Raw genomic sequence first — 144,179 nt, forward strand, 5'->3', positions numbered from 1 at the left:
TCGGACTCCATAAAATGTGTAGAGGAGTTTTAAAATAATGCTACGTAGTTTATTTTTATTATGGAAAGTGCATCAAATGAGAGGAAGGTGCTTCATGAAGCAAAACACAGGAACTTCTAGGCAACAAATCGTTTTCCATTCTGAGTATGTATGATGGTAATCTCCTTGGCCTCTGGACCAGATCTATTAACTGTTTCAGTGGAAGCACGTATTAATAAATTAAATCATCAGTTTATGTGACGTCTTAGTTATGTGACATCCTAAAGCTTTAGTTTGGAGAAGTTACTGAGAGAGTACCTGGGAGGTCCTGAAGCAAAACCTGAGACTTTTAGGGTCCGATCCTCTGAACTGTGGACTGGACTCCACAGGGAGTCCCCACATCAGAAGCCCGAATCTAGACTTCCCTCCAGGTGTGAGGACACAGGCAGAAAAATGCAACGTTTTTCTTGGAAGTCTGATGAGAAAAATGATTTTTTTGAAAAAACTGAAAACTCCAAACCAAAACACCACAAACTATTTTTGTGAGTAGGCTAAGGATACATTTGTTTTCCAAGATGGATGATGCCATCAATCACTTGTTACTTAACTACTCTCGGCCTAGTAGGTGCCTTGCACCTGGCCCCATCCTGGTCACTTTTCACTTGAACGGCAGCTAATCCTCTGTAAGACAACAGCAGCTCAAATTGGTCACTTGCTGGAGAATTTAAAGCCGGGTGTGTGGTTCCAAATGGACCGTTCAGCACTGTCTGCAGTATAGACACCTGCTTGTTTCCATCACAATGAGGAACAGCTGTGGCTCCCCACGTGGGAAAGGGGACAGGTAGTTTTCAGTGCTCCTTGATCAGTGGCCCACCTCAACTCCCATTATACCTATAATGTGTGTCTTTGCAGTCTGCAACCTAAGAATGAGTTTTACGTTTTTTTTTTTTAAGACTTTTCAAGTAACCTCTGCATCCACCCTGGGGCTTGAACTCAGGACCTCCAGATCAAGTGTCACACGCTCCACTGACCAAGCCAGGTGGGGGTGGCGGGGCATGTTTTGTTCTTAAAAGTGGTTCTTTACAAACCAAAACTATTGACAAATACGCGCAGAGATCTGTAGGGCCCCCAAATCCTAAAATCATCACCACGCGGCTCTTTAGAGTTTGCTTGCCCTGCGTTACACATAGATTTTTGCTTCTTTCTCTCAATGTCTGGAGCACTGGCTTGAGGCAGGTCGTGGTAGAAACAGATGCACTTTGATCCTTGAACGCGGGCGCGGGTTCTTTTTGACCTTCAATTACTTGCAGCCAATTCGGTTGACTCGGACATTCACTGAGCACCTACTGTGCACCGCCCTTCACAAGGTTTAAAAGGAAAACGGAGAAGTCTAAGAAGACGTGAAAATCACTGTGATCCAAGTCAAAGTGTGGGTGTCACAAAAAATCAGTGCGGAAAAGGCGGGTGTCACGCAGGGTGGTGGAGGTAAAACGCGGGCCCTGGGCGGCCCGGCGGGTGACAGCGGATGCAGCTGGGAGGAGGCGGTCCAGACCCGGGCGCGGGCGGCGCCGGCCAGGGGGGAGGCCGGGAGGGCAGAGGAGGGCTCCAGCCGTGCTGGGGGGGGGGGTATGCGGGGGGGGGCGAGCTACTAATCTGGAGAAAACCTCCAGTTATTTGGGGAACCCTGAATCACAGAGCAGTTCCCCTGGAAATCTACGTGTCTGGGATCAGAATCCGGAAACGGGAGGTCACCGGGCCTCCTCGAGGGTCCCGCGCGGCCCAGGTACGCCGCTCCTTCCCCTCGCCGGTCCCGGCTCCCCCGGCTCCCCCGGGTCCCCCGACCCGGACCTCGCGCTCCGCAGCCCGAGCCCAACACTCTGGAAGGAGCCGCTCAGGTCCGCAGGTGCGCCGGCGGGCGGGATGCAGGGGTCTGGGCCTTACACGGCGGCGCGGGGCAGGGCGGGCGACCGCGCGGTCCTCGGAGGGTGGCGGGTGGCGGGTGGCGGAGAAGCCCCGCGCGCTCCGGGGGTCGCGCCCGAGCCGCCCCAGCGGCGGCTGGTTTCCTCCCCCGCCCGGAGGCACGCGTGCGGCTAGGAGGTGGCCGGCCGCCCCACGGCCCGCGGCAAGGACCGCGGGGGCGGCGCGGCGCCGTCTCCAGGCCCCTCCGGGACCCGCCGGACCGGCGCGGAGCGGTTCCCTCCGGTCACAAGTCGCACACCTGCCCGCCGGGTGCGGGTCCTTCCGGGCCGGCGGGCGCCCGAGTGACGTCACCTAAGGTCCCCGCCCCCTGGCTGGCGGCTGTGGGTGTCTATGCAAAGTCTGTCACACCCAAGCCGGCATGGAAGAGTCGCCGCCTAGACAGCGCAAGGGGTGCACCTTCGAGGCTGTTGGTCTCCCTGACTTTTCCCGTGCGGGCGCCTCTCCGGCCGTCCCGGCCCGGCTCCCCTGCCCATTCCGCTCAGGCGGCGCCGCGGGCAGCCCCGGGCCGCGGCGGGGGGCGGGGCGAGCTAGGGCGGGGCGGGGTCCTGGCTGGGCGGTGTCGCGCTCGGGGGCCGCGCCGGGTCGCATTTCTCTCCAGTGCCCGAGGCGGCTCCGGTCGGGAGAGCCTTTCGCCACCTCCACGGGGACCTCTGTGCACGGATGGACCCGCCCGGACCCGGCGGGAAGCGGCCTGGCAGGCGGCGGCCCCGGCAGCGTCAGCAGAGGGAGGACAGGGCCGAGGCCGCGGGTCCCTGAGGCGCGCGGGCCCACGGGGCCCGGCGTTGGCACCATGATGCCGGGCGAGACGCACTCGGCGGCGCCCGGGACGGCGGCGGACCTGTCGCGGTGTCAGGGCTGCGCCTCCCTGCAGCAGGTGCGGGCCTCCCCGGGCCGGGCGCGGGGCTGGGGGTCCGGCGCCCGGCGGAAGCCCCCTCCTCCCCTCCCGCTCCCCTTTACTGCGGCTGTTTGGGGAAACGCCTCCTTTGCGTTACTGGGCGTGCGGCCCGGGAACCCTCCGCCAGGATGCAGTGGTGGTGGGGGGCGCGCGGGCGAGTGCTGGGGGCCCTTCCATCACGTACCCAGCCCCGGGGCTCCCCGGGGTGACTTTGAGGTCGGCGGTGACGGGCCAAATGCCGGGGGAAGCTGCCCCTCTCTGCGACTTTTTTTATTGCCCTGGCTCATCCTGAGACATTCGCCTGGAGGCGCGACGTGCAGGTTGGCTGGGAGGGCCATTCGTCAGTGAAAGGCTTGCCGTTCCCGCAAGTTTCTAACCGCGGAATGGACTGTTGTGTGCAGCACGGAAGAGGCGTTGCTGCTGTCTGGCTCCAGGTCCTGCGAGGTAGAGGGAATAGGCCCAGGGTCTCGTTGCCGTCGGGAGTCTCTTAACCTCCAGGGTCGGTGCCTTTGACGGCAAAGAGGGACGCAGCCCTGCCTGCAGGAGTGCATTAAATTACCGCCCTTTCTGCCCAGTGGTCCGGGCAGCAGGGTCACAGGGGTGAACAGAGTGGATGATCTGCTCCTGAAAGTCAGACACGTGTGCAAATAAGACCTTAGAAGATTTTAAGTGTTCCAGAGAAAGTAGAGGAGGCGTTGGAATGGGGGTCTTGGCTTTTGGGATATTCTGGGGGGACGGGAGGTGGGGAGAGCTGAATGTTGAGCACAAGAGGTGTGGCAGGACCTCCCTGCAGGGACGGATTAACAGGTGGGACCGTTATGGGGTGAGGAGAAGCAGAACAGCGTGGGGTTGGTGTGAGCAGGGTGCAGAGGGGAGGGTGGCTGCCTAGATGGGACCAGAAAGGGATGTAGGCCATACACACCATCAAAATAAGCTGGGTGGGCTTTTGTTTAAGTGCATTGTCTGTGAACTGATCCCAGGTGTTTTCAGTGTTGGGAGCGGGGGACATAGGAAGGGAGTCACGCACCGGCACCCTGGATGGAAGGGAACTGGTGGTAGAACTGTCCGGGCTGCGCTGTATACGCATCTGTAATATGCTTTTACTCTTTTCCCTCAAGACCCCAGGAACATGAGTGAAGTTCTCCTGAATCTGTAATAAGATTATTCTTTGTGCCAGTCTCATCCAACAAGTATTTGTAGGTCACCTGCTGTGTTTGAGGCAGTGTGATTATAGCAGCAGGAAAAGAGGCAAGCATCCTTGATCTCTTGGAGCTTCCATTTTAGGAGGTGGGAGGAAGAGACAGACGAAACAAGTCACATGAGAAGATGATAAATATGTCAGAAATTGAGCGAATAAGGTGTCAAGAACAAATGGGCAAGGAAGGGGCCGCTGGCTGGTGGAATCTATGTAGGAAGTCCTGGGAAGGCCTTTCTGAAAAGGTTATATTTGAGCAAAAGGGGTGAGAGAATAAGCTCTGGAAATACCTTGGGAGCAGAGCATCGCTTACAGTAGGTGTGGAGCCTGACATGGGCTTGCTGGGTGTGCTTGGGCAAAGCACGGTGGCCAATGTAGATGTCTTAGTCTCTTCTGGGCTGCTGTAACAAAATGTCATAGACTGGGTGGCTTATGAGTCCTAGGAACTTATTCCTCCTAGTTCTGTTGACTGGGAAGTCCTAGATCCAAGCACAGGCAGATCTGGCATCTCAGGAGGGCCGGGTTCCTAGTTTGTGACTGTCTGGCTCTGTCCTCCCCTGGTGGAAGGAGGAAAGTGAGCTCTCGGAGTGGGGGTGGGGGGTCTTTTGTAAAGAGCCCAAATCCCATTCATGAGGGCTCTGCCCTCATGACCTAATCCCCTCCCAAAGGTGTCACACTTTTGTTGTTGGCCACCCACATGGGATTAGGTTTAAATATACAAATTTGGGGAGGGAGCACAAAAACAATTTCTAGCAGTCAGGACGTCTGAAGAAATCAGAAGGAAAAGGGTCTGAGGTGTGGGCCCTTAGACACCACTGCAGAGGATTTGGCTTCTGCTCTGCAAAGGAGTGTGAGCTGTCAGAGGCTTTTGTGAAGAATAACTGGTGTGAATTATGCTTTTCAGTTGGGAATCTGGTCTTTCTCCAAAAACCTGGCCTACCCTTGGTAGTCCTCATCTCAGCTAAAAGTAGCCACTGCATCTCTGGTTGTTTAGGCCAGAAACTAGGTGTCATCCTTGGTGCCTGTCTTTCTCTCACATCCTGTGTCCAGTCTGTCCTCTGATTCCCTTGACTTCTCCTTCCCTATCCACCCCTCTTCACTCTTGCCCGCTGCTTCCAGCCTTGTGTGAACCTGTGTGATCTCTGGCCTAGGGATTCATGCTTCAGCCTCCAGAGAACTCCCCCTCTCTTCCACCATTGCTGCAGTCTTGCTATTGGTTCTCAGAATAGCAGTAGGAGGAATCCTGTTAGATCCTTCGGCCAGGCGTATGCAGGTTTGTTCCACGAGGGGCAAGATCATTAGGATGCGGTCTTGTGGTCTATTCACAGGTCTTCCTCTACCCTTGTAGGGCACGAGCAGCGCAGGCAGCAGTAGAGGAATGGGCCTGGCTGGGCTCGAGGGAAACTGGATTTACAAAAGCAGGGCCTGCCTTCGCAGACCTCTTCCCTAGGTCAGGATACTCCACTGCATTTGGGCTTTTGCCTGGAACGTTTTTTAGGGGAAGAGAATGATTACTCAGGTGTAGAGTCTTGAACAAGTCTTTAATTTTGCAAAGGAATGCTGGAAAAATAGGTTTGTGGCACATTATTGAAGATCTTGAATAGTAACCCCCTTCAAGTTTTATACTTTTGTCAGAAGGAGTAGAGAAAGGTTTTGCACAATTACCAGCGGTGTTTTTGGTAAAAATAGTAGGTGGCAGTGTACAGGTTGGATGAGAGGAGTGCATCTAGCTCTGGAACCTTATTTTATTAATGCACGCTAGTGATAACAAAAGTCTGGGTGAAACAAAGCTTCCTGGGAATGGGAATAAAAAAGCAAAAGGGTTCAGATATGAGAAGCTACAAAGCGGATTTCAGGTCAGGGGAAGAAAAGATCCAGAGATTAAAACCAGAGTGTCTGAGAATTGGTAAAGGAAAGAGAAACAGAAACCAAGACAGAAGAGGTGTTGGAAATGTGGGATTGAAGTTCTAGAATGAGGTCAGAACTGGGACTTGGGAGCTGCTTTCACATTGTGGAGCATGAGGCTTCCAGAGCGCCTGATGTCCTGCTGAGAAGACAGAGCAGGCCAGGGTAGGTCAGAGCAGGGTTCCTTGTAAGAAGTTTGTTTTGGAGGGGGGAGATGGTCATAGGAGAATGAGGGAGCACGGTCTGTCACTTGAAGAGATTTTGAGAAGCTTTGTGACATGTCCTGAGATTAGGTGCTGGCACTAGCAGTCGGTGAGGGAAAAGCTGCTGGCTGCTGACGGAAGGTGGGCATGGAATGGTGGGTGAGAAAGGGAAACATAAACAAGAACCCCAGGAAGTGAGGGCGGAAAAGATCGAGAACAGGGAGCAGGTGGAGATCTGTCATTCGGGGTACGTCCCTCCCCTAGGAGAGGCTACCAGGTTCCCTCCTGGAGGGACACTGGTGCCAGGGAGACTAGGGGGTGCCCTGCACAGAGACAGTGGGCCGCTGGGTGGTTTTGTCAGGCACTTGGCATCTGGCTGGAAATGGGCAGGCTTGCCGCAGGTGTCTCCCAGTTGTTGCGGCTGCACTGTGCCTGGTTCTGAACCACCTGGCTCTGTCCCGAGCGGAGCCATCCTTTCCTTGTGCTGGAAACCTTTTCCCTGCCCTCTTTGTTTCAGTGTTGCTGTGATGATGGTCACTTCATTTGGAAGCATGTGAATTAACTCCACGCTAGGCACCCTTTGTTTTGTCGTCCCGCAGCTCACCTGTTGTTAGCTGCCCACATGGTGGTGATGGTTGGTCCCTGAGCTCCAGCCCAGGGTCCCTGCGGCTGCTGGACTTGAGTAGTCACAGCAGAGCAGCGTGGCTCCTTCTGCGGTGGCGGAATGCACTTGCATGCTGCTTGTGCTGGGTTGTTTTAAGTCTGCTGGCATGAGTCGCTCCATTCTGGTGGAGGAGAGGCCTTTTCTTCATGAGTTTGCTTCACTGCAGAGCACAACAGTTTAACCTTTGGGCATCCTGGTGAGAGTTGAGAGCACGTGGTTATACCCTTGACCTTGTGCCACTAGAGTAGATTCAGGGTACGTGGTGTTTGGCCGTCCTCAGTGCAGACTTGAGCCTGCTACTCAACTCGTGTAGGCCTCCCCCCTGCTACTTGCCAGGGGTCGGAACTTCATCATTTGGACCCTGAACTGTGATTTTTCCTAGATGAACTGACTTGTAAATTATTCTATTAAAAGAAGGCTCACAAAGTTGTTATCCGTTCAGTGAGCAGACATTTTCTGAGCATCACCGGGTCTAGGATGCCATGGCTTGTTTTGGAGTATAGTCGGGAAAGGCTTGGTGCACTTGTTCTAGTTGGGGTTCCAGATAGTGAGGAAGCTACCACAGGAGAAGCCTGTCAGTGAGTACTGTGCTGGGGGGTGTACAGGGTATGCAGAGAGCATCTACGAGGAGCAGGGAATGGGTTGAGGTCTGAAGGATGATTCTTAGTCAAGTAAGAGGGAAGAGATGGAGGGAGTGTGTAGTGGACCAGCGGGCACCGTGTGCAGAGATCAGTGTAGGAAAAGGTGGTTTGTGATGGATGAAGCACAAAGTGTGAGGTCAGGGCAGCTGAAGACGAGGCGCGAGACTGGGGCCTGCCTTCCCAGGAGGCAGAGCCACTCAGCTTGTTTGGTGGGGAAGTGCCCTGAGTGGCATTGGAGTAGGGGGAGCATTCCTGCCTTCCTGCCTTGTTCCAGTCCACTCTGTGCCAGAGGACATCACGTGGGGGTCCTTGCTACTGCTCAGGAGACACAGCTCTTATGCAGATCAGTGTAGACTTTACATAAGAGCACTGAATAAAAAGTTAAGTAGGAGGAGGAAATGTGGCATATCAAAGAGGATTCAAGCTGAACAGTGAGCCAGATCATCCCCAGCAGAGCAATTAATGGGATTAGCATGATCTTTAAAAATAATTTCTTTTGAAAGAATTTAGGACTTAAAAGAAAGTCACCAGAATAGTACCAAGAACTCTGGTATTCTCTTTAGCCCATTCACCGGGTGTTCAGATGTTTCCTAGTTTGTGTGGTCATTGGTACCCACACACTTCCTGTGCCCTGCAACACTGCAGGGCGTGTTTCCCCGAAATCTGACCCATTATCTGACAGAATGAGCCCGCAGCCCTCCAGCCTGGACCTTAGTTAGCATTGGTGCAGCCAGTCCCTCCCATCCTTGGGCCCTTCAGATTTTGCTTAGAGGCTCAGGAATCCCACTTGCTTTGCTGGTTCCTGGTCCGGTTGACGAAGTGTGTTGTAGAGCACTGTCAGTACTTCTGGCCTCCTCCAATTGAGTCTCTTTTTGCCTTTCACGTACCTGAAAGCTTAAAGAGCACAGCTTTGGGTTCTCATTGGCAAGGTCTGGAAACACTCTGGGGATCACACTGTATCAAGGATCCCAAAACCCACTCCAGCCTCAGTGTCATCCTACTCTCCAGGTGGCTTATTACACCAAGAGCATACATGCAAAATCTGCCAGGAGCAAAGGCCACGTGGTGGTGCCCTGAGGAAACCCAGTGAGGACTGGACTCACTGAAGTTCTCCAGCAGTGGCTGTGACATGGTACAGTGTCTACTGGGCACTGGTCTCATGCATATGCCTACCTAACACATACCCAAACTCCAGATGCTCAGAAGGAAAGCAAGTTTGAGCATAAACCACATTGTGCAGTTAAGCATAGGGAGTCATTCTTGGCATTAAAAGAATGATGGGAACCCTCCAGAAATGCAAGTGCCCAGACATCACCAGGGGCCTACTCTGCTAGCAGGCCTTTCCAGAGACAGCATCTCAGACCTGTATGGGCACCTTGAGGGTTGAGGGAGTGCTCTGGCCACCTCAGGAGTAGAGGCCAGAGACACTGCCAAGCACAGTGCCTAGGACAGCCACCACAAACAGTCCTCCAGCCCATAGTGTTAGTGTTGAGGTTGACTTGGGCAGTGTACTTATCCCATTGTGCCCTGTACTTATCTGCTGTGATTCTACATGGTGTACTGACTCCTTAGTATTGCTGTTTCCCCAGATGCGCTGTCATCCCCTCTCCCCACCTCCGCCCCCCCCCCCCCACCTCCGCCCTGGAGCACTGGCTTGCCCCTCTGCCCCCTCGGTGCCCTGTGTGCTCAGCCCCTGTGTTGATTCCACCTCTTGGAAAAGGGAGGGGAGATAAGCACAGATTGGATTTCTTTTATTTTCCTCAAGTGCTAAACGTTGGCAGGGACACTTGGAGGATGTTGTGTGGATGACATGAAAATGGTGTGCTATGGAGAAGGAGCAAACAAGGAGTAAAACGTACAAGTAGCAGAACGTACTACTCTGGGAATATATTAGTGAACAAATGAACAAGTACAAAGTACAGGTTGAGGGACTATGCCAGGAGCCAGAGAAAAAACGAGATGGTGTTGAGTGGGGAGGGCTGGGAAGAGGCCTGAGCGTGGCAGTAGCGGTAGCAATGGGCATTCCAGATGAGCACGACCGCTGGGAGAGAAGTCAGGGGAAGCAGGTCCTTGGGAGCTCTCCTGGACAGGTGTGTCCTGCACCTTGCTTCCTCCTGGAGGCTGGACAGCACTGGGGCACAGTGTGTACCCAGAGATGCACATTGGTCCCTGAGACCCAGCCCGCTGCATGCTCATGCTTCCGAGGTTCAAGAATGGTTGCAACCACCACAAGCAACATTCAGACCAGATTGGAGAAAACCAAGAGGCCAGGTTATTAGGATGCTGTGGTATTTGCCCGAAATTGAGCTCTGAGAAAGAAGTCAGGGCCTTGAATGCTGTAGGAAGCCAAGACGTCGTCTGAACTTAGTTTCTTGGCTTTTCCTGCGTAATGCTATGTTTTGTGGTCTTGAATTCTTTCTCAGACATACATGAATACAGTTTAGAGAGTTAGCTAGATGTACGGGATGTGGTGAGCCAGCCCTTGGCCCCCAGCCCCACTTCTCCCTTCCCACTTTTAATGGTTTGCACTCTGTGTTTTGTAATGAACTCTGATGTCGTTAAATAATAGACTTCTGTTGCTGCTTCTTGCTTTTCAATGTAGGGCATATTGTTCAATTTCCGACTTTGGAAGGTGAACTAAGCTGTCCTACATTGTACCCCCAGCCCTCTGGAGCCTCCCTTAATGGCTCCCCCAGTCTTCTCGGCCTACATAGGATTTGCATTAAGTCATTCCTCAAAGTGGACATTGTCCTGACTCTATATTGCTATTCAGAGCTATACTCTGGATAAATTATACTTACTTTTCCTTAATGTGTTTTCTTCTTTCCACTGTTGAATGATGATATCTGTAATTCAACTTGCTCATCTTGAAAAGATTAAGGACTATTTACCATATGCCAGGGACTGGGTCAAACCCTTCCTGTGGCTCATCTTATTTACTCCTGATAGCTGACCAGCTGTGCCCCTCCCAGCGCTTCAGTCTCTTTATCTGTGGAATTGGAAAGGATCTTGAGGCAAGGGGAGGCTAAACATATGCCCAGGTTTCACTCAGCCAGAAAGAGGTGGGACAAGAATTTGAATCCAGCTGTGTGTGACTCTAGAGTCAGGTTGCTGGAATGTCTCTTGTGTAGTACTTTATGTTACAGAATGACATCTGAAAGCAAGGTGGAGATGAGGCCCAGTAGCAAAGACCTGGAAAGAGGATGGGGGAAAAAAGGGAAGAATCACTTATATTTAAAAAATAATTTTAAATGCATGGTGAACACCAACTACATTTACTTGGAGTACTCTGTCAGAAATGTCATCTCTCTCTCTTTCTCTCTCTGTCTCTTTTTTTTAAATATTTTATTTATTCATGAGACACAGAGAGAGAGGCAGAGACACAGTCAGAGGGAGAAGCAGGCTCCATGCAGGGAGCCCGATGCGGGACTCTATTCTGGGACTCCAGGATCATGCCCTGGGCCAAAGGCAGGCGCCAAACCGCTGAGCCACCCAGGTGTCTCAGAAATGTCATCTTAATGCTTTCATTCTATCAGATATTTCTGTCAGTTTCTTCTTAAGGGAAAAGAAATTCCCTCCTTCTCAGCCTTTGGACCTGCTCTGTTCTGGGCACAACTGCCTTCCTGGATTCCCATTTCCTCTGTCTTGTGTGCCATATCAATGGTTTTGGTGAAACATGTTCATATCCTCCAGGATTTCCCTATTAAGGCTGTCTGGGAAGTAAATTCATAGAAATTCTGGAGATAAAATGGCTGTTTTACCATCTCAGTTGATTGGTGCCTTGTACAGAATTTTACCTTGGAAATTACTTTGCTTGAAAATTTTGAAGACTTGCTTTCTAGGTCTCTAGGTTATTGTTGAAAGCTGAAGCCATTCTGCTGCCACATTCTTTGTATATGAGTTGCTCGGTTTTATTTTTCTCTTGGGGTTCCTGTAGGATCTTTGCTTGTCTCTGATGCTCTGAAATTTGGTGCCGATGTTCCGTGGTTTGGAGTCTGTTTCTGTTTGTGTCCTGGGACTTTTTATTTTGGAAACTTCTGGTTTCAATTCTGAGATTTCTTCTTGAATATCACAATTTCTTTGGTTATCTGTGTGTCTTTTCTATGGCTCTCTGTCTGGAACTCCTATTGTTGGGCACGTGAGATCTTGCACTGATACTCCAATTGTTTTTATTTTTCTTTGTTCTTTCTCATGTCTGTTTTGCTTTATTTGAGAAACTTTTTTTTCCCCCAGTTTTATCATCAAACCTTTTGAGGCTTTTATTTTGCTTTCCTGTTTTTAATTTAGTTCTGACAGTTTTATTGAGATGTAATACACATACCATAAAATTCATCCTTTTTATGTGTACAATTCAGTGGTTTTTAGTTCACAGTTACGCAACTCTGTCATCACTTTGTAAGACACATTCATCCCCCGCCCCCCCCCCCAATGCCCCTGCCAAGAACCCTCTTAGGCATTAGCCATCATTTCCATCCACCCAACGACCCTCCCCCCCCCCCCCGCCCCGCCCCACCCTGCCCCGCCCCACCCTGCCCCCGTTCCTGGCAACCAACCACTAACCTCCTCTGTCTCTGGATTTGCCTGTGATGGACAATTCATATGAGTGGACTCATACAGCATGTAGCCTTTTGTGACCAGCCTCTTGCATGTATGTGATGTTTCCCAGGTTTAGCCTTGTCATGCAGGTGTCATTTATTTGTTTTCATTGCTGAGATCAAATGGTATGGCTGTGTGACATCTCCTTTATCCATGCATCATTTGGTGTATGTTTAGCTTATTTCTACTTTTTGGCTAGTGTGGATAGTGCCGTAAGTCGCAGAGTTCGAATTTGGCATGGACATGCCAGGTCTCTTGGGTCTCTTGGGCAGAGACCGAGGAGTGGCATTGCTGGATAACATGGTGAACTGTGTTTGACATTTGGAGGAATTGCCAAACTGCTGTCCACAACAGCTGCTCCATGTCGTACTCCAACACAGAACCCGAGACTCTAGTTTCTCCCATCCTCACTGACACTTGTCTGTCGTTGTGACTTCAGCCATCCTAATGGGTCTGTCTTTAATTTTTAAGAGCTTTAAAAAGAAATTTCTTGGAACTCTGTAAGTACTGTTGTTTCATGAATATAACATCATTTATCTCTGATCATATTAATATTTTTGAAGTTTTCTTCTCAGTTTTTGTTTACTCCAACTTGCTTTGTCTTGTTTTGGTGTCTCTTTCGTGTTACAGGCTTCTCTCTGATGTGTGGAAATCCATGGTGGTTCCTATTAAAACTGTTGGCTACTGTGCTGGCTGGAAATGCTGAGTGTGCAGGGCTTCTGGACCCTGAGCTTCATGCAGGTCTGGTGGGTCATTTATTTGAAGGCTGTCTTGTGCCAGTGCTGGTTAGATGTCCTCTGAGAAAGCGCTTTTAGTCTCCCGCTTGGAGGGCAGTGGACTGGCTGTGACAGTCTGAGAGCCAGTGGGGACAAGCAGGTGGTCAGGGTCAGGTCAGTATTGTAGGAGGTGCTTTGTCCCTTTGTTTTTGGCACAATATTTGCAGGGTCCCAGGCAGAGGATTCTTCAGACAGCAAAGCTTTTGCTGGATGGTGGCATGGCAGAGAGGTAGGAAGTTGAGGATTTCATGCTTTTAAAAAAGCTTGCAACTAGTTCTCATTTTGGTGTCACCCTGCTCTCTCCTGTCTCAGAGCACCTGGTGTCACAGATTCCCCCCTTTCCCACCTCTCCTGCTTTCTTGAGCCTAAGTCAGTATTCTCGAATCTGCTTTCCAGTTTCCATTTGTCCTTTATTCTGCTCTCATCTTTGTGGGTTTTGCCTTTGGGGCAAAAGTTCCTTGGCTTTAGTATTAGCTGGCTTTTAGGGAGGGAAGAAAAGCAGTTGCATTATTTACCCTCTGTGCCCAGAAATCTATTGTTATATGGAATTTATTTTGTACGTGATGATTATTTTTTAATGTGGAAAGCAAAAATATACATTGAACACAAATATGGAATGGTCCACTCATTGCCCTTTTGACTTACAATGTTTAGAGTCTTTACTATATACTATATCAGAATGATTAAAGATGTAAATATAGAAAATGAAAGCATGAAAGTACTAAAAGAATGTATAGAATAATCCTTTTATTTTAGCATCTTGGGTGGGATAGAATTTTCTAAATATATCAGGAAACCAAAGTTGTTTTTTTTTTTTTTAAACTTACAGATTCAGCTCTGAATATTTAAAGCTTCTGCATGCCTCTGTGGTTATATTTTAGTGATCAGTTGATATACTGTATGTATGTATTTGTAACTTTTAATGAAATGTTACTTTTGCTCAAATATCTCAGGTATAAGAAAGTGCCACCACACCAGTGGTTAAGGACCACACAGTGTTAAGGAGCTATTAATAAGAGAAAAACTGTGAATGACAAGAGATTTCTCAGTCACACTCATAAAGAAATTTAAATGGAAAAAATAGGCCTTTAAGATTTTTCAAAGCTCATAACTATCACCAGTGCAGGAAGCCTATTTGGACTTGATCCTAAGGAAAGATAGAAGGATCTCACAGGAATGGGCAGGGATAGTCATGGGGTGCTGTTGGAATCAGAAAGAACCTGAATGGCCTTCAGTGGTGAGTTGGTGGAATGAGCACATCCAGATATCCTTTACTTATGCAGGAACAGTTCTGGAAGGAGATACTCAAAGAGGAATACTGATTGGTGGTGGGAATATAAGAAAACAAAGACTTTTTTTTTTTTTTTTAAGATTTTATTTATTTATATTTTGGAGAGAGAGAGAGGGCACACATGTAGGAGATGGGACGCAGAGGGAGAGGGACAAGGAGACTCTGAGCTGACCTCAGAGCCTGACTCAGGCTCAGTCCCATGACCCTGAGATGAGAAACGCCAGCCGAAACCAAGAGTTGGGCATTCAAACAACTGAGCCACCCAGGCACCCCAAACTAAGACTTTTTGTTTATGTCTTTCAGTGTGTACCCTTTTTTATTTTAACATGTTACATGTATGACTGCAAAGAAGATGCACAGACTACTATATAGGGAAATACTTCTAAAATTCTGTCATTTGGATTATCTAGAAAAAGATGTTTGGGAATAATCAATGTGGAAAATAAGTTCTTTTGAAGTATTTACTAATGAAATATGGAGATGTTAGGGTAAAAAAATCACTTAAATATCTGTTTTTAAGTCGTAGGAACATCTTGAGCAGTGTAATTAATGATGTTTTGCCTGTTGGATTGATAGCAGTAATTTAGAGCCAGATTTGTAGTTGGTCCCTAAAATATATAGATCTTTATAAAGACCAACTACAAATATATTTTGTATATATATGTATATTATGTATCTTATAGATCTATATATTTAGGTTCTAAAATATATAGATCTTTGTAAAGATCTATATAAAATAGATTTTTCATTGAATTTCATCCCTATTTTAGTATTCCCATTTGTTCTTCCCATGTTATTTTTATTTTTTGCTCTTTTTATAATTTATGTGACTTTCTGATTGTCTTAAATCCTTTCAGAGACAATTTTGAGTGAGTCGTAGACTGATGATTACTAGTAATTAGTGAACTAAAATAGTGAATATGTATCAGATTTTCACTGATTAATAAGAGCACTCCGTCAGAATGTCTGTACACCCCCCTTGCTGTCAGAGAGAGTGTCATCCACCTAAAGAAAGATTCAGAGTTAGAGCATGGGTTCAAGATCACACAGAGTAGGTCAGTGTTTCTATGTAACATAAATAATATCTTTATGTATTTCTGTGTTTACATGAGAGTAAATATGTTCATGTCTTATAGTAAGTCACATATTACAGAAAATGTCATTCATATTACAAAAACAAGTAGCTGACTATAGCTTTTTTTCTTTCAGAATTTAAACGAGTATGTTGAAGCACTAATTACCTTGAAGCAGAAAATTATTAATACAGAGTGAGTATGTTTTCATGTGTTTTGTTGAACTTCATGAACCTGATAGACAAGCCAGAGCAGGTGGTGCTGGGTCCCTGGGCCCTGAGAGTTTCCATCCTCCCTGGGGCCTTGGGCTGTGGGTCACAGTGGAGCCCCTTATTGGCAAGCCTGAGGAGTAGGAAGTGACTCTGGTAGAGCGGGTCCTCACTGGGGACCCTGGGCTGTGGGTCACGGTGGAGCCTGTTACGGCAAGCCCAAGGGGTGGGTGGTGACTCTGGTGTAGAACGGGTCCTCACCTGGGACCCTGAACTGTGGGTTGTGGTGGAGCCTCTTCCGGCAAGCCCAGGGGATGGGTGGTGACTCTGGTAGAGCAGACATTTTTTTAAAGCTGTTTTCTATCCTTAAAGCCTCTGAGCTTTGGGACTGGGCCTCAGATTCCTTCACAGTATTTCATAGCCATCATACGAGCTCTTCTTTTGTGTTTCTAAAGTTCATATATCATTGCAGTGCTTTTAAGGAATTGAAGGTGATACATATATGTGTGTATACATATTTAATTAATTAAACATAATTTGTTGCAGGAAACCTTGGAAGACAGGTGCCTAGCGTATTTTGAAATGTGATTTTAACAGTATATTTTCTAGATCAAGAAAGTAATGTCATTCTTTTCTTTGTTGCAGTAATTTATTAACAGAATATCAGAAGAAATGTGATGATATCCTTTTATTATTGAGTTTGTAAAGGTACTTGTCTATAGCTTCTTAAAGAGCTGTAGGAATGTTCAGTTATTGTTAGGAAGGGAGTGTTTCCAGACTCTGAGGAAGGAACCCTCCTGAGCAGTGCAGCGGGCGAGTCTTTTCCTGTGAGTATGTGTTTAATGATGAAGAATGCTGGTTTCTGTTCTAGAATATTCTGTTTTTATCACTGGTTTTGGTTTTTTAGGGCCTCCTGATGTTGTAAGGGGTAGGTCTTTTTCATCTGTACTGAGGATGTGACATATGTTCTGCAGGTTTAGGAGTAAAGTGAAGTTGAACATGATACTATGAGAATTTTTCGGAATTTCTGTAAGATCTGCAATGTAGGGAATATTCAGAACATAGGAAAAGTGACTTGTTAATTAGCTTTATGATTTGTAGAGAATGGATGTATATCTCCTTAATCATAGAGTGATTTTGTATTTATAGGACAAGTTTGGTCAGCATTTGTCCAATAACCATTCAGAGCACCTGTAGTGTAGTTGGCCTCTGCTGAGATATTTTATTGGTAGTGTGAAAACTGTGTGTGTGTGATTGACTTTTCTGCATTTCCTGGTGAAAACACTGCCCATGAATGAAATCCCCCATGAAAATTAGTTCAGGTGTACTTTTAGGGATTCACTGAAGTGCAGCTTCAGCTTTGGTCTTGGGACAGAGGCTGTTCTTCAACTATGGCAGGAACACGAGGCCTGCTTTGGTAGTATTTCTGGCATTCCCTCAGCTTACCCATGATCACTGATGATTTGTCTGTGTTGGAACCGTTATGTCTAAGTTGCGTGATTAGAGTAATAAAATCAAGGCATACGGCCTAGATTTGTTTTTAGTACTGAATTTCCACATTAAAAACAATGTACATCTGTGAAAATCCCCCCTTGTACTTCATCTGTTGAAACTCTGTTTAACCATAAATGTATATTATCACAAGAGTGATATCTTTGATTATGAAAACTGTACAGAAATATTTGTTAATTAAGTACCTTTAATTATCTAGATAGGAAATAGGCAGTGAATTCCAGTATTAGGAGAATATACTTTTCCTTTTTGGGATAAACTTTTTGAGGTAATTACACATGTAATCTAGTGGGGTAAGTGATTTACTTCTTAAAAATTTATAAAATTATTAGAATAGTTTATTAAAAATCGGTAAACCTTGGGATTCTTCTGGAATACCCATTCTGTGACGTAGTAATCTTCTTCAGCCTCACCTACAAGTAAATATTCTTTTAAAAAACAACAACAAAACATTTGATATTTGCTCCCAGTATGTATTTTTTGTACCTTAGGTGTACAGTGGTTTGCTCTTACAACCCAGGGTGCTAATGGTGCAGGCTTAAAAGGTTTTGTTATGTAAGTGGATTTTTTTTTTTTGTTTTTATTTTTTTAAGATTTTGTTATTTTATTTATTTAAGATTTTATTTATTTATTCATGAGAGACACACAGAGAGAGGCAGAGACATAGGCAGAGGAAGAAGCAGAGAGCCCGATGTAGGGACTCTATCCTGGTTCTCCAGAATCACACTCTAGGTGGAAGGCAGACGCTTAACCACTGAGCCACCCAGGCATCCCAAGATTTTATTACTTTAGAGAGAGAGAGTGTGAGCGCACATGAGCAGGGGCAGAGGGAGAGGAAGAACCTCAGGCTGACTCCCCACTAAGCATGGAGCCCCACCTAAGGCTCTATTCCAGACCCTGACATAACCTGAGCCGAATCAAGAGTCAGATGCTTAATTGATGGAGCCAGGCAGGCCCCTTGATTTCGTACCTTTTTGTGTAATTCTGACTGTTCTGTTATTTCCTTTTTTGGAAGGACAGGTAATTTCATTTCATCAGGTATTTTTGAACCAATCTTTTTTGCAAAGACTGATAACTTAGGGTGAATATAGTCCTTAATGTGGAGAGAAGTCTGTATTCTGACAGGGGAGGATGGAGGCATGTTGCTATAGACATTTGCCACCTCATGGTATAAGCATAGAATCTTCTAGGAGGTGACACTTAAAGAGATCATTGTTTTGCTGTCCTAGAACATTTCATTGGCATGATGAATTGAGAAATGAAGTTATATTGTGTAAATTGTAAAAGCTAGACGTCATGTAGGTTTAATGTTCTCCCTGTGTTTCTTTTCCTGTTATTCATTGAGCATAGTGGTATATGGTTCTCATAGGTACCTAACTCTTGTTTGCTGGAATTATGCTCTGGACTATTTGAGAAATTCAGGATAGGTTGTTTGGGGATTTTGTTATTTATAGGATCCAAAGTAGTATTCATTTGTTGGATTTTGCTTTGTGTTTATTCTTAGAATTCAGTATTAATCATCGAGGTAATTGAATACCTATTTTAATTTAGACAAGTAGATATTTTAATGTTAGGTACATGTTATGGTAAATTGAGCAACTTAGTGAAATTTTTATCACTATGTTATAAATGGACCTTGGAATATTGTTTTCTAGGAATTGTGATCTTGCGTGTATATACGTTGAACAGAGATTATTACAGGTAATTTTAAAGTGAGTTTAATCTTCAGACAAGTATCAGACAAAACTGAGAGTTTTCTTTAACAAGTTTTACAGCTGCAGTTTGCCAGAAGGTAAGCTATCTGTCTTCATAATTGTTTTGGGGGTAGATATTTATCAGGCTAGGTTTTGAAACAGACTCAATCATAGTGCCACTTAGGATTGACTCATTATGTAGAATGTTACTTTGATGGTCATAATAAGAGAAGATTTACATTTTCCTTACTATTAAATTATCCAAATGAATTTCTTACCAAGGTCTTAAATTACAGCCTGGTATTTTCACTACTTTTACTGATGATGTTGCCATTGAAATGAAGCTTATTGTTAATCAAATGATTGTTGTCTATGTGAATTGGACTATTTAATAATGTGGTTATCCTGTGTATTTTAAACAGTTTAAAGTGGAGTGAAAATTTAGCAGTGTTTCATATTCTGAATACGTTCATCCCCTAGAAGAGGGCAAAACATTTTGATAAACTGATCACAAAATTGCCTGTCATTTAATTTGAATAAATGGGGATGAGTTCAAGGTTGGAAAAACCTAATTGTTTGGCATATTGTCCTTTCATATATTGTCTATCAGACTGAGAATCTACTTACTTCTCAAGTAGTTTATCATATAGTTTTATTAGAGTAGACTATAATGTCAAAGAATAAAGAGCCTTATGAAGATCATGTTGGTATAAATAGAATGCATTTAAAGAGAAATTCTTTTATTCCTTTTTTTTCCAAGTTAGAGAAAATAGAAAAATAGTCAATATATTTATAGATACTTTTGTATAATAATGCTAATGTGTTGTCCATTTTTAGAGAGAATAGTACTCTGCATCACCAAGTGGAACAGATGCTTCAAAAAATTTCTCCTCTGCAGAAATGTCAGGAAGAGTTGGGATCTTTAAAAGCAGAGCTAGAAGAGAAGAAGGTACCTATAGGAATTTTCCTACAAAGGTTTATCTTCCATAAATTAAGATCTGCTATTCACTGTCATTGGCATGAGGGAGTATTTTCTGTCTTACAGAGGGAACAGGGGATACTCAAAAGTTGTTAAGTATATTCCTCTATTTAGAGACACTGAACTAGTTGGTTAATGGCTTGATCCTCACAGTAGTGACTAGCTCTGTGATGCTGTATGGGCTGCCTCTGCATTCTTTGAGGTTCTGCAGAGGAACCTTCTAGCTGTGAATCTTTAGCACTCTGTGTGTCCTGTGTTGTTTGCCTTTTCTTATTGGTCTTGCTTTCAGTGTAAAATAACCTGCAAAAATTTAAACTTAAAGATAGATCATGTTTTCTGTTTCAAAATCAGGTTGCAGTAAAACAGTTTTTAAAAATGCTGTAAACTTGTTTTTCAGTAAAACTTTGGTTTAACTCTTCAGGGGTCTTAGGAGAGAATTCATGGCTTTTACAGATAACGTACATCAGAGGCCAGTAAAAGTTGGCTTGCCTGCCACGTGTCCTGTCCAGGCTGGAACAGTGCCTGCTTCTCAGCGTATTCTCTGAACTCTTTTCACAATGTGGCCTAGCCGTCAGTCGTGGACTTGTGCTCTTGTAGGAATGCCACGCACCCATTGCGGGTCTTATATACTTCAGCAGTGATTGGTGTTCCTACTTCATTTTTCTTTTTTTTTCTTTCTTTTTTTTTTGATGTTCCTACTTCTGTTGGAAGTCTCCATTATATATTGAACTACTCGAAGAAGGTTAAACAGAAACAACCGCAACATCGAATTTTGTCTGCCTCTAATATATAACAATCTTGGCAGCTGTATCTGAGAGGAAGTGTGAGCACTAGAGTCAGAACCCAAAGAGAAATGCTCATTCTGTGACTTCAGAAAGATAAGTCAGCTTATGGATTCTCAGACCCCCTCATCTGTGAAAGGGGGCCATAAAATCCATCTCTACGCTATACGATCTTGCACACATTGTAATAGGATACAGCACTCAGCAACAGCTTCTTTCCCATTCCATGGTGGCCGTCAGGATGTGTATGCTGAGTGGCGGTAGCACATTTTCCCAGTTATTACGTACGATGATTTGCTTTATATTTTTTTGTAGTAGTAATGATAGCTTATATTTATTGAGCTCTAAAATTTTTTTAGATTTTGTTGAATTTTAACTGATTGGGGCAAAAATACTGGCTGTTTATTCTTAGAAAGATTTGGAGTTGCCCTAAAATTAGTATGTTTTAATTTGCATAGCTTCGTTTCATGAGATTAATCATGTTACATCTGTTAGGGATCTGGTTATCTCTGTTCAAACGTTCAAAGAAGATTCTTTGGTTTCCTGCCGAATATGTCTATTCATTTGGTTGATTTCTTAGGGTTAAATGGTAGTAATTTCACTTATCAAGGTCAAAGTAAGTTCTTACTGATGGTCAGTGATTTTCAAATTGACAATAGATATCTTTTTCTTAGAGTTCTCTGAAGTTGTACCAAGATACTCACCAGGAATATGCACGTGTAAAAGAGGAATGCTTGAAAACTGATGCTCAGTAAGTTCTAAAATGATTGTGGACATACGATTTTCATTTCTGAAAATGGCTGGTCCTTAAATCAGTCCTGTCTCTCTCCTCTCTGTCTTTAGGTTGTGGGCTATAACTATGATCTTTTTTTTTTTTTTAAGATTTTATTTATTTATTCATGAGAGACACGGAGAGAGAGAGGCAGAGACACAGGCAGAGAGAGAAGCAGGTTCCATGCAGGGAGTCTGAAATGGGACTTGATCCTGGGTCTCCAGGATCACACCCTGGACTGAAGGCAGCGTTAAACCACTGAGCCACCCGGGCTGCCCTAACTATGATCTTAAACTAGTTAGTCACTCAATATTTAATCTCTAGATCTGTAAAATGGAAATTATACCTCCCCCGAGGGATTATAAAGAAAATGGATAAGTCTTGATATGCTAAATTGCTGCACAAAGAAAGAATTCCATAAAAGTGTTTGTACATGTGCATGCACACACTTGTCTCTGTGTGTTTTCAAACATGATTGTCAGCTCCTTCCTCTGTACCAGGACTTTAACAGGTCTCCTGTGGAATGAATGTCTTTGTCACCATTAATAAAAAGAGCCGTTTGAAAACATCCAGGAGATTATAGTCCTATGATTCATAGAGCTTGTGAGCTACACACACAGTAGCCTAATGTAGGCATGATGTAGTGGTACCTCAGAGGCTTTTTCTCAATTACTTACCTTCTCTGACCCAGAAATCTGTCTGGAAACTGGTGCAGCTTTCCGGCCTCTGCCTCCATTCCATTCCATAAAATGGAATCGTGAGCAGTACCGTCATGCCATGCTCCCAAAAGTAACATTGCTGACACAGATGGTGGACTGGTTCTGGGAGACCCCCTGGATACTCAGCTTGGCCTAGAGATGAGGCTTCTGTGGCTCAGGGAGACTCCCAGATATGACATGCCAGAAAAATACAGATTTCTTTCTGGAAATACTACATACTGAATGGTGTATATATAAATTTGTTATATAAATTTTTGTCATATAAATTTTATATAAATTTTACTAATTAAGATGTATCACAGATTGTTACATATATGTGTGTGTTTATATATATATATATATATTTTTTTTTTTTAAACTATTTTAATTTATAAATTGTCTTATTAGGAAGAAGAAATTAGAAGCCAAGGTGAAAAAGTTGGAAGGTAATTGGCACTATTGTTGTTGAGCTAATGGAAGTCATTGGTCTTCACATAGATCATTGGTAACTACAGTGTCATAGGGCTTATTGGTAGCTGAGTCATTGTATTTTCGAGGGTGCACCCTGAATGACCTTGCTAAGGACATCTTTAGGGAGGAGTTTGAGTACTCGGCTCAGTTCCTGGATAGGAATATGGGAAGGGCATGTGGCAAGTAGTTGAAATGTTGCACACTCAAAATAATAGTAGTCCATATTTTTACCTTAAGAAGTAGAAGTCAGTAAAAGGATTTAATTTTGAAAGTTGGATATTATGGGGCATTCTCATTTTTTCCTAGAATAGTGGTTAGTAGTAAGAAAAGTTACCATTTTTAGTACCAGAAAACTTGATATTTTTAGATAGTGATGACACATCCATGGAAAGGTGGTGAGAAATTGCCTGCATTGAGGATGACCCCTGTGTCCCTGACCCTCCCCACCCCACTGTTTGAATATGGGCCTTTGGTCTGCACTGAATAAGCAGAGAACAGTAAGACCACAACAGGATCAGGTACGTCCTCATGTGACAGCTGATAGCCCTCCTGGGAATGGATCTCATGGTCATTTCTTGGTTTTTTTTTTTTTTTTCCCCTTTTCATTGGGTATTGGGGCATGGAAATAACTAAGACTGGGGAGAGACCATGAGGCTTTGCTGGTGCCGTCTGTGCTGCACATCCATCCTTTCATTCCCACGGGGGCTGCAGTGGGCCTCTTCCCTGCCATGTCTTACTGAGCCTGCTCTTGGCTTTCTCACCATGATGATGGTGCTCTGCTGCAGACCACGGTTCACTTTTCATTTAGAGTGTGAAATAAGAATTCAAATTTAGTTGGATTGGGCATATAAAAGAATTTGATGAAAATACTTTCACTCATGACTTTACCTAGATTGAGCCCAGGTTTTTAGATTTAAACTCTGTAAATATTTTCACTTTTTCCTCTGAGTTAGTTTTTGCACAAACACTGACAGTATGGCAGTAAATATGACCTGACTCTGTTCTTGAATTTTTAAGTATGGCTTTCTCTTGCTGGTGTGTGGAGAAAAGTGTCTATCTAAGGAAATGTTTTAGAGAGATCTGAGATGCCTGTGCACTTTGGCCTATATGTAGCTTTTAGAACAGATTTCCTCTGAAGAGAAGTGTGGCCTTTATTTCCCATGTGGCAAATTTTTTTTTTCTGATGATGTGATGTGCCATAACAACCAGGTAAAGAAATACTCAAGCTCATGAGAGGAGTCAGGAAAGGATCGTTACTATGGTGCTTTATGGGATTTTAATTTTCATGGCAGTTTTGTGTGAACATACTTGGGTAAAGTCAGTGCTGGTTAGGTTCTTAATAATATATTTGGACTTTGTGCTTCAGAACCAAAAACCAGACTGAAGAATTTACTGAAAATCAGGGAAGAGCTATGACAATTTTTTTTTTTTAACGATTTTATTTATTTATTCATGAGAGACACACACACACAGAGAGAGAGAGAAGCAGAGACCTAGGCAGAGGAAGGAGTAGGCTCCACGCAGGGAGCCTGATGTGGGACTTGGGTCCTGGGACCCCAGGATCATGCCCTGGGCCAAAGGCAGGCACTAAATCACTGAGCCACCCAGGCGTGCCAATGACAACACCTTAAAAGTAGATTTAGAACCAAGGTGTTAGCAGCTAGAACCATTAACTTGTGGAAGGGAATTCCAGGAAGAAGTAACAGTATAATCAACATGGAGAAGATTGTCCCTCCTACCCAGTACAGAGGATGGTATTCACTATATTCTGAGTTCTGAAATCTCTGAAACGTGAACATTGCTTATTGCTGAAGAGCAAGGGGGAGCTGTGCCCCTCCTTTTCGAAAGTTCATGCGTGTTGGGTTCTGGCCTGACCAGAGGGCGTAGGCTGCCCTGCGCAGGGATTGCAAAGGCATCTTGGAGCCTCTGCCAAGTCTGTGGTTTTATAGATAACAGTTTAAACAAAGTGTTCCTGCATTTGTCCCTGACTGAGGAAGTATTGAAGGAACAGTAACTTTTTACAAGATTTGTTTCAAAGTTTTATGAAATGAGAAAAACTCTCCTTAGATGATTTATGGAGTATTTCATTCATGGTAACTAAAGTTGGTAAATTGTTAAATTGTTGTCTTTCTTCACTGTGCTCTTTAAAGAGGCTGCTGTCAAGCAAACACAGGACTTCAAGCAGCTGAGGAATGAAAAGAAAATACTTGAAAAGGAATTTAAGAAGACCCAGGTAATAGATAATAGTGTCCACCCAGGTGACGCTCCTGGCCCCCTTGGCATCCTCCTCAGGCAGGAGTCAGGAACGGGGCCACCTGGTGACAGTGGTCTGTGCCACCGCTGGGCTGCCCCCCTTACTGTGTATGGGGCATCTGTCCTCCCTGCCCCTTACAAATACCATCAGCACTTTGTTTTCACAGGAACGACTCGACGAATTTTCTAAACAGAAAAATGAAAAGGGTGAGTATTCACTTACTGGTTACTTAAAAATTCTGTTTTGACATGTAATATTCTTTATTAACTGTTTTTCCCATGTTTTAGAGTTGAGACATATTGGAACACAAATTTCAAGTGATTCCTATGGAAGCATAGATAAAAGTGAGTATATCACAGATTCCTTTTTAATTTCTGTGCATTGCTTTCAGGGGCTTGGGAAGTTGTTTGTCGCTCTTACCTGTAATTGCAGAAGTTCTAGGGTTTAGCAGATGTTTGTGTTGGAGAAGTCCTATCCCATTTTATGTCTTTGTCAGATCTATTGTATGTGTTCTCTGATCAAATAATCCAGTGAATGAAAGCATCGAAAAGCAGTATTGTTTGGGAAAGGAAGACTAGCCTGTGATATAATTTCCATACTTTAAAATAAATAAGTATAGTTTTTTATTAGATTACAATTTGCCAAATTAATCTGTAAAATTTCTTAGGTGTGAAATACATAAAAATTATTAAGGTCAGGCAGGAAAGCTGGAGTCAAGACCCTATAGTGTATTTTTGGACAGAAGAATTTAGGGAAGGCCAAGCGTTATAAAGGATAGTAAGACAGTAGTCTTGGAGCAAGGGTAATCACAGACATTTCAGTCTTCATTTTAGCAGCAGAGTGTTATCATAGGTAAGGAGATATAACACCGGATGCTGAGAAATTGAAGTTTTTCCTATAATATTTCTCTTTATTAGTTGTGTGATCCTTGACCGTTTACTTCTCTGTGTTTTGTTCTTCATTCTTAAAAAGAAGACTATGGATTTCTGCTCTACTTATATCTCACACTTTCCTGGTAGAGATGGAATTAAAATGATAAATAAGTAAATAATGATATTTTCATGTCACTGATGTATTATTTCTCCTCTAAATGGAGAAGACTACTAAAACCACTTGCGTCCTTCCCACAAGAATATAGTGTCTTTTCAGAAGCCTCCTTTACCTTGTCTCTTCATCCTTTACTTTGGTTTTTAATTGAGAACAAGATCACCATTCCCTGGGTTCAAGGCTTTAATAGTTACCATGTTTCCCTTGCCTGGGACTGTGGCTACCACATAGTTACATGTGCTTCAGCACTCTTCTCAGTTGCCTGTGTGTAGAGCCAGGCTCTGAGTTGTAGGTAGCTGCCCAGAGGAGTGGAGGGCTCACCCAGCTTGGCTCTCCCAGCCACAGTCAGCTGCTGCTTTCATCATCTTCTCTTTTGGAATGATGGATTTGTTTTAGGATTTGACTGTTCTCAAACCATACTATTTAAAACTGAACCCTCCCACCATGTCCCCATGGTTGCTCTCTATCCTGGCATTCTGTTTTATCTACCCTTAGCTTGGGTGGGTAGTGTCTCCCATACATTTAACTTCTTCCAGATAAGGGTGTGAAGTCTTTGGGAACTTGTTATTTTTTTTTTTTTTTAAAGATCTATCTATCTATCTATCTATCTATCTATCTATCTATCTAGTTATTTATGTGAGAGAGAGAGAGAGAGAATGGCAGAGACATAGGCAGAGGGAGAAGCAGGCTCCATGCCGAGAGCCCGATGTGGGACTTGATCCCAGGACTCCAGGATCAAGCCCTGTGCCAAAGGCAGGCGCTAAACCGCTGAGCCACCCAGGGATCCCCTGGGAACTTGTTAATTATTCACCTGTGGACCTTGGGGGATTTAATTCCTAATGCCTAGATATATCTTTAACACTTTTCTCTCATGATACAGGTGACCCTTTAGCAGCACTGGTTTGAACTGCACGCAAATCCACTTCTATGTGGGTTTTTTGTTTGTTTGCTTTTAGAAATACAGTGTGCAGTACTGTGAATGTATTTTCTCTTCCTTATCGTTTTTTAACAACATTTTCTTTCTTCTAGCTTACTTCGTTGTAAGAATATAATATATGATCCACATAATGTATAAGATACTATTGCCTATCAGGAGAGCTTCTGGTTCACACTGGGCTGTTAGTAACTAGGTTTTAAGGGAGTCTCAGTTGCATTTAGATTTTCAGTGGTGTAGGGCATCAGTGCCCTTGACCCCATGTTCAAAGCTCATGTGTACTTCTGAAAGAAATTAACAAGTTAGAAAGTGTACTGGGTTTACTGCACTTTTTCAAAAGGCCACCTGAATGACACACTTGCCTTTCCTTCTAAATTCCATGAGAGATGACAGTAAATAAAAGAAATATTCTCCTTTAGAGTTAAAAAGTTTACTGTCAGTGGAAGAACCTGTAAAGCAGTTGGTATCAGTAGGTGATGAAACCCACAATTACAGAGAAAATAGCAGGCCTCAGAAAGCAAGTTTGATTGTAGAAGCCCTACATTTTTTTTTCAAATCAAAGGCATAGGGAGTGGGAGATGGAGCAGGACATTTGTGGTCTGCCAGGTATCGGATTCAGAGTGAAGAATGTGTAGCCTTCAGAAACAGCTTCTGGCATTTGTCCACACGTTGTGGCCCAAAATTTAGTCCTGTGAAGTATCATTTACAACATAGGAGGCACTGAATGAGTGTGGATATAAGAAAATCAGAAAATTGGGTAGTTACGGCTGCTTTGAAGGATAGCCACTCCTCTTTGAAGAAAATGAGATGCTACATTCTCTGTGTAAATCCTCAAAACTGCCTCACTCTGCATCCCTTCCCTCCAAAGGCAGGGTCCTATAGGTCCATGAAATGAGAACCTTCATTTATTGTCAGAGGAATGTAGGATAAAGAAGTATACATGGCTCTCAAAGGTGTGCTGCTTCAACCTTTTGTAGAAGACTGAGAAGCAGCAGCCATGAGAAAGAAAGGCACCAGCTCAAGGAGAAAAACCCTGAAGAAATGGTATTAAATCATGAATGGGATGGAAGAAAGTGCTAAGAATAGAGTTAGTGTCCTTAGAGCATCAGCTGCTGCTATGAAATTGACCCAGTGGGGTTCTCAAGTATGAAAAACAAAATCGTAGATGTCACGGTGATCACCCATCAAGATCACCCTTAGGACAGAGTCCTAAGAAGAGAAGATCAGCAAGAAATGTGTAAAGGACACTTCTCAGAGCAGGACACACACATAATATTTATATTAGAAAGGCCTTTCAGGTGTTGTACCTGGTTTTTGTGTACAATCTTCATTTCTGGCATGTTAGTAGGAAGCATTTTTAAAATTAAATGAGGTGGAAAGATTGTAGAGAGATGGATAGAGAAATTTTGAGCAAATGCTAACTTGAAAGCGGTAACTAGGCAAAAAGTAATGCAAGCCTAGAAGTGAATATACATGAATTAAAAAGGAAATATCCAGGTTGATTAAAGGTACGATTCACTATAAAGATGCTACTGTCATAGACATAAAGCATGAAACTGTCAGGTAAAATGCTTAGAAATTCTAGAATAGTCCTATTGTTTCCATGAGAGACTTTAGTATGTTTCTTAAAGGCCGCGATTTATAAAAGCAGATAAAATAGGTAGAATTGGATTTGTGATTTCAGGATTGATGATTTACATCTAACTCTTCGAAATCATAAACCTAGAATTCTCTAAAATACTTTCAGACATATATGAAAGCTGCCTCTCTACTAGACAACAGAAACTCCAGCCTAATACATTATTAAGATTATGAAATTTAATAAGATATTAATAAGATTGTCTTCTCCCCTTTCCCCAAAACTTAACAACTTTCCAAACCCGTCTGGTAAGTGATCATGCATTAACACAAACCAACTCCTCTTGGATAGGAGAGAACATAAAAACTGAAATAATCGACCTTAGGGCAGTATTGAAATCTCTGAGATTCTGAGAGTATGGAATTCATAAGCATGAATGGTCTTATGTGATTATTTTAGAAAGGGAGAACTATAGAAATGGAATGCCAGGAAAGTAGGAATATGCAACAGGAACTGGGGAAAAGTGGGAAGAACGGATTGATGAAGAAGAAAACCTAAGTTAATGAAATAGACAAAGCAGTTGATCTTGGCCCATTAAAACAAACAGCGGGATCTTTGCAGGGCTGTTGCGACCGACAGCCTTTCAGTAAGTCTGATCAAGAAAGAAGGAACAGAAGCACAGAAGCACCATGACTGAGGAAGCTTAGGGAAAAGCCACAGTGCGAGAATTTCCGAATTCACATGTTCAGATCTGACCATGTTTGTGAAATGGACCATTTTCAAGGAAAACATGCTCAGACTGGCTTGGGGTAGTTGTTGGAAACCTGAACATTAAAGTAACATAGAAGAAATTTTAATAAAGATCTAACACCATTCAAGATCTGTAGGACTTACACATGAGTTCTGTAAGGGCTGTGGTGAATAAAACTAAAGTCTTTATTGTTATTTTGTCTTAGAACAATTCCATGTCATTGTCTCAAGCGCAAGTGGCCCCAGAGCCAGCTAAGTGTGACACATGCACACCCTCAGGACTCAGAGCGCTGTCACTTAGGAATATATAGTTGCAAAGATACCAAATGGAATTTGGAAAACTCTAGTCTTGTAGTAATAGAGAACACAGACACATTATGATGTAGGGATTTATCTCACGAAAACCACAACCACTGGTTAAGAGAAAAACATGATCATCTCAATTCAGCACCAGTGCCTCATAAAAAAACAAAATATTGGGTGAGGTAATAGAAAAACACGTTTATTTATTTATTTATTTCACATTTTGAAATTGAGAAAGGTGAAAGCTGAAAAGCCTAGTCATGACTCAGAAGCAGGCACACATGCTTTTTGTTACCTCCATTCTGTATGCGCTGGGAGCCCTACGCAGTACAGCAGAGCCAACACAAAATAGCAGGAGCTGTAAATACTGATAAGGAAGAGTCAAAATTGTCCAGTTTCAAATGATGAGACTGTCTTTATAGACTCAACTGGAAAATAGGTACAGGAGTTTGGTAGAGTGGTGTTACATACTGTGAGTACACCCAGTGTGCCATTATTAACCTATCAGAATAGGGTCTGGGTGAGAACAGCCCATTAGGTGACAGAACCATCATGTCTAGGCAGAGAAAAAAGCTACAAGCAGTGTGCTGGGCCTTTGTGAGGAAGCCTGTAAAGCTCCTGAAGAGCATGAAAGACCAGAACATGTAAATGAACACTGTTCCTGGATCAGAGGCTCGTAGTGTAAAAGATGGGAGTTTCCCCCACATATATTTATGGAGTTCAGTCTTACTCAAATCCTGCCGGTGTTTTATACAGGAAAGGACAAGCAGATGGCAAAAGCTTATCAGGATAGAATAGATACTCAGAATAATCAAGTTTTTGGAAAGGAAAAACCTGAGCAAAGCTCCTGCCCACACAGATGGTAAAACATAATTGTGACGGTATGGTGAAAGCATGCTGTTTGTGTGGTACTTAACAAATCAGTGGAGCACAAGTACAGAAACGCGGAGGCCTAAGATTCTGATATAGACAGGATTTTATAGGATTGGGGAAAGACGTGCAGTTTGACTTAATGAGCTTTTCTCTTCACAGCCAAGTAATGAAGCCCCTGTAAGGGTTTTTTCCAGCTCTACTGGGAATGGAAAGTTTTGTTTTGATTTGTCAGATTAGAAGTAGTGAACGAGTACTCAGTTAAAATAGGCATAGCTCTGCTTAACAGCCTCCATAGGAATAGAAAAGTAACTTTCTCTCTTTTTTTTTAAGGTTCCTTGTTTGCTGCTTTGGGTATACGTAATAAGCAGGGATCCTGGTCAGGTCATTTAAGCAAAGGGGATTACAGTATTTGGAAGCAGGCTTTTGGGTAGGTTAAATCACAATGTAGATAAGTTACTTGATCATAGAATTTTGGATCTCAAGAATGGATGTGCCTCATACACAGTGACAGTCAGAAGCTGATTGGTCTCAGGAGAGCTTGCCTGTTACTATGTCCTCCTCACCATTTATCCTGGTTTGCTCTTTGTAGTGATGAGTTTGCCAGCCTAAATAGGGCTGACCTATTTCAGAGTTGAGTTCCTAGAGATATTTTGGGTTAAAAGGTTGGTCTTTTATCCTTTCTAGAACTGGATTAAAGATTTCAGTATTTTCAACAAATGCTTCAGGCTAAGTAGAACGGCAAGGAAACTGTAATAGAACTGGAGATGGCCTGAAATTACCTAATACTTAAAGCTTATTTTTAGTTGAATTTTTATTAGTATGGCTGGTCTTTTCATGCACTTTTGACCACAAGCTAGTCATACTTAAATTTTTATGAATATTTTTTTATTCTGGGAGATTTTAGGGAATATATATATTATATATATGTATATTATATATATTACATATATGTATATTATACATATAGTATATATATATAAATGTTAAGCTCACTTTAAAACCATAGTATCATATTCTTAATATTATATGAACTTTATTAGGTCTGTCTTAGTTACGACAATCTGAATTCACAGATTATTGAGGATCCAGATCTGTAGAAATGTGTACCTTTCAACCTGAACCAATGATTCTTAACTATTGTAGGAATCCTGACCCCTTTGAAAATTTATAAAAATTCCAGTGCTTTCACTTTCCTTCTAAAAGTATGTGTTTCTCCATGTCTGCTCATTTGTGTGATGGTCTCTTCCTTTCTAAGTGTTTATACACCCATATTTTTGTGTCCCTCCCTGTTACCCTTTAAGACTATTACGGATTTTCTATTATCCACAAAATCCCCAGGTTAGTTACAGCACGGCCAATTCCTTTTTATTTTTTTTTTTTCCTTAAGATTTTAAAAGTTGTCTCTGCACCCACTGTGGGGCTTGAACTTACAACCGCCAGATCACTAGTTACACGCTCTACTGGCTGAGCCAGCCAGGCACCCCAGCATGGTCAATTCTGACGGGTTTTCTGACACCCTCATGTTACTGAAGTGTGCCTCTCTGCTGTTGTTCGTTGTAAACACAGAGCCAGCATAGCATCTTTTATATCGGTCATTATATTGGTGCTTCTGTCCCTCATCTCTTAACCACTTTCTTTAGAAAGTGCCAAGGATGGGTGTTAGTTCATACATACAAAAAGATGATAAAGACCTTGACCAGCAAGTAGATTTGGTCTTTTGAGTCCTGGGCCCTCCTAGTCCCCTCACCCCTGGGAAAAAAACAAAACTAAACAAAAACAAGCCCATGTTCAGCCTGGAGTGTTCAGCTGGAGCCTCTCAGGCCTTCCCATCCACAGCTTAGCTAGTTACAGATGGTGCTTGAATTTGGGGAAGAAGCCTCAGTGCCTAGCTGTCTGCCCAGCCCCTCAGAAGTCCTGATTTCTCAGGTGTATGTTTTGTCCTTGTGTGTAGATCGAGCTAAATGGCATGTCTTTAATATCTTACTCTCTTTCATAGGAAAGGTAAAACTACTCCTGAAGGAACTCTGGCTCTGCATCAATACCACACACAGACTACCTGGCGAAGGCAGCAGATGTGTCATAGGTGAGAGAGAAGCTTCAAGAAGAACATTTCATGCATGAAAGTAGAAATGCTTACCAGGGGCATTATATACCTCTAGCTTCTCCTGTGTCCTGAATCTGACGTTGAAAGAGTAAAGTAAACTAGAACGAGTACTTTCAGTTACAGGGCTTCTTTCCCTTCAGCTGGCTTCTAGTCTCTTCCGCAAGTGCAGGTTTCATCAGAGGACATGTGAAGAAGCTGGTGAGACTCACAGTGGGGCATGTGGGGCAGGAACACGCAGAGGATGGGAGGCTTTTGATGTTTTCTGAATCATTTAATAAGTGTCATCCACCCATCATTCATCCATCCTGGCTGAAGTTACTTCTGTAACTTCCTCGTTCCTTTGGTTGAACTCTTGGCAGCCGATCTACTGCACGTTCACGGTCTCCTGAAGAACACTGGTGTTGTCCCATAAGAAACGGTTTCCTTTCATGCTGTCACGTCAGGTTATTACTCTGCAGCACCATCCGCTGACACATTTTCAGATTTGACTTCATCTGTGGGCTCTCTTGGTCTGTAGGAAGAGGTGTGGCACCTTCTGTTGTGCTCTCAGTTATACTCTACTGGGAATTTAAGATTTGGAAATCGATGTTAGTCCCCCAGAGTGGATAGGGAAAGGTAGCTAGCTGTCTTGCTGTCCTGCATAAGATATCAAAGTGCTCCTTACTTTTTTTTTTTTTTTTTTTCCACGTAACTGGTTTCTTATGATAAGCTGCATTGAATTCACAGATCATTAAGAATCTAAATCTGTAGAGATGTGTACCGGTTTTTCCCATAGGCTTCTGAAGGCAGAGTTTCCTCAGAAAACTGTTACCAGGCAAGTTGCTGATTCTCACTTGTGCTTGACTGAGAGCTCATGAAGTTTTGTGATGTGGAGAGGTCTGTTGGGTCAATTGTCACGTGCTGCATGGGGCACTGTTGATCCAGGCAGGGGGTAGGGGGTGCCTGCGTCTCCTGAGCCAGCCTCTGCGCTCACAGCCTGTGTATTGGTCTGTTCAGGGAGAAGCAGCCTGGGCTTCTCTTAGCCCGCTTCAGTGCCTTAGTAGTCATATTTATCCTGAGCGCTTCATGTTGTTCAAGGTATGAAAAAGGCTTTCCATTTAGTAATTTCATGTTTTTATTTAAAACAAACTATTTTGAGGGATAAGCGTATTGCATAATGTTAACTTTTTCAAGTAGAAAGGAAAAAAACATGACATCTTTGAAATCTTCAATCTTAAAACATACTTTAAAAAAAATTTTTTTTGTTTTTATATGAGAAATTTTACAAAAAACATTGCAGAGAATTCCCTTAGACTTCTCATCTAGATTCCCCTGGATTTAACCCTTGGCATAAGACTGTTAACCAAGCCAAAACTCACGTGGCTGTCTCCAGTTGTGTGTGATTCCCTGGACCCCCTGTTGCATGTCGCGCCCCCAGTTTGGCAGTTCCTCTGTGTCACTTTGTCCCATGTCTTTCCCACTTTGCAGAGAGGAAGTTTTGTAGGAAGCCTGTCAGTTTTGGCTGGTGTGCTGTTTTCTCATTTAGGTGAAGACTGTATTTACAGCGAGAACTCCACAGTAATGCCCTTGTGCTCTGCTCTGGGAGCGGTTTGGGGGGACGGATGATGACACGAGGTGGCGGTGGGACTGCTTGTTCCAGGCGGTGTCTGCCTGGTGGCTTCATCGTTAACATTACCATGAATTATCTTGAGAGGGACTCTTGGATATTGCGCATAGTCTCTCTCTCTCCTGATCTAGCCCACTGATTTTAGCAGCCACTGACAAAGCCTGTGTGCCATGATTACTACTTAGTCTAATAGTGATTTTTGTATTTCTCTCATTCCTTCTACATTAATTAATTGGAGTTCTTTCTTTTGTGCATTATAATTCATAACTACCATTCTTTATTTCATCATTTAGATTGGTCCAGCTTTGGTTATTGGCACCGTCTTCAGGTTGACTCCTGGGCCCTTGAGGCATACCTCAACCTGTTTTGAGAACTTCTTTCTGCCTCTGCAAGATATTTCAGGCCCAGTTGTCAGTCATGTCATCAGGGAGTCTTGAGTCCTTATGTAAAACATATTTTTGAAGCTTTCAGGTGTGACAAATGGTCATTTCCAGTTATTTCCCAGGACCCAAATATCTTCACTGACAATTCACACCATTGCAGTTCACCAAAATTGAGACACCCCTTCCCCCCGCCCCCCGACCACTGGCTTTTTCCAGTAGTTTTCGTATTGCTTGGTAATACAGAGGTTGTGCGTGACTTGCGTTGAGTCCCATAATTTGAGCATTGTACGAGTATGGTTATTGGGTAGGCTTAACATTGACTGATGTTTGATTGCTTTTCAGACAGAGGAAATTGTGTTCCCTGTCAGGCTCTGCACAAAGCTGTGTCTCCTAATGCTGCTGGTTGTATGGACAGATAGTTGCTGACAGAAGGAGCATGCTGTGCAAGCCTGTTCCCACCATCGCCATGCTTTTCTGTCCCTGTGCCTTGCTGCCCCTGGGCCCCAGGCCTCACCTCCATCTGCCTGTCTGCCTTCCTGTCCTGCTTGTTATGAGGGAGGTGAACCTACAGGAAGTGTGTTCAGGCCTTACAGGATAATCTGTAGGAAGGGATTGGTTGCCTCTTCAAAAATGTTTCTGCTTATTTGGATTTATTCAATAAAGCAAGCATATTGAACAGTTCGAATATTTTTTTTAAGTTTTCTCGATATTCTGGATGTTTGGTATTTACTTTTCTCTTCTATAGAGAAACCTGCCAAAGAGACCCCCGGGCCCACGGAGTCCCAGGACGATGATGCACCCCCTCCAGCGGGCAGCAGGCCTCTGAAAGCTGCACCTCTGCAGACATGCCTGGCGGAACTGTCCATGGAGATAGAGGGTGACTTCTCTGCATGTAGGCATGTGGGGAAAGAGGGGCCTGGTGGACCCGCTCACCATGATGACCACGTTTCTAATGAGGGCCGGCACCCGGAGCTTCCAGTGCCCCGGAATGACGAGGACATTACTGACTTCTCTGAACGGGATGCCTGTTTCGATGAAGATCTCCAGGCTGCAGTCGACTTCTTCAGACGCCCACCTCCACTCTTGTCTCCCGTGCCATCCCCCCCTCTGGTATCCTTACCACCCCTGAGCACTTTACCTTCTTCGCTCGCACCCGTGAGTTGGCAATCCTGACATGTTAGGCATACCTAGGGAGTGGTGCTGCTCAGTGATACACAGGCCAGATTTTACTGGGGATGAATGTGAGAATATAATGGGGCCTGCTAGCGCTCTTTGGATCAATGTGGATCATAGGACATTTTCACTTTGCGTTATGGTGGCGTTCTGCATGTCTTTATCCATAGTCCAATTCTAAGTCCCCTGTGGAAGGACTGCCTGGCCCCTCACCCAGTGAATGATTTATGTGTATGTTTGTGGGCATGGAGTTTTCTAGAGATGGGGAATCCATGTATGTAGCATGCAGGCCCACTAACCTATGTTGGCCAAACTCCCTACTTTCACTTGATGAATTCATCATCTTTTGGTGTGTTTGTAGAATGGTTTATTGTAAATTCTTAGGAAGTTAGTCTTGATGAAGCAAGTTTGTATGCTTTTTGGCTTAAGGAGCAGATAAATGCATTGCTCTTTTGAGTCACTCCCTTTAAGGAAGCAGTACATGTCTGTTCTATTCCAGGGACTGTGCTGGGCCTGGGGACATGGCTGTTCTATTCCATAGGGCCTTGACATAGGCCATGGTTACCACTTGGCTGGATCTTGTGTGGCATTTGGGCGGGATAGGGAGCAGTTGATTGCACAGCCGTGGTAGAAACTGCCAGGCTGGGGAAGCGCACCTACTGGAGAGGACCCACGCCAGAGGGTGGGTTTAGAGGGAGGCCAGGGAGAACAGGGATGCTCTGGGAAGACAGGACCCAGCTCAGTGTTCAGAGGGCAGTGCTGTTTCAGGTGGAGACGCTTTTTACACAGGGTCATGCAACTGGACATGAGCTTGTGCCAGAGAATGTCCACCCTTAACCAGGTCTGCAAGGGCTGTCTGTGTCCCTTAGGACTTTCTATTTTATTCTAAGGCAGGGGGAAGTCCTTGGTGGATCCTGAGAAGGGGACTTAATGATAGATTTTCAATTGCAAGTTTCCATTTAGCTGCTGTATGATCAAGTAGGGAGTGGGGATAGTCTGGCAGAGGCGAGAGCATAGAGGGAACAAACACCGACTTAATCAGCAGCTTCTAGTGTTCTTGACACCTCATTCCTGCAACAGCACTGGGGTTCAGAAGGTGGGGCTCTTTTGAGAAATGCTGAGGGTGAATGAGCAGCATTTGGCAAGGTTTTCAGTGTGATGGTTAGGGAGGTGGAGGAGTCAGGGATGCTGGAAAGTAGCAAAGAAAGGAAACCCTGCGTGGATGGGAGGTTGCTGTGTCAGATGTGGATCCAGGGTATGCATAGGGCCTCCAAGGGGGCACACAGTTGGATTGTAGACCCACGGGCATGGAGCTCAGAAGGAGGCCCTGGTGGGCCCGGACAGAAGAGCGCTGTAGTGTTTGGGTGTAACAGATGCCATGGGACTTGAGGTTGTTGAGTGCAGGTGTGTAGAAGAGAATGAGGTTCCAAATGGAATCCTGGGGACCTGTCAACCTGTATGTGACTACATAGGAGGAGAGGAGAGGAGGTCAAAAACAAGTGACAGGACAATGGAGGGAGCCCAAGAACTCAGGGGAGGAAAGCATTTTGTTAGTAGGAGCAAGTGTACATGAACTGTTACTCACCAGTCCCCTGTCTCCCTCATGGAACAGGGCCAGACAGTGGAGAGGCCAGCTCTTTTGGTGGGCTGTGTAATGGGGGCATTTCTGCCAAGACCGCAGGGGCTACCCAGGGGCCTTCTGGAGCAGAGATGGAGAGCAGGCTGTGGGAAGGAGCAGTGTCTGTGTGCATACTGTTGAAAGAAGCAGAGTCTGTCCACTTGGTAGGAGCATCCCAGATGCAGCCTAGACATGAGGAACTGTAGGTACAAGATATCTACAGGATGTCACCTGAAGTGGTGGCCAGTCCTGCTGGGCTAGAGCTGGACACCTGCAGAGGAGTGGCCTGGAAGCAGGAGGACTAGAGGCTCTGCCTCCAGAGTTGGACACCTTTCATGCAGGAAATGGGGAGGAATTGCTGTTGAGAGTAGGAATGTCTGGCCCTTTGGAGAATAGTCCTAGGTCTGTTGTGGGAGGAGTGAGCGTTCGGAGTGACGGCAACTCGGGTAGACCACTCAGGGCAAAGGCAAGGAAACTTTGTGCTCAGACTGCACCTTGCCTACCCACCAGTGGGTTTCAGACGGGGAACTACCCTCTCCTCAGATGTATTTTAAAGGATTCTTTAGGAATGCATTTAATTGGTGGTTATGCGGAGTCAGTTCAATTAGTATTTAACAAGAATTACTTTTTCAATGCATTTGATAGATGGGTATGTTTAGTTGGTTTGATTAATATTTAACTAATGAGAATAATTTATTCATTTTTAAGGAAACCTACTTTGGAGAGTATACAGATTCCAGTGATAACGAATCGTCCCATAATAGAAATTCTCCTGAGTCTGTTTCAGAAGATGAGACGTCTGGATCACAGTATTTTGGTTCGTCCAGAAAAAGTAAAGGAAGTAGTGGTACCTGGGAGGAAAAGCTGAAATCACATGAAGCCAGCCAAGCCCTAACTACATTGGAAGTCAACGAAGTGACAACTGTTGGGTTCGGGACATTTACAGCAACACTTCAGCCTTCAGCCACATACTCCTTAGCTCATGAGAAACATTGGATGGTGTCATCTGAATCCACTAGTGGTGGGAGAAGAGGCATTTTAGACGAAGCACAGAGACAGAGAGAGGTTAAGGAGGTGGATAAGTCGGTGCAGACAGAGAACACACTTCACGAACCTATCAGAAACGTGTGTGTGGAGATGTTGTCTGGCAGCCGGGCACAGGGCAGGGGAGCAGCCCCCCAGAAGTCTGACGTGTGTTCTTCCCCACTTGGCAAGAGGCCATTCAGTGAGCTCACAGAATCTGAAGGAGAAACCCTACTATCTGAAATGATAGGATCACCCAAATCACAATTTACTAAGTGGACACTAACTAATGATATCCCTCTGGAATCGGATCATATGTCCATTTCTGATCATTTGCAGGGAATGTGTAGAGTACTGGGAAAGGAGAGGGATGTTCCAGGGTTCGTTTTAGGAGCATCACCTGAACCAGAGGACGATACAAGTGACGTGGTGGGTGCCACAGGGCTTGGCATTGACGCCAGGCTTTCTTCCTCTTCTACCTCGGGAACATCGTCTGTCTGCAGTGGCTCCCCGTCTTCCTCTACTGTCAAGTATGCTCATGATCTGCACATTCCTGCCCAAGTTAGCCCCCTGGAACTGCATCACTCTGAACAAAAGTTACAAGCTGAAACCTTGAATGTGCTAGATCTGCAGCCTGAGCCCCCAGAGTGTCCTGCTAGAGAGAACCATCTGGAGAATAGCTTGTGTGCTTTGAGCCCTGAGTTGGGAACATCAAATTTTAATCAGAGTAGCAGTGAGGTCGAGTGCACAAACGTTGTGAAAGGCATGCCCAAAGTCTGTTCGCTTCCACAGTCAGTATTTATAAAAGCTATGAAAGAGGCACAGTGTGGAAGTCAGGGCCCCAGAACTGAGCTCCCCCTCACTCGGGCGGATTCCACACCATTGCTAGAGTCTCAGTGCAGCTTGACCAAGAGTGGATTTGGTTTTGTTAAAAGCCCTTCGTGGCACCATACTGATCTGTTAAGGAGAGGTGGGGAAGAAAGGCTGAGAGCTAAGTCAGAACATGAACAGAAGACTAACCATCAGGTACAAAAGGCAGTGCCATCCTTAGAAGGTAGAGGATCCACACCCAGGCATGAACATGCTGGAGAAAATAACTCTGCGGCACTCAGAACTACTGCATCTCTGTTGCCTAACCAAGTGTCAGTGATCACCAAGCAGGCCAGGCCTGAGGTGGTATCCAGCACTAGATGGGAGCCCTGGGGACGGCAGAGGACTGAGCCTGTCTTCACAGCAGCACATGCCAGTCCTGGGGCTGCTCCCACAGCCTCTGTTGCCGGATGTGCCAGAGAAAGAGAGGACACGGCACAGAGTGCCCAGGGGGTGGCTGCTACTGAAGGGACCTCACCACAAGTTTCTGCCTCATGGAGAAAATTAGCATTCAGTTTTCCTAGTGATTCTTTACCAGTAGGAATTTCTCACTGTTCCACAAATAGCAAACTGTCTTTCTCTTCTGAAAACATCCCAGTCCAAAGCCAAAGCATCATGATGGAAGCCTCAGTGCAGGAAGCAGCACGGAAGCAAAGCTTGCTCCTTCATGCCACAGATCTGGACTCATCTGAGCCACATGCAGATGGACCTCCTCCAGCTGCAGAAGTGCCAGTGTCCAGAAGCTTTCCTGCTGACAATGTAGCCTATGGGGGCCCGGGCAGATCTAGTGGGGAGGCCCTGGCTGTCCCAGAGGATGCTCCTCGTGTCCGGCAGAGCCTGAAGGAGCCACCGGAGCTGCCATCTCAGACTCCTGGTGGTGCTTCTCAAGATGCAGGCACTGCAGGGACCGTTCTTCCATGCACAATTCTCAGAAAAGATGAAGAGACACGTGCTGTCCCCTTGGGTGGCCTCGCTGGGGCCCTGTGTTACACTGGCATTCGGGAGACAGGAGGCGGCGACACAGAAGTGGAGGAGAGTGAGGCACCTAGCTGCAGTGAGGGGGAGAGTGAGCCCGAGGCTGCAATGGGGGACAGACAACAAAGGATGGCCTTTGCCTCCAGAAAAGGTTTAGGAGGTCCAGGTGCTGGTACAGCCGAGCCCAGGCCTTCCGTCGAGGTGGGGTGTCTGACCTCAGCGCTTCAGGATTTCAACATCAGTACCCTGTCAGAGATCGATGGACTCTCCACATCAGAGGTCGTGATGTTTCTTGAAAGTTGTCAGTTAAGAGATTATAGCTCAGGGGACTCTGTGTCAGAATGTTCTAGCAAAGGAACCCTCCATAAAGAAATGAACAAAGATTTAAAGACAGGTGAACTATCAGGAGAAAAATACAGAAAGCAGCTCTGCGAAGAAGAAACACTTGGAACCTCCGAAGAGTGGATTGAATCCGAGGAGGATGACAGTCCCTTGAGCACAAGTCAGCTCACCCGGCAGTCCCTGGAAACGCTGTCCGAGGTCCTCACCAGGATTGGACAGGAGCTTCAGACCAGCTGTGGGAGCTCTCCTGGCAAAGATGCTGGTAGTTTACTGCTCTTAAATATGCACGACAGCGTGACGGCTACCCCTATCAGAGAGCATGCCCCACCTCAGGAGGCGACTGGCTTCCCACCACACCCTTCAGGTACGTCGCCTCCAGCCGGCATGGCCAGCAAGGGCCGTTCACCTGCCAGCAGCACCTCGAGTAACAAAATCACTATGGGCAGTCCTAAAGGAGATCCCGAGGTCACCAGCCCAGTTTGCGGTGGGGCAGAGGTTATGTCAGAACCAGCAGAGCCCTCACCCCAGCATTCTGACTCTGCGGCAGGGCCGACGACCACCGAGGGCAATGCCGAGGATGGGACAGAAACGACATTTCAGTGTCAGATATCAACAGTGACCTCCGAAGTTATAAATGTTCTGATCAATAAGGATCAGAATCTTGTCATTGAGAAGGGGGACCACTGGACCATCATAAATGGGGTAGCTCTCATGCCAAATGTGGACCAGGTCATACTGTGTGACACTCCTGAAGACATCCCTGTTTCCCCAGATCGGGGAGGCCTGGGATCTGGCTTCATTTCCATTACTTCCATAGAGAAGTCCCCAGAGACCGAGCCCCCTGACCCTCCATTTCAGGAGCCCCAGTGCGGTAGCAGCCTGTCCTGTGCCCAAGAGGAGATTTCTAGCAGCAGCCAGAGCACCAACTTTGATAAGAGTCGTTTGCGCAACAGGCCTGTCAAACCTAGTGTGAGGATTAGTTCTGAAATCTATGATCAGAATTTTGAGTCTCAGCCTGTTGCATCTGATCACACATACTTTAACTCAAAACTAGAGCCATTCAGCAAAAATAAGAATCGATCGAAGATTTCAAATAAAGAGCCGTCAAACAAGCCAGCAAAGGCATTGGCATCAAGCCGAGTTGAAACTACTCAGAGTGAAGGTTCTCAGTCGTTTTCAGGGGAAAGAGAGAACACCAAAACTCCGAGAACTCAGACGCAGACCATCCTAGCCAATGCTGACACGTCAACGCCTACAGACTGTTCTGATACTCTGAGTAAAATCCGGCAAGAGGTGGGGCCCCCCCTGCCACCCTTGCTCGCTCCTTTGGTCGCTACACCTCCAAGGACTTCGCAACCAGTTTCTCCTCTGATAGCAGCTTCCTCTCCCTCCTCACCTACTTCTCCTATTGGCCAGATGTCCCCCTTATGTGAAATCCCAGTGCCTCCAATGATGTCTCCTTTGCCGGAAGAGCCGGGCTGCCCCTCTCCCCCATGCACATCCCCGTCCCCATCCACCGCACCAGCGGGCGAGAGGATATTGTCGTCACCCTTGCAGTTTTGTGCCGCCACCCCAAAGCACGCTCTCCCTGTGCCTGGCCGCCTCCCCACCTTGGCATCTGCACACACGGCTGTGGCCGGACCCCAGGAAAACTCCGTTAAAATCCTTGACACCATGTACCCAGAGTTGTCTGCTAGGGCCCGCACCCTCAACATCCTCAAAGGAAATATCCAGCTTACTCGAGGTACACCTGCGGACCTTAAGAACTTACCAGGGCCGGTCAGCGCCATAACAGGATTCAAGGCAATCACATCGACCTCGACCGCCTTTGTTAAGACGGGGGGCAGTGCAGGGAGTGACTGTCATCAAGATAAGTGCAGAGATGGGGGGACTCGCCAGGATGCAGGTGTGAAAAGGACGTTGTCCACCTCCACACCGAGGAGTGCCAAAAGATTGCGGCTGGACAGTGGGTCCCCAGAACCAGAGATGGGGGGTGCCCCTGCAGAAGGAGCCAGCAAGCCCCCTCGGAGGAACCCCTCTCAAGCTGAAGGCATGACAACAGAGGAAGAAAGTTCTATATTGACTGTCAGTACGGTTTCACAGTTGCCTCCAAACCCAAAAGAAACTGTAGAGTCTCACGACAAAGCCATAGCTGATGCACTGAAGAAGATCGCAGAGTCGTCTTTTGATCTCTTACCTGTCATTCGGAGTCACGTCTATGTGGGAAACATCTCCAAAAAGCCCGTAATGAGAGATCAAGAAAAGGAAGTTGTTTATGAATTTAGCACAACCAAAAAGGTATGTGACTGCCTTTCTTTAAGTGCGTTAGGAATTGCATGTCCTGAGACGCAGGATGTCTGCTTTTAGCAAAGTGGTAGATTACCCTGAACAGAAATTTCATTTCAGAGATCAGCAGTTATCCATACAAATGTGATCTATACTTCGTTTCTAGGTAGCATCTTGTACACTTTAGATGTGATAAGACACTGGCGATTTGATAATTTGTATTCATCAAATAGCTTAAAATTTGAAGACATAAAAGTATCTGTCAGGACTACAGTTGTATATTTCCCATCAATTCTGGCATGTTTAAAGACTCAAAATTATTTGCTTCAAAGCGTGGAATTATTCTCCCATAACAGATTCTTTCTTTTCCGTGAATAGTGCATACACATTTGGGAGTCTGAGTGTCTTCCAGAAAGAGAGCCTGGGGTTTCCCCTGTCCCTCCTTTAATGAATGTCACAATGAAACCGGAACAGATGCTGGCTTCAAGATAGGGACAGTTAAAGTGGGAGGATTGTGCAGGTCCACATACATGGGTTATTAGGACTTCTACAGGGTTATATTTTCCAAGTATGTCGACACCTTGTGTGAATTATTTTCAGTGCCCCATGGATCCTGCTCTATTGGTTGTCTGCACATCCTTGGAGTCATAATGGTAGAAATAGTGTGTATTTTTCTTAGATTACCTACTTTGGCAAAGAATAGAGAGTAGTACAAACCGCTTTGAAAAGATACTTATTTTCATATGAACAAATGGATCAAATTATTTAATTCCCTTCTTTCTAAGTAGGAAGAATGTTGCCCATTACTTTTAAGATCTAAACAGGATAAATGTGTATAGGGCACATTGGAGTTCAGAAAACGAGCGGGAGAAGAATCTGAGTGGGTGTGATACACATACACAGAATTATTTTGGCTATAACCAAGAAAGTGTGTACTTGGTTGGAGTTGTGGCAGCGACTGTAAGCAGGCAGGCGTGTTTGGACGTGGCCTCTGGCACCTGCAGGCAGCCTCCTGCTTTGGTCCTCTTGCCCCCCCCCCATACCTGGACAGTGGAGGGGAGGGGAAGCTCACTGGGCTGAGTAAAGCAGGTGGCTTGCCACAGTGACTGCTTTCTACTTGCTAATACAGTACATGTTTTATGGTTCTAATAGATACCTAATTTTGTAGCTTTTAGCTATTCTCTAATAGGCAAAAGAAATCAGTGTACATTGCCTTTTCTTTTCTTTTTTTTTTTTTTCTCCCAATCCAGCATTTAGCTGAGTGCTTGCTTCACTCGATTCTCTCAGAACTAAAAATTCAGAAGATATCTATGGAGCGTAATTACATTCATGCCCTCTGCAGAGTGTATGTGGGTATTTGTCGGCAACTTGGGGACTTGGAGAGAGCTCGCTTGTTTTGCTACAGCCTACTTAAGGAAGGTACGTTTAGATAGTGACGTTTCTGTATTGGCAATCTACTACTGCTTTTTTATCTCATTATTATACTGGGAGACCTGTATTTGCAGCTAAGTCATTGCTCTGTATCTTTTAAAATTGTGTTAATGTTTGTGCATTTACTAGAGGACATGAAGAGCCTAGCTGTACCAACTGTGCCTGGTTTTCAATGGGAGAATTCCTCATATCAGCACATACGTTTCCACTTGTGTATATAATTGAGTATCTCTCGTTACCGCCTGTCTCATCCTAGTGCTGCTGCTGAAAAGTCAGAGATAGGCCACACAGCATAAGGGACTGAATGTAAAGTCAGTGACAGACCACACTGCGGTGTCACTGGCTGGAAAAGGCAGAAACCCTAAAATAGAGCAGTGAGCCCAGAGCGCAAAGAGGAGCAGAGAGAGGTGGACGGAGGGCTCTCCTGGGATCCCCATCTCCCTTCCCCTCTCTCCATCCCCACTCATGGGTCAGATCGGGAGTCATCCTTCGTAAAAGCACATCCTCAGTAGAAACCTTTGTAAACAGGGAAATGATACACAAATGCATTTAATTTCACATCAGAAAGTCTTCTCTTGATGAAGGTCTTTCATCCTAATAGTGTGGTATTCATAGGGCTTGTAAGCATGTAATGGAATGTGCCCATTGTGTGCAGACCTGTGAATGAGGCTGCTGTCTGTTGCCCTCTTCTTTTCTTTGTTTATTCTTTCGGTCATTGGTGGACTCAATAGTAGTTCACAGGGTGCACGCTGGGCATTAAGGCCTGGACAGCGACCAGAACCAGTTGCAGACACATCTGTGTAGCGGGGCCTTTGTTTGCTGGTTGCATGACACTGTGCACGTGGGGCTCCTTGGAGGTGAGCAGTAGCAAGGTGAGCAGCATGGACTCTGCTGGGCCCTCACTGAGGTTCTGTTCTTATCAAACGCCACCAGCCCACTCTCCTGTCAGGCTCATGGGCCGCAGGTCTCTCCATGGGGAAGCTGACCTTCACATTTCGGGGCTCACAGTAGTTCATGGGTTCCCACAGTCATTTTTATCCTGCACCCTCCTGGCTTTTCCTTCATGGTGCTTATGCCCCTTTACCTTGTATCCTGAACCCTTCTGTTTGCAGTTTCTCCTCCACTGGACTGTGTGCTCTGTAAGGGCAAAGATTTTGTTTCTCTCGTCTCCCCAGAAAAAATGCATTATATGTAGTCATTGAGGATCTGTTGTGTGAGGGACTGTGCTGTGGAAGGGGACTTGTGAGAGTCTCTGGGGTAGAGAAGCTTTCCTTGTCAGTGGCTTCTGAACTTGAGGTGTGAAGATGCCAATAAGTGCCTACAAGAAAGTGAGAGAGAAGATGCCAGGCAAATGAAGCAGCACGTGGAGAGGCCCTGGGGTGGGAGGACATAGTACCACACAGACCCCAGATCTCAGAAATCACAGCTCAGAATTGCACAGTGAGCTACTGCTTTGACATAGCCATTCTTTAAACACAAGACCTGACTTCATGCCAAACAGGGTAAAAATCTGTTTTGCCTGGCACAGCCATGTTGCAAAACACTGACAGTTTCTTACAAAAATATTCACTTATTGAATGACCCAGAAATCCCCCTTGTAGGCCCTTAGCTAACCCAAGTATAGACATACTCTCACCTAGACTGGTACTGAGACATGGCATTTTCATTGGCAGCAGCCCAGAGCTGGAGATAGACGTCCATCAGTGGGTGAGAGGAGAACATTCAGCTGATTGATATGTGCTATCAGTCAGTTGAATACTAGTTAGCCACACAACATGAGGGACTCCAGATATGTGTGGCAACATGGGTGAGTCGTAGAAACACTTTGCTGAGTCAGGGAGCCAGACAAAAGAGAGCACGTGCTATCTGAAAGCATTTGAGGAAAGGCAGCTAAATTATGGTGGCAGTGAGCAGATCAGAGTTGTCTGTATCTGCAGTGAAGTGATGCCCTGGGCGGGTTAGACCACGGGAATTTGGGAGGATGGAAATATTTTATGTATTGCTTGTGGTGGGGGTGACATGGACATATTCATTCATCAAAATTCATCAGACTGTATGTGAGCTGCATGTGGGTTAGTTCGATCAAACAAACAAAGCCAAATGTAGGAAAGAACATTTACTGTAGAAGACTGTCATCCATAATGTATACAAACATCTCTTCAAATCAAAAGCCTTTTCTGTGTTTCACAGGTGAGTTCTTACAGAGGCATAAAAAATAGCCTGAAATGACACTTCACAAATGGGAAGGTTCTAGGTTTGTGGAAGTCTGAAGAGCTAAGTTTGCCTTTACTTCACATTTTGAATTCTTTGGCTCTTTTCATAATACAGTGGTGTATATCTGGTTATTATGTTTCAATTTTAATTAAGGAGGGTTTGCTAAAGGGAAGGAGTTGTGGGAGAAAGAAGCAAGGCCTCATCAGGCACCTCCCTTCAGTGTTAGGAGGCCTTACAAGGCACTAGTGAAATTATTAAAATGTGGGGATGCCTGGGTGGCTTAGTGGTTGGGTGTCTGCCTTTGGCTCAGGGCATGATCTCAGTCCCCGGATCGGGTCCTGTGTCGGCCTCCCTTTGAGGAGCCTGCCTCTCTCTGTGTCTCTCATGAATAAAATAAAATAAAATCTTAAAAAAGAAAAAAGAAATTATTAAAATGTATTCTTAGCTTGTAATTTATTCACTTGGTCAGACATAAAGGTTTATTGTCTTTTTTCTCATAGATTTTCCAGAGTCTGAAAAATTGACTTTGTTCATTGCAAACATGTGGCATGATATATTTATTTCCCAATCGGTGATTAATAAGGCAATGCAGTTGGTTGCCAGGCAACGTGCTAAAGGAGAGGTTCGGAACTGTTTGAGAGCCTTTCTCAACTGGGAAAAGGTGAGGTGTTTGTTTGTTTGTTTGTTTGTTTTTTATTTCTAAATCATCAGACCTTGCTTGTAGCTCTTGCATTCAGTTTTGTATTTACTGTTGAATTAGTTTATGAACATTGGAGAGACACAACTCTTATTATTAGATCCTTTAAAAATACCACTTTAGCCTAAGTGCAAGCATTTAGTTTGGAAATATGCATGAGGCACTTTGGGAAGAATTACAGATGTAGGTGTTGTGTTCATTTAACAAGAGTATATCTTGTTCACTGTTTATAACTGATGAGGTCCATGTATGATGTATGTGTGTGTATGTGTGCAGTGCATCTGCAGGGCTCGAAGGTGAGAAATGCCATTTCAACTCCTTCCTGGTTGATTTTTCTCAATCTAATATTCTCTTCTTTTTAGTTGATGACATTTTTATTTAAGTATTTTGTTCCTGTGGGTTCTTTTCCCTTTTTTTTATTATTTTCTTTGCTAACTAAGTGCTGATATACCTACTGTCTAGATTGGTGTTCTTTTCTATCACAGCTGTTTATCTAGTGAGAATCTTTGGAGGTTGAGTTGGCAACCACTGTTGTCACTACAGGGGTACACACTAAGAAGAGATGTTGAATTCAGTGAGGGGTTGACCTTGATTGGTTTTTATTTTTTATTTGTTTATTTGGAAAGAGAGAGCGTGTGTGTGTGTGTGCGCGCATGTGTGTGCAGGAGGGAGAGAGATTTTTTTTTCTTTCTTTTTTTTTTTTTTTTTAAGAAAGACTGAGCCAGCGAGATGTAGGAGGGGCACAGGGGAGAGGGAGAGAGAATCCCAAGCTGACTCTGATGTGGGGCTTGATCCCACATGATCCCACGACCCTGAGATCTTGACCTGAGCTGAAATCAAGAGTCGGATGCCCCGCTGACTGAGCCACAAAGGTGCCCCGACTTCTAATTTCTTACAGAAAGTAAAGGAAAGGACTCTTGATGAACACAAAATAAGGAAATATTGAAAACCAAGTCTGTAATCATCTCTTTAGCAACTCCTCTATACGAATCTGAGTGTAGTCCTGGGAGCACTGTCAGATTCCAGTCAGCCACTTAGAAGACCCGGGTCCTTCCACCTCCTGTCACTGTTGGCCACAGTCCCACCCCTTCCCACTACCTGCAGGGCTCCTCCCCCAGGTTCCTGAGGCGGACTTGCATCTGCTTAGTCCTGCTTGTGCACTGAGGATAAAACCAGATATGACAATTTGATGATAAAAGATTTTTAATAAATGTATTTGCTTTATATCATGTCAAATAAAAATATAAAGTCAAAGGTATAAAAAATGAGTAATACTTGGGCTAGAAATTACCTGGGTTATAATAAAAAAGACTTCCAGATCTTCTGTCACAGAATTCAGTGGATCCAATAGATAAAATGAGTAGAATCAGTGGAATTCAATAATATAAAATGTAAACCTGAAGAGTATGTATTTCTTTGTGTGTCTGTGTCACATTTGCAAAACCAGTCCTGATCTTGGCCACACACACACAAAAAAAAACCCTTAATTTTTAAAAAGTAAAGATTCCATACTCAAAATTCTCTGGTAGTAATTCAGTGAAACAGATCCCATAAACATTACTTGAAAGTTGGCATACATGTTGCTGGACAATCTGGGAATAAAAAGGAACTCAAAAGTAAAATCTGTTTTAAAAGTCATTGAGGGGATCCCTGGGTGGCTCAGCGGTTTAGTGTCTGCCTTCGGCCCGGGCTGTGATCCTGGAGTCCCGGGATCAAGTCCCATGTCGGTCTTCCTGTATGGAGCCTGCTTCTCCCTCTGGCTGTGTTTCTGTGTCTCTCATGAATAAATTAAAAAAAAAAAATTTAAAATAAATAAATAAATAAAAGTCATTGAAAAGGAAAACCCTTCGTACTAAAGATCTTTAGTTTTTGTAAGACTTATTAAGATAGTTTAAATGTTTTCATTATTAAATAAATAATAATAAAATGCCTGATAATGATTTTAAAAATTAAATGTCTGAGAAGGAATCTAGGGAAAAAAGGAATAGAGTTTAAAAGGTAATAGTAATGAAGCAGAGAACGAAAAACACATAGAAGAAAAACCCATTGCCTTTAAGAAATAGTAACAAAACGGCTCCTAGGTCAGACTAATGAAAAAAAAGAGAGAGAAACTATTGAGGATTTCAAAAACAAGAAAGAAAACAGACTCCAGATGTAGGAGGAAGGTTGAGAAGACCACCACCCTCGGCTCTATAGTGCAGGATTGGAAGCTGAGGATGATTTCTTAGCAAAATAAAAATGATCAAACTGGGTTTCAGAGATGGAACACTTGAAACCAGTTGTTTTGATTATCATGAAAGAAGTGGAAATGTTGATAAAAAATTTACTGTATAAAAAGCATGTGTAGATTACACCTGAATTTTACCTCATCTTTTGAAGAACCAAATAATTCCCAGTCTTTGGCAAGTATATGAAAAGAGTAAAAGCTTTCTGTTTATTTTTTATTTGTTGACTATTATTACTTTCTTATGTAGGCTCCACGACCAGTGTGGAGCCTAGTGTGGGGCTTGAACTCAAGACCCTGAGATCAAGACCTCAGCTAAGATCAAGAGTTTGGACATTCACCCAACTGAGCCACCCAGGCATCCCTCTTTATTTTTAATAACAAGACCCAATTTAAAAAAATTGCACAAGTAAGAAAAAATTATAAATCCACTGCTAGTTCTTTGTTTAAGAGAGGTCCATTAATGTCCATACAAAGACATGTTACATGCACGTTCATAGTAGCATTATCCCGTGTAGCCTGAGACTGGAATAGCCCAGATGTCTGTCAGGAGGTGAGTAGATAAATGGACTGGTCCATCATGTGAAGGATAATCCTCAGCAACAGGAAGAAGTGTTCATCGATTGGTAGGTATAAGAGTGCAGGTACCTATCAGCACACATCCACAAATGTGAAAGAAGCCAGAGGAGTCTAGTAGTAGCTGATTCAGTTGTATGAATTTCTACAAAAAGACTGATAACTAAAGTCAGAGGATGATAGAATTTGAAAAACTTTTTTAAAGTTTAAAAAATGTTCTTATTATAACTTTATAACTTTAATTTTCTAATTTGAGGTAATAAAAACTTGTGTTTCTGTCGGGATTGCAGCTAATCTCCTTTCTACCTGACTAGATTATGCATCCTGCCTGCAGCCTTTTTTTTTTTTTTTTTTTTAAGATTTTATTTATTTGAGAGAGAGCGCACAAGTGTGGAAGCACAGGCAAAGTGAGAGGGAGAAAGAGTCTCAACTACAAAGCCCAACTGGGGGCTCGACCTTAGGACCTTGAGATCATAACCTGAGCCCAACCCAAGAGTTGGATGTTTAAGTTGACTCCAGGCTTGGAGCTTTTTTTTATCTGGCCTACCAACCTCTGTGCTTATAATCGCTTTAGGACAAGTGTTATGATTAAGATAAACATAGTTCCTTATTCAAATACAACTTTAAAACGTGTCTTTTGAGGCACCTGGGTGGCCCAGCAGTTGAGTGTCTGCCTTTGGCTCAGGTCATGATCCCAGGATTCTAGGATTGAATCCTGCATTGGGCTCCCTGTATGGAGCCTGCTTCTCCCTCTACCTGTGTCTCTACCTCTCTTTGTGTGTGTCTCATGAATAAATAAGTAAAATCTTAAAAAAAAAAAAGTGTTTAAAATTAAATGGTTATTCATCTGATGCTTGTAACGCTCTGAGATTACTAACACAAGATCTGTAACATTTGAAACTCTAAATTATATTTTGTTTTTTCCTTTTTTCATTTGCTAGAATGCTCCTGTGGATGTGGGTTTCATGGTTTCTAAGCTGCTTTTGACCATACAGTTGTGTCCAAAAACAGAGTTTCAGTCCAGTGAAAAATTTGGTGAAGACTTAAGTGATAACACTTGGGAGTACATATTTGCCATTGATCTGCTTTGTTGCCATCAGAAGTGGATTTGGACACATGATAACATTATAAGGTACAGGGCTGTTTTGCTAACTGAAAGTTGGGTTCTTGAATTGGATGGTAGCTGGCCGAATGGTTGCTGACTTGTGGTTTGAATAGTTACTGCTGTTGAAGGCCACTGAAACATGTACAAGTGACATTTTGATTTGGCTAAGAGTTGGTAAAACTCCAATTAAAAGATTTGTATTATTATCACGTCCCCTTGCTAATTTATGTGTTTGTGGTGGCTGTAACTTCTTTTCATTGTATTCTGTTGGTGCTGTCTCTCCCCTAAGGAGCATGATGACACTGGTGAAGGAGGGGTTTGGATTCACTGTCACATCACCAGCTCACAGAGCAGTGCCCACAAAGGGAAGTAGTGTAGGAGGAAGCATCATGATCATATCTTCACATTCAAATACTCTGGGAAACCCATGTGAGCAGACATATTAAGAGCTCCAGGTTAGCAGCTTTTCTCACCTGGGTTTCAGGAGAGAACTAAGTGTCAGGCATCTGTTCTATGTAATGAGTCCGCTTTCCTCTGTGCATGGGAATTCTTCACTAGCTATGTACCATCTTTGGAAGAATGGAGAAAATGATCACACAGATGACTTCCACAGATCTTAGTTTTCTTGGGACCTCAACTGAGAAAGGCTGGTTGAAAGGAGTTTATGGCATTAAAAAGGATTCACAAAGGATTGATGGTCCATATCCTGGAGATACTTGAATGTGTTCTGTGGGAAACTCTGCTCTCTTTCTTTCCTCTTTAACACTAGGGACATATTACTTATCTAAATGTCAAGCGATAGGGAATTGAATTATGGTTCTTCTGTATAATGAAATACTGCCATATTAAAGTAACTAGCTGTAAGTAGATGTTTAAGTATTGACAACGCGTGAAGGTCTCTCAGTGCTTCTTCCTTCGCTCACTGGGGAGTGGTGGGGCGGTGTGTCGCGTGTATGTAAGGTATGAGTGCCTCCTGTGGGCCTTGTCCCTGACTCTTCATTCGTGGGGGCCCAGCAGGTAGGATGCCTAATCAGCCCACCAGGAGTGGTTCTTGGTAGAGGTGCTCTGCCCAGGTCCACCTGCTGGGTCAGGATCTCTGCCTAAGCAGCTCCAGGCCCAGATCATGCAGCGCTGTGGTCACCTTCACCACATGTTTACGTACACACATGTAGAGAAGCACATGGAAAGAAAAATCCAGGATTAGTTGAGTAATATCTGAAAATGTATTTGGGGTGCTTTTAATTTACCTTGTTCTTCTGTGTGTTGGCATTTAACTTTTCTTTCTTTTTTAAAGATTGTATTTATTTATTCATGAGAGACACATAGAGAGAGAGGCAGAGACACAGGCAGAGGGAGAAGAAGGCTCCCTGCGGGGACCCCGATGAGGGACTTCATCCCAGGACCCCAGGATCATGACCTGAGCCAAAGGCAGATGCTCAACCCCAGGCGCCCTGGCATTTTAACATTTCTAATACTATAAATACCATATAAGAAGTAAATACACTTTTGAAAGAAGAGAAAGCAAAGAGGGGCCAGCAGTGTTTGCGGTCAGTAGCAAGTCTGCAGTGTGGTTGTTTCCTCTGAGCTCCTTGCTCTGCTCCTCCGAGCTATAGAGGTCTCTGGAGGTCTCAGTGAAGATCCTGACTCCCACTTCTTCCAGTTCTGTGACTTGGGGACAGTGTTTGGCATCTCTACTCAGAGCCTTGTATAAAGGGTGAAAATAGAATCAAGATGCAAGCATGAGTATCTATAGCCTCATTTAAGCCAGTGTGGGCCCAAATATCTGGAATAGTTGGAGAGTGTATGAGCTTCCAGTGTCTGTTCTCATTTTACCCTAAAAAGTTACATCTTCAGAAGACCTTTTTTTGGGCACCTGGCTGGCTCAGTAGAGCAGACGATTCTTAATCCCAGGGTTGTCAGTTCAAGCCCCACATTGGGCATGGAGCCTACTTAAAAATAAGTAAATAAATTTTTAGAAGTCCCTCTTCTTTATTGTCTCTTATGGACCATTTATAAGTTGTTAATATTGGACTGATGATGGACGTGCATACTTTTCACATTCATGTACATAAATAAACATATATATATATGCTGTTGTTTTCTAGTAAAGAGCTGTGGCCTGTAATGGATAAGTGGATAAAATACAGGAAAGGACACGCGAACATCGCATATACTCCTGATATTATTATAGCATCGATACTGAGGCTGATTGGTGAGTTGTCTGTTTTATGAAGTGTTTTCTTCTTGACCATGTCATGGTGGGGGAACAAAGCTATGAAACGTCACTGGAATCACTGATCTGACACCACTAGAGTAGATGCTTTGTTGCTTCCTTCTCACTTGCTCTTTCTTTATAAATTAATGTTTTCTCCCACTTTGTCAGAGATGAAGTCTTCATGCTGGGACACTATACGTGTGATTACATGTGCGCTGCTCAGTTCCTCCCACTCACACACACCGTGAACACCCTGACATGAGGGTGACGCACACACCCAGGCAGAACTGTGGTCAGTGACACTCGAGTCTCGTTGGGTTTCTGAGGCCCGCCACCTCTGCCTCGCAGCTGCTTCTCTATTGGCCCACGCGGGTTCACATCCTATAACTTCATGACTGGGCCCTGGCTCTGTTTTCCTCCAAGCCCATGTACAGAGATTAAAATTCTCATTTAATTTTTTTTAATTTTTATTTTTTTAAAGATTTTATTTATTTATTCATGACAGACACACACACACACAGAGAGGCAGAGACATGGACAGAGGGAGAAGCAGGCTCCATGCAGGAAGCCTGATGTGGGACTTGATCCCAGGTCTCCAGGATCAGGCACTGGGCTGAAGGTGGTGCTAAACTGCTGAGCCACCTGGGCTGCCCTAAAGTCCTTATTTAAATGAGGCGTAGATTCTCTTTCATCCTTGATGAGCAGGACCGTAATGGCTTTTTGAGTCTGCTCCCCATCACTTGCATATTTTTATTTTTTATTTTTACTTCTCTTTTCCTCCTTGCCTAATTTCTGACAAGTTGCTCTCTAGGCTCTGCAGAATTATCAGTGATGAGATCTATTAATTTTTGGAAGACTCTCCTTACTTTGAACTGACTTCTCCATCTGCAGCACGTATTCCTTGCCCCCGGGGCACAGCATCGAGATCGAGGCTCATCTGAGACCTGTGCTGTAGCCCCTCAGGTCCTAGGAAGTTCTCACCATGAGTTTTGAATATCTTGGAGTTTAATTAATCAGAACTTCAAGACAGCACCACTTGAAATTAGGCTTCCAAATACTTAAATTATGTAAGTCAGTCCCATAAATAGGTTTGTTATGACTTATATATCCGGGCTAGTTTTGTTACTGTATCATTAAATAGGTACTCCTGCTCTCAAGGAAGACCTCTGATTTCACTGGATATAACCAGAAATACACTTGGAGTGAAGTTACCAAATGGAGAGTGTGTGTGCCAAATGATTGGTAGAGACGGTGGGGGAATTAGAAGAGATGCCCACAAAGATAGGGGGGTAGAAGTGGAATTGAGTGAACTGCTCTGTGGGGGATCATCTCAAACTATAGTTTGCAGAATTCCTTATTTCGGGATGCCTTGAACAATTTTAGCCCTAATCCAGAAGCACTAAGGACCCCTCATGGGCAGGGACACATTTTCAACATCCACTGGCATCTGGACGTCTGCGGTCTGCTTTTAATAGCATCTTCTCTCACAGATTCAAGAAAAATGTTCATACTTGGAACTGACATTTTAAATTACAAAACCTTCTTGAAAATTTAAAAAATTAGGTAATGTTAAATTCATAAATACATTTCTTGACCTAGATAAAATATCATCGGAATTTTGAAAGCATGAAACTTCTTGAAGTCTTGAAGAAGTCTTCAAAACTTTTGAAGTATTGAAGAACACTTATAAAATATGGTGTGATTTTGCTGCTGTTGTTTGCAAACGTGTCTGTTTACATATGTACTGGTTGTAATAGGAGGAGACGGGTGTGGGAGAGTGGAAAGCTGAGCTGCTGGTGACTTCCACACAGTCCTTTGCATCTGTGGTGGAAGGTCAGCCTCATGTGTCATTCTCCCCTGCAGTTGGCTTTCAGAATTCTTCCGCATTTTGGCTGGTCATGCAAATGGCCTGAGAAGCTTTTTAGAAAATAAGTGTGGCTACACACATAATTAAGTCATATATGATAAGTTGTATATTATGGGAATAATTGATAACATATAGTTAATAGTATTGCAGGTTAAAATGATAATATGTAAAAAAAATAAAATAAAAAAAATGATAATATGTAAATATTGAATGTGATCCAGAGGAGATGGTGATGGTGAAAGTAAGAGCAGAACCAGGCCTGGCGAGCCCTTTTTGGTCTGCAGACGTGCCTGGGAGGCTGAGCTAACATGTATGACTGAGCTCTGTGTGGAGAGGGCTGCTGTGAGTCACTGGTGGCACAACTTTGCCTGCTCTGGCTGGCTGAAGCATTATTGCTGGGTGATGGGTTGCCAAGGGTGGTAAGCAGACACAGGTGAGGCCTGCTGGCAGAGTTCTAAGGAATCCCTTCAGGGTCAGGTGTACATGGCCCCTTCTGCACACCTGTCCGATTTGGAGTTTGAACTATTTGTAAGAAGAAACCCTGTAGAGAACCTTCTTGCAGCTTCCAAAGCTAATACTCACTGAGGAATTTAGTAAGTAAATTGCTAGGACAGGAATTAATAATAATGACCGAAGTCATCATTTACAAAATAAAGGTGTTGTGTTTATTCTGATTTCCAGATTCGCAAAACCCTAACAGGATTTTCACTTCAAGGGAAATAAAAGATGCTTTCTGTCAGAACAGTTCAGTGTTTCTGATGTTGGATCGGGATGTGAATATTGCTGTTAGTGGGGGGGCCATGTATAATTATTAGATGGGTTCTCACATCCTTGAACGATGATGTGTCAGAGCATTCTGTAGACTGCATTGCTCTAGATTCGGGGGCCTCAGAGAAGTGATGCAACCTGCTTCACTCTGCTTGTTTCAGGGCCGATGTGAGGCTTGGGAGGTTCAGCCCTTGTCTGAGGTCACGCCCTGGGGTGGCAGCAGAGCTGAGACCAAAGTTTGTGTGCTGCTAAATTGAGTTTAGTGCCCTCGGAGAGCCTATTAACCCCCCCTATGGCCCACCTGGTATTGCCTGGAGCCTAGAAGCTAGGATAACGCGGTTTCCCACAGCAGGGTTTTGCAGGGCTAGCTGAAGTAGCCATTGTCAATTTGTAGCCAGTCTCTTCCGAGGCCTGTCGCCTTTGTTCTGAAATGATCTCAACTCATTTTTCCCTTGGTCTGCACCTGTGATCTGAATGAAAACCCTGAGTGGCCCCAGGTCACCTTCTCTGCAGGCCCCCAGCTGCCCTCACACTTCCTGGGTGGTGTGAAATGTTTCTGACATGGAGATGAAGTGCACGTTTCTTACTTGTATTTTAATATGGTTGAGCCACCTGGAGTCACATGCCTTCTGTAGGAGGACTTTTCTTCCCATGTATGGAGCAAATTTGTCTATCATCTTTGTCATCATATATGTAAGCCCCCCCCCCCCCCCCCCATCTCCATGTTGTGATTTCCTCTTACTTTACTCCGGATAGCTCCATTAATTTAAATAGCTTGTAAAATCCAATTTGTTATGCATTTTTAATTGAAAGAACAGGAGACATTATAACAGGGTTCTCTATTATCTGGGAATACACATCCCAGGGCTGAAAGGAGCATCCCTGTCTCTACTATCCGTTACGTATTGAACACCCTAGTAGACTGTGTCGGAGGACAGATCTGGCTACCAGTTTGATAGAATTAGAAGCAGATAATTGATCAATAAGTGAAATTCCTGATCTCTGAAGGACATTACTTTTCAGCCTCAATGAAGGATTTCCCAGGAAATTACCCAGGTGTTTATATTTTCATCCTGGGTTTGAAATTTTCCAGGGATTCATCCATCAGTGGGAATTGACCAAGTCTCTAGCAACATTCTGGTTGCACAGAACCAGCCCTGAGTGGATTTTTGTCGAGGATACTAAGAGGGAGCCCAGTGGCCTAGGTTCACATACAACCCCAAGGACATGTGCAGTATTGAGAAAAATGTGGACACAGAAAGGAGATTGCAGGGCATATCGTAAGAACCCAGGAAAAGGATCTGGATAAGAGTGCATCTGGGTATGTCCCAGAGTCCTCTCCGTACAAGAGATGAGGGGTATGAGGCCTCGTCTTGAGGGAGGGATGGGGGCCTCTGCTTTGAAGCAAGCTTGTATCCACAGACCCTTGGAAGAAAGGAAGTATCTGGTTGAGTGGAAGCTAGCCAGGGGGCGGAATGTGGTTTGCTGCAGCCTTCAGTTGGAGTTACCTCCCCAGCTGCTTCTGTCCCTCCACGTTGTATCTGTGAGGTGTTAACATATTCAAAATTTAAAATAACATTTAGTTAGCTTTTCATTTAAAATCAGTAATAACCAACATTAACATAAAGGACATTCTCAGTGAAAAATATTTCCCCAACCACAGTAACCGGAGGATGGGCACGTTACCTTGTTGCAGACCTCTTTCCTGTCTGGATTCATGGCCCTGTCTGCTCTGCACTCAGGCTCTTGCAGTATGTTGTTCAGTTGAAGTGTATGAAGGAAATCCAGTTTTATACGGGACTGGTAAAAGGAGAGGAGTATTTTAATAGCTTTTTCAGATCATTGTGGCTATTCCTCTTTGATGTTGCATTAAAATTCCCCAAGGGGTAGCTCCCTGAAGGCTGGATGTGTAGTGTGAGGTGTGCTTACCAGGGCGCCTTCCTGTTTCACTGCCAGTTGGTCTCCGGTGCACGTTGAAGAGGCTGTCTGCCCATTCATGATTCTGTGACACGCACTGCTCACTTGAAAAATATTGATTTGCATAGATCTTCCAAATGTCAACAATATCGAGAAAACAGACATTAATATCATCACTGATCTCATCAGAGAAGTCTTAAATTTTTGAAGCTGTCAAGCTTAGGGTGGCTGATGGAAGTTTTTCCAGAATTCTAATTTTGCGTAAGAGCTCACAATTTATCTCTGACAACAGTGATAAATTCCTTTCAGTGACAGGTTCACTTTATTCATTTTTGAGAAAATGTCTCTCGGTCTGAATAGCTATAGTTTGTCAGTTATCTGTTCAGTGAAATGTGGGTGTTGCATGGAGAAGCACCGTTTCTTTCCCTTCCCAGTTCAAGCAGTTTACACCAGTGCATGTCCTGGGACAGCCAGCGTGCCTGGGTGTGTGGCATATGGGTTCTTGCCCCCTCCCCATCCCCTTCCCCCGAACTTTGCAGACTTCTGTAGTTTAGGGATCTGGATTTAATAAGAATTGTTATTGCTTCACAGAGGACATTTGTAAGTGCAATTCACTTTTTGCACTGGGAATTTCTGGCTTGTAAGGGGGACTGCCTGCAGCCGCCACCCTATAGGTACCAAGGGCCCTTGGCTTTTGTGCCATCTGTCTGGTCCCAGCCCTGGGAAGAAGGCAGGTTGCCGCTAAGTGAAAGTTGTGTTGTTGTGAAAATCATTTTGACCCTGAGTACCGTGGGGGTCTGCAAATCACACCTGAGAGCTGGGGTGCTGCTCTGCTTACTTAGAACAGCCAGGTATTGGGTCCAAACCAGGCCTGATGGACAGCCTTTCAGGGCGGGGTTGGGGGTTTGTCTTAGAACCTCTCAGAAATCTTCTACTTCACGGTGCACCTGCTGAAACCATTCCTTCTCCTAATTGCACTCCTTATGGTACCTTCCCCGAGAAAGCTGTGCACTGCCTGTCCCCCGAGTGTGAGTGAACATGGGGTGATTGGTGGTCTTGCTCAGCACCACCCCTACCCCCCAGTAAGACAGACGGTGCTCGGTGGGGTCCTGGTGCCTCACCCATTTTACTTGCTTTCTTGGAAGAAGTATGTATTTTAACTTCAGGATCGTTAAGCTTAATGAACACAGTGTTCTAGGAAAGAGAGCAGAAATTTTCAAGTCTTACAGAAAGTTCACATTTCACTGAGGATTGTTTGCATTCTGGTTCCCTTATGTCCCCTAGGTCGTTTAGGCCAGCTGGGCTTGAAGGAAGGCTTCCCATCTGCTGTGAAGAATATTAGTTCTGTGATTGGTATGTTCATACAGCACGCCCAGGATGAAGGTAAAACCTTTGTTAACTGAAATTATTTTTAAGTCCCTTGTGTTCTCCTATTAAACTCTGTTTGAGTGTTTACTGCAGGCCGGGCTCTCTGTGTCGCTTAGTGCCTCATGCTAGGGGGAGGTGGGACATTTGAAAAGCTGCAGTGATGGGATGAGCACTGGGTGTTATGCTATATGTTGGCAAATTGAACTCCAATAATGAATGAATGAATGAATGAATGAATGAATGAATGAATAGATAGCTGCCGCTTTGCCTGTTTTCAGCAAGACATTGAGCACATGTGGGTTTTGTGTTGTTTGAATGATGATTTGACTAAAATTTAACTTACTATATTTTAATTAAATAACTTATAAATAACCTTGCTAAATGAGAAGGCTCACCACCAGAATGTTGGACCTCGCCGTGGCCTATTGGCACCCCCTGGCCCTCTGGTCGTGCATTGTGTTTTGTGCTGCAGCAGGTGGGAGGACCCCGTCTCACCTCATTTCTGCATTCTTCGTGTTCAGAACACTTCAGTGAATAGCTAATGGAGTTACTTACTTGACAACTGCTTTGGGATCCACATTTTATTGAAACTTAAATATGGAGCATGATCCTTCCAAAGCTGCGAGGCCTGGATCTTTGTGGCCGCGTGTCCTGTGCTAACTGGCAGTGCTTGAGGTCAGCCTGGCAGCTGGGCCTGCACACGACTCTTCTGCTCTTCTGTCTCTTTCCATTTGCAGATGGATCTTTAATTAATTTTTTTATTGTGGGTTTTTTCTTTTATATTTTCCATTGCCGGCAGAGAGTGCCTTGTATTTGACTAGTAACTCAGTGGAAGACGATGAAAATTTTGAGTAACAGGCATTTTCTTGTGGAATGACTGATATGAAAATTCTTTCCAGATATACCATGGGGCATCCAGCTGGCGGCTGTGTACGCTCTCTGTGATTTGAGTCCCAGCAACCCAGCGGAGATATCCAAGATCCTGGAAGCCTGGCGCAAAGAGACTGCGCACAGCGTGCCCTCCGCGGTGCTCAGCTGCCTGGAGGAAGTCAGCTTACTGTGCGCAGAGGAGGTCAGCTAAGCCGCGGCGTGCCACTGCGTCTAGAGAAGTGCCTTTACATATCTTGAGTACAAATAGATGAGTCTGCTCGCAGAGCACAAACAGGTTCCAAAAGGAAAGACATCGAAGAGAGACAGTGCCCAGAGGCTCTCCTCTCACTGTGGCGAGGAGACAGAAGCCAGCCATGGCAGGGCTGCCTTTCCCCAAACCGCATACATTTCACTTAAGGCTGTTGTGATTCCATGACATGTGGGTTGTAGTATTGTGTCCTTGGTCAAACAACAAAAACTTGAACTTAGCCCTTTTTGCTGCAGAAAGTGTCCTTTTAGTCGCTTTTTAAAATTGAGTGGCATTTTATAATGAATTTAATATAAAAGCATTGATTTGATTCCTGAGCTAATTTTGGACTTTGCGCTGAAATGATTGACTTAGGAAAAAGTAAATTGGCTAAGAAAGAGCTAGAAGACTTCCACTGTCTTAGCTGGAAATGGGCTACAAAATTGTTTCTCATGGTGTAGCGGCTTGCACCTAGTCAGAGGAAAACCCGGCAGAGCCTTAGAGACCCATTCTAGTGCATCTTCTTCCTGTCTCTGCAGTTCCTTAAAAGTGTCACTGTATCAGGACAAGGGGAGCCGAAGAGTAGAAGTTCACTTGCAGGGTTTGTGTCAGCGACATGTATATAGACGATTCAGAGATGCGCGCAGGCTCGTCTCTGTGTGTGCCGTGTACATATGGACAGTGCTATAATGTGTTTCACATTTGATGATATTCCACTTTCGGAATTTTAGTATTTGTACATAGAAAATGGGTTTAATAACTCACCGTGGGTCTGATTTGTCTTATATTCATCATTTCTTAAAACTCTTGTATGTGTTTTTTATAATAAAAAATAAAAGTAAGCCATGCACATGATTGTTCTGATCAGTGAAGAATGACACTGGGTGTTACTTCTACTCCAACCAAAGATGGAAAGTTCTTCACTCTAACCAAAGATGAAACGGCCGTTCCAAGAGTTAGAAATAATGTGACGTTGCCATTGTCTAGCCAGTTTCTCTGAGATGCTCTTAGCGACATCGGATACCAGATAATTACGTGTACTAATTGGCCCTCATGATTGGATGTATTTGTATACCTACAAATATTGCTGCCCTTTAAAAATTACATTTGACAGCTATTTTGTTACTCCTGCCTCGTGTTTTTAAAGCAATTATAACAATCATAATTGAGATTTATAAATAACTCTGCATTGCCCTTCGGAAGCTTTCTGTTGGCATGGTGTTCTTTCTACCAGTATTTGCTGAGTGTGCGCTCCATGATAGGGACCTCGCTGGGAAAGAAAAACCCTAACCACCCATCCAGGAGATCTGCAGTCAAGTTGTAGTAAGTGCTATGTCATAACGTGGAGGTTCGCCCTGGAATAACAGGGGCAACTCCTATCTTTCTGAGTATTGGTCAAGGAGGGTCCCTCTGAAGAGGTAGCAGGTGAACTAGGACCTGGGAGGAGGGAGCCAACCCTGAGACAAGACAAGTGACTGTCCTGGGCAGGTGGACTGGCTCTGGGAAGGAAGAGCCCACTGTGTGCGGGAAGGAGGCTGGGGTGGCCTAAACACACAGTCTGAGGGGTGAATGTTCAGTCATACGGGTGACTGCCTGTCACTGGGGTCTGGGCAGCCAGCCCCGGGCTTGCTTATGCTTGGAAGCAGGTCTGACAGGGGTGTCATATGAGGTCATATTTTTACTGGGGGAACTTTTCTGAGGCAGAAGGATGGGAGGATGGGAAAAGGGCAAGCCAAGACCTGTCAGGAGGTCTGCAGAGAACACAAGAGAGCAGTCCAGAAGGTCAAGGGCACGTGGGTTTCAGATATGTCTCCGAGGTGGGATCACAGCTGCAGTCATGCACTGAGGTAGAGGGACATGTAGGAGTCGAGGTTCCTGGCTTTCTGAGTTAGTACCTGGACTTGGGGCCAGGTACACACGTTTGGTGGCTGGAATCACAAATCTTCAGTGTGCTTTCAGGATATGGGAACCTCGAACATCCACATGGAGGTGGCAGCCTTTCCAGGCAAGTCTGGAGGTGGAGACTACATCAGGAGGACGGGGAGATGACAGTGTGGGGAGGCATTTAACGCTCAGAGTATTGTCGCAGGGAATGAGACCTTGCCGGCCACTACCTCCTATACCTGACGGTGGGCTGGGGGCAGCAAGGGAGTTCCTAGCCTGTCTCCTGGCCCTGGCAGGTGGCCCTTCATGCTGGACCCTCGAGATCAGGTGAGATGATGGTTGCCTTGTGCCTCCTGTGGGTGGCGGTGACCTCGGTGGCCTTCCCATAGGGAAAGCCGTTAAGGGAAAGAGAAGATTAGGTTTGCAGATGAGCTTGTGGGGCAGTTTGCCTGGTGAGTGTCTTGGTCGTAGGCTTCGAAACCATTTTATAACCTTGGTAGGTTTATGTGTTTGTAATTGGCAGAGAATAGGTAGCACCGGCCATTTTATGCTGGTTGCACTCTGGGTGGAGTTGACTTGTCGGCCTCACTTTGGTGTGGCCTGATAAAAGCAGACGTGAGCTCCCCGGGGGCGCTGTCACCTTCAGGGGTGAGGCTGGTTTAAGCTGTTGTTGGATTTAATTTCTGGTACCCAACAGAACACTTCTGTGGGTTTTATCATTTAACACAAGTGAGTAAACAGCCAAGTGAATAAACATTTGAACCTGGAGTTGGATGGGGCGTTAGACTAGTGCTGGGTCCTCCACACCCAAGAAACACAGCAAGGTTCTGGGCAGCCCAAGCTGGCTCCTGCACAGCTTACTAAGCAGCCTAGGACAGGCCTGCACCTGCAGTGATGCTCATGCAAGCCCCGCGCTCTGGCCTGGGCTGCTGGGTGCTAAGGGCGCAGGAGCCTGGGGAGCAGTTCCTGGGACAGGGGCAGTGGGCAGTGAGCAGTGTGGCATCATCTCTGCTCACTTCTGAGTGCTGTCCCCATGGACTCCCCCGAGGACGTCCCTGCGTTTCATCCCAAGCACAGAATCCACTTGCAGGTGGTGCTTGGGGCTATCATTTTACACCCTGAGAGACCCCAGTCACTGCTCACCTTGTGATGAGGTAACTCACAAATCAATTTTTAGAACCGGAGATGATTTTGGATTTGGGAATGGAAAGAATTGCACTGTAGCCATTAGGGGGCGCTGTAGCCTCACCCGTGAGCCACACGGTCTGGGCCACGGAGAACACGTTCACTGGCTTGTGGCCGAGGTACAGTCACCCAGGGATACCCGCTTGCTGTCAGATGCGGGACCTTGAGTGGAGTGGGTCTTTGCACGTAGACCCCTCCTCCCCACAGTGAATGGGGAGGACGCGTGGACAGGGTAACTGTCCATCCGAGGGGTTGAGAGCGCTCCTCCCCCTCCCTGCCAACAACAAATGTCTGGAGCTGGCCTGTGCTTTGGGCTCTTTCCTGGATATTTTCTGGTGATGATCCTGGAGCAGAATACTTTGGCAAAAACGGGCAGCTGAATAAGGCAGCCAGGGGGGCCAGCAGCGGTGGTGCTGGTGGGTGGGGAGGTCCGGAGTGCTTGCCTGCTTAGCCAGACGTGTGAATGGTGGTGATGTTAGCCTGCCCGCGCCAAGCGTGCCCAGTTCCCCCTGGTAACATTCCCCACGCGTCCTCCCGCGTAGAACCATGTTGTCAGGAGGCTGCAGCGTGCGCAGGGCCCAGAAAAGGAAGTCTAACCAAGCTGTCTCATGAAGATGCCACAGAGGGTTCCATGTGGAATGTTCTAGAAATGTAGGGGAAGTGCTGCAAAAGGAAGACAACAGCCACTGAAAGCCTTCCCCCCTTGCCTCCTTCCACTTCCTGGTGTTTTCCCAGAGAAATGAGTGCGTGGCTGTGATACACAAACCGTTCCTTTTCCTGCCCCGAGAACTCCGAGCAGACCTATTTATGCGGTGCGACATTTCTGTCTCTGTGTGCTGGGTTTTTTGCAGATCACAGAGCAGATCACTGAGCCCGTGTCCTGGGCACGGTTACATAGCAGGGACAATGTGGACAGGTGGAGCTGTGTGTGACTTGCCAGCTGTACTAAAACGACAGGTTTGCCTTTTGTGGAGGACTCAGGTTTTGTGAACCACACCAGGACCCAGGCTCCCTGACGCTCGTGCCCCAGCGCCCTGGCGTCCACACTGGAGCGCGGCCTCCCCCGGGGGTCCTCTGACTCTGCTGCTGGGAAAGCTGGTGCTGCCCAGCTCGTCCAGAGGTTCCGTGCAGGGGGCGGCAGTAAGGAGGACCCCTGGCTCCTGGAGGGCACAGCTTCACCCCACACCCACTGAGTGCTAGAGGGCGGCTGTCTGGGCTTGTGTATAGTGATCAGTGAAGTGTGGGCCCCCAGCAGCGGTGCGGGGGGGCAGGGATCTGGGGGACCTGAATGCTGCTGCCCCGGGCCAGGCTCTGCCTCTGCCCTCCCAGCCCCCTACCGTCACCTCTTCATCTGTTTTGGGGGGAAATGAGAAAGAGGAGGGGAGCCTGTTTACCCTCTCCCCACCATCCAGAACCCTCGTTCTTTGTAAAATCGCTCACCTCGTCTCTAAGAATGTTAATGTTTTCCTTCTCAAATCGTCCTGAAGTGCTGCTCTGGGATAACATCACCCTAAATCAAGGGTACAGCTGACGAAAGAGGAGGAAAACAAGGGGTAAACAGGGAGCCCAGGGCACCTTCCCAGCACAGGCTGCTCAGGAGACTGTCGTGTTCCTGTCTGGTGATGTGTATTACTATGTAACTACTTTGAATAGTTTAAATTGTGATCCAGTGTAGTTTTCATTTAATTTTCCATGTTGATTTTGTAGTATATGCATGTAGTAAATTAAAAATGAAAGGTACATACTGGCCCATCGGTCTTCCTCTGGCCCCGTTCCTCTGGCCCTGCCCTGCTTTCGGGGTGACAGCTCTGTGACCAGGCTCCCAGGCTGACTTCCACATCCGCAGGCAGATGTCCTGAGGCCAACATCAGGTGCCACATGTCCTCCTCCCCCCCCAAGCTGTTCCCCTGGTGGAAGGCGTTGGGACAGGAGGGCCTGGGGCGACTGGGAGAGCTCAGTCACGTTTAGCCGATAGGAGAGCCCCCACCCCATGCTGAAGGTGCCAAGGGTCAGGCCTGGAGGGCCTCAGGGTTGTGGGTACAGGAGCTCCCTGGAGGCGGTGTGGGGGGGGGCACTGGCTGGAGGGGAGGGCCGGTGAGCAGGGGCATGTGGGGGCTCTGAACCTGGCTTTCACCCAGGTGACACTTACCCCTGAACCCCTCACTCGGCTGGATCCTGTTTTAGGATCCCTGACGTCCAAGCCAACACAAGATTCTTACAAATGACCCTAAAAAATAGGCGGCACCCCCCAAATGAAGGAACCATTCTGACTTCTGAGGAATTGTCGTATTTGAGGTGTGGTGACAATCCTCTAAAATAAAACCCTAGTGATGTTTTGGGGGTTGGAGTCTGGAGGCAATAGGTGTGTTGGATGCTGAGTGAACCAGCTGAGTGTCTCTTCCACACTGTGCATAAGGCCACCTTGAAGGGGGCGGGGGGCGGGAGCTTAGGGGACAGCGTGGCCCAGACCGCACATGCCAGGGCCTGTGCCCTGTGCCCTGTCCAGGCCCTCTCCATGTTCATGACCCCAGGGGCCCAGGAACCTGCTCCCACCTGCCCATCAGACCTTAGCAGATAAAATCCAGGACTCCTACTTTAATCGAAAACAGCAGTTGTGTTTGCAAATGTTTGGACGACCCACATGTGACCTGCAGAAATTTCCTTCATGAGAATTGGTAAGGGCTTGCTGTTGCTAATGCAGGCAGGAAGGTCTCCTGACCTGTATATACTTTTTCAACAGTGCTTCTCCTTTGGGGAAGAAAATGAGTTTGTGGACCAAGAGTGTGGAATCTTAAATAAATAAATAAATATAAATAAATAAATAAATAAATAAATAAATAAATAAATAAATAAATAAATAAAGGCATTTAGAGTACAGGGGAGCCCCTGCCAGCCCCCATACCTGCCCTGGGCAGAGGAAGGTCAGGGGGGATGCCTGCACAGCCCTGTGCCTGCAGAGCGGGGGGGCACCCTCTTCAGTAATGCAAGGGTTCTCGTGATTTCATCTGCAGCATTTGCTTTCTGGGGGGAAGAGCAGAGAAACCCCCGGGGGGAGGACATGCCAGTTGTAGGGTGTTTACTTCCTCCAGAGTCTCCTTCCTGTGGAATCATCTAGAGAAGCAGAGTTGGGGTCCTTTTTATTGGCAGCAAGTTGCTCGAGAGTCCCGTCTCTTCTGGAGATGTCCAAGGAGAGACGAATGGAGAAAAGCAAACAGGACCCTGCCCCCCCCCCCCCCCCCAGGATGCAAAGGAAATGCTTTATAAAATGAGCCGGCAATCTCCAGAATGCCATTGTTCTAGTCACCTTCCTGCAGAGACCCCAGGGGCAGCCTTTGGGCTGGAGAGGGGTGTGACAGCCTCAGTGGGGAGTCCCACAGTCTACACCGCACGGGGCCGGCTTTGGTTCAAATACTGCAAATCTGTTTGTTGCCTTGGCGCTGGAGCAGAAAACAGGTTTTCAAGCGCTCACTCCTGACCTTTTCCAGTTTGTTTTTGAGGAGACTGGAACTGGTTCCAGTCCTATCCTCCGTGGCGATCCTCCTGAGCAAGATCTCCGTGCGTCGTTCTGTTCATAAAGCCTGTTTGTTTAGGGATGAGGCAATTAGTTTTCTGGATTCTGATGCAGTTTGGAAATGTATAACTTTGATTTCTAAATAGAAACGCTGGCATTGGAAACAAAATAAAGGAAGATCACTACAACCCGAGGACGTGTCCGTTCCCGTGGCTTTATTTCTGGCTTTCTTCAGTGGCGCACCCCCATTGTTGTGGCGCACTCTGGAAAAGGGAGATGTTGGGGTGAATGGTTTGTTTTTACCTCTGGCCCTTTACCTGGGAATTCCCGGTCACCCAGATTCCATGGTGTGGCCGAGCAGGGAGAAGAAAAATCTTCAAGTAAGAAAACCCTTGTGCTGGGGGTTTAGTAACAGACCAGCGCAGGTGGCGTGGTGGGAAGCGCAGTGCCCGGCCTGCCCGGGACGGGGCGCGCTGCCCCGGCCAGCAGCCTGCAGGCCCCCCACGCCGGACACCAGCCCAGCCGCAGATTGGGGCTCAGGAGAGCAGAGACACAGCCAGACCTAGGGCACACTGCAGGTGAGCCGAGGCGTGCGTCTGCGGAGCTTGGGAGCGGGGACTGGGAGTTGGCCCTTCCCTGCTAAGCCCATCCCAAGGCAGCTGCCCTGGAGCCCCGGGGGGGGGGGGGGGGGGGGGAATCCGCGCTGCCTCTCAGGCAGAGGGGGAGTGCGCTGTGTCTCTATTCCTTTGTGACTTCCTGAGGCCCAGGGCGGCCCTGCACTCTGCTGTCATGAGCGATGCACGCCGCCAGGCACATCTTTACAATAGTCCCCCGAGAAATGTTGGTGTGCCTTCAAACTTGTTCTGTAGAAAAGACGGGGCCCCTGAAAAATGCCCCTTCGGGTCTTGAGGGTTTGAGCTCCGGAGGCATCTCACCCAGGAAACATCGCTTTTACTAGCAAAGGTCACTGATCCTCCGACAGCTTTCTGCCAGGATCCTGTGCATTAGTAATTGGCAGCTAGTAATCTTTCACCATCGGAATAGAATTATTTTCATTGCTTTCTTTTCCCTTCCTTGTTGATCACCTTGATTCTGGTTTTGGTTTTGTTTTTGTTTGGGGGGGGGGGCGGTGAGTGGGATGGAAGATTAGCTTTAAGTGTTCAAGTGTAGACCCAAATAGAGTATTCTTTGTTACCCATTGAAATAATTAAGTGCCACTAATTGCATTTGATTGAATTTTTTAAATGTTTGCTTTGGTAGAGAGTTTTTCAAGACAAACTATTTTTATTAAAATGGAGGAATATGGGCAGCCTGGTGGCCCTGCGGTTTAGTGTCGCCTTCAGCCCCGGGGTGTGATCCTGGAGTCCCACGTCGGGCTCCCTGCATGGAGCCTGCTTCTCCCTCTGCCTGTGTCTCTGCCTCTTTCTTTCTATCTCTCCCTCTCTCTGTCATGAATAAATAAAATCTTTTTTAAAATGGAGGAATATTAGATATCTCTGTCTTCCTTAGAGGCTGCATGGAACTCAGCTTTGGCCATCACCGAAGCTGCTCCCAGAGCCGGGCGGGGGAGGGGCAAGGGGACCCAACCTCAGTGACGATGTGGGCTGGGAAGAGCACTGGGCACAATGACAGGAACTCGTTGCTGGTTCTGGCAGCCTCATGAAGGTCCATGGTCATGGACAAGGTGTTTCCTGCATCCTGGGTTTCACCAGGTGGACTGAACGAAAGCATGACGGAAGGTGTCAGAAAGATCAGACCTAGTTTTAGCCACTCCCATTGTCTCTTGATGCCTCTTGGAAGAAGGGGGATGCGGGTGTGCCCTGGCCAGCAGAGCAGGAAGGCCAGGGCCGCATGAGCCAGACAACCAGGGAGGCAAGAGGGCTCTCAGCCCCACTGCCCCCAGACCCGGCCACACAGCGGCAGAGATGACTTGCAGGCTAGTCTCCATGGCTTCCGTCTAGAACCTGCTGTTTCTGATGCCTGGGCCCACTGTCTGTGCTCAGCGCGTGTGTCCACACGTGAGGTGTTTCTTCTTTGCAGAAAGAGAAAAGCAGTGCATGCTAAGAATCGCAAGATTGCTTCCACTTTACCCTGGACTGACTCATGGCATTTCTGTGTCATTCCAGATTTGATTATGTACTTCCCTTTGTTGAGCTCGCACAGACTTATTCCACCTTTCACTCAGAAAAATCTCTAAGAGCAATTAACACTGGACGATTTGCAGTCCTCATTTAGAAGTACGTGTTTCTGCCCAGTGATTAATTTAAAATTAGAAATTATCATTATGCATTTTTTTTAAATCATAAGGGATTGTTGAAATTTAATTTGGCTGAAAGTAAGTTTGTGGTAATCATACATTTACAATTCAACTTAGTAATATCTGCATTCATTTCAACATTTACAGCTGCCAAAACAAAGACTAATATAAAAGTCGCTTTAACCCAATGTTTTTCAAGTTGAAATGGGCGAGTGGCCTGAGGAAGAAGCAGGCTTTCCCCTCAAGCTCTGCAAGGTGGGCAGCAGATGAGTGTGTGGCTACCTTGTCTGAGAGGTACTCACAACTACCCTGTGCTTACCGAAATCCTGAAGTGTGCCTTAAAATTATGGCTCCTGGGGGGCCTGGGTGGCTCAGTCAGTTAAGTGTCTGACTCTCGGTTTCTGCTCAGGTCTCGATCTCAGAGTCATGAGTGCAAGCCCTGCATTGGGCTCCATGCTTGGTGTGGAGCCTACTTGAAATACTCACCCTCTCTCTACCCCTCCCACCTTCTCTAACATAAATAAATAAAAATAAAAATTCCAGGGGCCCTGCTGAGGGCCCCTGGAAACCACAGACTTGCCACTAGTTGTCAGGAAAGCCAGTAGAAGTAAAAGATAGAGAATCCTGTAGAATTGTAGATGAGTATAGCACAACCACAAAAATGTTGAAGAAAACATTTAAAATCAAATGCACAGTCGAAGTGGTAACCAGAAAATGTGCTGAAGGTGTGACAGGACAAGGCAGCAGAAATCCACAAGGGAGGGATGGACTGCAGCATGTGCCTGGGTGAGGAAGGGATGGAGTCAACGAGTCTGGGATGGCAAATAGGTTTACAGGCCACAGAAGAGGGTAAATGTGACAAGGCCTGGGCCAGAAGAACAGAAAGTCCATTGGCAATAACCACATCCCATGAAGCCAGGACACAGGTAGGGATGAAACTCTGGGTCAAGCCAAGAAAGATAACCACAGAAGAAGAAGGGAGGGACAGAAGCCCTATCCATCCTGGCTATGGGTGGAACTAGGAGAAACACACACACACACACACACACACACACACACACACACACACTTGCAGAATTTCTACCCTGAGTCCAGCCCTCGTGTGAACATGGACAAGAATGAACACCATTGATATGGCCCTCGTCCCTCCAGATTCTGCACAGTGATCCCAATTGAGTTGTACTTAGAGCACATGGAAGAGTCAGATGCAAATTCTTGTCAAAGGAAAGATTTTTTTTTTTTTAAGCCCAGGCCTTAAAGAGTTCCCATAGGTAAAGTTTCAAGGAACATGAATTCATACTCATACCCATGAAATTACTAAATAAATGCAAAAATAAAACCCATCCCATGAATGGGAACTTCCAGAAACAACAAACCAGGTCTTTTAGTCAGATTTATGGAGTTTGTATATGTCTTATTTCCCAGATTTAGGCTACATACAATAAGGATACTTCATATCTTAAAGAAATTGGATGGGAATATGAAAGTATAACAGGAAAACGAGATTATGGAGATTCATCAGACAACAGATGTGAAGAACAAAATAGAACTTCTAAAAATGAAAAGATACAGACACACATGTATATATTTTCAAAGTATAAAGCCAGGAGGCAGGATATAAGCAGATTAGTTACAAATGATGAGATATTGGCTTAAGATTGCTCTGCAAATAATCACAGAAAGGAACCCACAAAATGGTAGAAAATGGAAGGTAAGAGACACGGAAGATGTCTCGCAAGAGACTCTTGCTCTCAGTAACCCAAACAAGATGTAGAAACCCCCAAATCCTAGTCTTTCTAAGCCAATCAGAGACCTTAGGATGTAAAAAAATCCCATAAGGCACTGAACTCCAGAAAATGGCAGGTTTTTTTCAGAGGTTAGAAGAGACCCATAGCTCATTGTTGATATAGATAATAAGAGAAAAAGTGTTCTTCCATGGATAGGGTTGCGAACAAGTGGGCATGAATTTTATCAATCTTTTAATGGCCACACCAGGCTGGCAGATGAGAACTGTGAGGACCCCCAGTCACAGAGCAAGTCTTTCCCACAGGCCTTAATCAAGTGTTCAGGATCAAGGTTGGACAGGAAGCTGGATAATGTCCCCTGAAGGTCATGGTGCCTCCTCTAACTTCAAGACAACCACCTGCAAAAGGAGAGGAGAAGCTGAGCATGAGAACTGATGTAGATGAGTCAGAGGCGCTCTGGATTTTCAGCTGCCAAGGGCTGGGTGTGAGCAAGACACCTGGGGATTGTCTCCATGGACATTAACTGCAGGTGGGGTGGGAGAGCTGAAGAAGCCCATCCATGTGCTCCAGGTGCAACAACATCTTTGCACATATCCCAAGGCCTGTGGCTGCACCAGAAAGCAAAGAGAGCTTCCAACTATGTACAAAGCTATTGGTTGACTTATAAATCAGAAAGATCTCATGGTGTGGGAAAGTGATGGTTGGAGTAACATGAAGAAATTTAGGAAATCTTGCTACTGCCCAGACCCCAAGCGCTGCAGAATGGAAAATCCTAAACCCATGCTCAAGATATTTGAAGATAGTACTGAATTAACTACACTTACCAAAAAGCTCAGAGCTAGCCTAACAGTAAAACACATTTATGGGGATCCCTGGGTGGCTCAGCAGTTTAGCGCCTGCCTTTGGCCCAGGGTGTGATTCTGGAGTTGCCGGATCAAGTCCTGCATCGGGCTCCCTGCATGGAGCCTGCTTCTCCTTCTGCTTGCCTGTGTTTCTGCCTTTTTCTCTCTGTCTCTCATGAATAAATAAATAAAATCTTTAAAAAAAAAAACCCACACATTTACTTGGTCGCTCCAAACCAGTGGCCTGAACCAGAAGGGCAGTACCCTTGTCTAGAGGGAGTTATTATTTACTTCAGTCTCTACTGTTTGCAGATATCATGATGAAGAAAGGAAACAGTAAATAGAAGTAGATCCATAAATGGTCTAGATGTTGGAATTGACAAAAACTTTAAAATAACTAGAAATATGCTAAATGATCTACTGGAAAAAGTATGCAGTAGATATGAAGAGATGGTGAATTTTAGCAGACACAGAAACTATAAAAAATCAAGTAGAAATCCTAGAAATAAGAGAAATATCTTGGGGAGTTTAATAGTAGAGTGATTTAGCAAAGGAAATAATCAGTAAACTTGAGGATAGGTTAATTGGAAGTATCCAAACTGAAATACAAAGAGGAAAAACATTTTAAAAATACGCAAAACAAAACCAAAAAGCAGAATAGATAAGAGTGTATCTTAATTTGTGGTACAATATCAAATGGTCCAGCAGGTGTGTAATCGTAATCCAAGAAGGAGAAAGGAGAATGAGAAAGAATAAATGTTTAATGAATTGGTTCTTTAAAAAAAAAGATTTTATTTATTCATTCATAGAGGCACAGAGAGAGAGAGAGAGAGAGGGGCAGAGACACAGGCAGAGGGAGAAGCGGCCTCCATGCAAGGAGCCCGGGTCTCCAGGATCATGCCCTGGGCTGCAGGCACACTAAACTGCTATGCTACTGGGGATGCCCAATGTTTAATGAAATATTTGCTCTGAATAGTCTAAAATAGATGATATATGTCAACTCACAATTCTAAAATGCTCAGAAAAAGCCAATCAGGAAAAATACAAAGGATGCACACATCTGTGCACACACACATGTACACAATTGTCAACCCAGAATTCCATATCCTGAAAAATAGCTTAAAAAAAATGAAGCTAAAGCAATCTCAAATTGTTACAATTTCAATTGTACAATCCTGTACAATTTCATTCTTGAAATGATAACATTTCAGAAAGGAGAGATAGATTAGTGGTTACCACGGGTCACTGAAGGGGTTGGGGAGTAGAGAGTGTGAGGTGTTACAGTAGATCCTTGTAGGATGGACGTTCTGTATCTTGACTGCACCAGTGTCAGGATCCTGGCTGCTGCAGTATAGGCAGTTTTGGTAACATGTTATCATTGGAGGGCACTGAGTAAAGGGTACATGGAATCTGTTTCTTAAAATTGCATGTAAAAAAAATCGCATGTGAATCTAACATCTCAAAATAAAAAGACTAACTTAAAAATAGGGGCAAAATAAAGAGAAGATAAAGCTAAGGGCATTTCTCTGTATTAAATCTTCTCTACAAGAAACACTAAAAATAATTTCTTCAGGCTAAAGAAATATGTCAGGTCCAATTCTGAATCTGTAGGAAGCAATGAAGAGCACCAGAGAAGGTACATATTTGTATAAATATAAAAGACGTTATAAGTGTGTGTGTGTGTGTGTGCACTCAAAGTAGGGAGATAGACAAATCAAGGGAGGTGAATCCATCTGGAGATGGCCACACACATGATGTGCTATACAACACAGGGATGCGAAGAAAGTGCTATTTTGATGGCAAGGAGACTGACTGTGATTATGAGTGTGGCTGGGAGGTCCAGGCAGCCATGGAGAGCAGCTGGAAAGGCAAGAAGAGCACACAGATCTCAGGGTCCTCTAATGCCCCCAGGTATATGAAAGCCAGTGGTCAAAATCTGTTAATTGCCAAATTAAGGAAAGAGTATACAGTTGCTCTATATTAATACCTTATAATTCAGGTTTTAAAATGTGTTTTGCACAAGATCCTTTTTTTTGTTTGTTTGTTTTATAGAGGGAGAGAGTGTGTATGAGCAGGAAGGAGAGACAGAGGAAGAGGGAGAAAAAATCTCAAGCAGGCTCCACAGTGTGGAGGTGAAGCAGGACTAGATTTCATAATCCTGAGATCATGACCTGAGCTGAAATCAAGAATTATATGCTCAACTGAGCCACCCAGGCACCCCTGAACGAGATCCATGTTTTAAAAAAAGAACCTCAATCATGAATTCATTCCATACAAAATCCTATTTGAGATAGACCATAATGTAAAAACTCAAACAAGAAAGTAGGAAAACATAGAAGGCCAAATTTCACAGCTTAGGATAAGCAAAGATATTTTACAAGACAAAAGGTATGCTCATAAAACTTTAAAAAATGATAAATTAGACTTCATGAAAATAAAAAAATTCTTCATCACAAGACACTATCAATAAAATAAATAAGCAAGTCACAGACTGTGAGGATATATTCAGAAGACGAAATATTTGTATCTAGAATATATAAAGAACTCATAGATTCAATAATAAGGCAACATAGTTCAAAAGTGATAAAAGCAAATACACATACAAAAAAACATATAAATGGTTAATAAGCACATGAAAAACTATTCAGCTTTATTAATCATTGAGAAAATTGCGCATTAGAAACCCAATGCAATATTGCCTATGATATGATGTTAATGATATCCATGCTGTGCTGGAATGTCTAAGGTGCAGAGGTTGACCACAGCAAAGCCTGGAAGAGATAAGGGACACCAGAACTCCCACATGTTGTTGACAGGAATACAAACAGTTTGTCAAACTGTCAGGTCCTATGACACAGTAATCCCGCTTCTAGGTATTTGTCCAAAATAAATGTATGTCTATGGAAACCTTTTAATAAGACATTTATAATAGTCACACCTGGATTAATGATCAACAGAATGGATAAACCATGCTTTGTTCACACAGTTGACTGTTACTCAGCAATGAGAAGACATGAACTACACATACACACATAGTATGTTTAAGTCTCAAAAGTGATAGGCTGAGCGGAAAACCACAGAAGTGTACATCCTGTGTGATTCCGTAGGTACAAATTTCTAGAATAAGCAAAAGGGACCTATGATCATAGAAATCAGATCAGTGCATGCCTCAAAGAGGGATGGATTGTCTGGAGGAGGGAACTGCTCAGGGAAGTGCTGTGTGTCTCAGTGGATATTGCAGCACCTCATGGAATGACCCACTTGAGATCTGAGCATTTCAGTGTGTGTAAATCACATTAAAGATGTATTTTCTTTTTTTTTAAGATTTTATTTATTTATTCATGAGAGAGAGAGAGAGAGAGAGAGAGAGAGAGGCAGAGACACAGGCAGAGGGAGAAGCAGACTTCATGCTGGGAGCCCGACATGGGACTCGATCCCGGGACTCCAGGATCGCGCCCTGCGCCAAAGGCAGGTGCTAAACTGCTGAGCCACCCAGGGATCCCCAAAGATGTATTTTCTTTGTGTGAAATTGGGTACTTTTGCTACTCCTGAAGCTGAGAGAGCAGAGCTGAATTGTGAAGTTGCCTTCAGGGAAATTTCTTACAGGGGGGAAAAAGGAGCAGATCTTGAGAATACCCTCAGCAGCACCGCTCTGCCTGCCCATCACCCCCCAGGCCCTCCACCCTCCTTGGCTTCCTATCGCCTCAGCTCTCTTCGCTTCATGACCCAGGGCTGATAGACTCAGCAGCATGTGTGTTCTCTGGGGAAGGGTGGCTGTTCTTGCCCCGTGGAAGTTCTAGAAGGAAGGAGATACATGCCAGCTGGATGGTTAACTATACATCAATTTGGCTGGGCTGTGGGGCCCAGTCGTTTGATCAAATACCTGTTTACCTGTTGCTGTGAAGGTTACTTTCCAAATGCGATTAAGCTCCACAATAGATATATAGGTGTAGGTATGTATATAGAGAGACATGATCTCTTTATCTATGTAAATAACTGTATAGTATACAGAGATATGTATAGACATATCATATCTAGATATATCTGAAGCTAATACGTACCTATCTGTCATCTACTTATCGTCTATCTATAGTGCATTAGGATTCTCCAGAGATGCAGAACTACGTATTCCTAATATATGTCCTCTTGGTCCTGTGTCTCTAAAGAGACTGAACTGATACAATATAGATAGGTGGATAGATAGATAGATAGAATTAAAGATAGAATCTACCTATCTATAGATATATAAAGATCTATCTATCCATATCTATCTATCTATCTCATTTATCTAATCCATCCATCCATCCATCCATTCATCCATCATATAGGGATTCTTCAGAGACACAGAACCACATATTCCTTACTAATATAAGTCCTATTGGTCTGTGTTTCTGGAGAACCCATACTAACACATCAGCACAGCATCCCAATTCAGAGGAAGCAGGTGGCCTGGTATGAAAGGTCATTTATTTGGAAGGATACATTCTTGAAGTGATCGATGAGGGGGTCTTCAGGTAGACATTTTTGGAGACAGGGACATTCCTATTTCTGAATCCAGATCCCCTAAAGCAGTGTGTTGTATTGCTCATCACATCCTCCTTCACAATGTACCTGTTCATCTTTTCCTCAATGAAAAGTAGTGGTTGGCCACAGACTTGTGGAACTGTAACCTTTCCATCTTGGGTTTGTGGGCATTTTAGTCACCATGTGCTCCTGTCTACTGAGGGCAATCACATAGTTGGTTCCTCTGGTGTGAACACACCAGGTGGGGGAAATGTCAGTTCTCAGGGCCGTCCTAGGATTAGTTGCTTGGCTGTGACTGGAACCCCAGAGTGAATGGGTATGGGAGCTTTGTCCACTCTGCCTGCACCCTGCCACCCTGGTCCACGCCAACCCAAGGCATGCACATGGTTCCACTCACCCTCATGACTTCCCCCATCCCCTCACCCTCAGGGTGTATGAAGCCCTTTGCTTCTAATCCCAGATCATCAGTTCCTTCCACAGTCACACCACTGCCTCTTGTGAGCCACACCATATGCCATCTCGCACGGGGTGAACCAGGTGGACTGCGGAATCCCAAGATGGGGCCCAGCTGCAGCCCGCGAGCCTCAGAGTATGTGGTGATGCAGGGTTGTCATCAGCACAGAGCTGAAGAGGACCATTGCAACCAAACTGGGATAGGCCACAGGTTCCAGAGCCAAAGGAAGGTAAAGGCTGGGGGCTTAGAAAGAAATGAGGCAGCAACACCTGATCTCCGACTCCTCTTAAGGACATGAAATCACCCAGCTAGCTGCAGACCCTGATGGACCCCACCTTGCTGTCCTCCAGGGGGTGCAAGCACTCCTGTCGCCAGTGCCCCACTTCCTCTTTTCTTCCCTCCTTTTCAAAGATTAGATAGATGGGGCCCAGGTGGGGCCAGGAAGCCTGTCCATCCTCTGGCTCCCCTCACCTTGGAGATGATGCACAACCAGCCTTCAGTCTCCTTCCAGGCTTCAGTTTCCCCGCTGGTTGCTAGTATGCTAACTCCACTGCCTTTGAGGGGTCACCTGCCCCCACTTACCTGCCACTCTGGCTGTTTGGTGGGCCCACAGGGAGACAAGCATTATTTGCTCCTTGCTTCTCCAGCCTCATCTTCTCACACTCACCTGCATTGTGAACACCCACCTGGGTGCACTTCCATCTCCCACGGCTCTGTTCATGTTACCTGAATCTGGGACTTCCTTCCCTTCAGTCTCTTGGACAAGTACCAAGCTTCTCAAGAATGGAAGGCTCACCCTGTGCAGCCTTCCCAAGGAGGCTGCTGTCCCACTGCCTGGGGGGCCGGGGAGCTCTGCCCCTTGCTTTCAGTTCGGGCATGAAGACCCTTGTCTGCTTCTTTCTTCTACCTGCTTCTCTCCCAGTGGGGAGAAGCACCTTCTTCTCTGCAGGTGGGGGCCTGGGGCTAGGCTTGTGCCTGAAGACTGTCCCAGAATCACAGAAAATAGCTGGCATCAATTTCTCCAATTCTCTGGAAATAGCATACCATGCCAGCTTCCCATGAGCGGTAACACATTTCTTCTACAGTTGAAAGGAAAAGGAGTGAGAGGAGAGGCACAGTGTGCAACCCTTGTGCGGTGCACGAGCAGATAATATGGAGAAAGACCGCAAGGGGCTCCGTTCCTATAGTCAATTTCTAATTCATCTGTTTTCCCGGATCAAAAAGTCATTTGCAAAATCGTTAAGTCAAAAAGAACCAAATAGAATAAAATTGCATAACTTTTCGGTACTATAATAAAAATCAATATGCTGCAAGTGGTTTCAGAAATCACACCAGCTTCTGAGAATAAATATTTATCAAGATGAGCACTTGTGCATGTTTAAGGATCTTGCAGAATAATTTAATGGCATCCCTTCTACAGTCCATTCATTTTGGGTTTTTTTCTGAGACTCCATTCCCAATGTGGTAACAGTGCTCACTGGAGGTGTCCTGGGGACGGCTGTCCCCAGAGCTAGAAGCACACATTTGGGGATTATCAGGTAACAAAATTATGTTGAACTGAAGAGAGCTGATGTTCTAACATAGTGGCAAACACAGACAGAGGGAAGGGAAGCCATCACCTACTAACCACTCTGGCTTTACAGACCACCTACAGTGGTAAAGGTGTCATCCCAAGGCCAGAACAGCAAGTGTGGAACCCCTGACCTCAAAATTTGACCTTGGCCAAATCTCTGCAAATCTCTCTGCCTCACTTCCCTCCTCCGTGAGCAGGATGGCAACAGGATTCTCTGTCACGGACTGTTCGAAGACTGAAGACCCTGATTGTACAATGCTTAGTACGGTATCAGCAGACAGCTAGCGCACAGTAGGTGTTGGCTTCTCCACATTTGATTCCATCCTCACAGCAAGTCTTCTGGCCTCCATTATAAAAGCAAAATACTTGAAACCAAACCTGTATTCTCCAGAAAACAGAGCCTGAGGAAAGGAGCACATGCTGCTGGATTATGGGTGTTGGGGAGTGAGGGAGCAGGGGTGTGAGCACAGGGGTTCTGTCTTCATCTGCCCAGGCTACCATGACGAATCACCAAAGACCAGACAGCTTGAATGACACACACTTGTTTCTCATCATTCTGGAGATCAAGATTCTGGCAAACTCAGGGAGGTCTGCTCCAGGGTTGCCGGTGGCTGTCTTCTTGCTGCATCCTTGCGAGTCAGAGAGAACACAGAGGAAGCAACCTCTCTGGTGTCTCTTCTTATGAGGACACCAATCCCATCATGGTTGCACCACCTTCATGACCTCGTGGAGACCTATTTACTTCTTGAAGACTCCATCTCCATTTACCATCTCACTATGGGTTAGGCTTCAACATATGAATTGTAGGGGGACACATTCAGTCCGTAGCAGGTGGGAAGCAGTGCCAGGGAGAGCCCCGGTCAGGTAGGTGTGCACAGGTGAACCTGCTTCCAGGATGGCGCCAGGCAAAATCACCACAGGCGGTAGAAGAGGAGAGAAATGTGTGCTCCCGTACCCTGGCTCACATCGGCAAACATCCCCCAAGTTAATGAGATTGCACTCTGGGGCAGCTGCTGGGGTATAGATCCCATGTGTTGGCATCTTAGTCAGTTCTGGAAGTGGTGGCAGGTCATGATGTTGGAGAGGACCCAGCCTCTGGGCAGTAACCTGGGAGCCCCTGGGGGACCTGTAGGTGCCTTGTGGCTCAGGCAAAGTCAAGTGCTCAGGGGCCCAGAGACATGGCAGCAGAGGGCTCTGAGGAAGGCATGTAACAGATGTGACAGATGCGGAGAAGCCACAGGCTGAGTCATCAGGGCACTGGGTCATCTGGTGCTACCCTGTCCCCTCTTCAGTGTCCATTCAGTGGCCAGCACCCAGGGCTCCCCCTCAAGCCTCTGGACTCAGGCTGCTGGACCTGTCCTCCTTCTACACAGAGTAGAAGTGCCAGGAGTTTAGGTCCTGCCACCGCACCCAAGGTGACTGTCACCAGTGTCCCTGGGTACGGGCGCCTGGCTCCCTGTGGTGTCGGCTGAGCTGCCCTCCAGGGACTGTGCTGACATCTCCCTCCACTTGGCCTCCTTCCTGCCCATGTCCAGCTTTGGCCCTGGCACCAGTTTCCACTTGCCCTCCTCCTTATCACACGCACATCACTCCTTGTCTCAGCTCAGCTTCTCGGGAACGACTGGACACATCACCAAAGGCTGCCCAGCTCCAGGCAGGGGAGCCCGGAACTGAGCCTGCTCTGCTGCTCTCTGTCCTGCTATCCCTTCCACACCCGGTCACAACCTCAGTGTGGAGGTCTGCTGAGGAGCCCAGAGAGGTGCACTAACTGGCTGCTTGAGGGGCCAGCCCGGGCCCCTGGCACCAGCCAGGGCGTCCCACACGTTCTAGCCGAGCGGCGTTAAGCCGCCATATTGTTTTCCTTCTCCTCAAAGGCCCACAGAGGAGAACCTGTGCTTCCCCAACAGAGAATGCCTCCCCCTGAGAAGAAAGCTCTTTGGAGAACACCCATAATCTCTTCAAAGAGCTCTGGACTGAGAGAGAGGCCTTTCTGGTCCATTAGGAGGGTCTACGTAAACCAGAGAGTTCTTCAGAAAATGATGTCGAAGGTTGGCCTCACGCACCCTGAGACCTTACGAGATCTTTTATTCTTCACAAGCCTGTGTTAGGTTCACCAGGAGAACTGCAGGTGGTAGAACCTGTAGGGACACCTGGTCATAATAGAGTGGTGGGTGAGGGCTGCCCACCCAGTGGGCTCTTGGGCAGAGCACAGAATCTCCGCTGAGCCTGGAGGTGTGGAAGGGCTCGGGCCAGTGGTCTGGGGGCCCATGTGTGGTGGGGGGGCTGGGGGCCCATGTGTGGCTGGAGTCTTGGGGCCCAAGTGTGGTGGAATCTGGGGGACCAGATGTGACGGGGGCTGGGGGCCAGAGGGTGGCTGGGGTTTGGAGGCCAGATGTGGTGGGGGTCCTGGGGGTTTAGGTGTGGCTGGGGTGCTGAGGGCTTGGGTACATGGGGAGAACATAGATTTGAAAGCACATTCTTTGGTGCTGGCATGATTTCTGCCCTCATCACTGGCTACCCACATGTGAGCAAGCAGTTGGACACATCCAGGACCAGAGTTTTGAAAGGCGGAGATATTAATGGTTTTTTTTTTTTTTTTTTTTTTGTCGAATTGTGCTAACGAAATGGGATAACAAGTGGGAAATTGCCATGCATACCATAGATCAGTGTACAAATACAAATGATCTTCGATAATGGACCATCCACGCACACCCGATATATAAATAGAGCTTACACTATAAACTAGAATATTTAATTTACCCATTTCCTGGCCATACAGAAAAAAAATTTTTGATTCATTTGTATATGTGAGTTGTGCGTGCCAAGGACATGAATGTGATCCAGGGGAAGATGCATTTCTTTCTCCAAGTCCAGTAGCATCAAGTGCCCTGAATTACATGGGTGCTGCATGCCAGCGCAGAACAGAGTCAGAACGACTGGCTTATATTCTATCTATTGTTCTCTTCCTGTTGAGAAGGCTTAATTGGTGGTTTATTTCATATTGTTCTTGGGAAACTGGGTAGCTGATGACATGAGTTGCAATGGTGTGATGCATTTTAAGCAGATATTTATTTACATAATGTGCTACTGCCAAAACCCAGCTCACATAGACCAGATGTTTTTATCACACACCCTTGGTCTCCGGGAAAAAATAGGACAGCGCAGCACGCTGGCCATTAAACAGTGGGATTTCAAGGAACACACTCTTTAAAATGCTATTTTGAATATTCTCAAAAATTCCTTCATTCTAGGAGCTAAATTTACCTGAAAGAAGATGAGCTGCTAGTTGGAAAACAATGGTAAGGGTATTTGAATTGAATTTTTGGCCAAATTCACTCCCATTCCAAATCTTTTTTTGTAATTTTTTTTCTCCTAATGCTACTTGTCTAAAGCCTATGTTCTAATGTCTAACTACCCTCCGAGGAAGCGATGGGATGACAAACAAGGTGGGAATTCTATCCTAGTGACACCACTGATCGGCATTTTTTCTCTTCTTCTCTTAATGACTCTTGTCTGGGTGTCTCCAATACCTGGGCTGCTCCTCAGACACAGCAATCCTGAAAACCCCGCCAACACTGAGTCTTGTCTAGCATGCCCCGCTACTCAGCCGCCAGGGGCTCTCATGGAGCCTCAGAATCCTACTTGACACAGTGATGCACCCAGCTGCTGGGAGTTCTCTATTTTTGTTTCTCTCTCCCCATGCACGGAGGTCTCACCATGGCCTCTGAGTTTCTCTCCTGCTACATTATTCCCTCTTGTTTTCTCTCTCTCCCTCAGATCTGACAATTGCCATTATATTATTTTTTTTTTTCGCTTCTAACTCCTACTTCATCTGGTTTTCAGCCCACACTGCAATGTGCCTGTTTTTCTAGCTGCTCTTGTTGTTTTTTCACATCTACTGTGTTGGAGAGATAAACTAATCTGTGCATTTGATGCTTCAAATTAATATTTTTCTTAATTTTAAAACTTAATTTAGCTGGAGAGGGTACAGTGATGCAGATATGCTCATGTATTATTGGTGTCACTCTAAATTGTTCTAACTCTTTGAAAATAGATCTGACAGTGTGCCTCCAGAGGCTTAAGTCATTAATCCTCTTTAACCTAGTAACTGAACTTCTGAAAATCTGCCTTATAAAACCAATCCCGAACTCAAGCACAAAATCACACAAAAAGCTATTCATGATGGCATCACCCCTAAGTGCATCTGATGGTAAATAATCTAAATGTAATAATAGGATGGTTTTTAAAATGAAAATAAGGGTACCTGGGGGGCTCTGTTGGTTAAGTGTCTGACTCTTGTTTTTGGCTCAGGTCATGATCTCAGGGTTGTGAGATCAAGCTCTGCGTTGGCCTCCACACTCAGTGCGGAGTCTGCTTGAGATTCTTGCTCTGCCCCTCCCCCTGCTGTCATACATGCTCTCTCTCCCTCTTTAAAATAAAGAAATAGATGAAATCTTTAAAAATGAAAATATAAATACAACAGAATATGACAATATTTTGAAAAATAGTGCAGGCTGGGAGAGTGGTGAGGTGGAAAAGTTGAATAAGGATTGACAGAGACTATGAGCTCAGGATAGATAAGGGTTGTGACATGGGCACCAGAGAAGTTGGAGTGACATGGCCAAAATCATGGTGTGTGTTCTTGCTACTGAGTGCTGCGTAACAAACAAGCCCAAGCTTAGTGGCGTAAAGCAACAATCATTTATCATGTTCACAAATCCTACAGGTCAGGAAATTATACAGAGTACAGAAGGTCAGGGGTCTCATCTGGGGGGACTTGAATGGCTGGGGTGACCTGAGTTTGGTACTGGAAGCATCTAGAAGCTTCCTCACTGAGACATCTGGTGCCTGGGCTGAGGTGGCTTGAAGGCTGGGCTTTGCCGGGATGGTGAGCAGAGTGCCTGCATAGTGCCTCTCCATGAGGCATGGGCTTCTCACTGCATGGGACCAAGCTCTGAGAAGGAGCGTTCCAAGAGAGGGTTCTATGAGGCCCCACAGAAGCTGCATGACTTACATGACCTTCCTCCAAGAGTCAGGTGGTGTCACTTCCACCGTATTGCCTGACTGAAGCAGTCACAACCTGCCTGACTTGAGGGGAAGGTCTGAGGGGAGACACAACAGAGATCCCACTGTCGAGACAGTCCATGGATCAGAAACTTTAGAAGTTAGTAATGCGGCCCTAGAGTTTCTCTCCATATGTCTGGTGCACATGTGTTCAGCCTTAAAAGTAGAGCTCACAACACAAAGGAGCTTTAGTGCCAAAACGCTTGATGCAAGGGGTTCTCATATCTTGTTTCCAGGACAGCTATAAAATAAGGTGGATAATAATAGTCCATGCTGAATAGTCTAGAGATATTTCTATTTAAGGTGGAAGGAATTATATCAATTCTTGGTTTCTATAGCTCATTTCTAGAAGCCTTTGTCCCATTTATTAACCTCTGAAGATCCGTAAGCAGAAATTAAAATCCATGTCATGAGTTTTGAGATAAATTGGTTTATTACTGAATGCTCATTACATACAGTCCTACAAAGGTTCCTGGGTGTAGATGTGAATACATTAGCAACCTGGTTTGTTCATATCCATCTAAGGAATCCAGAAAAAGAAAATAGGAGCAGACTTAATCCACAGAACTGAAAGAAACACTTCTCTCTCTTTTTCCTTCTTGAATTTGAAAGTAAATTTTAAATATTTATAAAAGTGAAATTCATGCTCATTTATTTAGTCATCATTCTGAATGCTTATTTCAAAATCTGATTCAGTGATCTCCTGTGATATTTTCTCTGTGTCTCTCCAACATCATGTATCATGTCTTTTCTTGGATTATAATTATTTGTACATTTATCTAACCCATATTAGATTATACACTAGTATATTCTATGCATAGATTATATCCTATGCATTTTCCATATGGTCAATTAAATATTTATTTTACTGAGTTGAACTGCTCTTTTCCTGCCTTGCTTTTGGGTATGCACAATGATTAGCAGCTAAAGTTTTCAATCCTCATGGCACCTTTTATATTTTCTTATATGTTTGGAGCATTAACCATTTGTGGTATTCCATCAGCAATATGAAAAAAGACTATTTTCATGATCATTCATAATTTTTATATTTTAATTATGTTTTATAATAGACTCTGAATTACATGTTTAATTTTTTAACATGAATGGACAGGGGATGCCTGGGTGGTTCAGTCGGCTGAGCATCTGACTCTTGATTACTGCTCGGGTCATGATCCCAGGGTTGTGAGGTCGAGACCCATGTTGGGCTCTCTGGTCAGAGGGAGTCTGCTTCTCCTTCTCCCTATACCTCTCACCTCTGCCCCTCCCCTGGCTCATGCACTCTCTCTCTTAAGTAAGTGCATACATCTTTCAAAAAAAATCATGAATGGGTAGAATTCTTTGCTATTCTTTAGAGAATATTTATTTTGTTCTTTGAGACCAATGCTGTGAATATCTTTGCCTGGTCCATTTTTTTTTTTTTTTTACATGATGCCCTGGTTATCAGGCACTGGCTGTCTTCCTTACAACTGTGGGAAAGTTGAATAGAAATGGGAGCAACAGTCAGTAAGGAGCTGGGGGTGTTGGGGTCAAATCCAATGGCATTCCATATTGCAGCTTTCTTACTTGTAAATAGGATTTATGATGCCTGTCTTACCTACATCATGAGGTTGCTCTAGAAACAAGTGAAAAAAATAATGATGCATCCTGACACACCACAGCAAGTCTGGAATAATTGTCATTGTACACATATTTTAATGGGAGAAATGGCAAATACAGAAATTCCTGTGCACTACAAGCTTGTAGCTGATGTCACTCCTTATCATAGTGTCCTTTGCCGTTGACCTTGATTCAGCCTCAGAATGTTTCTCTACACAGTGCTCGTTGATAAGATTTGGAACATGAGATAAATGTTTTTTTTGAGAGTATGTTTTCTAAGTGACCTAAAGTAATCATTAGGCAGGGAGTGTGCAGGCTTTTCTCCCCTTCTTGCCCACATGCATCTGTGATCATGTCTTTGCTTGTTTATACAGACACAGCTCCCCCAGCCCCATCTCTACTTTGCACAACATGCACCCCTTCTGCGTTTCCTTTCCCAGCACTCATGCTTAGACTGGGGGTGCGGTCCTGAGAGTGATGAGGCCTGATGTGGGGGGAATGAGCACAGGGAGACTCTGAACAAGGCTTTGACTCAAACTAATTATTGGCTCTCATCCTCCACACTGCATCTCAAGAAGAAATGGGTAGTAAATTAGGCTATGAAGGATCGACTTGCTTGATGTTATTTCTCTTATCTGTCATTTTACTTTCTTAATTAGAGTTCTTTATTCCCCCTGAAAATACATTCATTAAGTTTGAGGTTAGATTGTCCATCTTGAAACTCCATATCCTGCCCCAACTGCTATTTAGAAACTTATAATCAGCATGTTTTAATGAGAGGTGGACAGTTTCTAAGAACCCAACAAGACAAAACCCAAGAGAGATCTACTAGTTTCATAAGAAATGAAATCTTTAGGCACTTTCTGACACAAAAGGAAGCAGGGGGAAAAAAGCTTCATTAAGGAAGTTACTTGAAAGGATGTACTTAATGCACTGCATGTAGTCATTTGTGTTTTTACTTATGGGGATGGTACCATGAGCTGTGTCTTTCTAGGCATCTGCCATGCTGATGGGCTATGAATGCCTACAGGAGGACCTCTGTGATCCTGCTGTAAGAAGCGAAGAAGAGACTTCTATTTCTGGGAATGGAAGTCTAGATAATGAAGACCAACCTTTCAACTGAGAACACTAAGAAAACTGAACACAATAAAAAGTAAAAAGGCCTCTCTGTTTGTGGCCACTGTAGAGCTCCCAAAGCCCCAGGATTTGAGGGCTGGGACCTTGGAAGGATGGCAGGTGTTGAGGAAACCCTGAGGTCAGGTGCCACTTTCCCACCAAGATGCTTGGAAGCCAAACATCTGAACATCTGTAGTGTTCTCAACAGTTTCCTGGGCTGGGGATCTCAGAGACTATCCTGAAGAAGTCGTTGGAATGACCCCCAGCCTACCAGGTAAGAATCTTGCAGGACAGCATGGAAAAGTAGGGCTAAGACCAGAAACCATTCAGGTCTCCTGAATAAGGAGCCTCACTTCAAATTCACCCAACCCTGGCCACTGGGCCAAAGTGAGAGGCTGTCTTCCCCACAGAATGATAGTGTAATGAAAACAAACAGGGGTGACACAAATAAGCCAGGTGGCAGGAACCAAACCACAGGGGTTCCAGATATTGGAATTAGCAGACATAGACTTTAAAATAATTGTGATGAACATGTTTGAGAATCAAAAGTCGGGTTGGAGAATACTGTGGGAGAGCTGGAGACAGGAAAAGGAAAATATCCAGACTGAATCATAGAAAGAGTAAGTAATGGAAAATACAGCAAAGAAGAGAGGGACAAAGCAGCATAATGAAAAGGTTGGATGTTGATAGAATCAATACCCCTGAAGGTGAAAACAGAGATTGGATCAGATCAGAAACAATCTTCAAACAAGTGATGGCTGAGCATTTCCCAAATGTCCTCCCAATGAAGGACATTGACTCACAGATACAAGAAGCTCATTGGTAATCAACACTTTGTGATGTTTGTCTAGCTGTGCACGTCAGGACTCATTTTCCCATATTTGATTAAAAAAAAAACATAAAGCACTGTATAAAAAACAAAGAAAATCCACAAAAGCAGTGCAGCTGAAGTGTTGTGACTGATACAGTGGCCTAGGTAGCCCAAGCCTCTGAGATACGGTGTGATAACCATATAACATGCACCACCCTTTATTAAGTAGTAAGGATATTGTGGTGGAAAGGCCAGTGTTGCTCAGGTCTGCAGGACCTGGATTTGAATCCCCAATCAATGTCTCACCAGCTCAGTGATTTTGGGCAAGCTACTTAACGTATTTCTTCAAATTAAAGAAAGAACAGCACTTCAGGGGGTGGTGAAATGAGTTGCCAGCTCCTGTCTTTCTGCATGCCCCGTGCTCGCTGGAGCTCCAGTCCCCTCCCCCTGGCCAGTCTCCTCTGTGCCTTCGCTTCCTCTCCCTGCCTCTTCCCTTCTCTGCTGGCACTTCATTCTCCTGGTTTTAAATGTCACACATTCACTCTTGGTTCCCAGTTTGCACCTCCAGCCATTACCTATATGTTGACTGCAGACTTTCAGCTCTTAAGTGGCTATCCAGAGAGTCCAAGTGGCATCCTAGCTGTGAAATGTCCAGATACAACCCCTGAGCATGCCCTTGCTACCTGTCCCCTGCTCTCCATATCATGGAACTCGGCAGCTCCATCCTGCCCACTGCCCGGGCCCAGGGAACTCAGAATAATTGCACACTGATTGCTCATACCCTCCATGTCCCAGTCCCTCAGCAGGTCCTGAGAGCTGTGTCCTTGACATATATCCCAACTACAGCCACTCCTCCCCAGGACTGCCCAGCTCCCCTGACCCTGAAGGAAGAGGAGGGGCCAGAGGCCAGGCATGCTGCATCCAGGGGCAAGGCGGTGTGTTCCAGGCAGGGGGAGGAGCAGAGGCAAAGGTGTCGAGGCTCAGGTGGAGCTGGCAAATTTAAGGACTAGCAGGGAGGCCAGCATGCAGGGAGGCCAGAGTTTGGGGGAGGCCAGCATGTGTTTGGCCCAGAGTCTCTTGCACATGGTTTGCATTTGTTCATCCCTATTTGGGACAAAGTCAGCTTTGGTCTTGATGGAGATTTTATAGTCAAAAGACCAGAAAAGAGCAGCAAGCTTCTTAAATATAACATCATCCAGTCTCTTTATTTTACATAGAAGGAAACTGAGGCCCAGAAGGTGAGATAGAAGCTCATTCAGGACCATGAGGATCCCAGAACTCTTCTTCAAAGTCAAAATGGGTGCTGTGATTTGCTGGTCCTGAGGAGGACGATGGTAAATCCAGTACCTGCTCAGTCATAGCAGCCCAGAGGCCATGTCCACCCACTTGGACTAGCAGGTGCCTGGAGTCTCAGAATGCCAGAACCACACAGCCACTGGCACGAGGGTCAGCAACGGGGCTGGCTGCCAGTGAGCCTCCGTCTGCAGCTCTGGCTCTGGCTGTCACCCGGATCTGACCCCATCCACTGGGGCATGTCTGGCTGCAGCCTCTGCCTCGGGGAGAGCCGGCGGCCAGTGCTGCCAGCATGGTGGAGAGGCAAGGGGTATGCAGTTGAACTGGAAGCTCTCCCTGTAGCTGGGACAGATGCAGACATAGGAGCATCCAGAGCTGGCCATTGCCTGAGGATGCAGGCACAGGGGCGCTGTGGCTGAGGGTGCAGGATCAGACACTGTGGGCCCCTTAGTACTCACGTGAGCCTGAGCAGATCACGTCACCTCGATCCCAGCTTCCTCATCAGATCCAGAGGCCCCCCCTTCAGGCTCTAGCAAGGTTTTAACAGTGTAGCGCAGGCATGTGCTCAGGTCATTACAGTGCTGCCCTGCCCTCACGAACCCTCCATAATTAGTGGCTATTTTTAGCTTTTATTATTATGCGTCAGGTCCTGTTTCTCTCTAGGGAACTCCCTACACACTGCAAATACTCTGAAGATAGGGACGCAGGATGCAGCTGCTGACCCCAGCCCCCGAGTGGACCAAGCCTAGTTCTCAAATGAGCAGCCCTGCGGTGGCAGGAGTTCTTTCCCTGGCCTCACCTGCTCAAGTTGGGCAAGTGAAGTCAGCAAGTCACGACACAGGGGCTCTGGGACAGCTCTGAGTGAGGGAGGCCCTGGCTAGCATCGACATCGACATGTCATGGCCACAAAGACTTGGGACTCTCCTCGGTGAGACTCACAGCACAGAAGGAGAAGCACCAGCCAGGGACTCTCGTATGGGTGGGTGGGGAGGTGGGGGTCTGCGTCAGCATGCAGGAACAGCAGGGCAGGTGGGGTGCAGTGAGGGGGCCCAGAGGTAGCCAGGGCTAGACCCTGTGCGAGCAAGAGCACAGTTTGAAAACAGAGCCTTCAGTGGTCCTACCCCTGGGCTGGATGCAGACCTGCAGACAGGAAGCTGTGATGGGAGGAGTGGCAGTGTGGGAGAGAGGCAGCTGCCCCCCCCCCCCGTGTCAATCAGCTCGGGGCTGTCAGCTGACTTGTGTCCCCAGGAAGAGGTGTCCAAGTCTTACCCTCCTAGGGCACAGTGAATGTGCATTTATTTGGCAATGAGGTCTTTGGGGAGGTAACTGAGTTAAGAGGAGGCCATGCAGGTGTAGGTTGGACCCTACTCCTTGGACAGATGTTCTTTTGTAGAGGGACACAAAGAGAGACACCAGGGACAATGGGACTTGATGACAGAGGCAGAGACCAGTGTGATGCAGCCACAAGCTAAGGAACCCCGAGGATGGCTGGCAATGCCAGAAACCAGGAAGGGGCCTGCAATTCTTCCCTGGGGCCTTCAGGGACCTGCTGACACCCCAACTGCACACGTGTGGCTTCCAGAGCTGTGGGGGAGTAGAACTGTGTTGGTTTAAGGTCCCAGTTTTGGGCTCTGTGTTGCAGCAGCCCTAGGAAACGAACCCCACTCCAGGCTGTGATGGGACAGAGCAGGTGTGAGGGGGAGAAGGGGGATGGAGAAGCCTTGCGGACAGAGCGAGGGGCCTGGCTAGGTTTGAGTGGAGCAGAAGGGGCCGGGGTGGGAGAGGAGAGAGGGAAGGAGGGACAGCATGGAAGTAATAGTAGATGCAGAGGCTGCCTGAAACACTAGCTGAAAATTCCAGAATCCCAGCTCAAGACCATTGACTGTGGAACAAAAGCCATTCCAGGCTTTTGGAATTGCAGGTTAAATGATTAGAGAATCGTTTTCCACCAGCCTGCTCAAGACTGGACAGGATGCGTCCCCCGCAGAGGCCCGGCAGATGGTGGCACGAAGTAGAGGTCAGGGCACTTGTCAGGACTCCAGGCGCTGGCGGAGTCACTCAAGATGGTGATTCCTAGTCGACTCCAGCAGTTTCTTCCCTTCACAGATTGAGAGAGCACCTGAATGCTCAGTGTGTAGGAGTCCTTGGAAGTTGCTGTTGTGTGGACTCCATTTTCCAGATGGCTGAGGGCCCAGGTATGAGCTTCCTACGGCTGCGGTAACAAAGTACCACTGACTGGATGGCTTCAAACCACACAGATGTATTCTCTTCATTGCTGGAGGCCACAAGGCTGAAACCCAGGTGTTTGGTGGGCCCTGTTCCCTCCGAAGGCTCAAGGGGAGGATCTTTCTTGCCTCTTCCACCTTCTGGTGGTGGCCATCCATCCTCCGTGTTCCTGGGCTGGTAGACATGTTACTTCATTCTCTGCCTGTCGTCACATGGCTTCTTCCCCATGTGTCTCTGTGGCTGTTGTCTTTTGGTCAGGGTACCAGTCATTGGGGTAGAACCCAGCCCAATCCAGAATGATTTCATTCTGAATAATGGCACCTCTGCAAAGACCTTATTTTCAAATGAAGTCACATTGTGAGGTTCAGCGTAGATGTGGATTTTGGGGAGACACTCTCCTGCCCAGTACATACTTTATAAGTACATGCCCACCTATCTTCTCAAGCTCAGACTCTGAGTCCTGGTGCCCCTCAGCTATGCTCATCTTGCTGGGCTGACATCGTTTCCATAATTAAAACTTCCTTGAGGAATCACTGGGTTTGGTAGTAAGAGTCATGCAAGAATAGTAAAAAGACCAAAGAAGAATGGGAAAATTATATCTACACTCACAGATACCAGTTTCTTAAAAAATAAAGAGAAATTTAGAAATACTATTTTTTTTTCTAGCCTGGATGGATGAAGAAATCACATTAGAAACCCAGCGACAAGATATGCTTTCTCTACACTGTCATCGAGAAAGCCATGAGAAGTGAGCAATTAAGAGTAAAAGCTTTTCCTTAGCAACACCACCAGACAGCTCATCCCTCTGCCCTGCTTGGCAGGAGACTGTGCTGCTCCTGTCTGCTCAGCCGGGGCACTTGTCCTTTCACATATCTCCCTGGGAGCACGCACGGAAGTTGATGTGCTTTTTATTGCTTTCCAGCATGATTACCCACATGCCTCCATCACCCACTGACGATGGGTAGCAGATACCGGGTGGTGTGCAACCTCACCTTTCATCGTGGGAGTGCGGTCTCCGGACAGTATGTATCTCTGCAGCTATCGCCCCAGACACTCTGGGTTCTGTTGGTCTGTCCATCCTTTGCATCGCCACATTTCAGTCATTGTCTTGACTTGTCATGTTTATATTGCAAAATCGAATTTGCCTCTTAGCAGCCTGAGGCTTGGTGGCCTTGAACTTGGTTTTCCCCCAGCATGTGGCTTTCCAGCTGGTGACATGAGACGGTTCCTATGTCACAGCCAGCTTATTTTTCCCCTTTCTTCTCTTTTCTGATTCAGAAAGACAGAACTATTCAAGTATTTCCTTGTGAAATTAGGAATATATAGATTGCTTTTCAAGAGCATTCTCTTTTCAAAGGAATGTAAGATTAAGGTGCACACATCTGCAGTCTGTAAAAGGCCTTGAGGTTACATCTTTCCAATAAAGAGATTGTCTTTTTATTTGCTTTGATTAAAAACAGCAGCATTCCCTGCTGCCAAATAACTCACCTGGGTTTTATCTCATCACTATAAATAAGCAGAGCAGCCATGCATCACAATGAGCTCCATTCAAAACATCAAGGCGAAAGTCTGGAAAAAGGCTCCCCATGGCCATGAGTCAGTTGCACTTTCAAGATCACAGGCAGCCAGTTTCTTAATATCTTTATTCTTAGCCATCTGGTCACACTGCTTCCTGGGACTGGGGTCCTCCTGCTCGGTGTCCACCGAGCTCAAAGCCATGTATTCAGGCTTGTCCATGGTGTGTCTGGCTCACACAGTGGCTGTTGACGTGCATCCCTGCCATTTTCACTTGGCCGGGGACGGGAAGCATACCACTTTGCCAGCGCCTCTGGGATGGGCATGGTTGGGCACACTGGATTCTGTAGGTCTGAGGGGGAGCACTCAGGAATGTGGGAGGTTGAAAAAACAAAGAAGGAAGAAATAGTGTACCGGCTCCAGAATGATGATGACAGTATTGATGGTGACATGATGATGATGGTGGTGATGGCGATGATGGTGTTGATGGTGACTTGATGATGTTGGTTATGATGATGGTGATGGTGATAGAGCTGATGGTGATGAAGATGGTAATGATGGTATTGATGATGATGTGATGGTAGTGATGATGGTGTCAATGGTAATGAAGATAAGGACAGAAATGATGGTGATCATCATTGTTTGTAGAACTTACTCAAATTTAAGCCTCAAGCCCTGGGATTTAGTCACTATTATGAGCCTGGTTAGTAGACTTGGAAATCCCTTAATGCAGTCTTATTCCTGTTTGAGACAGTTCTTTCAGAAAAGCTATAACATGGACTCTTGGAAGGGCCCTCTCATGGACTATCTTCACATGTGTGGTGTAGAAGTCAGGATGCCACCCTGTCTGATGGCCTCTTGAGAGGAGAGGTTGAGACTGAGAGACAAAATGCACAGAGGAGGATGAGAGAAGATGAAGGGAGCTTAACAGGCAAGTCTCTACCAGGAGTATCCCAGTGCTTTACACTACCTGAGGTTAGATGGACTCTCTAAGAGTTCCTGAGGAAAGAGTGGGTTGAGGCACAAATATTGCTGATCATGGCTTTGCTCTTTCCTGAACTGAACAGAGCTTCTTCTGACGGACCAGAGCAAAAGAGCCCAGGGCAGTGATTCCTGAGTAGACACCAGTAGGGCCAACTTTACATACTTACTCTCAAAGCCTAAAGCCACGGGATATTTTGGGACTCCTTATGTTGTCTATCTGAGGACACTCTCAGTCCCTCAAAATCTCAGAAATTCCAAATCTAGGACAGGTTCTCAGGGAGAATTTGACCCACCCAATTTCTTACCAGATTTTTGTTTTTCTGTGGTTCATCCACTCCCACCCCTGATGGGATTTCTGACTATACAACCATCTACATTTCATTTAAAATCTATATGAATAAGACCATAAAATTGTAATGTTTCCTGCGACTTTAAAAAATGATAAATACTGGGGCAGCCTGGGTGACTCAGCAGTTTAGTGCCTCCTTCAGCCCAGCGTCTGATCCTGGGGACCCACATCGGGCTCCCTGCATGGAGCCTGCTTCTCCCTCTGCTTGTGTCTCTGCCTCTCTCTCTCTCTATCCCATGAATAAATAAATAAATAGAATCTTTTAAAAATGATAAATATATCATTTTCATATTATCTCTTCCTGATCTTTCTTGTTAAAATGCCTTCTAAAACAATGTAATTTAATGGTTGCACTAGGTCTAAATGATCATTGTGATTTCAAGTTCCATGTTCTTTTGTCTACTTCCTGAGACCCGCATTTATAGTATGGCAGAGATATACATATAATTATCTCATATCATTATCAGCTCTATGTGACCTTTCTCTGGTAGTGGTCAAGAGACAGAGTCCAACTGTTGAGGGAACCTGGCGTCCTCTTACCAGGTACTGGTTTCTGGGCCAATGACATGCCTGCTCTATAATCAATGTTTGGCAGTTCATTGGTGAATGATTTCCTGGATATCTGGAAGAGATGTTTTTCTTTCTAAGATTGCCTCTTTTTTTGTTTTTAAACTGGTTAAGTATTTTTTAAGTTGTTCCTTCCCCTGTCCTCATTATCTTCATCATTATGTACTCTTTTTAAACCAGTGATCACCCTTGAGAATGCAACAGTCACTGTGACTTACCGTGTCTAATATAAATTAGTGCTTTTACTTGTTTCCAGCCACAGCAGAAAAGGTAGGAAGCCCTGACAGCATGTAGCCTTGCCCCACCGGTCTTATTGTTGTCACTTACTTTGTATATTATTCACACTTGGCATGGACACTTCTGTTTAGATTTGTTCACTTGTTTGAGGTTTACCCTCCTCTTGCTTGTCTTAGGTCTTACTTGGAGTCATTCTCTCCCACTGGGAGGACTTCCTTCAGCCTTGCCATCAGGGTGGTTCTCATGCTGATAGATTCTGTCTATTTTTGTTCCAACATGTTTTAATTTTACTTTCATTCTTGGGATATATTTTTCCTAGAACTTTAATTTAAATTTTTGTTTTTGTGCTGGAACACCTGCACCCCAATGTTCATAGCAGCAATATCCACAATAGCCAAACTGTGGAAGGAGCCTCAGTGTCCATCGAAAGATGAATGGATAAAGAAGATGTGGTCTATGTATACAATGGAATATTACTCAGCAATTAGAAACGACAAACACCCACCATTTGCTTTGACGTGGATGGAACTGGAGGGTATTATGCTGAGTGAAATAAGTCCATTGGAGAAGGACAAACATTATATGGTCTCATTCATTTGGGGAATATAAAAATTAATGAAAGCGAATAAAGAGAAAGGAGAGAAAATGAGTGAAAATATCAGTGAGGGGGGATCCCTGGGTGGCTCAGCAGTTTAGCTCCTGCCTTTGGCCCAGGGCGCGATCCTGGAGTCCTGGGATCGAGTCCCGCGTCGGGCTCCCAGCATGGAGCCTGCTTCTCCCTCCTCCTGTGTCTCTGCCTCTCTCTCTCTCTCTCTCTCTCTCTCTCTCTCTGTCTATCATAAATAAATAAATAAATAAATAAATAAATAAATAAATAAATTTTTGGTTTTGTTGTTGTTGAGAACTTGATTTTCTCCTGGCTTCCATCATTTCTAGAAACCAGTCAGCTGTAGCTCTTACTGCCATCATTCGAAAAGTCATTTGTCTTTTTTCTCCACCTGATTTCTCTCTCAGTTTTCTACCTTTTCCTACATTGTATTTAGGTGAGGGGTATTTGCAATTACCCTGTTTGTGTTTGTAGAGCTGATTGAATATGTGGCTTTAGGTCTTTCATTAGTTTTGGGAAAGCTATAATAATTTCCTCTGCCTCTTTGTTTTTCTCTTTGTGTCTGGATCTTCAATTGCAGGTAATGGAGACTTTCTTGTCATATCCCTGCCCCTCTTATGTTCTTTCCATCATCTTCATCATGCTGCCTGAGTGATTTCTTCTGACCAACTTGTCAGTTTGCTAATTCCATTTTCAGCTCTTCATAATTTTCTATTAAACTCATCAACATGGTGTCATTGTAGGTTTTTGGTCCTTGAAGATCCACTTGGGCTTTTAAAATGGTTTGTGTCTCTTTACAAAATTCTCTAAAAAATAGTTTCTAGTTCTGTGCAAAAATTCTCAGCCTGTTCTTTCATTCCTTAAGCACATTAAGTCTTGTTACTTTTCAGCCTGTGTCTGACAATGCCATTGTCTGGATCCCTTGTGGGTTAAATTTCTCTGTTTTAAATAATGTTCCTTATCTCCTCATGCATAGTCATTTTTGACTGGGTGTAGGCATTGTATTTGAAAAGTAGTAGAGATAATTTGAGTCTCTGTATGATGCTTTCTTCCTACACAGAGGACCATAACTAGGGAAGGGGATTCAAACCTAGGGTTACCTTGACTCTCAGGGGCATACATAGATAAAGGCTTGACTACTGTCTTTTTTTGAGGGTCAGTCTACTTCTAGTTTACCCTTATTCCTAGTATTTTTTAAATTTATTTTTATTTTAGAGAGAAAAAAAGAGACAGAACATGTGAGCAGGGGGAGAGGCAGAGGGAAAGGGAGAGAATCCTTAAAGCAGACACCCCCCTGAGTGCAGAGCCCAACACTGGGCTCAATCCCAGGACCCTGAGATCATGACCTGAGCCAAAACCAAGACTTGGATGTTTAACTGACTGAGCCACACAGGTGCCCCACTTATATTCCTAGGTATTAAGTCTTCGATGTTTCAACATGATACTTAGGTGTTTACAGAACCATCTTCTGTGCCTGGAGTGCCTTGAATTCCAATTTCTGTCTTGATCCCTGAGAATCTGTCAAAGGCTCTGGTCATCACTACGTGTTCTGCTGCTCATAGAAGCTTCTAGGGTAAATGTCCCCAAATGCTAGACTCACCTGTTTAATTTTTCTCTCAAACATTGGTTTTATGATTTTTAAAAAGGATTTTATTCATTTATTCATGAGAGACACAGAGAGAGAATCAGAGACACAGGCAGAGGGAGAAGCAGGCTCCCCATGGGGAGCCTTATGCAGGACTTGATCTAGGACCCTGGGATCATGCCCTGAGTCAAAGGCATCATGCTCAACCACTGAGCCACCCAGATGCTTTGGTTCTGTAATTTTTTATTGCTGTATTAGTTTTATGACAACTTTAAATACATTTCAACAATATTTTCTCAGATTTTATGGTTGTTCTCATTGAGAAGGATTAGTCTGGTATTATTAGAGCTGGAGCTCACCTGTATAGCAGTATCTTAATCATTTATGAAATAAATCTATTTCATAGAAATTTTGCATATAATACATGGGAAAGCAATTGAACCTACCTGCCAATTGCCTTCTGTGCAGCTATGATCATGCTAAAAAAGACAGTTCTCATGACAGCACTGCAGTATTTTTGCTCTAGAATGTTCATGACACTCTGATACTGTGCCAACTTGATTGTGTTTTCTGCTATTAACTGCCTATGAAATCAGCATGGGGATGGTCATCCCCTTAAACTTGGCACTGGACCATCTGGCTGCATTTTCCATGTCTTCACCTGCCTAGAAACTCTGCAGAGTCTTGGCCACCACTGCTCCATCCTTCCTCCTTGAAGCTCAGATACTTTTACTGCTCAGATATCCTTATATCCTTCACCTGAGTCTACCTTTGTTACACTGCACACAGTAGACAAAGGTTTGAAACCCTTTCCGGCTCACTTTTAGAGCTACTGTTTGCTGAGCCACAGTCGTGGGCTCCCTTGTGCTCCCTTGTGGATCTCAGGCATACCTCTTCACATTGCTCTGGGAGTTATATGCTTCTCTGCTTACCTGACAGATTAGGAAACGAGTCCAAAGAGATTAAGTTGGTTGTATAAGATCATATAGGGAGTCTATAAAGGAGCCAAGGTGTGAACTCAGATTAGGCTGGCTCTAAAGCCTGTGCCCTCCGTTTGCACTACACTACTTGGTTAAAGCATCTTGTGCAAACTGAATCACCTCAATTTCCAGAAAGGACAACTTGGGTACATAGAAGTATTTATTCTTATGAATGAAGAATGTCTAATGTTATTGACTTTGATTTTATTTAATAGGACTTTAGTCCAGAAAACTCAAATATGTTACCAGCTGCAAGTAGACAAGTGTCACAGTCTATGGACATTTTTTACTACTTAGATTTTACCTATGTATATGTGTGTATGTGAAATTGGTTATTTATTTATTTTAAAGATTTGATTTATTTATTCATGAGAGACACTGAGAGAGAGAGAGAAGCAGAGACATAGGCAGAAGGAGAAGCAGGCTCCCCGAGGGGAACCTGATGCAGGACTCGATCCCAGGACTCCAGGATCACACCCTAAACCGAAGGCAGACGCTCAACCACTGAGCCATCCAGGCGTCCTGTAATTGGTAATTTAATGTGTCAGCTTGGCTGTGCCATGATACCCAATGTTTGCTTAAATACCAGTCTAGATGTCCCTATTAAGGTACTTTTCAGAAGTAATTAACACTTAAATCATTAGACTTTGGTTAAAGTATATTTTCTTACTTAATGTGGGTGGGCCTCATCTAATCAGGTGAATGCTGTAGGAGGAAAGATTGAAGAAGGAATGCAGATGGCCTTCAGGCTTGAGCTGCAGTGTGAACCCTTCCCTGGGTCTCCAGCCTTCCAGCCTTCTCTGAAGATTTCAGGCTGGCTAGGCCTTACAATTACATGAGCCAATTACTTAAATAAATCTCTCTCTCTTTCTCTGTCTATACATATCTCCTACAGTTCTGTTTCTCTGGAGAACCTGCCTAATATAGTATATATGAAAAAATATTTTATTTGTAAATAGATCACTGAGTTAATCCCAAGCCTCAACAGACATCCTCACATTTAATAGAGAGGAAAAGTTTTGTAAGTGGAACTTGGTTTCATCTAGAAACAGTGTTCTCATGACCCCTATTGAACACTGGACCAGTTTTCCAAAAGACCAAAGCCTGATATTATCTTAAATGGTTGAAAATACTCATGGACAACCAGCAACGATAGGAGGCAGCATGGGTTTGGCTCACAGGCCATGGTTCGCTACGGTTCTGGTCTGTCACCTGGTCACACTGTCTGGTGTGCAGATGTGCCGTGGACACGTGAGTGCTGGATCAGCTCCAGCGCGTGGGTGAGGATGTTGTTTTGTGTCTTGCCAGCACTCTGCTCCAGCTGAGAACCTGAGGCTTTTATTCATGTAAGCCTTCCACTAAACACATTTTTTTCTCCCTCTAGTGCAGGCATCTATCAGCTTTGTGTTGGATTTCTAGATCACAGAGGAACCTCGGGAGGTTCCAGGTGTCTTCATTTTCAAGGTGGTTTGTCTTTCAGATGCTCAGCATGAATTCTGCAGGCCGACTTCTCACTGCACAAGGACAGAGGGTGGGGGGCTAAGTGTTTTTGCAACTGGCAACCAGGGTGGCTGTCATCACGGAGCAGGGAGATGCTGGGCTCTTGTGTTATAGGAAGTGCAGCAGAACTAGACAGGCCACCCAGGGGACAAGACTGATGGAGCTGGAATGACCAGGAGGATGGAGAAAGCCCTCGGTCCTTGTCACATCCTTTGGAAAAGTATCTTTGAAGGTTGGGTGGAGAAGGAAGGGCCCCACCGAGCTCTTGGCTATGGTTTATGTCTCTGGCTGTAGAACAACCAGGATATAAAGTACTTAACTTAGTTTGACTATTGTTGATCTCTGGAGTCAATGAAGAAAGATTAGCAGAAGAAAGATATCATTTTACTCCTTGACTGTGAGAAGAGCAGCAAGCATCCACCTCCATGTTTTACCCAATTCTGATTTACTTAACCTGTGTGTCACGGCGGTTTTTCTCAGCAAGACCAGATGGGTCACTCTGAGCACTGAGCCCATGTGCTTGTGCTGTTGTCAGTGACAAAAGGAGGCTCAGGATGGAAGTGTGGGCACCCCAGGCCAGAGCAGAGCGATCGCCTTTGAAGGCCATCCGTGTTCATGAGGGAAAGAACGAGCGCGAGCCTGGCTCTGAAGGCCGGGCAGGCTCTTCCCAGCTGTCTTCAGGGTCTGATTTCGTCTGACTTTGCTCTCCACAGCTGGAATGCTCGGATATGATGTGCAGACTTGTTTTCAAAAGCAGGGATGACAGTGATGAATCTTTCCTATCCACAAGCCACTGATTTTGGAGGCCTTGAGCGCACACAGGCAACCCCGTGGTTGAGGGGGAGCATCTACGTTTCACGGGCCTCCATTCTGAAGGAGGGATCTGTCTACTGTTGGGACAGCTTCAGATTTCTGTTGAAGGGTAACACAAGACACAAAACAGTGACTCATGTTGGGTGCCAGTGATGATGCCCATAGTGGATGCTAACAGGACTTGCTCCCAGACATGGATCAGTTGGGGTCCTGGTAGGGGAAAAAATCCAAGTCAGATGGTTCGGAAAACCTTGAGGAGAGATCTGTTCTCAGATGTGTGGGCTTCTTTGAAGGAAACAATGAGGGAAGATCACCGCTACTCCCCAGACCCGGAGGCCCAAGGTGGTGAAGTGTCCCTCCTTGACTACACTCCAGTCAGGGCTCTCTGAGCCCTCTTCCAACTGGACCCCAATTTGCGGACTTCCGTGTCCGTCTGCATCACATAATTTTAGCAAAAGTCCTGTTAGTTGGTTTAGTCAGATGCCCACTGTGCATGTCTGGTCACCCCCAATATCTGCTCTGGTTCCTTACTTGCACTGTCCCAGTGACGTCAGACCCCCTGGCCTGCCTCCAGAAAAAGTCCTGTCAGTCTAGGTGAGCTGGAATCCCTCCTTGGCTGTAGACTCCCACGTTTCCTTCTTGTATTCAGAGTTGAGCCCAAACTCCTTCTCCTACTACAAAAACCCACTGTGGGGGTTCCTGGAGCTATTACAAGAGTCCCTCTGAGTGAAGCCCACCTTGCCATCTTCACAAGTATCATGAATCATTTTCCCCATCAATAAAAAAGGAAGAGAGGGTTTTATCTGAGCTGAGCAGGAGTGGGAGCTGCGATGAAGGGACCCCAGTCCCTGCAGAAACATGGTCTAGCACAGGAAATGGAGAAAACACAACCCCTCTTTCCTGCGTCTCATCTCCTGCCAGTGCTTCCTGGCGCTGAGACTAGAGGGAAGCTGCTTACCAGGGGACCCTGTGGCCACAGCCCACAAGGTGTGGTGGGGAGGCCGACGGACAGCAGGCAACAGAAGGCCTGCGTTGTAAGCGCCCAGTGGGCTGGAGATGTAGCACCCTCGGCCTTTGTCCTGCCTCTGTGCACCGCAACGAGTCCAACCTCTGCACGGGCTGTGGGTGTGGGCTGGTATGTATGTGTCTGTCTCTGCATGGAGAGACATCTCTGCAGGCCTTAAAGCATGCATGCCTATGGCCGTGTCCTCCACGTGGCAGGATTGTCAGAAACACGATGAGCTGTGCTGTCAGCCAGTTTAGAATTACTGAGTCTGAGAGGGAGAAGGAAAATGGAAGACTGAGGACCCAGGGCTACCTCCCATGGGTCTCTGCGAGCCCTGTTCTCTGTGTGGTAACTGGCCCACAAGGCACATATTAGAGCATTTCAAATGCATGCAGGAGTGATGGATTCCATTCAAGGCACAAGTAAAGTTTTAGAAGAAATCACAGCACACAGTTAGACCATGACTCTCTTTCCATTAATTCATAGTAGAGTAAGGGTGTGCATCCAGGACCCCAGAGGCCGGGCCATCCATCTCCTCACCCCCATCTCCAGGGGACCCAGGATTGTTGGGTTTGAAGAAACCCCAGGGACTGGTGCTCGGATGGCGTGGGGACAGTTATACACTGACATATGGCAATGGAAAAGAAAGCCAGAAGTGAGTTGTGGTCTTCTGGATTAATCCAAGTTTGTCCTTCTCGGAGACATTTGCAGCTTGTAGCCCCAGAGCACAGGGATCTCCGAAGGGTCAAGAAGAGATACGTGCCCATGGTGGGAATACATGTTTCTTAGAATAAAACCAGACAGCATGAGGATAGTATATGGCTGACTATGTGTGTTTGTGCTTGTGAATGAATGGGTTTGTGTTGGGAGGTGTTATGGGTTGATTGTGCCCTTCCCCCAAATTCATCTCTCTACATAGTAACCCCTAGCACCTCAAAATGTGATCTTATCGAAGAATAGAGTCCTTGCTGGTGTATTTAGTTAAGACGAGATCGTCCTGGAGTAGATGGGCTCCTGACCCCTCCTTGTAAGAATGGGGGGGCTTTGGAAAATTGGTTCTATCTGAGGCTGTTAAAGAAATCTTGGGTCCAAATGGAAATACAGATTAAAATTGTCAATTTTGATGAAGATCGTGATAATGAAAATACAACATATCCGAATCTAGGTAAAGCTACTGTCAGAGTATATCTTGAAGCATTAAATACCTATGGGAAGGTGGGGAGTGCGCAGACTGAAGAGGGTCAGTTACAGCATAAATTAGTGATAAGGATGTAATTTTCAGTAAGGTCACTATAATTAACAATCCTGTATTGCATATTTGAAAGTTACTGTTGGGTGGATCTTAAAATTCTCATTACAGAATAAACTTTGTACCCTTGTATGGTGACAGATGTTGAAAAAGGAGGGGAGGCATGCCCACAGGGGGGATGAAGGCAGAGGTTGGGGTGATGTGCTCACAAGCCAAGAAAGGCCAAAGATGGCCTGCAGACCAAAAGTCAGGGGAGAAGTACGAGACAGAGTCTCCTTGAGGCCTCAGGAGGAGCCAACCTGCCAGCACTTTGATCTTGCACTTCTGGCCTCCAGAAAGGGGAGAAAATCCAATTCTCTTGTTTATGCCACCAGGTCCATGGTACTTTGCACAACAGCTCTCGCTGACTCTAAGTAGTATATCCACCTTAGTTATGTGCTTATATATGTATGTAAACATGTGCACATAGGGGCACCATGCACACGCACATCTTCCAGATATATAAAGGAGTCCCTACATGCTCCCACCTACACCCCAAAGTCTAGGTTGGCCTTCCTCTCCCCTTCCTCAGGGGGCAGGGAGCAGCCTGGGATCCACCTCAACCTGTCAATTGCAGCTTACACACTAGCCTACCCCCTTCCCTTCCGGTCTCTGCTCTAGAGGCCAAGGTCCTCCCATCACAGAGCAGGGCCCTGTGGCAGGTGACCTCGCCCCTTAGCAAAGGGCCCAGGCTAGGACACTGACACTGTCCTGTCCTCTGTACCTGGAGGAAGTCTTCTGACCCCAGCTCCAGTGCACGACTGAATGTTTGATCCCAGTCTTCCTTCTTAAGGAGGAAGTTAAGGCGACAATGAGGGGTTTCAGGTCAGTGTGAACACAGGCAGGAGGGTCTGTGCAGTGTGAATGCCCCCTGCTGTGTTCTCTCAGCACACGGGACTGGGCATTTCCCAAAGCAAGGTGTTTGCCTGTGTTTATGAGACAGCGAATCACTGAAGCAGCTGGATGCAGCATGTGGCTGGCCCTCTGTTCCCCCCCCCCAGGTGTTTTTTCAGACAAGCATGGGGGCCCACACCTGAGGAGCCTAGAACAGTTTCTGATTTTTGAACTCTTATATATTAGTTTGTTTCCCTTTTCCATTTCATTAAAGCCTTCTGCTGTGGTTTGAACATTTAAAACAAAACCTATTTTAGCATTTAAGACAATCATAAGATAGAAACTTTTTTCTTATGGTTGGATAACTTCCAGTTGGCTATGGTAATTTTTAAACCCTGCTCCAAGCCAGAAAAAAATAACCGAGCCTGTTGTTGAAAACAAGACAATAGCGCAAAATGGAGTTGCTGATGCTAAGCCCCACATCACCAAACCAAGAACTAACTTACTTAGTTTGGGCTCTCCCAGAAGGGGAAGCTTAAGTGAGTCAATCAGAAATCAGTGCCTTGGCATTCGGTAGGCGATGGGTGCAATACACCCTGTAGGGTCCAAGACCCTGCCCCAAGCTGCACCACTTTGACATACTGATTATTTGTTTTGAATTAAGATACTTAAGAACAGCTAGTATAAAAAGAATACTCTAGCCCTCACTTTGCCCTCAGAAAGCAGGAAATAAACTTCCCGTGTGCAAGGTAGAAGGAATAAAGAGACACCCTTAACCACCAGAGATATTGGAACTCTGATCCCCTAAGACTGTATAAAACACCCTTTGTTACATTTGGCTAAAAGTAAAAGCCCAGATTCTGTTTATAATTCCTTACTAATTGAAGCTCCCAAAGTTGTTATTTTTGCCTTCTCAATTCTTCACAGATTTATTGTCTGTCTACAAAGTTTAGAAACTATCTGCCTTGGTCAGTTCTTTGTGTCTCAGTTTCATTATTGGGTGTCTGAGTGCATGTAATAAAACTTTGGGTTTTTTTTCTCTTGTTAATCTGTATCATGTCAATCTCATTATTAGACCAGCTAGAAGAATTTTGGAGGGTAGAAGAGATTATTTTTCCCTTTTCTACAACCCCTTCATCCCCTAAAGGAAAGCAACGCTGCAATAACCAACCCGTTTTTTTCTTTTTTCCTGTCAGTATAACTTTCTTGTTTCTGCTCCCCTCTGCTTATAAAAATATTTTATTATAGGACCTTGGAACTCCTTTCTAGCTGCTAGATTGGATGCTGCCGATTTGAATGGATTTTTGCTCAAATAAACTTTAAACATTTTAATAGGCCTCAGTTAATCTTCTAACATTGCCAAATGCCAAAAACACATTCACATACAATTGAGGTATAAAAATGAGCAAGAACTCTGCCTAAAGTCTGACTGTCTGGACACACCTGTCCTCCTTTGCAGAGAACATCTTGGTTGAAATAGTTTCCACATTTCTGCCATGACTGACCCTGTGAATTTGATTGTGGGATTGACAATTTGCTAGAATATTCTGGAACTCTGAATGTTCCAGGAAGCATTAGCAAAAATGGGAGGTGCTAGAGTGTGTAGACAAAGTTCAGGTCTAACCACAGGATGACAGGAGACTGAGTTCCAGGTCTGGTTTTCAGGGCTTCATCACCTCCCACTCAGAATGCCTCCTAGCCCATTCCTACTTTCTTTTGTTGAAAACCACCTCGTTTTCAGAATGGCTATGACTTTCCTTCTTGTCTTCTTTCTATGCAGGCTCTTGGGGTCTCCAGCCTGACCCAGGCTTTTGTAGGAAGCACAGTATGGATTAGGTACCTCAGCTGCTGGCTACCTGCCCCATATGCTATTCACTTTGATGAGGGTCACAGCGGCTTAACAGGTGACATCTCACTGCACTGTGTCTCCTCCCTGGGACCATCTACAGATAAGGTTTCGACTCCAGAGTTGGACACTCATTGATGCCAGTGATGGAGACGGGGCTGGGGAGGGAGGTCTCCGGGTCCCATTGGATAGGCCTGCAACCTGTGCCGAGGGTTGGCATGGACCGTCATCACACTCAATTCTGAGTCACAGTGAAATAAAGCTGCATGGAGCAATTAAAGATGAAAATGACAGAACAATATGCCGGGCCAGTCATCAGGGACTGACTTATGTTCATTGACATTATTCATTTATACTGTCCCAGAACTGGGAAAACCAGTGCCAAGACTGGATGATGGAATTTACCATCCACAAACACCTGGCATTGTGATCATTTTTGCTATTTATTTGGCTTTATTTTTCACAAGTCAACAGCTTCTGAATGGTTTTTCATACTTACCTTGCCTCCCATTCAGGAGAACTCATTGCATCAGATTTTCCCAAATGAAGGGTCCCAAAACGTGTTTCATTTTTAAAAATTGAGGTAAGTGAATAAAATATAAAATACACCATTTAACAACTTGAAGGTCTATATTTTAGTGGTTTTGAGTATGCTGACGATGCTGTGCCATCATCACCTCTACCTGGTTGGGGAATATTTTCATTGCCCCAAAGGGAAACCCTTACCAGTTCACGCTCACTCCCCAACCTCTGCTCATCCAGGCCCTGGCAATCACTAATCCATTTCTGTCTCAACTGCTTTGCCTACTCTGGACATTTCATATAAGTTGAATCCTATGACACGTGGCCTCTGTGTCTGGTTTCTTTCACTTAGTGTCCGATTTTCAAGGTTTGTCTATGCTGCAGCCTACGTCAGGGGTTTGTTCCTCTCTGTCAGGAAGTGATGTGGACAGGCTGCTTTTGCTCACTCATCCATCCCTGATGAATATTTGGGTGCTTTCTACCTTTAGCCTTTTGTTACATTTCTATTTATTTTTAGCAGCTCTTTATTTTGTTTTTTCACCATGATTTAAAAAAAAAAAAAACACAACTCATTCTTCTTGTAGACATATCCTGGACTCCAACTTCCCTGTAGCTTCCTGCCTGGAGTTAAAGAAAAGCCTTTGTTTTCTTGGGATCCTGTTGCCAATCAGGACAGGATAAGGCTTCCAGAAGATAGCTGACTTCGGTAAAGCAGGGCAGCGAACGAGGCAGGGAGGAATGTAGGCCTCCAGGACTCTTGTCCAAAAAGCTGATGTGTGGGCTCTGCTGAAGTTAGTTCTCTACAGCACGTCCCTCCCCCAGGCATTCACATGTTCTGGAACTGTCCCCACCCAGATCACAGCGTGATGAAGGCCTACCTTATCCACCAGGGACACCTTGAGCAGGAAGATGATGCTTCAGCTGTAGACAAACACCTACACGCGTCCCTGTTTGGACGTGTGAATATTGGAATCCTGTACTTGGCAGAAAGAAGACAGACCCCAGGACTTGAGTGTGACCAGTTCTGACATCAGAAGTGGCAGTGGTTAGCTCTGGTGTATTCGTGTTTTTTCAGTTGACACCATCTCTGCTCTGTGGACATTTTGGCCTGGGTTATTGTCCTGGACAATTGTAGGATGGTGAGCTGCATTCCTGGCCTCCCGCCACCAGACCTCATAGAACCGCTCCACCTCTGCCCAGGCACAACCAACAGAAACATCTCTGGACACTCCAAATGTCCCCTGAGTGGTATGTGTGGGGGGCCATCTCTGCTTGAGAACCACGGGGTGAGATAAAATAAACAGACCTCTTATTCCCAGAACCTCTTGTTTGGGTCTTAGTGGGAGGGAGGGACAGAAAACAACAAGAAATTACAGGTGGGACGGGGTTCTCTGGAGAGAGGGAGCCGCACCAGGGAAGGTGCGTGCATGCTTAGATTCAGAGCGTTTTCTTATCTGGGGACACTTTTTAACACTATGGCTGATGACGGGCTCAGGGCTTATTGCTCCCTGGCTGCCTCTCTGTCTCCGCTCATTACAAGAGCCTTCCTTTGAAATCTGTTTCTGGTTTTTGCCCTCTTTGAACAGAATAGTGAATGAGGTCTCGGAGATTAATGGCTCCTAAAAGCCACTCTGTTCTGATCTTTCTCCAAGGGAAACAAATCACCATGTTTTCTGAATGCAAGGCCCTAAAATGAAAACACTGGCTGTGGCAGGTGCTCCCCCATCAGAGGGTTCCAGTGGAAATCCTCAGGTGGACTTTCACATTCTTCTCTCAAGGGACTTTTAAACAGGGCACACCAGCAGACTCCTTTGGCCCAAAGGGTCATAAAGTTGTGATCAGAGTCTCAGAGGTGGGTCACCTCTGCCTCAGTGGCCCCCCAGCCCCACGACGTTTCCCACGTTGAGCCTGCCCAGGACCCTGGCACGGTCGTCTGTGGAGCTCTGTCCTTTCTTTGCTCCATCTGGAGGTTTCTCTTTGCCTGCTGTGTGCTGCTCTCTGGACTTGGCTTCCGTGCTTTCAACTGCAGAGGCCGTGCGGATGGATGGCTGTGTCCTCCGGCCCTGTTCGTGGCCCACCCTCTGCTTCTCTTCCTCTGCTCAGAGCGCTTCTCCTCGGTGTGCATAAACGGGGCCCCTGCTCCACATCATTCTGCTAAATCCCTTCTACTTTATATCCCGGCTCTTAAAGGTGTTCTTCCTTCTGCTTTTGTCTTTTTGGCATTAACTGCTATGCCAACAGGAGTCGGGAGGCCTGTGGCAGCTACCGCCTGCCGCTAATGAGCTGGGTGACCTTGCTCGGGCCACGGGGGGCTCCCCTCACTGGCTCTTCTGGAGGAGAGGCCCGATGCCTTCTGCCTCGGAGCTGTAGTTAGCAGATGATGAGATGATAGTTTTTAGAGTGTGTTGTGAGGTGAACCTATAAACGGAAACTGTGTCTATATTTACCCGTTTCCTGAGTTCATCGCAGCCCACGCCTCTATCCTGCCGTCTAGCACATTCTCTTTACCCTACTTACTCCTAGCTGCTTTCCCATTTCCCCTTACTTCCAATTTCTTATTTATTCTGTGTAATAGCCTTTAAAGAGCCTGGTCTTGGGCAAAAGTGCCCACTTGATCCAAGCGGATGGTCTCCTTCCAGACGGGAAAGCTTCCCTTCAGAGCTGCCTACGAGCCCATCCTCGACTCTGTCCCCTGTGGACAATCAGGCCAAGAAAACGTACTAAGATCTACCACTCTCCCCTTGCTGTCCCCTCTTTCCTCCTGTGTCCCTTTGGGGAAAGGGATAAGAGGAGAGAGAGACAGGGGGAGGAGAGATGTGATCCTGTACAGCCCAGAGAGGCAGCATCTAGCCAGCACATGCCACCTGCACTCCTCGGTGTGTGGGCCGGCCATGGCCATGGGGGCGTCCTGCAGTGCTGTGGGGAGGACACGGTGAGCAAAGGGTCGGCCGATCTGCTGGTGAGGTCTGTACAGGTGCCCAGCCAGGCAGAGGTGGTCCAGCTGGGGTTATTCTCTTTGTGGTTGTTCATGACTCAGCTGTGAGGAGCCTCCTGGCATGGTGACCCCTTCTGCACCTCGATGCTGAACAGAGGAGTATTTTGGTGTTTGTGGTCAGTAAAGGACACTGGTGATGCAGCCGCCGAGCACACCGAGCATTGAGAGCGGAGGCACTCGAATGTCTCTCGTATTCTCTCTATCCCCTGCCGTCCAGCAACCCCTGCTCAGACTTTGTCACAAAGAACACGTCCCTTCCGGCGAAACTTCACAGCCCATGTGGCTTTGACAAGGTGTCAGCCACAGAACAACAGTTTTCAGAATTGTGTTTTTTTTTCAGGGACACAGAGGAGGGAGAATCTCTGGTGTTGAAGGAGGCGTTCTCTCTCTCTGTTGAGTCATCCCTGCCCAGTGGGCTCCCGAGGGCTCTATTAGCAGGCGTAATTCAGTTGAGACTAGTAACTATTCATGCCAGATGGTTTCCACCATTGGTCCCTAATCCATCGTCTCCATTCTAAAGGCTATTACTGGGAGCTGATATTGCTTGATAGGGAGGCGAGGACCCATCATTCCTGTTGCACCCAGTGGCTTCACAACAGCCAATTGGCACTCGTGACGAAGCACCATCCTTGCTGGGCCATTGCATTTGGAATGGGGCTTTCGGGATTTTTCCAGAGAGCTGACTTTTTCAATCTCTGCGTTAAAGAAGTATGAAGAGAGTGCTACAGTTTCCAACATGTGATTAGTTTTAAAAATGAAAAGAAGAGATGATATGGAACAGATTTGGAAATAGAAGGAAAGAGGGGACAATTATCCTTGGAGTCTGGCTGGGGCAAAGAGAAAGCAAGACACAGGGCTCAAGCTGGTGGCTTCAGTCCAGAGACAGAGGACAAGTTAGCAGAGCTTCTTGGGAAGGGAATGCAGCAACAGCTACTCAAGCTCTGGGAGCCTTGCAAACTCTTGGCCCCAGGGACCCCACTAGGAGGAAGTTATCCTGAGGAATAATTGCGGATTATCTCATTTCTGCAACTGCAGGCATGTTTATGATGTTGATATTGATAATAAAGACATGTGGACAACTTACACATAAAAGGTTGGTTGATGACATTATAGGATAATATTTACAGTTATCTTCTTGCAGAACTTATTCTATTTATTAAGTAAAGCCAAAAAAGTTTAAAAAGCAGCGTATGCAGCTACCGTAATAAAAATGGCATAGAGGTAGACAGACCAATGGGATGAAACTGAGTGTACAATAAACCCATACATACACCTGTGGTCAACTAATTTTCAGCAAGGTTGCCAAGACCGTTCAATAGTCACCTCTTTGGGGGGAGAGGATCAGCTCTTGAAGAAGTGATGTTGGGATGACTAGATTTCCACATGCAGAAACAGTTGGACCTCTACCTACACCACATACAGGTTCTAACACAAAATGGACCAATCATCTAAATTTAAGAGCTAAAATCATAAAATTATTAGAAGAAAACATCAGGGTACATCTCCAGGACCTTGGGGTTAGCAATGGATTAATTCTTAGGTATGACACCAAAAGAATTGAACAACAAAAAATCCCAGAAGATTTGAAGTTCATCAAAATAAAAACTCCATGCATGAAAGAACATCATGGAGAAGAGGAAAGGCAATATACAGGCTGGAAAAAATGGTTATAAATTACACATTGATCATTGATATATACATCAAAATATGTAAAGAGCATTTAGAATTCAACAAAAAAGACAAAGAACCTAATTAGGAAAGTGAAAACATAAGAATGTGAAAACATATTTATCCAAAGAAGACATACAAATGGCTGAGCATGTGAAGAAACATATCAGTAGTTACCAAATGAAAATGAAAACCATGAGATACCATGTCACACCCTCCAGTGTGCCTGTAGTAATTATAAAAAAAGAAAAGAAAAGAAGAAAAGAAAAAGCAAATAACATGCTTTGGTGAAGGTGTAGAGAAATTGAAGCCTTTGCACATTGCCAGGGGGAGAAAATAAGTCGGCCTCTGTCGAAAACAGTTTGGCAGTTCCTCAAAAAGTCAAACACAGAGCTATCCCGTGACCCCACCACTCCCTGCCTGGAGATAGACTCAAAAAGATTGAAAACGACAAGTGCGTGTTTATGGCCATCAGGACATGTACAAAGCCAAAAGGTAGAAATAGCCCAAATGTCCACCGACAGACGACTGAATAAAAGGCAGTAGACTCGCATGATGGTATCTTATTCTGCTATAGAAGGGGATGAGGTACTGGTCCATGCTGTAAAGTGGATGAAGGCTCTCACGTGTAGTGCCAGCTGAAGGCAGAAAGATATAAAAGGTCGCATGTGACATGACTCTGCTTGTATGACGTGTCCAGAAGATACAGATGATCTGCGGAGACAGAAGGTAGCCTCGTTGTCAGAAAGCAGGAGAAGAATGCTAAATGACCAGTGGCTTTTCCTGTGGAGGATGAAGATGTTCTGGAACCACACAGAGGTGGTGGCCGCACAACAATGAATGTACGAACTGGCCACCAAATCCTTCGCGTGAAAATGGCTAATTGTGTTATGTGAATTTCACCTCAATAAATTATTTTTTTAAACACAATCTGTGCAGTATGGTATTTTTGTTGAAAGTGGGTGCACATAGTCATAGGGGAGAGAGTCTGGGCCACGACTCGTTTACAAAAGTGCGGACAGTGGTTACCTCTGGGAGGCGGGGTTCCGGGGGGACAGGCGGGAAGTCGCAGCTTCGGCCGGGCCTGGTCCACAGGGGTCTGCAGTGGCCTGGTCACTTCTCGGCTTTGTGACCAGGCAAGTCACTCTGCTCTGCGTCAGAGCTGTCAGCTTTCAGTGAGTTGCACATGCGTGGGGAAGCCATGTCATCGGAGGGGGGCAGCTCAGGGGTGCAGGCCCAGCAAAGCTGCGCACCCAAGCCCTCCGCGTGATGGGCTCACCTGAAGCCTCAGCACCCAGGCTTTCCCTGGGCCAAGAGAAACGGCCTGAGAAAAGCAGGCGGTGACAACATCCAGGACACTCAGGTGACATGGACACAGAAGCACAGGATTGGGTGCCCCTGTGGGCGGGGTCTTTGGAGCCCTCTATAGAAGGTTCGCTGAACCCAGCACCGTCAGTGAACAGCTGGGGATGACAGTGAGGGGCGAGAGAAGAGACGCACCAGGCATCGCTGCCCTCTAGCTTCCGGCAGGGACTGAGGCGGAGGAAGTGCCCTGAGTGCCCCAGGTCCTATCTGGTTGCAGAATGTCACCTGCAGCTGGGTGGGCCCCACTTTCTGGTCACCTGTGTCTGCACAGGAGCGCGTGTGTGTGGTGGCGCTGGCTCAGGGAACCGGATGAGACTGCTGTCCCCCGGCGCTGCTCTCTGGGGACCCCTGGCATGGGTGCAGCAGGGGGCGGGCAGGGAGGGGAGGCCCTGCAGGGGGTCCCAGGCCATGCGCCCCTCGGCCTTGCTCACGCAGCAAGCTGGCCACTCCTGTCCCCTACTGATGGGAGACGCCCTGGGGATTGGGGGCAGGGGGTGATGCCCAGGGCCCTTCACACCTGGGTCCCTTCCCCACTCTTCAGAGGTGAGTCACTGAATCCAGCCCAGGCCCAGGAGGGGGCCGGGCTGCACTGGCTCCTGGAGGGAGAGAACTCTGACCGGCAGCCCTTTGCTTGCTTGGTTTCCTCTATGGTATCTAGCAGGGTCCTAATTAACCTGCGGGGGTGGGGGGGGGGGGGTGGGGGAGGCATGGATTCTTTCTACTTGGGTTAAAGCAAAATTACCAAAGTAAATATTTTTTATTTTTTATTTTTATTTTTTAACGTTCCAGATCTCTAAGGCATTTGATAAAATGAACTGCTCCCTCTTTCTGGAAACTGATTCCTGAGGTTCTTGACCTTGGCAGCACTTTTCTGCACAGACCTACACCCATAACCTCTATGCCCTCATCTCCAAGCCTTGGCCCCTTGTGCCACATAATTTATTTCCTGAGCATCTTGGATGCTCTTTTTAAATTTTGAATCATAAAGCTCATAAGCCTAATAACTGAGCTTTTGTTTTTTTCCCCCAAATAAATCCCTGCCCTGAACCTCCATGTTTGTATGCAACGAGTGACATTCAAACTTCAGTTATGTTTTATTTTCCTTCTTTCTCCTACCTGCCAGATTAACGCATCACCTAGTCCTACAGGAAGGAATACACCTGTATTTTTAATTTCTTTTTAAAAAAATTTATTTATTTATTCATGAGACACACACACACACACACACACACACACACACACACACACACAGAGAGAGAGAGAGAGAGAGAAAGAAGCAGACACAGGCAGAAGGAGAAGCAGGCTCCATGCAGGGAACCCAACCCGGGACTCAATCCTGGGTCTTCAGGATCAGGCCCTGGGCTGAAGGCAGGCGCTCAACTACTAAGTTACCCTGGAATCCCAAGTATTTTTAATTTCTTTTTTTTTTGTATTTTTAATTTCTAACACCTCACTGTGAAGTAACTGGTGGAAATGGTCTTTGGGGAAGAACGTCCCAAGGGCAAATGCTGGTGTGCTGCGTGCTTGTCTCTAACGTGGGCATCGCGCACTTTCGGAGGTGTGAGGACACAGTGGTCACCCCACGTGAGGGCGCGCTGGGCTGCTGGGCAGTGGCTTGGCCCATGCCGGGCCCTCCTGGTGGCCACGGCCTCCCTTCCTTGCTCCAGCTCCTCATCGGCCACAGCCTGTAGAGCTGATCACAGTGACCACCACCTCCCTCACACTGTGCCCTTGCCCGCAGCCTCAGAGGCTCCAAAATCCTCCGTGGGCTAGCCACAGCCATCGCAATTTGTCTCCATCCTGACTTCCAGCTGTACCTCTTCTATCCACAACGTCCTGGATTAGATTCTGTGTCTGCGCTCACCTGTGGCCTGTCCCTTCTTCTCAGCTCTTGTTACCAGAAGCTGCCCCTGGAAGCTTCTCATCTTCCACCGAGCCACACGACCAAACCCTTCACCATAACTCCATTTCAACTCTGTTCTCTGCCACCGGCCTCATGGCCTTTCCAGCCCATGGCAGCTGCTGCTGCTCCTGCGGCCACATCATGTTTCTTCTCCAGGAGCTCCCAGGGAACCTGCTGCTGTCTGCATGCCCCCAGCACCTGGTGAGCCCAGGAGGGCTGCCAGACAGTGTGCAGGAATAAGGAATGAACCATATAAATGTCAAAGGGACCGAAGCAGAGCAGGGTTGCCATCTCCTCTCAGGACTCTGGCTCTGTGGGAGCCTCAAACTATCCCTCAAAAGCCAAACAGCACCTTTTCTCCTTACTAACCCTCAACGTTGTATTGTCAAAGAAAACAGTGACACCCCCTCAGTCATATAAAACACACGGGTCACTCTGGTGCTTTTTATTTTTAAAATTTTTTTCTTAAACAAGAATTTATTTTCAGTTTATTGTTTTACGATCCAGGGCTCTTGCTTTTTTTTCTTTTTCTTTTTTTTTTAAAGATTTTATTTATTTATTCATGAGAGACACAGAGAGAGAGAGGTAGAGACACAGGCAGAGGGAGAACCAGGTTCCTGTGTGGAGCCTGACATGGACTTGATCCCAGGACCCCGGGATCTTGCCCTGAGCCAGAGGCAGATGCTCAACCACGGAGCCACCCAGGCATCGCCCAGAGCTCTGGTTTCTTTGCAGACTTCACACAAGCCCTGTGAGAAGGTCTTGCTGGGAGGAGCCAGGGCGGGCCAGCCATGGGGCTCTGGGCACCTGGCAAGGCCCCTCAGAGGTTCACAGTCAGAGCAGGTTATAATCCAGGGCAGGTGGGGTTACAGCTGCTGAGCAAAACACATCCTCTCCCTCAGTCTCGGCCACTGTGCTTTCTAAGGACCTGAGGAAGGCCAGTAGGAGTCTGGGTTCTCAGACCCCCCAGGATGGGGAGAGGGGCTCCAGGCTGCAAGCCCACCTCAGCCCTGCCCCACCGCCCCAGGGGCGGGTGCTCCCTACCTAGTCCATGGGGCTGTGCTCCCACACCTGATCCTCTGGCTGGGACCCCAGCCCGGCGGTGAGGTCTAGCTGGGCTCACTGAGCTGGGGAGACAGCTAGACAGGGCGTGTGGCTGCATGGCTGTGGACTTCGGGGGCCCTGCACCCCATCTCTGTGTCCTGGAAGGGGGTGTGCTCCCAGTGGGCACCTGTCTTAAGGACACTGACTCGTCGATTGCAACTCATTGCCGAGCAAAGACAGGGAAAGGTGTGGCCTCCAAGCAGAGAGGTGGCCCGTGTAAACCTAGGGGACGTTTGGATCCCTGGAACCGCCCGGCTCCTCGAGCTTTGACAGCCGCTCTCGGAAGACTTCGGCAGCACGGGCCAGTCGGAGTCCCAGAGCTGGGCCGCCCGTCCCCGTGCGGGACCAGACACCCGGCAGCAGGCAGGGACCGCTCGTGTCATGGATTCGGTCTGAGCATCTGCGTTTCTTGCCCGATGTGCTTCGGTTCCGTTCAGCTCAGCGGAAAGAAATGACTTCCCCCGCTGGAATTTTGAGCGGTGATTCATTCTGGTGGAAGCGCTGATAATTAAAAACAGTCACAACAAAACGAGGCGTTAGAACATATGAGTCCTGGACAGTCATCGAGCCCAGGAGGCCCCAGCGTAATGACAGCAGATGTGAGAGCAAATTAAATTTCCAGCTCACTTGTGCCCCCTTTTCAGGGGCGAGCTCTCAAAATTGGTTGGTTTATGCAAGTGACTATAAAGTGTGGAATGCCTTTCTTGAAAATGATTATGCATATTTAAGAGTCATTAGAATGTCAAAAATACATAGGTGTGACTCCCAGGAAGAAGTAAGGCTGCCTTCAGGCGGGTCTGCTGCAAACAGCCTCCCCCGACGTGGAAGGCACAGGGACGTGTGGGGTGATTGATGCCCAGATGGCGCAGTGTCAAGGTCAGCGCCTTGGGAAGGTCAGAGCCGCGGCGCAGTGACACTGGCTCACATGAGTGATAAAGAGCTCATTTCCGAGCCCAGGTCGTCTTAAGACAGGTGCTCACTGGGAGCACACCCCTTCCAGGACACAGAGATGGGGTGCAGGGCCCCAGAAGTCCACAGCCATGCAGCCATGCACCCCATCTAGCTGTCTCCCCAGCTCAGTGAGCCCAGCTAGACCTCACCACCGGGCTGGGGCCCCCTGGGGTTGAGGAGGCAGAAAGGGGCGACTCCAGCAGCCTGGGCTGGGGGCTAAAGGTCTGCACCCCTTTCAGCAGGCTCAGCGCATACCTGCTCCATGGCCCAGTGGGGACTCGTGCCAGGGCCTGGTGGTGGCCACACCGCCACTCAGCGGCTGCAGGAGTGCACTTTGAATCTGTGTACACATTAAAAAATTAACACTTTTGGGAAATAGCTCTGTCGGCCCAGTGCCAGGTGAGGTGGAGCCTGGGATGTTCCTGCTAGGGTGAGTCCTGGGGTGGAAATATTTCCCAAGAGGATGCCCAGGCAATGAATTTAGGGACCTGGTAAGTGAAGGTCCCAAGCAGAAGCATGTCCTCGACTGGCTCTGAGCCACAGCTGGGCTGGATGGAGAGCAGGATCCAGGGGGCCCCAGGGCCTGCAGGGGGCCCTGTGGGGACACCCCCGGGGTCCCTGCCAGCTTTGCCCCTTTTCCTCCCACACGCCCATGGTGCCATGTTCCTGCTGCTTCAGCCTGCACTCGCTGTCCAAGGGGAACTCCCGGAGGCCACAGTCCTGCGGGCCTCCTGTCGCTGAAGAGCTGGCCCCGGGGGAGAGAAGGGTCTCTGAGGTGGCAGTGGGCCCTGTTGAGAGGGAGCAGGCCCGCCGGCCTGGCCTGGGGTCCAGCTGCAGCCCCTGGCTGCTCTGACGGGGTGGGAGGCTGTTGCACCCCCCACCGCAGACCCGCCGAACCTCCTCCTCAGGGCCCCGGGGCTCCAAGGCAGGGCTAGAGGGCCGTCCTCACCTTCTGCCTTTCAGACCCAGCATCCCCCTGGCCGCATGGAGGCTCCTGGTTGTGGGCAGTGCCCGGATCTGAGCAGCTGCCTGGCCTGATGCCCCAACTCCTGGAAGAGATGTCCACTAGGTGCAGCTAGGACAAGGCGGGAGCACTGGGGGTGCAGTCAGGGCTGGCGGGGCTGAGCTGCGGTGATGGAGACGAGACCAAGGGGCCTGCCGCCTGCAGCCGGCTCTGCGACCTGGAACAGGATGATCCCCCTGTCCCGGAGAGGCAGCAGGGACGGGCTGGCTTCTCAGCACTCCTGGGGTCATGCTATCTCCCTTCTCGGGGCCCCCACTGCCCTTTCTGCCCAAGCCCCCAGGATGGCAGTTTGAACTGCAGGGACCCCTCAGGCCAGGTTCACAGGACGGCTGTGCTCCAGAGACGCAGCCGAGTGGCAACAACAGCCTCCAGCCTGTTCTAGGAGCTTGGGGCCGGAGCCCGGGAGAAGCCAGGGTAGAAGGCTCACGCAGAGCCCCGAGTTAGTTCGCTGGGGCCGCAGTGGCCACACACACACAGATGGGTCAGCAGAAGCAGCAGCTCTTCATCACTTGCTTCTAGAGGCTGGAGTCCATGGCCAAGGTGTGGGCAGGGGGGTCCTTGGGCAGCTGTGAGCAGGGGCCTCCAGACCTCACCCCCGGGTTCCCTGCTTTGCTGGCCAGCTGTGGTGTCCTTTGGCCTGTAGAAGCATCACCCCAATCTCTGCCTTCATGTTCACATGGTGTTCTCACTGTGTGTGTGTGTCTGTGTCCAAAATTACCCTTTTCAGGGGACACAAGCTATCTCGCATCAGGGCCCGCCCTGGCACACTGTGGCCTCATCTCAGTTTTACTGTATCCACAAGGACTTTGTTTCTAAACAAGGTCTAGGATCACCCAGAGAGGGAAAGTGGTACCCTGGACGGTTTGTCCACTGGGTGCAATGAGCTGGATCCTGGCGAGGGTTCCTGGTTGGGCGACGTAGACTGGCTTCCAACACACCATCTGGGGCTACAAGGCAGGATCATTCTGGAAGAATGCTGTTGAGCTTTGACCGTGTCTTCCTGTTAAGGAGATCTGTCAGCTTGGAAACGTTGCCCTAAATTACCAATTGTTATTAACTTCCACTCAAGCCACACACGGAAGTCTCTATCCATCCTCCTGGGGTGCTAGACAGCCAGTGAGCGTTCTCACTTGTGGGTGACATGGTCCGTACTTTGTGCAAAGGTGATGAAGGTCCATGCCCTCTTCTGAGACGTTCTCAACAGGGCGGCTTGGGAGAAGAGCAGATGAATATGCTCTTTGGGTGTTGGGCTGGGCTTTTGCGAGACTGGTAGGATCTTAAGCTCATTTTAGTGAGAGAGTGAAGGACCCTGAACTTCTCATAGCTGCCTCTCCCCTGCATGGACGCCCCCCCGATGAGGGTGACTTTTCAAGCACCTTGCAGAGAAGAGTAACTGCCAAGGTAATAGAGGCAACTGCATTTAATCATTTTCCTAATTAATGCATTTATTGCAGCTCCTTGCTGCTTTTCGGGCTGAATGTAATGAGCGAGAAGGAAGTGAGTATCACAGGGATCCTCGGCATTTTCACCTAAAGGTTAATTAACCTGGGTGTTATCTGCGAGATGATGCCCACTCCATGCTGGCAGGGGGAGTCATAAGGACGGCTCTGAGCACGTGCCCAGCCGCATGCAGACCAAGGTCACAGGAAGTGAGAACTTTGTCTGATGGGCTGTTGCTTTTGAAAGGATGTTAATGTAGATATTGATTGAATTCAGTGCAGAGCGCATTATAGTTGGAAGCTTCTGGTAAATGGGAAATGAAAGAAAAGGGTTGCTGAGCAGGACCATAAATTGAACAGGTGCCTGAATGCTGGAGCTGGATGAAAATAGACTTGGTGTCCATTCACATATCGATCTGCATTCATAGCCGCCATCCACAGGCGCTCCGAGCAAGGGGCTCTCTTCCAATAAAGCTGTTGATAGACCTCGATGGAGGGTCCTCCCAACAAGCTGGCGGAGCTTCCAGGCTGGTGCATTTGCACACGATGCTGGTCAAGGGCCAGTCCCGGGCTGCAGAGGGCACAGTGCCCTGTGCTGTTGATGAGCAACATTGCTGACTCAGCTTGACCTACCCCGAGAAGCTCAGGAAGAGAAGGAACCTCACATCCCTGGCAGGGAGCACTTGTTTGGAGAGGAGTTCACTGTGGCACATAATAATATGAGTAAAAGCAGGAGTAACCAGTCCCCCTCACCAGCCCACAAATTAAGAAACACAATGGAGCCCAATTCAGGGAGATGCACAGGTAAGTCTTTAAAATAAATATACACTTAAGCTCAGCAATTGTGCTTATAAAAAAATGTTACCCTAGAGAAAGACTCACAGATATATGTGAATATTTGGCCATAAAGATGTTCATTGTATCATTTTTCATAATAAAATTGGAGACAGCTATGAGTTTATGACTTTTGATAGGAAAACCTACCTAATGTACAGGTTTCCCACACCAAGCAATTTTGAAATTCTCTGTGGATGGCAACCTACAATTTAATTCAATTCCGGCACAAAACTGCTCAGAGTTAGCGCAGAGCCCACAGGTGGAGGGCTCGGTCCCATGACTGTCCCTACTTCTGGAGCCAACGGTAGATCTCACTTTCTCACCCGGGCTCTGATCAACTGGCTCTAAGGAAGAGGCCCCCACTCCCCTTGCCTCAAGATTGACAATTTGCTGTGAAGGCTCACAGAACTCAGGGAAATACTTTATTTTTATGGGTTTATTAGGAAGGATGTCATTGAGGATTCGCATGAACAGCTAGATGAAGAGGTACGCAAGGCGAGGTCCAGGAGGGTCTGTCTCTGTGGAGCTGCAGCGCGGCCCCCTCCAGGCACAGGGATGGGCTCACCCACCCAGAAGCCCTCTGAACCCTGTCTTTCAGGGATTTGTTTAAATATAAATTTATTTTTTATTGGTGTTCAATTTGCCAACATATAGAATAACACACAGTGCTCATCCCATCAAGTGCTCCCCTCAGTACCCGTCATCCAGTCACCCCCACGCCCTGCCCACCTCCCTTTCTACCACCCCTAGTTCATTTTCCAGGGTTAGGAGTCTCTCATGTTCTGTCTCCCTTTCAGGGATGTTTTGATTTCATCACATGAATGATGAATGATTATTAATCCAAAATCCACTCCTTCTTCCTTCCCCCTAAAAAAGGTGGGTGGGGCTGAACGTTCCCAGCGTCTAATCAAAGTTTGGTCTTTCTGATGACCGTGTCCACCTGGAAGCTACCTGGAGGCCGTCAAGAGTCACCGCGTTAGAACAAGAGATGCTCTTAACATCCATGAAATGCAAGGGTTGTAGGAGCTCTGTGCAGGGGACTGGAGAAGAAGACCAGTATATGCGTCAGATTTTATCACAACATCTCAACGGCCTAACACATTTTATCTGTGTACCTTTGGGCTTTGTGCCTTGGTTTCCCCACTTACATTTTCGCAGGGTTGCTTTAAGCTTTAAATGAACCGATGCATGTGAATTGCTGAGAACAATGTCAGCCCACAGAAGCTCTAGTGCAGCTAGGTGTTATTATTGCTATGATACAATTGTTTGGAGGGAGGTGGGCTCAGGAAAGCAGAATTGTCAAGGCGATGCGGGGGCTTTGTGGAATGGCAACATGCTCACAGTCATGGGGAAAGAGGTTATTTTAGTTTGGTAAGTAACACACGATTTTATTTTCAGACAAATGTATGGGTGTGCACATATGCATGCGAGAAAATTTAATAATGGATATCTGTAGATACCTACTATATGTATTATGTATATAAAGAGACTTCCTGCTAACATTTATTGTTTTATTTCCATACATATATTTATAGTGTATATATGTATGTATTGCATATTTTATTGCACATATTTATGTATATACATGTACAATATGTAAAGTATGTATTATTACATATTTTGTGTATTATATGTATATATCTACATGTGTATACATGTACATATGTATATGTACACATATATGCTGTGTGTATATACATATGTATATATACACTGTTAGCAGTGGTTCATTTTAGATATTAAAAATAAAAGTGATTTTAAATTTCATCTATTTGCTATAGTTTCCAATTTTTCTACGATGAAAATACGTATTAATTTTCCCATTAGAAAAAATTGTTTAAAACATATATTAACATTAACTCAACATCAGATTCCAAAACCGGCAGTTGAGGATTGGAACTTTATCGAGAGAGATTACTGTTCACATTTTTATATATAAATATATAGCCCCAGTTTTAAGGTTATTTGTGTTGAGTGTTGTCACCAGACTGAAGGTGGGAGGAGCAGGTTGGACAGCACAGGCGCCAGCCACCCAGAGAGCTGGATAGGAGGAGTTGGTCCTTACATTCCTAGCCTTTTACACGTTTTTAAAAAAAGATTTTATTTATTTATTCATGAAAGACACACAGAGAGAGACAGAGTTACAGGGAGAGGGAGAAGCAGGCTCCCTGCAGGGAAACCGATGTGGGACTTGATCCTAGGATCCCAGTATCATGACCTGAGCCGAAGGCAGATGCTCAACCACTGAGCCACCCAGGCATCTCTCATCAGTCTTATGTAATACCCAGTGTTCATTATATCCCATGCTTTTTCTCTTTTCTTAAAATGGAATTCAGTCTACTATGTGCAAGGTGAGGCTATTTCTTTCATTAAGCAAAAACAAAAGAACATCTGAATGGCACTGAAAGTTTGGAAATACTAATGGTTGTTGGTGAAGCTGACCTCAGAGGATAGCCTTAATATGGTGGGTGGGGATGGCAGCAAGTAGGAGATTAAGAAATAGGGCTGCAAATAGAAATCTGACAAAATCCACTTCCCTGTTGGTTTAAGCCTCATTAGGTACAGCTTTTATTTTATTTATTTTTAAATTTTTATTTACTTATGATAGTCACACACACAGAGAGAGAGAGAGAGGCAGAGACACAGGCAGAGGGAGAAGCAGGCTCCATGCACCGGGAGCCCGACGTGGGATTCGATCCCTGGTCTCCAGGATTGCGCCCTGGGCCAAAGGCAGGCGTCAAACTGCTGCGCCACCCAGGGATCCCCTAGGTACAGGTTTTAAATGAAGATAGTAAAGTAAAAATAGATTTTCCCTTCTTTCCACTCGTGCTAAATAATCACATCCTTAATTTGTGGTCACATGAACAAGAGGCAACATGTTGGCACAGGCAAGATAATCAGTGAGTTTGTAAGAATCATCTTGTAAAACGTTCTCTGCAAAAACCCCAGTCACCTTTGGGATCCTCCAGGGGATTTCACTCTAAGGGGAAAGAACTGACATGTATAGAATCCCAAAGCACTCATCTGTTTTTTGGTTTTTGGGTTGTTTTTGGTTTGTTTGTTTTTCACGCAACAGGTCCCCTTGGCTAAATAAGAGGCGTTGCTCTGGCCAAAGGAATTTCTTGACAAAGGAATAGTCAATGGATCATGCTTTTACTTTTCTAGCCTCTCACAGGTAGGAAAGTATACCCCGTAGGTCAAATTTTTATATTTGTTTATTGTTCCCATATATTTGTTATGACTTAACTATAGAAACAATAAATGTTCCAAAAATCACTGTGGGCTTGGTCTGACTTAAGAGAATGGCCGCTGTGAACCTACTCTCAGCTATCACCGGCTTCAATCTCTGTGCAGCATTTGAGAAGTCAGTGCCCCCTTCTTGATACAATTATCTCATTCTTGGTTTCCACACCGTGGACTCTTCAGATTTTTCCTTCCCATCTTGACTGTACCTCCTCAGGCTTATTTCCCATCCACATCTTTTCTGGAACTCTGTGGCTACAGTTTTCATTATTGTCTGTTACCAAATAGTCCCTTTAATTATAGGAAGTTGGGGAATTGCAGGGACTTAATTAGCATTTAAAAGAAGAAAATTTTGACATTTGGTTTAATGAGCATAGTGAACTTATAGCTCTGAGCATCTTTGCGAAGACAATGTGAACTGGAGTGGAAGTTTGCAACTAATTTGAATATATTAAATCCATTGAGCTCTTCTTTAGCCACATACGTAGAGCCATATGTTTAGACGTCAGGAAGAAGCTATTGATGGCATGGATGATGGCATGTATTGTGGTTAAGACCACACCCATGGGATGGTCTTAATGCATGTGACTGCAGCAGCTGCATGGCTTTGCTATGTCTCATACCCTCATCTGCAAGACGGAACATCAGCACCAATCTTGGCAGGTTGCTGTGATAATTCGGTGAAATAATAAATGGTCAGTGTGTAGCCTTGTGCCTGGGATGCAGTAGGCACTAAAGGAATAAATGAAGGGATAATGAAAAGAAAATAACATAACGGGAGACGCCTCAGTGACATCTTATGAGTTCATGGTAGGGAGTTACACATTATCTGACAGGCAAAGAACAGTCATTGGTGGTTGTTCAGCAGAGGGTGACTTGCTCAAAGCAGGGTTTTATAATGATTAGTTCTGCAGTAGTATGAAAAGTGAATTGGATGGGGAAGGGGATACAGACAGAATATAATTGCAAAAGTCCATGCATGAGTAATGAATATGGCAGTGCAAATGGAAACAAAATGCAGATAGAAGAGACTTTAAAAGAAAAGATCCCAAAATCAACTGGTAAAAATGTGAGAGAGAATTTTTAAGGAAACCCTTTCAATTGTGAAACTGAAAAGGAGTGGAAAATAGGACTATTTGGAGTAACTTGGGAAATGCTAAGTTCAACATCCAGCCTGCTGAATTTAGACATGCTTGTGCAACATTGGTGGAGTAAACAATGGAAAGCTGGGGACGTAGACTAATTATGAGAGAGATTCCATGGTAGGACCTTCGGATTTGAAGGATGGGAAGTGCAGGAGCAGAGTAAAGGGAAGAGTAGATGTTAGGGATCCCATCACAATGGTGACAGAAGGACCCAGTGGATGGGAGAGAATTGCTCTCTGTTGAGGAGGAGGCATTGCTGACAGTGTTAAAGCTGGGGAATGAAGATTGAGGAAAGGCCACTGGGTTGGTCAGAGGAAGGACTGTGAGCTGCAGTGACATTCTCAGCGCAGTCCCATAAATGATGGTTGAGAAGATGGAAAGTCAGGTGGTGCCATGGTGAGGAGAGAGAATGAGAGGTGAGGAGCCGCCCTAGGTGCTGCTTTGGTCTCTGGCTGTCAGCTCTTTCTGGAAATGGGCACGTTTTTGTTGTGGTTATGGTGGTTGTGTTCTTCCCTAAAGCTGAGCTTTGAGGCCTTGAATAGGTGGGATACCAAGCTGTCAACTCTTTTTTTGACATGCCTATGGGAAGGTTCCCAACACTCTACTAATTTCCTAAGTAAAGAGATCAGTTGAACTCCATTACCCATTTGGGAAAACTGAACTCTGATAAAGTTCTCAGAGCTAGTTTTCCTACCCGTGCTATCCTTGGATAAAGCTTTACAATTGGACTATAAAAAAGGATAGTTACTAGATAGGACATGTGATCTTTTGTGCATGTGGGTAAATAGTGAGCCCATGGAAGCAAATGATGTCCTTTTAGAATTTGGTTTCAGTCAAGAGATGAATGAGTGTGCTAGAGACTTAGTCTCTGTCTTTCTCATATGGCAATCACATCTGTGTCCCCAGAGATGGCACTTTCACCTCCCAACTCCAGTAACCACCCCCACCCCATGACCTCTGCAACATTTTGGTTCCCTTGGCTTCTGCAGGTTTCTCACACTGGAGTTTATCTGAAGGACTCACTCAGTGCTTGTGTCTGTGGAAAGTGGTTAAATACAGTGGACTCATGAAAGCACTAGCAGTGGGGGGCATGATTCACTGGAAGCCCACCCCATTTTCATTCTTTATAGCAATACTCTCATAGTATTCCTATGCATGAGAGAGCTAGAAGGACATAAACACAATATTGGCTGACAAAATCCATAATTATCTTAATTCTCCACAACAGGACTGGGATCAAGAACAATTTAGTAGCGGGGGCACCTTGGCGACTCAGTTAGCTGGACGTCAAACTCTTGGTTTCGTCTTGGGTTATGGAATGGGGCCCTGAATTAGGCTCTTTGCTCAGTTTGGAGTCTGCTTTTCCCTCTTGCTCCCCCACTCCCTCAGATAAATAATCTTTGATCTATCTTTGATCACATAATAGTGATGCACATTCACACCTCAAAGTCCATGTGGATCTGGGAGGGGGATTAAGAGGGTTGGAGCCCAGGGGTTGGAAGTGTGAGGTGGTTGGGAGAGCGAAGTTTTCTGTAAAGTGCTCCTTCTCTGAAGCACAGTCATGAGCTTCCCATCTGACCTCCCACAGAAGGGGTGTATATGGTTTGCTGAGATTAATAGAGGGTTTTTTTGAAAAACCTCAACCAAATATGTGGTCTTGTAGAGTTCTTGTTCACATACCAGATAATCAGTGACAATTCTCTACTTGACCTAAGATATTCAAGAGAAGGAGGAACTGGAGACAACACCCATGACAAATGTGATGGTCAGATCACAGAAAGCATTCATGAACAAAGAGAAGAAAAGACTGAGGAGTGAGTGAGTGGGATGCCCTGTGCACATAGAGTTTCATGCTTTGGGCTCTGCCCACCTTTTTGCTTCATCTCCTACTGGTCACTCAGAGACATCCTGGGTTCCAAGCCCAAACGAGGTTCCCTAACATGGACAGAGTTTACTAGTTATATGGAAATTTCCCATCTGCTCTACTGAATTGCCACCACAAGGGATAAATAGGTCGCCAAGCTGTGCCTACATTCATTATATTTTCGTCGTGTACTCCGTGCATCCTTCTAATGTGATTGCTGTGCAGAGACCCAGACAGTGTCTGCGGGCAGCTTGCTGTGTCCTCTAAAGTTCCTTGTGTTATGCTTGCCAGCCATATGCTGAGAAGCAACACCTTCTATCACAAGTGACATTATCCAGTGTGACATATTTCGCCTTGTCTCTCAAGACACAGTGGCTGTGTAGCTGCTTCATCCAAGGCAAGGCCACCATGTTTCATCCCCACACTCATTGCTGAGTGCTTTTGGATGCATGAGGGGGGTGCCATGCAGATGGCTGGATTTCAAGATGAGCCAGGGGATGTCCAGGTGGTACGTGATGGCCATTGGCCGCCTCTCAGACTTCTGGTACTGAGCACAGAGCGATACTGAGAGCAGGGAGGCAGAGCCATCTGTGTGAAGTCAGCTTTCAGAAGCCTGCAAGACAGGGGCAGCTAAGTGTGATTGGGATGAATCTTTCTCCATGAAGTTCTCATCCTGCTAAGAGCAGGGGATGAACTATAAATAAGCCATCTTTACACGGTAGGGAGACAAACAGATCCTGTGAACATGGCTGGCTTCTCTCCCTGTGGCCTCTGCCCTTCATGTGTCCCTGGAATCTGCTTTGGCATGCTTCTTCCTGGTCATGGCCCTGGCTAGCAGGTGGAACTGAATGATGCCAGCTGGGTGGCTTGTTGAGCGCAGGGACTTCTATCCAGATCTCTCCTTGTGCTCCCCAGGCAGATGGAGAATCACAGTTGTCCAAAGCTCATTGTTTGGGAGGGTCAGTTTTAGTTCTGTCCCTTCCTGGCTGTGTAACCTTGGATAAATTACTGAACCTCTCAAGTTCTCTGTTTTCTCATCTGCCATTTGGGAGTAATTCCAGTACCCTTATCTTGGTGGTGGTGTGCAGATAAGTGAGATGACCCACAGAAAAACACTCATCCATCACTTAACAATAAAGAAATGTGTTTTTAACTGTCTCCTCCATACATCATTTGCTGTCCTATTGTCACTTTCAAATGGAGGTGTTTTTTCCCCCCCATATAAAGAAAACTCTACCTGGTTGTTAAATGTCACAAATTCTAGTCATTATTGACGGTAGCTACATCAAGATGCAAGAAACTCTTCTTCCTCCCTTCAAATCATTAATCCCAAACTGTCAATTCAGTGCTACCATTGCAATAAAAATGCTACTTCTACTTGCTTGGAGTTTTAGTCTCACCAATGATTTTGTTTTCTTTTTAACCTCTCTGGTTTTAACTTCTCTAGTTCAGAAAGAAATATCTTTTTATGTCAAAAAAGAAATGGTAATTATATGAGGTGATGGAGCTGTTACCTGTGGTGGTGATCATTTTGCAATATGTAAGTGTATCAAGTCAACACATTGTGCACCTGAATCATATACTATGTTATATGTTGTTTACATCTCTATAAATTTAGTGAAAAAAGTATACTTGGCTTCTTCGAACTGATTAAAAAGCAAAGTATGTATTAAAGTATGTAGGGTAACTTGCTTTTCTTTTAAGTTTCCCAACAGACTAGGGGTAAAAATCAGACAATAGTGGAGCCTTAGAGTAGAATGGTTTCAAGAGGCCACATGAGTCCTGTCCAGGATAAGAAGTAATCCTCAAGGCCATGAGTCATGTTCCTCTCTGCATTTTAAAATCACCTGGGGACCACTTAAAATCCCAATGCCCAGACTGCATCTCAGACCCATTAAATCAGAGCAATAGTGTTTTATAAGACTCAGATGATCCCAAAGGGTCATCTACGTGTGAGCTGGGTGGTGACTTGATTATTGTCTTAGTTTGGGCTGCTATAATAAAGCACCATAGACAGGGTGGCTTATAAACAACAGAAATTTATTTCTCACATTTCTGGAAGCTGGAAGTCGGAGAAGAGGGTGTTAGCATGATCAGGTTCTGGTAAGTTTTCTTCCAGGGTGGAGTAGACCCTTCTCACCATGTCCTCACATGGCAAAAGGAGAGCTACTTAGTCTCTGTCTTCTTCCTGTAAGAAGACTAATCCCATTCTTCAGGACTCTATGCCCATGATGCGATCACCTCCCAAAGGCCCTACCTCCATATGCCACAACACTGAGGATTTGAATTTACCACATGGATTTTGGGACTATCCAAGCATTCCACAGTTAAGCCACAGTGGCCACTTATGGCAGAGGAGGGTTGCAGTCTGCACTGCACACACCAAGTGACCAGCTCCAGCCAATTAGTGCCACGTGGACATTGAGACTGAGGGTTGCCTAATGTTCTATTTACAAAGTAAAGCTGGAAACGTGCATATTTACACTGTTGGTATTAAACATAAGGAAATTATTTCAAGATTTGGAGCACCGGGTGGGAAGAAATGCACAGCCCCTGAAGGTCATTGTTTATAACCTTGAGTTCTGCAGGGTTGGGCAGCCCTTGGAGGAACCCCAGCACGGGAAGGCCTAAGCATTATCCAGAGAGAAGAAAATTGGGGATGGTGGTGCCTACAAAGTTGCGGTTAGAGACACAAAAGCTGGGAAATGGAGCCAGAAGGAAGACAAAACTGCCATGTATGGAGAGGGGAGGCAGCCTGCTGACACACATCAACATTGCTCTCTTGGTTATGAGAACATTTTCTCTCCTTACTAATTGGGCCTGAGTGGAAAAAGTCAACAACTGCACTACCAAAACTCCTACTGTGACCACCACCCACCCTTATAGGAGAGGCAGATAGATGTCTTCTGTTTAGGCTGACTATGGGCAGGAGTCTGCAGGTTGTGACTTGGAGTGGAGGGGATGGAGGAGAAGCAGAGAACTGGAATGGCCATGGCCAGCGAGTGTTTGATGTTCCTCAACCAGGGCTCACTTTTTTTGGCTTATTCATTGGGGTTCCTGGCCTGAACTCTGAAGAAGCCAATGATTCAAAACATTAATGCTTCCTAGGTGAGAAAGACTAGCAGACCAGGGTGGGGTAGAACAGGGTGTTGGCTTCATGATGGTGTAAGGTGATAAGGCCGAGGACAATAATAGAGCTCCAGAGAATGATTTTCTCAAGAAGCAAGAGACACCCGTAAGGCCAGTGTCCAAGGACCAAAGCACAGCGAGGAGCGGAGGGCTCATCGAGCCCTGGAGGAGGTCAGAAGGGGGGTGGTTGGGAGAAGCTCATGTGAATAAGCAGTCACTGGTTTGTCCAACCGTGGGGCATCTTAAACATTCAACAGTCGAAGTCAGAAGCTTCATCTTCATTGCCACAGATCCAGGAGAGTTGGAGGCGACTATATGAAGAAAGACTCAGAGTCTCACTGAATTTTAATCTGGGGGGCAGGAGGGCCGAGACTCGGACTCGGACTGTGAAGCTTTGTCTCCTCCAGTTTTTATTAAGAGAGCTAGCAGGTTGGCTATAGGAATGATGAACTCTGGGAAGCAGAGAAAAACTTGTTTACTTCAAAAGGTAAAAGAATAGGCTATCGACTCCAGGAGCGGGGAGCAGAGGAGCTGTATCTGGAGAACAATGTGGTCAAGAGTCAGTGTGCTGACTCAGGATTTCCCATGTCCCCAGTGTGCCGAGGACTGTGAGATTCCCTTCTCAGATAGGCTCTGCAGCTGGTTCCCCACACTTCATTATCTTTCCAAAAAATAATTTGATTCTTTTAGTGAGAGTAGATTAAGTAAGAAATGGGAAATTCCTGAGCAAAGATATCTAGTACCCATTAGCACAGCAATCATGTCCTCACCTTGCTGCATCCTGCTCTGAAAGACTTCTGGTAATTAAAGACTGTTTTCAGTAAAGTGAAGAACTGGACAATGGGTGGGATGAATTGGACTAAAAAATCAAAGCAGCTCTCCTTACTCGGATAGCTTAGGTGACAATGCTTGTTGGGTAGTGTGCATGCGGAGCCGGTGTACTCGAACTACCCCATTCGAACCACTGGGTCACAATCTAGTGCCCATGCCCTTGTAGCCCCTTCAAGTTTTGGGTAGTGCTAGAGGTCATGCACTGCAATGTGCATTGGGGACAAGGGAGCATGGGTCAGACCCAAAGGGGCCCTGGGTGTTTGGAACTCAAAACTGATGTTCAGGTGTGGAGCAGCTTCAGGAATGACTCCATCTGTTGGCCTGTGTAGCTTCCTGAAGTGTCGGCTCCCCTGGGGTGGTGTTTTTGGGGTTGGCAATCTGGCACAAGAGCTGTTTGCTAGTTCCTGCAGAGCAAAGTCAACATGGATCCTCTTGGTCTGTTTGAGATGAAAAGAGGCTTTGTAGCCTGTGGCTAGAATGGAATAGGCTTTGTGTGGAAGCATTAATAAAAATTAGTGGCATTTGCATTGCTGTGATAAGAATAGGGAAAATAATGGCCACATGGAACTCAGACCCTCCACAAGAGCTGTCATCTGACCCTTCCTTTTGGATCCTTTTCTTTGATTTGGGGAACTCTGTGGCTGTTGCTTCCAGAGCCACTGCTGGGAGCCCAGGATATCCATACAGGACGGGAGTGGAAGCTGTACCATCGAGGCACGTTGCACCCAACAGAGACAGAGAGGGAGCAATGTGCGAGTGGGGATTTAAGAGGTGGAGGCGCACACGCTTGATAGATCAAGCCCTTCCTTATCTGGTTGCAAACTCATAAAGAAGGGAAATTAAAATACACTTTCTTACCACTCTGGCTATCATCTAATAAAGAATATTGGCTAATGCTTTGTTTTAGTGCCTGCCTCTCTATAAGCAATGTGCAAACAATGCATAAGGCATTGATTTCTCTGTGTTGGATCCCATTAGTCACTTTGAGATTTCTACACCTAAGACAGAGTCTGACACATACATAATAATGAAGAAAAGAAAACTTCCAAGAGGTGCAGGATTACAACAGAAAGACAGACAGGAAGGTGAACAGCAGCTCCCAGGTATGAAGGACTAAGGGAGGGTATGCCCAGGTGTGCTTGTATATGGGGCAGATCTCTAGATTTTGTGATGGCTTTCCAGAAATTGATGCACCTGTAGTGATGTCAGCAATCTGGTGTCAAGAGGGCTCGGTAACATTCCCATTCTGGTTACCCCTCCTTGGCTCCTGCTAGTGCAGTGCACAGACTTTCCCTCCATCTTCCTCCTATCATGCCCACCGTAGCCAAGTCCATGTAAGACAAAGTGGCAGGTGAAAGTATTTTGAGTGCTGGGTGGTGAACAGGACTCATTAATCCTGTCATCAGTTCCAGCTAGCACTGGGAGCCACGTAGTCAGGAACTGAGCTAATGTGACTCAAACCCAGCCCTGGCCCAGCGCTAGGAGACTCTGGCTAGGGTATCTGATCTCAGGGCTTCTCTGTTTCTGCATCTGCAAAAAGGGGAGAGCAATAACTGATGTGAGTTGTTGAAAGGGATGAAGGGGGGCACTGAACTTTCTGCAAAATGCCAGACACAAGGTTAGTTTACCATAAATGAGAAGGGCCGCCTCTGTGCTCTGCAGGTTAGAGGAGAGGGTGGTTTTAATGTAACAGAGCCTGAGGCGGTGAAGGCAGTTATTCATGGGCATCTTCTGAGCACCCAGGATGTACCATGCATCAACTCTGGGAAGATGACCGTGAGGAAGGCACAGGTGCTAATGTGAGGGAGCCGTGTTTAAACAGGTGGCAAGAGGTACCATGGGGGAAGCACAGTGCATATCGTCCTACTGATGTCATAACAAAGGACCACATATGGCTTGTTTGAAATCATGGATGTTTGTTCTCCTAGCTTTGGAGGCCAGAACTCCAGGACCCAGGTGTGGGTAGCGTAGGTTCCTTTTGAGAGCTGTAAGGAAAAATGTCCCCAGTTTCTGGTGATGGCTTGCAGCCATGGCTTGCAGATGCCAGTCTTTGCCTCTACTGTCACATGGCCTCTGCCTCTCTGCATCTTTTCCCTTCCTGTCCCATGTCAGGACACCTGGCATAGTGCCCACCTTCATTCAGGATGATCTCATCTCAAAATCCTTACCTTAGTTACATTTGCAAAGGCTATTTTATTAGGGTCACTTTCTGAGGTTCCAGGTGGACATATCTTCTGGGGTGTACTGGAGGCCCCGAGAAAATGCTGGTTTCTCAGCTGAGCTGAAAGTCCCCAGGGGGTTGATGGAGATTAGAGAGGAGAGTGAGCAGGGTGCTGTGAGCAAGGCACACAGAGAGAGCAGAGGCCAGGAGCAGGGAGAGGAGAAGGAAGTGAAGGGAAGTCCCATTTAAACGACTTCTCTCTCTATAGCACACCACTTCGGGGAGTCTTAGCGTCAGGGAAACCTTGGGAAGTCTTGTTTTCTATATCCAGGTGTTAGATTGGGCAAGGACTTTTCTGGATTTTGGGGATCAGTCTAGAATGGTGGCTTTTGGAGGCAGAGAAACAAGTTCATATGGAGCCTGTTTATAGGGTAATTGCCAGGCAATCCTCCTGCATGAGTAGGGGGTCCTTGGAAGGATGAGGAGGCTTGGAGGATTTCATGACATCAGGAAGAAAAGGTTATTTCCTGGAACAGGCTCCTTCAAGTCATTTCCAACCCTCCTCTTATCTACTCTTATGTGCTTACTTAGGCAGCACCTTATAATAAAGTTTAATACTTATAATAAAGTATAATGTAAATTTAAAATTTTAAATGCAGATATTTCCAGAATGTCTCCTCTTAGATACAATCTACTCTATGCAACCAAATTTTATAGTTTTACCTCATCCCATGAACTAATTTCTGAACCATGTTTTGATGAATACCAGAGAGAGCAGATCACCATAGTGGGTCGAGCAGCCCCAGATACTCAGGGTAGACCCCATGAGGAGGCGTGCTACTGTACCCCCAGGACCAACACAGTGATGTCTGCGCTGGTGGAGTGTGTAGGCTCACTTATGCTCACTCTCCTGCAAGATGGATGGCTCTGCCCTTAACAAATGTTTAAGTCTCATTTTCTTCCCTTATGAGAATGTCGATCCTGTCTCTTGTATCTATTCTGGGGGAGAGTCCAGAAATGTTCCTTGTCTTTGTAAGGCAGCTGATTTACGCTAAAAGTGGGAGAGGAAGACACCAAAGTTCCTGGGAGGAGACAGCCCCATTTCCATGGATGGTTCTTGCACTAGTTTGTCCTTAAACGACCAATTGTACAGATATTTCCTCATGTGGCCATGGGCTGTGGCCGTCTGGAGCAGCTGGTCTGCCTGCAGTTCAAGCAGCTCACTGGTGACCATCCAAGAACACAAGGAGCCTGGAGACTCAGCTGCCCTGCTCACGCCCACTGCTTGGACTGTGGTCGAGACGGGTGGTATCCTATTCACTGGTGAGTAGTTTCACTGGACATAATCTCTAATATTTTAACTCCAAGATAAATGTTATCCTGGCTGGAGATGCATTACAATGAAGTAATTTTATTCGAGCATTTCTCAGGCCCAAGGCTTTTTAAAAGGACAGCACTGAAAATAATTATTTAAAATGGTTTGCCTACAGTATGGCCTCATTCTTGTGCTCCTAATAATGACTTTTATCCACTGGTTCTGCCTGCTACAGGCTCTAAGTGCTGTCTGATGTGACTTATTCTATTGAAGTTCCACTAAGCCTTTAGAAAATTCTGAGGTTGCTCTGTATTTTTCAAGGTCTTTGAAGATTAATATGGTGATTATCAATAATCCTGTCATTGCCTGAATACTGCACGCAGCCTTTTGGATAGTGTAGAAAACACATTCTCTGACTCTTGCTAATAAGAAAATTCAAAATCAATAAATAATACATGGATAAAAATAACACTGCTTTAGAGGCAACTATTAAAAACATTTTTATATATTTCATTGGTCAGACAAGAAATCATAATAAAACTTAAGAAATTGGAACTCAGTTATAATGGAAATGCTATGTACTAAAACTTTTAATTTAGGAAATTCCTGTAGGAGACTTTATTGTCTTAAATGTATACATCATTAAAGAAGAAAGTTGGACGATAAATGACCCAAGTATTGAAATCACATTAAAGAAAACAATAGTGGAATAAATTAAATAAAAGAAATAATAAAAACAAGACAAGAAATTAAATAAATATATAGTACAGAAAGTCAATAACAATCATAAAAACCTGTGCTTCACAAAGAAGGTTTGAACTTTGACCAAACTCAGGCAAAGCCCATCAAGACAAGATGTACATAAATTAATATTAAGAATAAAAATAAGGAAATAGCTAAAGATAGAACAGAGCTTAAAAATTATAAACCAATATCAAGAGAAAATGCTATGCCAATAACAATTTTTTGGAAAAAAAAGATACTGCCATAGACACACCCAATTAGGTAAACATCTATTTAAGCTCTGAATGATTCGTGAAACTTCCTGGCAAATATGTGTCAGGGATGGATGGCATTCCTAGTGATTTGCCAAACCTTCGTGAGGTAGATGACTCCCACCATACGCAAGCTGTTCCGGAACTCTGGAGGAGCAGGGAAATGTCTCAACTCCTTCTATGAGGCTAGTATAACCCCCCGTACTAAGTGAAACACAGAGAATATAGGTAAAAAGGAAAGGCCAGTATCACCCAGGATCACAGAATCAAACACCCTCAATAATACATTAGGAAACCCAGTTCAGTAATACATAAATGTAAAATGATAAATAAAAATCTATATAAAATTAATTAGAATGTATATATGTATGTATGTGTATATAGAGATACACACACACATGTATATGGAAAATGGTGTGGAGGTTCCTCAAAAAAATTAAACACAAAACTACCATATGACCCAGCAATACCACTTCTGGGTATTTATCTGAAGGAAATAAAATCGCTAACTCAAAAAGATATCTGCATCCCCATATTTATTGTAGCTTGATCTCCAACAGGCAAGAATGAAAACAACCTTAGTGTTCATGGATGGTTGAATGAATGAAGAAAATGTGCTCTCTCTCTATAGCTATATGTACATATAATGAAATATTACTCAGCCATAAAAAGAAGGAAACCCTGCCATTTGCAACAGCATGGATGGATCTCAAGGGCGTTATGCTTAACGAACTAAGCCAGACACAGAAAGACAAATACCATATGATCTCCTTATATGTGGAATCTGAAAAAAATAAATCAAATTCATAAACACAGAGAACAGATTGGTGGTTGCCTGAGGCAGGGGGTGGAGGGTGGGCAAAGTTTTTAATTAATGGAAAAAAAAAGTAATTTTCTATTCTATTGGAATGGAAACAACACGTTGCAGAAGAACACATTCAGAATAATTTGCTATTCATGTAATTTTAACATCAATTTTAACAGAACAATTTTAACAGAAGATCACTATTATTTGTGTATGTGAACATATAAAATAAAAACCTTACATGTCATGGATGATACATATAAATTTCAGAAAAGTGGTGACTTTTAAAAATGGGATCAGAGGCAGCCCTGGTGGCTCAGCGGTTTAGCGCCGCCTTCAGCCCAGGGTGTGATCTTGGATTCCCGGGATCGAGTCCCACGTCGGGCTCCCTGCATGGAGCCTTCTTCTCCCTCTGCCTGTGTCTCTGTGCCTCTCTCTCTCTCTCTCTCTCTCTCTCTCTCTCTGTCTCTCATGAATGGATAAATAAAATCTTTTAAAAAAAATGGGATCAGAGAGCACTTATAAAAAGCTGGTGGCAAATATATAAATATTTTATTTTTTTTAATTTATTTTTTATTGGTGTTCAATTTGCCAACATATAGCATAACACCCAGTGCTCATCCCATCAAGTGCCCCCCTCAGTGTCCGTCACCCAGTCACCCCCAACCCCCACCCACCTCCTTTTCTACCACCCCTTGTTCGTTTCCCAGAGTTGGGAGTCTCTCATGTTCTGTCTCCCTTTCTGATATTTCCCACTATTTTTTTCCTCCTTTCCCCTTTATTCCCTTTCACTATTTTTTATATTCCCCAAATGAATGAGACCAAAATATATAAATATTTTAAACAAAATCTGATATAATTCTGGTAACTTGTCAACATTTCAATATTTCTTAAAAGAATGATCTGTAAAAAAAAAAGAAAAGAAAAAAGAATATGTAAGTGGGTGTTGGCTGTCTTTTTCTCCTCTTTTTTGCATATTTAAAATGTTCCAAAATATGCAAAGAGAGGAATATTAAAAGTTCCAACATACTTGGGTTAGCTTCTTTCTCTTCTTAGAATTAGACGTAAGTTAGGCTCTTTGCAAATCCTTGGTCATGTTGGTGGTTGTTCTTCGGATCCACAAAATGGCTGAAAATGACTCAGCAGTGATTTGAACCAGATACAGCAACACAGCTGTGTGTTCTTCTTCCCAGGCCTTGGTGAGGGGACAGGCACCACACAGGCACATGGGGTGACTGATTTCATGGCGCTGATGGCTTTAGCTAGAAAAATGAATTTATTTTGAAAGTACATTATATATTCTGTGTGTCCAGTACTCTTAGCTTTCGTTCTCCACCTTGAAATGCTGACCTCAGGAGAAGGTCAGAGATTTCAGGTCTTGCCTTGTCTTATGATCCCCTGTCAACCCCCAGGCACTGTAGTATTATCCTTGAAACTGGTGCCCTTATGCACCATTGGTGGGAATGTGAACTGGAGCAGCCATTGTGGAGAATGGTATGGAGGTTCCTCAAAAAGCTAAAAATAGAACCAGCACATGATCCTGAAATTCCACTGGTTATTTTCCAACAGCATTGAAATCAGGATCCCAAGCAGATGTCAGCACTCCCATGTTTATTACATATTATTCACTGAAGTCAAAGTATGGAAACAGCTGGAATGGCCATCCGCAGAGAAAGGGGGGACATAAGTATGATCTACTCATACAATGGAATACTCGCTCAGCCTTAGACAAGAAGGTTTTGCACCAGGAGACAACATTGATGAACCAGTTACGAGAAGACAAATCCCACACAATTCCACGTAAATGACATCTCTAAAGTAGATTCATAGAATCAAGGAATGGGATGGTGGTCGCCAGGGGCTGGGGGGGCGGTGCTGAGAGTTCCTAATCAATGGGTTTAAGGTTCCAGTTGCACAAGCTGAGCAAGCTCCAGTGCCCAGTATGACACTGTGCCTACGGCCAACAACACAGCGTCATACACTCAACAACTTAAGAGGGCAGCTCTCATGTGCAGTGTGCTTGCCACAACATAAGAAAATTACAAACTAAAAAATACCTGAAAGGCACATACATGAAATGATGAAGGACAGGGTGGGATGGAGAGGCCGGCTTAGAGACTTCAGGCTGCAGAGGCCCTTTTAAGATCCTCTCTGAAATGAAACTTCAGTGTTGTGACATTGGTTCTGTCCCATTGATAAGGTCACGGGTACCCAACACAGCCCTCTGGACTTTGATCTGCACGGTTTGGAAACAGATTTATACCTGCACCAATACTTCATGTCCTGGTTCTCTGGAAGGCTCTCTGCAGAGGTGGCATGTTGTTAAATCCTGAGCAAAATGATGTGCATTGACAAGGTGTCACAATTATGGTTGACACAAGGTAAATTATTTCAGAAATATAACGAAAATGTTTCTTTTCAAGTTTTGATGGCAAGTTCCTGGAGACCATGAAGAAAATAATCTTGTCAATTGGAAATAGGAGTCTTCTCTTGAGAAGATGGACTGGAGTATATTCCATCCCTCAAATAGGGTAGAATTTTAGCAAGTGACAACAAGAACGAATTAAAGCAATCCATTTAGACTCTCGGGTAATTAGGCAGCCATTTATTGATGAATTGGGGCTGTGTGTAGGCAGATACTCATTTTTTTTTATGAAGCAATTATATCATGCTGGTAACTTTAATTTTACCATCCCAGTTGTTCCAAACATTATGTCCTACGCCCGTGTAGACTGTGTGTGGCCATAGTGTGCCATTGTATTAGACCCAAGAAAACTCTTTAAGGTGGCTTTCTAAAAACTAACTGCAAACCAGGAGCTGTGTTTTTCTCCTTACAGGGTTGATGGTAACTGAATATGGACTTATCTACCACCTGGAGACCTGGGTTGAATTCTTCAAAAGCAGAGTTCAAACAAAGAGGTTTGTGTGCTCATAATTTGCTGAGGAATGGCCCCCTTGGAAAATCTGGAAGGAAGGGAGTTAGGTAGAATGAGGATGGGGAGAGGCCCATGGATGGGCTCACAGGATAAAAATCTAGCTTTGGTGTGGTCCCAGTGGGAGGGACGCTCAGGAGCATGTCAACTGTGGAGTCGCACCCCCTCGAGCCAAGGGGGCCAGATTTTGTTTCCCCATATCAGTGACTTGCTGGTGACGGGCCACACCTGGGAGGGGCTTGGGTAACCTCCCGAGTGAACAGTTCTGGTCAGCAGAGGTCTCTTCTTCAGGGACGGAGTGGCTGTGAGCTGCCGGTTAATACTCTTGGCAGCTGGGGATACAGGTGGCAGCCTAGTGGCGGGGGTCTGGGTAGGGCCCACACTGCCTGTGGCAGTCCACTCCATGCAGTGCTCATACCCATTTGTTTCCCACATTAACCTCACTCTGCTCCTGCTTCTGGTTGCAAGTCTGGGAAAACTACCAAAAGGAGGCCCGAGACTAACCCGTACTCAGCACTGCCACAGACAGCCTGGGCTGAATACGCTCCCTCCTCTCCTGCTGACCCGGAATCCTTCTCATCGCTGACTAGCAAGGCTGGTTCATGTGGATGCCTGGTGTGCTGACCTGACCTTCATCCAGATCTCGGAGCCTGGTGACCCACCAGTATCAGGCTTCGGTTGCTGCACTTACCGACTACTGTTTACACTGTGCATGGGACGCCAACGAGACCTGGATTACCTGGGGACCAGTATTGTATTGACCTCATGGTGGTCAAGGGAGATAACCCCTGGGGCCAGGAGGTGACTCTCTTCTGTGCCTGCTGGCTGTTGGCCCGAGGAGCCCCAGGTATCAGACCTTGCTTCACATTTAGGAGGACTCGCCCTGTGTCCTATGGGTGGCATCACCTCTCTTGGTGACAGGCCCTTTGCACCCTGTGTGAAGACTGGCCACAGAGCCAGAATTTGTTGAGGAGGTAATACAAATCCTCTAAGTGGGTCCCTGGGGGGGGGGTGGCTGGGACCTCCCCACTTCTTCCCCCTTGACTTCCAGATGACTTTGATGACACAGCACCAATCGTGTGAGCTCACATTTCCAAGAAGTAGAGTCTTGAGACAGAGGCTCAGATGCACATGGGCGTAGCAGCCATGCTCCTCAGGAAGGAAGGCTGTGAAAGACAAAGCAATTCAGGACAGAGAAGGAGAAGGCTGAGCAGGCTATGGTCTCAGAGAAAGATCCAGGGATGGGGGGAGCCTTTGGATCCAAAATCACACCATGAAGTGTGACCCTTTTGAGGCTGGGGGCAGTCTTTTGTAACTTAAACCAGTAAACCATTGGCTGTGGCCGCAGAGTTTGGGGGGCATAACTTCTGGGTGAGGTGCCACTAGCAGCCAACCCTCACAGCATTGGTAGGTGGGCACCAGTCGAATGAAGAGGACCTGAGTCAGACACCAGAGAGGCTACCATGCCCGAGGCATGTGGGTGCAGATCCCAGTTCTGCTACTACCTGCTGGGTGCACAGGGCAAGTTAGTTCATTTCTGTGCCCAGTCTATAAAATGCCACACAGTAAGCTCCCAACGTGAGCTTGTATTGGTACCGTGGCTATTCATTATTCATTTAACGTCATTGTTTTCCAAAATGCTGAGTATGAGCTTTTTGGTTCACTGGAGATCAAACTTTTTTTTTTTTTAATTTGAGATTAAAAAATGGATGAGTATTCACTCTGTACTGTTGAATATTTAGAGGCACAATTAGTAGCTACAAGGTCAATTCTGAAATTCCCCATGCTCATTTGTTCTTATAAGGTGATACAGTTACTCCATGCTCATGCTGAGTAAAATAATTAATAGCCTGTTGAATGAATGTATTCTCTCATTATCAAAACATAGGAAATAAATGTGAGGTACACCAACGGGTCTGGTTAATAGGTCAGGAGAGTTTGGTCCCACGCCCAGATCCATTCCCGACTCCCTAGGACACCATGGGGAAGAAGACAGGCACCTCTGTTCCCCTGTGGCTCTCTGAGTAGATGCGGACAGAGAGGAAACCAACATCGTTGAGTAGTAGCTCCGCCTGGGACTGGGTGGAGTAAGAAATAGAAACCCACTGAAGCTAGCTTAAGAGAAAGGACATGATGTTAATTTTATTTGGTTCCCTCCATCTTGTTCCCAAGTGGACTTATAATCTGCTCCATTGCAGTCAAAAAAAGAGATTTGAAAACTCAAAGAAGACTTTGGACTTCGGGGCAGGAACGAACAGCCCCATTTTCAGAGAGGGATGGTGGGCCAGATGCCGCTGGTCCAGGCCTCTTGCTCCCCGGCCTCATGTGAGTGTCTGAGCCTGCAGTGGGACCCCACTGGGGAACCGGACCTTTTCACTGTGAGCAATTCACTTAAAGTGTGGTTGCATATACTTTGAGGATTGTAACTATTTACATAATTTGCATCTTATTTCAGGAATGTAATAGCCAATTAAACTGTCTTCAGTGCTGAATTCTCTCAGAAAGACATTAACAGTGACATTTTCACTTGTGTTCCATGAGTTCCCGTGAAAATAATTAGCGTGCTGAAGTGTTTGCTAATAATACGTTAGGTGGGAAAATGACTGCTCTTTCAAGGAATTTCTGTACTCGTAGAGTTATTTTTTAAGTTTAAAGATTAAGGTTTCTCTTTTTTTAATTATTAGTACTATGGAGAATAATCTAAATGGGATAAAGCTATCTTGCTGGCTTAAATAAAAATTCTATTTCCCAAATCATTCTCCATGTTGGGGATGCGAATAGAGGCCTCTTTTCTTGAAGTTGCCACCTTTGTCATTGAGTGATGGGAGCTGTGAACCCAGTGAGCCCGGAGCGGATGATGCCACCCTTCGTCATAGCATCGAGGACTTCTGCCATCTGGATGCTGGTCCAGGGACCCTGGGTGGCTCAGCGGTTGAGCGTCTGCCTTTGGCCCAGGGCCTAATCCTGGAGACCCGGGATCAAGTCCCATGTCGTGCTCCCTGCATGGAGTCTGCCTCTCCCTCTGCCTGTGTCTCTGCCTCTCTCTCTCACACACACTCTCTCTCTCTGTGTCTCTCATGAATAAATAAACTCTTAAAAAAAAAAAAGGATGCTGTTCCATTTTCAACTCAACTCTGAAACCTTTTGGAAAACTGAAGGTGCATATGAGCAGTTGTCTTGACCGAATAAATCCTCACATCCTCCTCCTAGTAGACTTTTTCTAAATGGCACCAGATCACATTTTGGGCAGGTGGAAGTTGCTGGCCTTGGCTGAGTGTAGAGCTGTTGGCCAAGCGCCAATGTTAGGACTTAGCACCAGAACAAACCACAGATGTCCTCACTGGCTGCTTGACAATTGTCGTCTGGACAGTGAAAGGAGAGCACGCCCACGTGTACTGCTCTGGGAACTACGTGGGTTATCCCACGCCTTGTCACACACACACTGTCTGTGAAAGGAGCAGTTAAGCGAAGACCAAGTCATTAAGACTTTCTATCATTTAGATGATTTCTACTCTACCATTTATTCACTGGCATATATAATACCATATGCGTTGGGTGGCTACTAGATGCAAGTACGTTTTGCTTTGTGCGAAGTGGGGAATCCATAGTTGTGGTGATAATAAACCTGTATGTCTTCAGGAAACATGCACTCGAATAAAGTCTATACTCTGGAAAATAGGTTGACTGAGCTTATCAAACATAGTGTAGATTTGTTCTCACTTCCTTTGGAAAAACACTGACGTGTAATTATGAGATCACACAGTAAGAGTACAGTTAGTTTTATGAAATACACCACCAGGTCTTCACCTGAAGGGTTTGTATCATCTTGCATTGCCAGTGATGATGCCCAAGGATTCCCGCCAGAACACATCCTGCCCAGCATTTGTGTAGTCACCTCTGTTTTAGCCATTCTAGGGGGTGTTAAATGCTATCTGTTCATGGTTTCCATTTGCACTTCACGAGGGGAGGGCTGATAATACTGGAACGTCTGTATTGAGCCTGTTAATCATTTGTGGTTTTCTTTTGTGAAGTATCTGTTAAAAAATTGCCCTTAGATTGGATTTTTCTTTTATTATCTTTATTATTACTATTGAAAATAAAGGTTCTTTATATATTTTATGCAAGTTCTCTACCAGCTAAAGATTTTGAGGATATTTTCTCTCACTCTGTGGCTACTGTCCTTATTTCCTTAAAGATGACTTTTAATCACCAGGATTGGTGATTTGACGAAATTATGGCTATTGCTTCATATGACCTACCTATGAAAATTTACCTATCACAGTGATGACATTATTCTTTATGTTCTCCGAAAGCTTCACAAGTTTACCTTCTATATTTAGATCTATTCTGCATGGCATGAGGTGGGAGCCATGTGTCTTTTTTTATCCATGTTTTCCAGAATCATTTATTGAAACTGATTTTTCTTCTTTGGATTGTCTTGGCAACATTTTGAAAAGTCAAGTGATGATTTAAGATGGATCTCAATTGGTATCCACTATTTTGTTCTGTAGATCAATCTGTCTGTCTTCATGTATGTCCTGCACTGGCTTACTTACTATAGCTTCATGGTAAGTCTTGTTGTGCAAGTCATTCAGCTTTGAGCTTCTTTCATGGGCGGTTGGGCATCCTAGGTCCTTCGTATTTCCATGTACATTATGGAATCAGCTTGTCAATTTTTAGATTACCAGCCTATTGGAATCACATTGATGCTCTGGGTCACACTGGAGAGAACTGACATCTTAATGTTGAGTTTTATGATCCACAGATATGGTCTATCTGTCCATTCATATAGGTCTTTTTTAATGCATCTAGCAATATTTTGTGGTTTTTAAGAGGAAATTAATATTTGATTTGAAAAGGCAGAAACGTGCCTACCTTTTTTGGCTTGGTACGAGAACTGATGAGAAAGATGTGGGGAACTTTGGGGGTGATATTGCTCTTTATCTTGCTGGGTGTTGGATTGCACAGGAATGCACACCTCAAAACTCAGAAACGTACCCCTAAGTTTGTGTATTTTGTGGTATATACATTTTACATCAAAAGAGAGAAACTTAACAAATACTAAGTTCTTACAATAATATCAGTAATAAAGTGTTTTGGGGGAATTGTACTGATACCTAAAATTTACTCTAAAATGTAATGAAATAAGGTAAGTTGATAGATGAAAGCTTATATGTGTGATAAATCAAGTAGAATAAAATGTTCACAGTAGAAGCTGGGTGTGTATATAAGTGTTTAATGTGAAATTATTGCAGGTTTGCTGTGGGCTTGAACATTTTCATAATAAGGTGTTGGAGAAAATGAAGATGAAATAAAGCTATTTCTAGACAAATAAAAACTAAGGGAATTTGTTATCAACAATACATGCTAAAAATATTAAAAGAGTTTTTTAAGCAAAAGGAAAATGTTGCAATTATAAGTATAGAAATGTATAAATAGATGAAGAGCATGTGAAGAGACAAATATGTGAATAACTGGAAATGATTTTTGACTGCAGAAAGTAACTCTAATATTGTCTTTTGGAATCTAATATGTGTTGAATTAAATTCAAGATGATAATAAAGTGGGAAGGGGTTAAAAATGTTAAGATTCTGGCACTGTTGGGGTAGTGTTAAAAGTATAATAAATAAAAGTTAAAAGGATGCGTGTTATAATTTCTACAGTAACCACTAAAATAATATTTTTTTAAAGACTATTTATTTATTTATTCATGAGAGAAAGAGAGGCAGAGACACAGGCAGAGGGAGAAGCAGGCTCCATGCAGGGAGCCCGATATGGAACTCGATCCCAGGATCCCAGGATCACACCCTGGGCCGAAGGCAGGTGCTTAAACTGCTGAGCCACCCAGGCTGCCCCAACTAAAAGAATATTTAATTGTTAATCCAGTAGATGGGAAAACAACACCATTTGACGTATTTGATTAATCCAAAAGTAGACAATAAAGGAGATCAAATAAAATATAAAATGTGTTTCTCAAATTTAAAAAAAGAAGTAAGATGGTGGAACATAGAACCAAATCTATCAGTCATTCCTTTGAATGTATATGGACTAAACACTCCAGTGAAAAGCTTTGAACAGCCAGATTGTATAACAAATAAAATGGAACTGTATTCTGTTCACAAGGAGAATAATTAGAATTGAAGAAATAGTAGAAAAGGTGTACAAGGCCTATACTTTGAAATCCATACAACTTTCCTGAGTAAAATTGAGGAAGAGCTTAAATAAATGCTGTCTGCCATATTCACGGGAGGATGGAATGTGAAGATGTCAATTGTCTCTGAATTGCTCTACAGGATCAGTGCAACGTTATCCCAGTTAGGTTTTTTTTTTTTTCCCCATTTATTCAAATTTTTATTTAAATTCTTGTTAGTTGACATACTGTGTCATATTAGTTTCAGGAGTAGATTTCAGGGATTCATTGCTTATATACAATGCCCAGTGCTCATCACAGCACGTGCCTTCCTGAATGCCCATCTCCATCTAGCCCAACCATCCACCACCCTCCTTCCAGCAACCTAGTGTGTTCCCTATAGTCGAGTCTTTTATGGTTTGCTTCTCTCTCTCTCTCTCTCTCTCTCTTTTTTCTTTTTTAAAAATAAAAAGAGAAGAGCTGATTGTTTGGGTGCTAGAATTAAAAAAAAGAAGAAGATAAAGCAGAATTAAATTTGGCAAGATGTGGGGAACCTGGCTGTCTTGCACCCTCAGGATAGGAATGCAGAGGTGCACCACTTTAGTACTTCAACCCTCCACAGTCTCAACACCATGTACATCTGTCAACACCTGGAAACAGTGCTCCTTCGGTATAACAGATAAGCACCTGGGTATAGCCGCACCACAGAGAAGCACACCATAGGGTACTAAACAGCATTCGAGTGACCAACCAGACACAGCTGCAGGGATGCTGGGCTCCAGAGGGGATCGTGTAGTCAGGCAGCTGCTGATTCAGTGGCAGTTTAGAAACCCAGGATGTTCAAAGAACCTTCAAAGAATTCACAGAATTAGATTTGTTTATCATCCCATTCACATTCTCCATGGCTGAAGTGCCTGGTCATTGATGAACAACTGACTAGTCACCGATGTGACAATGAAGCTTGGGGTGCCCTTGCTCACTGGAAGTGATGAATAGGTGCATCCAGCAAGCGTTGACCAAGTACCTGTGATGGTCCAGAGCTGTCCTTGGGTAGCTCTGAGCAAACACCCCTCAGGGGCCTTACATTCCGGTGCATGTTAGTGCTGGAAAGTAGAATAGAGGTGTGTGTACATAGCAAATGTTCTCCAGACTCATCCTCAGAGTTAGAAAAGCACCTACAGCTCATTAATCACGTATTTTTCACGTGCCCACATTGATTCACTCGTAATGATGCTCATTGTTCCAGAAGACATTAGCAGAACTCTTTCGTAGGCTGATTATGAATACATTTTAATCTGATGATTTCAGTTGGGTTTTTTTACTAGACTTCTTAATGATGTGAAAAATGTTTGTTTCATATTAAATAATAAAGCTTACCAAACAGTAGTCAAAATAGAATTTAATGTTTGTAAAAAAAAAAAAAAGGAGAAAATGAATGGAACAAACATCAGAAAGAAAAACAATATTCTGAGACATTGTATCTATACTTTGTCATTATTTTCTTCCACTTTATTGTCTGCTTATGGAAAACTTAACACAATCATGTACATCATTTGGTAATAAAAAACTAAATTTACTTCATTTTATTTTACTTGTGTGTTAGTCACACAACTTCTACTGAGCCTTGACAATATCCAAGGCATTGTTTTAAGGGTGGAAGACCCAATTGCCTCCAACACTGCCCCTCACTCCCA

At 45.4% G+C, this 144,179-nt stretch overlaps 1 protein-coding gene across 2 annotated transcripts; it reads left to right on the forward strand.

The window, feature by feature from the left end:
• The first annotated feature begins 2,524 nt into the window (after nucleotides 1-2,524).
• ICE1 (interactor of little elongation complex ELL subunit 1) lies at nucleotides 2,525-66,707 on the forward strand. 2 transcript variants are annotated; one of them, XM_041731720.1, is made up of 19 exons: nucleotides 2,525-2,833; nucleotides 15,335-15,393; nucleotides 16,053-16,087; nucleotides 18,693-18,711; nucleotides 19,451-19,562; nucleotides 21,049-21,125; nucleotides 22,253-22,290; nucleotides 24,466-24,548; nucleotides 24,736-24,775; nucleotides 24,857-24,913; nucleotides 32,052-32,138; nucleotides 34,894-35,303; nucleotides 37,648-42,447; nucleotides 43,686-43,854; nucleotides 46,581-46,741; nucleotides 50,519-50,709; nucleotides 52,788-52,894; nucleotides 58,734-58,832; nucleotides 59,717-66,707. In XM_041731720.1, exons 1-19 carry the CDS (start codon nucleotides 2,750-2,752, stop codon nucleotides 59,896-59,898), a joined length of 6,810 nt encoding a protein of 2,269 aa, XP_041587654.1. In that variant the 5' UTR covers nucleotides 2,525-2,749; the 3' UTR covers nucleotides 59,899-66,707. The 2 variants fall into 2 exon arrangements, with proteins under 2 accessions (XP_041587654.1, XP_041587655.1); XM_041731721.1 differs by having other exon boundaries at nucleotides 34,894-35,258.
• Nucleotides 66,708-144,179: the final 77,472 nt, after the last annotated feature.

Source organism: Vulpes lagopus, chromosome 17 (assembly GCF_018345385.1).
Source record: "Vulpes lagopus strain Blue_001 chromosome 17, ASM1834538v1, whole genome shotgun sequence".
Taxonomy (NCBI): Eukaryota; Metazoa; Chordata; class Mammalia; order Carnivora; family Canidae; genus Vulpes; species Vulpes lagopus.

Excerpts from the sequence above, each read along its gene's own strand:
- ICE1 (XM_041731720.1), top strand. The coding sequence starts at position 2,750 with ATGATGCCGGGCGAGACGCACTCGGCGGCGCCCGGGACGGCGGCGGAC. Across the intron at positions 15,394-16,052 it reads CAGAAAATTATTAATACAGA|TAATTTATTAACAGAATATC; the intron begins GTGAGTATGTTT and ends TCTTTGTTGCAG. Across the intron at positions 24,776-24,856 it reads TAAACAGAAAAATGAAAAGG|AGTTGAGACATATTGGAACA; the intron begins GTGAGTATTCAC and ends CCCATGTTTTAG.